The 117,369-nt window shown below is 32.2% G+C and overlaps 2 protein-coding genes and 1 long non-coding RNA gene across 5 annotated transcripts; 1 reads left to right on the top strand and 2 right to left on the bottom strand.

Moving 5' to 3' along the window:
* Positions 1-12,014: 12,014 nt before the first annotated feature.
* Positions 12,015-54,264, top strand: LOC139485164 (uncharacterized). 3 transcript variants are annotated; one of them, XM_071269389.1, is made up of 6 exons: positions 12,058-12,424; positions 40,196-40,292; positions 40,940-41,067; positions 41,868-42,065; positions 43,811-43,885; positions 53,308-54,264. In XM_071269389.1, exons 1-6 carry the CDS (start codon positions 12,385-12,387, stop codon positions 53,649-53,651), a joined length of 882 nt encoding a protein of 293 aa, XP_071125490.1. In that variant the 5' UTR covers positions 12,058-12,384; the 3' UTR covers positions 53,652-54,264. The 3 variants fall into 3 exon arrangements, with proteins under 3 accessions (XP_071125491.1, XP_071125490.1, XP_071125489.1); XM_071269388.1 differs by having other exon boundaries at positions 43,811-43,942; XM_071269390.1 differs by lacking the exon at positions 43,811-43,885 and having other exon boundaries at positions 12,015-12,424.
* An 8,058-nt stretch (positions 54,265-62,322) lies between these two features.
* On the bottom strand, positions 62,323-79,968 carry LOC139486945 (uncharacterized). Its single transcript, XM_071271985.1, has 6 exons — positions 79,876-79,968; positions 71,370-71,431; positions 67,206-67,314; positions 65,558-65,613; positions 64,933-65,109; positions 62,323-63,252 (listed from the first exon to the last, which is right to left on the bottom strand). The coding sequence occupies exons 1-6, from the start codon at positions 79,953-79,955 to the stop codon at positions 62,498-62,500; spliced, it is 1,239 nt and encodes a 412-aa protein (XP_071128086.1). The 5' UTR covers positions 79,956-79,968; the 3' UTR covers positions 62,323-62,497.
* A 615-nt stretch (positions 79,969-80,583) lies between these two features.
* LOC139485152 (uncharacterized) lies at positions 80,584-90,914 on the bottom strand. Its single transcript, XR_011655261.1, has 3 exons — positions 90,815-90,914; positions 82,698-82,777; positions 80,584-81,061 (listed from the first exon to the last, which is right to left on the bottom strand). It is a non-coding gene; the product is annotated as an uncharacterized lncRNA (long non-coding RNA).
* Positions 90,915-117,369: the final 26,455 nt, after the last annotated feature.

The raw sequence follows: 117,369 nt of genomic DNA, 5'->3' as shown, positions 1-117,369 counted from the left end.
TTTTGTTTTTCAACGCTATCAATCGATTTTTTTTCTTCAATATTCAACTCTACAAGGTATGGGGAAATCTCGATTCATAATAATGTTTTTGTCATCTGCTTGACCAAATTAGGGATCAGAATATTTTTTGGGAAAAAAAATCCACACACCTCCGGTTTTGTTTTTAAAGTTAACTTGTCGTTCCCTAAAGAAAGGTTAACAATAGTATAGCTTGCGCATACAAACACTTTTATCACAATCATACATGCATATAAAGGTACAAATAAATGATAGAATGGTTTGCATGAATTGAAAAAAAAAGATACGGATTATCATTCACAAAGCAACAACTTTTCTACAAAGATTTTCTCATAGATTCATTGATTGAGCATAAGAATAGTAAATATTTTATTATTTGATCTAGAAGCTATAGCTTTAACGGAAAAGGGAATGTGTCAAAGAGACAACACCAAAATAAAGAGCAGAATTGTACTTGCTGAGCTATAGCAAACAAACTCCGCAACATTATTTAGGTCCAACCAACCAGCATGTAGTCCAATGTCTGTTGTTTGCCCCAATTGTTTTCAGTCTACAAATACCTGTTGTTAACACACAAAAAACAAAGATAATGTGGGTTTCTGTGTGTATTGCTTTGTCGTTGGTTTTTTTTGTTGCACTTCAGTAGTTCTGTTGTTTCGTTGTTTTATTCTTATAGCTGATGTGTTTACTTCAGTTTTAGTTTGTAACCCGGATTTGTTTCCTCTCAATCTCAATTTATGACTTTTGAACAGCGGTATACTTCTGTTGCTTTTATTTAGTACGAACAAATATTGTACCAGGTACTAGGCTTGGTCTTTAAAAAGCGGTTACATAATATGGACTTTCAGCATTGTTGAAGGCTGTGGAATGTTTTCTAGTTTTTCTGATTATTCACCTTCGTATTTGTCCCCTTAATGACGTTCATTAACAAAGTACCATAACAAAATCGTTAAACATGTCGATTTTTTAATAAACAAATAGAAGCTTCTATTACTTTGTATGGAACACATCAAATTTAATTGTTTCCATCCGAATAGGTATTTTGTCAAAAGTAACATTTTAAATGATTAATTTAAATCAACGTTAGAGATAATTGAATTTTTATCTTTTTCATCTCTAAAACTGAATAATTAGTTCGGTTTTTAGCCTTACATTCACTTCCCTATACTGAAATTGAGTGTTAAAATTGTAATGATATAACGTGATTAATAACTTTGCAGATTTATGAAGTTTTTGATCGACTTGTACAAGTTTTTATGAACGTACGAATAATATTAAAATGAGGCAATGAGGTTTTATAAGCAATCAGACTACTACAATGTATCCAATATACCCAAAGATAATGTTAATATATAGATAGAGGGTTGCTGCTTTCAAGAGAGCTTTTAAACAAAGACTTCTAAGTGGTAAATTTGAAATCATACTTTCAAATAAATACGCGATGCCATGCATCACGAGTTGGGTGACCATTATTCCAATTGTCGTACTAACATCAATCCCGTCATATTTTATTCGAATGTTATAAACCGAATTAGTCTTAATATATCATGTATATGAACTTACATCAGCAACACGCGGGATACTACTGAATAGCTCGGTCTACTTACACAGTCAAATCTCATAAGGGGATCCCTAGTTTTGTCTTGAAGAGGAAAGCGTTGCTCTTGTTTTAGTGTCAAATGTTATTTTTTGTGGTTTTTAGTTTTTCAAATCCTTATTGTTATACCGGTAAAAGTCTTATCTATCCTTGTCATGAAATGTGTTTCAATTCCGAAATTTCACGTTCGGTCAGGTTTAAGAGTTGGTAAATTTACATTATTAAAATATTTGGTGTGTTAATTGGGCTAGATAGGAGTCGATTACCAATCCGCATTTGAGTTATGCCTTATCACTTGATATATCTTCAAAATCAATTTATTCATATGATTTGCAACACGTGACTTTGGCCCTTGTGATTAAATCACTTTCCTTAGTTCAAAATTGAAAATATAAATTATATCAAATTTGCGGATAATCACCCCCTTTCCGTCCTGATTCTAAAACTAACATGTCTTTGAAAACTTCCTTTGGCGGATATATAGAAAAAAGTTTGTGAAATTCTAAGTGAAAATGCTTGAAATTTGACATTTTACGAATTGGGAAGGTTGAAATCATCATCTTTTTAAAAGAATTTGGCCGAAACTTAAGAAAGCAGGTAAGTTAAAGGTTATTTAACTTCCAAATTCAACCTACAAGGTGTTTCCCTTTATGCGGACAAATCATGAACAAAATCTCCTTGTATCTTTATTTTTGTTTGACAATGAATCTTGCTTTTTCACGATTTTTCGTTCTTTTATATAGCATTATACTACAGTTACGCTTCGGATTTTCAAATAATAAAGGCCGAAAGTTTTCACAGTAGACATTTTTCATTTGTACACGGACATGACCCTAAAACATGTACACTTTACCTATATGCGGACACATTGTTGATACGACATAGGAATTGGCATATTGGCATTTTTATTTAAGGGGCATATTTAATTTATGGTAATGGCTGCCGTCGTTATAAGGCAAAATGACCGCCATGCAAATTAGCAAAGTACCCCAAATTTTGCCATATGTATCACTTGATATATCTTATCACTTGATATATCTTAGCATGTAGTATATCTTATCACGTGGTGTATCTTATTCCGTGGTATAACTTATCAACGTATTTTTTAGCGTAGCACGATGGTTCACATGTGGAACAAGATCTTGTAGTACTGTGATCAATCTCGGTTTTTTGTTTATAGGTTAGCGTTCCTCAGTGCATAGTCTGCCATCTTGTGTTTTGTGTAGTGTTGTTTGTATTTTGGTCGGGTTTTTTCATGGCAATATTAATTTGTTTTTCAATTGATTAGTGTGGATATCCGTTTTAAATCTTTCGCTTTTCTTCAGCATCTAGAGGTGTCTGTATAATTTTCAACATGGTGAACGTCTACAACGTTTACTAAGCATATAAGTCTTTCTTGAACACCGAATTCGTCTTAAACTCTGGCCATTATTTTCCAAAATTATTGTACAATTCGGCATTTAAAACTAATTATGACTATCACATAATTATATACATGTAATTAACTATACCACACAGAATATAAAGGTACGCAGCGTTAACAATAGAAAAGAAACTATATAAATCAATGTTTTACTTCGGACACGTACTTTCGAAACCACAAAATTTTATCGTACATTTTTTTTTAAATATCTGTTAAACATTGTCAATCGCAATATACATGCAAAGGTTACCAATTTAACAATGTATTTAGATCTTTGAATATTGTTTTATCTATATAAATATTGATTTTATAATCAATGAATTAAAACTCAACTTAATAGCATTGTTGTACACCTACATGTTTAAAACATTCAATGTCCTACATTCTGCCGATACTATCATTGCGGCATTGCATAAGATCATGTTTTTCTCTGATCGGTAATGGCGTCTTTAATGAAATCTATTGGATGTTGGGTGTTGAATGTTTGCCGCTTTTTGGTGTATATCATATATCTTATTTTTATGATTAAATCATATTGTCTTTTTCCAATATTTATTGAGATACATGTAATTACATTGGTGATTCAAACTGGTTAAAATCATATACTTTCAACATCTAGAGTTTTTTCCTTACACACATTCGCACACATTCCATAGCATAAAATTATTTACCAAAATCTACCTTTTTTCACAGGTTTTTTTCATTATGGAGTTTGTAAGATTATAATATCTTACACTTTATGTCTGTTCAGACTAGAAATCATGGGGAAAAGCTTAAAAAGTATCGTTTTTTATTTATTTTGACATAATTGCGATATTTTCTTCATTCTTCAACTTTCAATTTGACCTTTTTGCTTGATTATCTTGCCAATGTGGGTCAGATATCTAGAATGTTCATCATTACTTTAAGTTATATTATAAAAATGTTGTCGAAGTCTAATGTCAAAAGTACAAAAATCGATCTCCTGCATTACTCTCAAACACTTGTCAAACATTCCACCAAACACAAAGTTTACTCAATCTGAATAATACAGATGATATTGCATACTGAAATGCAAAAACGTGCATAAATGCATGTTCAAGTTTTAATAAATACTAGTATTCGCTCGTCCAACATAAGGACTCAAAAAATTGGTCTCTAATAAGCAACACACAAAAACCCTTTCTACCTGATTCTCTAACTTCGTCAAGACCTCAATTTCCTCAACTATATATATAATGTGAACTCAAACTCATTTCCTATAAAAGTGAGTATATTTTTAAAAGATACTTTTTATTTATTAATTCAAGTTTGATAAATGCATAGATCTTTTTATTAACATGAAGACGAGATATCACCTGCATCTTCAAAATATCAGCTGATGAATCGGGTTTTTTGTAGTCTGTTGTACTTTCCATCGACAAGGACATACCCGTAAGTGTATACCAGAGAGTCTAGAACGATATGTTGATTGGACAAAGAAAGAATTCCAAAATACTTTTTGCTTCTACTGGTCTACATTAAAAGCTGATTCAGTCCTGCACATTGTCATGAGACTTTCAAAATTCAAGTGGATAGTGCGTTTTATTTGAATAAAACAAAAAATTACTTTCTGGTAGATGTCAATCAAAATAATTGATTTTTTTGAAACATTAATTTAATGTAATATTATCAAGTCATAAAATTAAAAGTCAACATTTTGTTATTTACCGTAATGCTTTTTGTATGTGATGACTCTTAAATATATGTATGTATGCACTTTTATTTCAAATGATTATGGAAAAAAACATGCAAGTGAGCAGTCGATAAAAAATAACTTTTATAAATTCAACATCATCCAGAGAAATCTGATAAATTCTAAACTTGTTCAAATTTTATGCACGTACCGCCTTTGTTTGACTACAGTTTCTATTAAATAGATAAATAAATAATGTGAACTTTCATAAGTTAAAAGAACATTTACGTATTAACTATTTCCATTATTGTGTTGAAGACAACACGTTGCGCATTTGAAATGAAGAGCTCTCTTTTGAGCGATTGTCATTGACGTTATCATCAGTGACATGTTTGATCTCGTCTGATTTAAATATTTCTAAACACATGAATATTTATGAACGGAAGAGAGTGTTTGGTTTGAATTATATAGCAAATATTTGTCAGTGTAAATGACAACAACAGCAATCAAAGCAATATACTTACGACAAATAATGGACTTACAACTTTTAATCAATTATAACAAGTTTAATGATGTTTGTGTAAATATAAATAGCATTAATCCAAAGTTATAGTTGACCTCCTTTAATAAAAATCAGACCGTGTTTCTGTCACTTTTGCAGGACATCTATGAATGAATATATGGTGTACATAATTTTGTTTATAAATTTTATATACATTATAAGCAGATAAATTATAATCACCACAGCTTTTAAACTCAGATTTTTTTTCTTTCTTGGTCTAATAAGCATTATGTCGTCAGGTGCCGATGGTTTACTTATATTTTCTATAATATAATTATTCTAAATAATGCAGTTGTAATAAAAACATGTGTAAGTCGTGGCATAAACGTGCATCTTTTGGCTTAAAATGACACATTTCTCAGGAAATTAGATAGAAGAAAAACATCTGACTTTGATAAACCTATGTACAAATAAATGCACAGATAATTGTATATAATGAATAATATTTAAAACAAATGATAAGTTAATAAAGTTGGTGACTTCAAAAATATTTTTCTTTCCCAAATCAGTCACTCAAAACTTTAAATCTATTTTAATGTTCAAGGCAAATATATATATAAGAAGATGTGGTATGAGTGTCAACGGGACAACTCTCCATCCAAGTTATAATTTATAAAAGTAAACCATTAAAGGTCAAAGTACGGCCTTCAAGTCTTTATACCAGAAAAATTAATCAATATATTAAAACTGCAATGTAAACTTTGCTTACATTCTCGACCTTTGGTCCTTGGTGCATACCACATCTCCTAATGTGTATACCGTTAATACATTTAATTTGTCTCATCTAGATTTGCATATGTACTCCTATCTTGGACTCCAGTTGATTTATAAATCTAATGTAAATGTCACACTGCTGTTTCTATTGATGTTGATATTTATAAGTACTGAATATTAAGAATAATTTTTTCTATCATAATAATTGATCAAAGGTTCACGTAAGACCTTGCATGTAGTTGGTAACAACAATGCATGTTGTTTAAAATATGTAAAGGAATTGTTTATAAACAATCCTTCTTCTCTTCCTTTGATAACCGTATGGAATTTTACATGCAAAATATGTTATTGATTTTACAACATATTGTGCATAACAACCTACAATAAAGTTAATTTTCTAATTAAGCCTAAAAAATATATTTCATAAAGAATTCCGTAGCTGGAATTAACATTTCTTTCCAACTGAACTGATGCCTAAGATTTCTATTGCAATTGTTCAGTGGTTAAATGAATAAGCTATCGATTTGGAATAACTTTCTTTAAGTAACCAATAATGTGTATGTCATTAAAGTTTTTTTTGTCAATTGGAGGTTTTTAAGTAAAAAATGTAAACGTCAGTTCATTCGGTACACAAAACTGACCAATTACAAAGTTGATTTAATAAAAACTTGTAAAACAACAAAACAAAAATAAATCAAAAGCTTAATCAGTTTTGCTCTACTAATGTTTTCTGTTTTTTTATATAGAAATAATGAGATGTCGCATGATTGCCTTCGACACAAAAATCAACTAAGTTCATCTAATATTTAACTTTATCGTCAAATTAGCATAAGATAAGCGCTGTCAGCAATAAAACGTTGTTGTTTGCCTTTGTTTGCTAATAAAATATGTCGACTCGAGAGATGTGGAAAGATTACCAATGAGAGAACTATTCACCAGAGACAACATGATGAAGATTTAAACAACTATAGGTCACAAGAAGGTCTTCAACAATAGCAAAATTTATACGTTTTGCACTGTACGAAATATAGTAAGCTATATAAAGTCCTGGCATGTTGGATTAAACAAAAAAGAAAAGAAAACCCTCAAAGATTGATTAATGCGAAAACAAACGAAAAAATGCGACACACAACAACCAACGACTGGCACTGAATCACAGGTCCTGACTTCGGACAACGACAGTGTGTTGTTAATGGTTGTTATTTCATTGTTTGTTTGGACGGATACAGCATGTGGTGCACACCAAACCTTTCAATGACTTGGACAGCGATGTCAAAGATCAACATAAAAACAATAGATAGTAGCTAATAATGATTATTTTTTTTCAGATAGAATAAACACTGCTTATTAAATCTTATCATTGTAAGTGGGCAGGGTTGGTGTTGTCTTCGTCCGTTTATATAAGGACAATACACCATATTGCAACTAGAGTATTATAATCCAAATTTGTTTTTATATGTGCAAGTTAATGATACTAACATGATAAGCCAAACGCAATCTTGTAGAAAAACGTACTATACAAGAAGAGGAAAATACCTATGATACAAAAATTGCTCAATTAAAAGAGTGACTTTTCATTTCATTTAGTAAAGTCTTGCATGAGTTACATGTATTGAGTAGTTTTGGTTGCAATACCTACAACTGTAAAAGCAGCGCAATACAATTATCCGACCATTAGAAATGACTAAACGAGCGAAACATTTGAATTATTTGCACAAAGTTATCATTAGAAATATATAGACTGATCCGAGTGTGTGCCATCAATTCAATTTTATCTGCATTCTACCGGACAACCATCTTATCATCGTATTAAAACAAACTCATCATAGATACCAGCATTTAAAGTTTGTAGGCCAGACACGCGTTTCGTCTACAAAAGTCTCACTACAGTGAAGCTCGAATCAAAAGAGTTAGCAATTCCAATTAAAGTACAAAATTAAAGAGTACCGAAAAAAATCTGAAAGGTTTTGTCAAATACAGCTTAGGTGTTTTAAGTTCAATTCATAATTATGACAATTTAATATCATTTTTTATACGTGTTAACAAAGAAGTACTGACTAAAAAATGACTGAATGTATTTATCACGCTGTTTTTTATTTATCTGATTACAATTGTGATATAAGAATTATATTTACTACTCATAGGTTATACGTAAAACTGCTGAGATTACTGATGGTACACTAAATGACAGAAGAATATTTTCTAATGATATAGATTAAACGTATTACTGCTGAGATTATACAGATAGTACACTGAATGACAGAAGAATATCTTAAAATTAGATGTTGAAATCAAACAAACACAGCATGGCGGAATTTATTTTAAAATATTGTTTCAAATTAATCACCGTTAAATGGGTAAAATTTGACATAAAGATTAACAAGCAAGTACTACAGTATATAATAACTCTTGTTTCAAAGTTAATCAATTATGGAACTAAATACCTTACTGGTCAGAAAGTATGTTGTTAGAATTTTTTAGGGTTGAGTAAGTAATCGTAACGTCGAACTTAAAATGTTTAGAAAAATTAACAGAATAAACGATACAATACACTTTAAATACATAACATCTTTTTTTAATCAGTCTTTGAAAATGGTTGTCTTTAAAAAAAATAAAAACGTTGTCCAATTGTTCGATCTACAATTTTATACTTTTTTTAACATTACCACAACATTTTTGTACTGTAAGCATAATGTTAGTTTTTCCGATACTGTCACGCTTTATAGAAGTTCATACTTCTAAAACACAATTCTATAATCTAAATGTTTAATTGATTTCTTCTATTATTCTGTGAGAAATCAGACTGCATATCTGTACTGGTATTCACAATGGAATGTTCGGTGTCATTGTCGTTGACAAGGAGCCAATCCCATTGTGTTCCTGGCAACATTTGTCTGAATAATTCAAATCTTTCAACGAGCCAATAATTAAGTTAACGTTTATCAGGTTCGAACTTTTTCATGATTGAACAAGATTTGTTCTAACCTTCATGTATTTTAAATAGTCTCCATTCTAACGGATCTGTGTAGACCATTAGATGATAACGATTTTGTTATTTTGAATACAAATGCTGATTCATGATAAGGTTATAAACCACGGAACGATGTTTGGTACTGTCAAGTTTATGAAAACAGTATAAACACATACATTTAAAAAAAAATCAAATCGGGGTGAATGCACATCACTCAAAATGCAATGACTCATTAAGAAAACTATCCTTTTATCTAAGTTATAGCGTTTTTATCTCTTCTCCTCGTACAGACAATTGCTGGGAGGTCTTCTGTAAACATATATACCTGACAACAGTAGTCTTTATAACTCATAGATAACTGCTAAATGTCATAGTATGTAGCAAAACACTATTAGAGGAAACAATTCAAGTTCTTTCCTTTTAAAGAGTTATATTATATACTTTTTGACTTTGCACTAGTTACAGTCTAGGAATTATGCTTCGGAAAAAAAGTACGTTTGTTTTTAGATCCATTACCGAGTTTGACCTATCAAGGGCCTTCGCCATTTTGCAAAAACGACGGATGTTGCTTGCCAAGCTTTCCCTTCCTGATCATGGGGCCTGTTATTAATCCCTAATTTAGACTGCAAAACTTTTAAGTAAAAGATGACTTTCAATATATCTTTATTTTGACCCTTTCTCTATTCTTTGTGAACTATTTGTGTCTACCTTCTAAACATTGGTACTGTTTAGCACAACAGCAAACATATTTCACTAGACCAATAATTTAACACAAAACAGTTGCAGAATAAACACTTGATCGGCAGAATTTGTCCCTATACAGGACGAAAGAGGCTGAGTGGCGAAACGTCTATCGTATTGTTCATGGTATAGTCAGTGTCGTACATAATTGTTGTACTCGACGAGCCCAAATTCAGCGGAATATTGATACTGTGTTTGGCCACGATATCTTAGAAGAGAGACGAAAGATACCAGAGGGACAGTCAAACTCATAAATCGAAAATAAACTGAACACTCAACACGAACCCCACCAAAAACTAGGGGTGATCTTAGGTGCTCCGGAAGGGTAAGCAGATCCTGCTCCACATGTGGCACCCGTCGTGTTGCTTATGAGATAACAAATCCGGTAAATAGTCTAATTCGGTAGGTCACATTTATGAAAGGGAAGAGGATTGTAGTTACGAAGTAAGGAACATATCCGATATCATTTGTGAAACGGTTATTCCATAACGGTCAACCAACTCGTGATTGCGTCCGTAAAATTTACGAAGTGATGACTTCAACTTTACCATTTGGGACTCTTGATTTAATAGCTTCCTTGTGAGCAACAACCCTCGGCAAGAAGAGGGGCACAATTCGTTCCCATTGGAATGCCGATAGTCTGTTGAAAAACACTTCCTCCGAACATAACAAATGTGTTGTCAATCAAGAAATCAAGCATCTTGATAATGTCAGTTTCAGAGAATTTTTTGTTTGAATCAGAGTGATCCTTTACAACGTAGAATTTGTCCCTTCCTAAGACAAGATACTTGTATCTTCGTTGGTCATTATTTTTTATGAAACAAAGCAATGCCAACTCTTTCAATTTGTCTTTTAGTTTGGAATGTGGAATACTTGTATAAAGTGTAGAAAAAGCAAATGTTTTAATACTATTACAAGATGAAAAAAAGTTAGATTGTATGTACTCTAATAGATCTTGTGAATTTTTAAATATCCACATCTGATTTACGCCACCTCTAGAATAGGCAGTTTCACAATAACTTTGAATACCGTCTTTGATTGCTGATAAAATAGATGTTAATAATTTAGAAAGAGGTTTCGTGGAGCACTTGGAAGACCCAGCAATATACCGTTGTTTGTAAGGAAACTTGTGGTGGGGTTTGTGTTGTTTATCTTTCGTTCCTCTTTTATGCAGTTTAGGTATACAATACAGTGATGGAAGATCCAGTTCATCATCTTTGGTTGAAAGTCCAAAGGAACATAGAATAGACATATGATTATCCAGGATTTCCTCTTTGGTAATTGTCATGAGGGTATATGTTAGGTTTCCATAAACTACATCAAATATTTTAAAAATTCAGAAAACAAAACTCCAAACATAAAACTATTTAATTATCTGAAGACAGCATAGAAAATAAGATATCATATTTCAATTAGCATTATATCATGTTACATGTTCTCTGCTGTTTTTCATTGTGTCGTATTTATAAATATATAATTGCTATATATAATTACATGTGATTTTAATGATTTAAACCATTCATGTAATAAACTGCTTTTCAGGGAATAATTTTCTGTTATGTTTTGTTATTGTTGACCTGTTAAGGTTTGTGTGCATAGTTGTGTAGGTCTTTTAATGTTCTTTTGTCCGCATTGAGGAGCAGAGTGTATTCTTCATATACTTTTTTGTTTTTTGTTTCTTGGATAATTTGATATTTTGCACTAGTAGCATACGTAGATTTCAATTATAGAGTAGTATTATGTACATTGTATTATCAGTTGTATTATGGAACATTCAAAAAGTATAAATAACATAACACTAATTTGTAAATATTTGTCATTAAACATGTACAGTTGTGTGCATTTACCCCGACATAGATTGTCGGGTGTAGAATACAGTTTGAGGCTTAAACGTGCGATTTCTTTTAATCCTTTTTTTTAAATCGATCTTTTAAGATTTTGTTTATAAATTATCATGCTATAAAATTGTAGTGTAAGTACATTTTTCTTTCAAATATAAAAACCTCCAACTTATCTCGTTTCACTGCTGATGGGTTTTTTCTCAATTACGGGCCAAAATTTTAAGCATTTAAACATTATTAATTGCAATTCTGTCTCAAATAAACGGGGTTATTTCATAAGAATGTACGTCAGTCCATCTCTATTCAATAGTGCAACAAAGGTGGAAAGTTATGCTACATTTGTCACAGAAATGCTCATGATACAATCAGAAACTCATTTCAACATATATTTTCCTCTCGTAAATTTGAATAATTTAACACGTGCTTACGATATTTTCAAAGTTAACTTTTTCAATACTTTAAATATAGATGCTTTATAAACTATACATAATACACATTGTCAAACTTTACCTCTTCCTCGATGGACATACGTATTGATTTTCTTAAGTATATAATACAAATGGACTTCAAATGGGTTTATTGATGTAATTTATTTAATAACTTTTATGAAAGACAAAGAGAGAAATTGATATAACCTGACTGGATACCCCGGACTTTTTTACAAACTCTTCATCATTTCAACGTTGCTAGCTATAAGAGTTCAGTTCGATACAATCAACCAATCAAAGACTTATCTGAGATAGTTTTAAAGTTTTTACTGTTGCAGCTTTGATTAAAATTAATCAAATTAAGTTACATGTACTACACAAAAGTTAAAATGATAAAAGACGATCAATAATCTGTCAAAATAACAGAAGAACAAAATGTATTTTGTTGGAATTGCATTGCTTTTGTCACAAATAGGTAAGTAAATTGAATATGAAAATATATCTACTTATAAAAAAGCAAAGTTATGATATGACATGATACGTTATCTAGTTATATCATTGTATTTGTACCTCTTCGTCGTTTAATATCTTATATAATATATATGTTATTTTAAAACACCAATTTCATAACTACATTGCACAAATATTTCATCCATTTTAGAAAAATCGTCTATAGACTATTAGACATTTTTTTTTTTTTTGTATTTTGTTGGTCCTTTACTTTTGCCACATATCGATCTGAAGAGTCAGACCATTTCTAAAAGATCATAACATCTTGTTACTGTTTCGTGCTATTATATCGCTGACCCTATTAATTTGAGAATTTGGCGCTACAAAACGAGCTTAAGCCTTGTGACAGTTCCAAGTCGGAAGTATGATGTTACTTTTTACTTATAATATACCTTATACCTGTAAAGTAAGGGAAAAAGTCCATAAACATGTCTTAATTTAACGTTATCAGTCATCGAGGCAACGAGTGAAAACAACTGTCATTTCCTTTACTTGGTACTGGCATTTTTCGAGGATAATGATGAGATAAACCTTGTTTTATAGCTAGCTAAACCTCCCATTTGAATGGCATTTAAATAGAATATATCTCCGAAATATACAAAAACTTTTTTTTTCCTAAAAAAATGTTAAACTCCTATAAACACTTTGACCAATCGGGTAAAATCTTATGTTCGCATTAGAACTCGATTATGTCAACAGATATATAATAGTCTGAGATGAAAGAAAAAATAATATTGTCCTGTTATTATCACGTTGTGAATATAGTCATTTCAAAAAGTCAAATGATGTCGGAACCTTCTATAATTTACTATGCTGTATGTGTTTTGCTCATTGCTGACTTATATAGTTTACGTCATTTTAGTCTAATGGTTTGGTTACAATTCCGAATGTTATTTGTTGTATATTTTGTGTTTCCACTGATCTAGAATAAGGGAGAAACGGTTATAAGCTCATTCTATTTGTTTTTATTTTGAGTTTGATATACTGTTTTTTGTCTATAATTAGTCTTTTTTTGGTCATGACGGTGTCCGTTTATTTTCGACTTATGAGTTTGAATGTCCTTGTGTATCTTTTAACCCGTCTTCTAAGACGGATTAACAATTTACAAGTTTTAAAAAAAAGTGTATAGAAATTAAACACATATTTCTAAGCTAAACACGATTCTAAACACAATCCTAAACACGTTGTACTGAGACATGTTTAAATCTAAACATGTAAAAAAAAAGTCGAAAAAAGATGTGCTTAGAAAAACACCATTTTTACAGTGTATTTCAAAGATGTTTTTTTTTATTAACTGCATTATTCTCCGCATTTGCAAACTGTTTGAAATGTAAAAGTGTTCATCATATTATAAATGTTAACTGGTTTGTTTATATATTGATGTGCATCGACATCTGCATTATTTTGTCTGTGCCCGTATTCACGTCATGTATATTGACAAACTGCTTATTTTATATTACTATCATTAATAGTCAAGCAATCATAGCAGTAGATGAAAAGTTTACAACCTACAGTTACTTCTAAAACTGTGATCAAAGTGAACTTCTCGTAACACATTAACTTATGATATACATGTTACTATGGGTCTGGTTCAGGGATTCGTGATGGGGGATTTAACACAGCGCTAAATAATGATACATACATTCATCGCAGTATAATTATCCTATCAACCCTATATCATTGTTAACCTGCCCACAAAAGACTATCCAATAAAAATATTAAAGTGTTACAAATGTATCAATAATGTTAGAAAGAGGCTGTAAACATTATCTTCTACCTTGTCATTAATGTAACATTAATGTTGAATAGAGAGTGCTTCTCAAACTGAGTGTATTCATTTTTGTGAAGAGAAAAACAGTTCACTTTTGTAGGACGTCAAAAGAGAAAAACAGTTCACTTTTGTAGGACGTCAAAATTTAAAATATAGAGATTAATATATACTTTTGACAAGAAGTTAGTACATCAATATAGACTACAATCATGTACTGTGCATCTTCAATAAGGTTCTGTTTTTTCTTCAAATTGCGACAAACAGTCCATTTTGAGATATAACCATACTGGAAAAACATATGAAAATCCAACATCTCCATAAAAAAGTTTTCTTTTCATGATTAATCTGATCCTATTTCCTATTCTATGGAATGAACAATTCTAGCTGCGAAAACGTATAGCTCTATTGTCCTTTGAAAATCCGCAAATCATCAATAGGACATTAAGAGCTACGTATTCGCAGCTAGAACATTTCACAACCTGTATTCAGTTTGGTTGTATACATTCTAGCGAATGTGACTTACTGTTAATCTAATAAACTTTTATTAATTTAATTTAGTAACTAAACAATTAATGCTTTAATCAGCATCTAATCTGTAACAATTATTGTAGATATAATAATTCTTATAAAAGAATATTTTCTAATCATCTCACCTTTTATAGAAAATTAGAAAATAGAAAATAAACTAGAAACATTCTACCATTTTTAAACAGATAAGGATTCAGACGTTGCATGCTAGCTAATTCAAGAAATATGGCTATCTTATTTAACTTTTGACAATGACATGCCTCTCACATATACAAATAGAATCCATCAATTTGAAATTATCAGGAAACCTCATGAAACTGGTTAAGAATGTTGTAATTTGAACTTATCATGAAACACAATGGAACCGGCTAAGAGTATTATCTCTTCATTTTTTTTTCTTTAGCGGCAGTACTATCAATAGTTTTAGGTACCTCATGATTTTTCCTGTGGTCGGAAGAAGATACTGATCCTGATTCCAAATAATGTGCCATCTTTTATGTTTCTTGCTTAGATAACTGACCACCATGTTGTTAGCTACAGGTTCTTTATACTATATTTACTGGTTTAACCCAACGATAGTGTTCGCTTTTATCTTTGGATCTTGTGTTGTAAGTCTATTTGAATTTATTGCTGTTTGTTTGTAAATCAATTTTTCTCGAGGAGTCGGGTTCTGATGATTGGTGTAAGTCTCTTGTTCAACCTGCGATGTTTGGTTGTTTTTTATCAGTTTTTTATATTATATACCAGTATTTTTATAAACGGAATACCTTCATAAAATCATGTCATTTGCTGGCATGATACGGGTTTTTTTCTTCTCATTTATTTCATGATAGTATGATACTAATTATTACCCCCTCAAGGGAGGAATTGTGCTAGATTTTCATATGATGAAGACACAATCGTTCAGTCAGATTAATTGGAGCTGGCATGATTGCTAATAGTCCTTAGTTAATTTATATATCAGTGTCATTTGTTTTGTTCCTTTTTTTTTTAACTTATTCTGATATCGGACTCAGACTTCTTTTCAAATGAGTTCTACTGTGCGAATTGCTATGTGTTTGCTTTTTTTCTACATGGCTAGAGGTGAGGTATTAGGGGTTTTTTTTTTTGGGGGGGGGGGGGGCTGAGGCCTCACAAAACATGTTTAGTTCCGCTGCATTTTTGCGCCTGTCCCAAGTCAGGAGCCTCTGGCCTATGTTGATGTTGTATGATTTTTATTCTGATCATTTTTAAGTTTTAAAGTTAAGTATTATATATTACGTCCATAATCACTGAAGTAGTACACACTTTTGTTATGGTGCCAGCTGAAACGCAGGCTCTGGATTTCTATGCCCATGTTAAACCCCTATTGGTGTTCTTCGGCCTTTTTCTGCTCTTTGGGTGGATTGTTGTCTCTTTGACATATCCCACATTTTAATTCTTAATTTCATTTCATATGAAGATATACATGTACACTTTAAATTTCTAATGTCGATTTTTCTTTTTCACTCTACATCTCTACTTAAATCTGAAGATTATAATCAACAGCCGATGACGTATTATTCATTCATTTACTGGTTAACTTAAATAACTAATCGATCCGTTAATGTATTATGGAATTGCAGTATTTAAACTTAAGAGGATAGACAAAGTGCATAATCTAGTTGCAGTCCCGACAGAATGTATTTTTTTCATGAGTAATTGTAGGCACACAGACACGTATGATCAGATTTAGTTTGCTTTGCGCGTGTCATCAGTAAATTGCGTTGTCAATGTTTACAAATGACATAATCTTAAAAGAAAGAAATACAATTAATGATGATAAGTATAAATTAAATATACAGTAACTGTTATATAATACAATTATGTTTCATAGCTTTTACTTTTATCACAAAATTATTAGATTTATTCTAAATTTTGAATGCAAACCGTTAATGGGGGTCCTACTAAAAAGGGCCCGGGTGGAAAAAAAGCGCCCTGGTAAATGAAAAACCGCCCGAGGGAAGAAAAAAATAACCTCTTTTTATGTGTATATACATGTATCATTGACATCTCCCAATTATCTTCTAGATGAGTATTTCGCCATTTTAAATAAGAACGAGTTTATTAAGGATAACGATGGTGTACATATCTGTATATACTGTTAGTAAGTTGCTATTCTTAGATATTTATATCATCTCTGCAATGGCAAACTTTATAAAACATTAAAGTTTTCTACTTCTCTTCATTACTATCAACATGTTGATACATTGATGGATATATGGAACACATGTTAAAACCAGTAAATTGATATTACTAAAAGTCAAACAATCGTACCAGTAAAGGAAAGATTTACAAATTATAGCTGTTTCTTAAATTGTTACCACAGGTTTATTTGGCCTATGGATGTACTAATAAAAGTTAAATTAAATAAATCAAGAAAAAGAAATTGATACTATTAGCCAGAAGAACATTATAGTAAAGGAACAAAATAAGCAAAAAATATTTATAGGTTGTTGGGCTCCTTAAAATGGCGGGAAAAGGATGACTTAAACTTTTACATTATATATGCAATGGTTTTATCTAGGTCTCAAATTGATAGAAAACTCTAGAATCATTCTGCTTAAATTTCGGTAAATGACGTTTTATAAGCAAGGGACGTCTAATATGAAAAGAAATATAGGAGTTATGGGGGGGGGGGGGGGGATATTTCACCCAGTATCGTAAGAAAAAAACGAAGAGTTCGAACATCTAACAAAAAGTACAAATCATCCTTGAGACGTTAGCTTGTGATTTATTTTGTTACTATTATTATTGAACATACTTTTATATGGCATGTCATGTGCTTTTATTTTGCGGATTTTGAATATATTGATGAAATGCGTTCATTAACTCGCGATTTCCGTTTTAACACAGAGCTAAATCTTGATAGATTGTACTTTTTGACGTATCATATGAATTTCAATTAAATTGTTAATCCGTTCACACACGAGAACTCAATCAGTAATTAAATTTAGAGGGTGATGTTTTAAATATTGAATATGTTCATTCACATGGAGAGGAGTTCAGTTGAACAATACGTCTTTCTTTATAACGTTGAGAACACTTCTGACAAAAAGTTATTATTGATACAGTCCACCCTCAATAATGTTTTGATTTTGCAAAGTACAACTTTTTAGAAGCAAGTTTTTATTGGTATTGATATATATACGAAAAAAGAGGGTATTTAACTTTTCAATTTCCCCTTTTATATGGCGATGGTTCTCTTGTCGCTTTGCACCAAAAGAAAGAAATGTTACCATATTGGCGATCGAAAGGATTTTTGCTCTTCTTAGTTTCGAATGTTTACCAGATATTCGAACTTCTCTAGTTTTATCCATGTAATGCCATTAAACAGTTTGCCCGCAAACCCCTACTTTTTCATAATTTAATTACATATAGTTCAAAAGGCCACATAATACTTTTCAAAGAAAAAGTCTCAATGTTAAATGTATGTAAAATCTAAAGAGAATGACTCCACGCCAAACCTTCAATGGCTCATATCTTAAAACAAGCAAACGGATCCTTCATTTTTTCTGCTTTTTTTTATTTCCTTTATTCTTGTAATTGAAATTTATAAAAGTCCTTTAAAAAGCTTTTAATTTTGAAAAAAAGTAGCAAACATTTTTAAAACAACAACGACGAAACGACAAACAACATAATAAATCACTACATCGAAAACCAAAGATTGAGCAACCGTTGAAAAACACCACCAAAACCCTGGGGTCAACTCAAATAATCCGAAAGTGTGCATAGTTTGGTCCACATCAGTCATTCGTATTGTTGCCCATGCAAGAAAAGGACCGGTTACAAGTCACATTTAGACACCTAGTACGGTTTTCTAGAATATGTTTCAATGATGGATGGATGATTGTTTCATTAATTGACACCCATGCAACATCTTCTTATATCTTTTGGATGACGATGTCATTACTGTCACATTGCATTAACAGAAACGTTACTTACACAAGGTTGCAGATACCACAGATGTCTGAATATTTCAAAAACAAATATAAACAAGCAACTAAAAAATCTTCTCTGTCCCTAGATTCACATTTCTATGATATAATACATTTCAATTGTTGGTGTACTGTCGTAAATCAAACCAGACGTTGTTAAAATATGTGTCAAAAACTAATTTGTCGACAGCAGTTTCTGATATACTAACTTGTTCAAATAAAATGGTTCTTTTTGCCCTAAAAGTATGGCTATATAAATACTCTCTGGCCTCTCACATATCAAATTTTATAACGAGACTCCCAGAAACCTGATAAAAATGTTGTTTCTGATAATGTTGGAAAACAACAACTTTAGCTTCTTTACTCTAGCAAGCTCCCTGTGGTGAGAATATTTAAATAATGCTTACTAAATCATTTCCAGTATTTTATTCCGTTGATCAAGGTAGTGGTCAACTTGGTGGTAGTGGCCGAGTTTATATACACGAGGTTACGATGGACATAGGAGGGGGGAAATGAAAACTGGTTTAGACCGGCCACACTGTGTGCCTTTACCAAGGAAGACGGTATGGAGAATGTATTGTCTTTTTTTTTTTTAACTTTTTCTGACGGCTGGTTTTCCTTGTCTGTTGTACACTGTAATGCCAATATGTTGATGCTTCTTGTTATCTGTCTATGTATGGAGACACCATTAAGACAAAAAAACTATGTTTATATAGTGCTATAGATCTCGTGTTAGCATGGTTACTTTGAGTGCGGGATATCGTTTGGCTCGAACATATTAATTTGGATGCTGGACATTAAGCAGCCCTCATCCATTATCATCATCCGCGATAGTGCTTTTTGTTTTTGCCAGTTATACATGTATATGAAGAAAAATATAATTAACTGTTTAAGCTTTTTAAACATCATCGATACATTAGCTTGATGGTAAACTCTTTAAAGCTTCACACAATTGAAGATCAAATTCCAGTAAATTTGTAAGATTTTGGTGTAATCCACTACAACTCCATATGATACGGAAAATAAAAGGAAATTTTGACAGTAAAAAACTATGGAGAAAGCCAACACGCTATACTAGTATGGTAAAGCACATAAATGTAACTACTTTCAAGCTATTTTTTAAAGAGGCCTATGAATATCTCTAAACCGATCTAATAGAGGACAGCAACAGATCCTTTTTCATTTTGAGGTGGCCAAATAAAGTCATAACATTGCAATGTTCACATTTTCAAGGATGCATTTACGTGAAATTTTAAAAATCAAGAAAATAAAATTGATACTTTAAGTTGAAAGAGCATTAGTTAAGGAACAAAATCAGTTAAAGATATTGATAGGTTATGGGGCTCCTTTTTGAGATATTTGAGTTTTAAGAAATGGCGGGAAAAGGTTGACTTGGACTTTTACCTTACATTTGCATTGGTTTTATTTGGGTCTCAAATCAAAAGAAAAGAATGTAGAATCTGCTTATGAGCTATTGAAGTCTTTAGTTTGAAGACTTTAATTTGAAAATGGGTGTTATGGGGCAAAATATTCTACCCTGTATCGCCAGTTTGGGGAAAAAGTCCGAACATCCGACTCAAATTTTCAAAACCTTACCTAAGTACATTCTTAAAATAATATATAAATTTACTATTTCCATATTGACTATAATATCAGCCCAAGGATCATTTAAAGCTAGGTTCACACTGCCGATCAGATCAACTTGATCAAGCCCGATCAAGACAAATTACGTGATCGGGAGACTGGTCTGATTCAATCGACAAGGATGTTTGGGATAGTCTACCTTACTCGACGTCGATCTGACTTTCTACCCGAGAGTTTTTGACATGTCAAAAACAATCTAGTAAGGACCGAAAAGCAAGTCACTCGAGAAGAGATCGATAATTCGTCGAGTAGCGGTCGAATTGATCGGAAAAGGATCGTGTAGAGATCGAGTTCGGTCGGATTACCAAAAAAATTACCGATCAGTACTCGATCATTTCGACCTTTGCTGGACTAAATTCCGATCATTTCCTGATTAACTCGACCAATGTGCGATCTCTTCCAGATCAAAACGACCACTCTTCGATCTCTACTCGCCCATACACGAGAACACATGACTGCTACACGATTCTCTAAAAGTGTGTGCAGATCTGATCTGTCTCCGCAAAAATATATTGGCAACATCATATTTAACTGTACAAAAATTCCTCTATGTACAGTACGTGTCTTTACTTTTGCAAGTAGGGGGAACATTTTAAAAGAGAGGCAAAAGACACCAAAAGAACAATCCAACTCAAAGGTCGAAAACAAAGCGACTCAGCCATAGCAAAAAAAGAAAACCGACGAGAAGACAAACAGCAGGCCACATAACATAGAAAACTAAAAACTTAGCAACACATTACCCAACAAAAATCTGGGATGAAGTCAGGTGTTCCGTACACGGATTTTTCAAATACGAAAGTAATTGAGCAATAATATCAGATTATTACATGGCATTTTTCATATCGCATGTATTATCAGCCCTAGGTTTAATATCAGCCCAGGAGCCGCATGGCTCGAGGGCTGATGTTGACCGAGGGCTGATAATACATGCGATATGAAAAATGACATGTTATGATCTTTTTATCATATGCTTCAACAATGGAGAAAAATAACAGATTCATATATTGATCCTTTTACGTGGTTCCCAAAAAGAAGTTCAAAGACTGAAAGTTCACGGACGTAAGACCCCAAATTTAGTACATTCGATATGAAATTTTTCTATCATATGCCTCTGACAACAGAGAAGAAAAACATTTTGATTTAGACGAATCGAACAACAACAACAAAATTCAACAATATACATAATGAACACTGTTTGGAAAGTCAACTTTTTTTCAAGTAACTTTCTAAATTATGTTTGAAACTGTTAAAAAATGCATTTACTTAATAATAATTTTTTTTTTTTTTTTTTTTTTTTTTTTTAAATTATTTTACACAATATAATTTCCAGTATCCAAATAATTGTTTTGTACACTTTTTTTGTAATGTTTCACGAAAAACGTAGCATTCAGGTGTATTTTCCGGAATTTGCCGAGTCATGATCACCGGAATGCCATGTGATAACGTTACGGAAAGGCATGTGATAACGTTCGAAGCATGTGATAAACTTTTCATATCAGCCCGCTAAGCACCAATTCAAAAAATGTGGAATTTACTTTGATTTAATGCTATTATCATACAGTAAAAATCATATGTTATTTATTCTAAGTATATGATAACATTCGTTATTAGACTGCTGACGACTAAGTTATCTTTCGAAGTTGGTTTATAAGAGCATCGATCAAGATGATATTTACCTGTTTTATGCGATATTTTCTGTTTTGTTTGTCCGTATTTTTCGTTTGTCTAGAAATGTGTGTACTAGTATAAAAAAAAAGATGTAGTACAAACTTTGGTTAGAAAGAAATGCACTCTTGATCTCTTGATAGATATATGTAAAGTTGTAAACCGTTTCAGAAAAGGTATCACTCCAGGGGATTGAAATTCTACTTTTGGTAAAATTTTGGGGTAGTATGTGACATATTTTCCCTCATTTGCAATATGTTTCATCAAATACATGGAGGTTGTTGCCATACAGAAAAAAGAAAATAAGTATCTTTAACCATTCAACTACTGCATATCAAATCTATGAAACATACTGATTACATACTTATGCACATATATTACACAAACAGTAGGCTTTATTTGTAAGAAAGCAAGGAAAAGGGGATGGTAAAGTTTAATATGTATATTGCTATCTAACATAAGTACTAATCCAGTGACAAATCTCATTTTGTGGTGTCATTTCCAAAAAAGAGCAATACAACTATCATTATATATCAGTGTCCACTACGAGGAAGTTTTTATAAGCATTGGGTTACTCTTTAATGCAAGTCTCTCATACTGCCCACATGTGGTTGGCGTGTCAGCCACTGCCTCACCTAGATTTCTCGGCGCCTGTTGCTGTCTACACCTTCTTGTTCGTCTTCTTTTCACTCTCCAAGCTCCGTTACAGCTCTAAATCTGTCTCTCTGAGCTCATACCACCTTGCCCACAAATCCAATTGCTTTATTTATATATAGATATTTTAAATGTATGATTTTACTCGGACCTTCTACTGAATATAACCAAATATACTAAAGATGTGTCCATGGGACACTGATAATACCCCAGTTATCATATATAACATTATAAAGGGTAATTACTCAAGAACGGCCACCCAAATTCGCTTTTGAACTGTGTTTTATGGTAATACAGAATTCTGTAATCGGCGTTTCATAAAATTTTGTTGAGGCAAAATAAAATTAGAGAACGGAAACTAATATTGTTGGGACGTACGCACAAACGTAAGGACGGACAAGGGTAACACGTACAATGTAATGCTCACTCCGAAGCGGCGGAGAATAAAAGTTTCGGACGTTTTTATACTAAAATAGTGCATACCCGCTTTTCCTTTTACGACCCATATACGATCATGTCAAGATCAGACTGAGATCGTGAAAAAGTTGATTTGGTCTAGCTAGTCGAGTAAAGATCGTGTAAAGATCGTGAATGGATCGGAATTATCGAATAAGTATTCATTTTGTTGTCGAGATGGAGTCCTGATGGGGTCGTGAATTGTCGAGTAAAGGTCGTGTACAATCGGATGGCGGTCGGGTAGAAGTCGTAAACAGACCCGATCAAGATATTGGTTGAGCTTGGTCGTGGAAATTTAGACCATCCGGTTCATCGAGTTGATCTGTTCGGCAGTGTGAACCTATCTTTAGGTCGAGCAATACCAAGGCCGATATGGAAAAGGACGTGTTTTAATCTACATGTACTTATCACCAATTTAACAAATGCATTAAAAAATGCAAAAAATCAATTGGTCTCTGGAAAGATACAAACATGACGTTATTCGTTTTCTCCTGAAATATTTCAGTATTATGAGCACGTTCTTGTTTGAATATATTTCCCATTTATACTTATATAGTTATCTTAAATGCGTGGATTTCTTTTTATCATATTTGATTAGGTGTAAAGTTATGACAGTCGATGTATATAATAGGTAGCAGGATAAGCAAATAGTATAATAACTGTCAAATTGTCTTTAATAAAAAGGTAAGATATGAAAACTAATTCAGGTGAGCTTGACATGTGTTTTGTTAATTTATACGCTTCTTAGTACTTTAGATACATATGCATGTAAAGCAATAAGTTTGAATAAATAGTGATGATGCAATTTACTGTCAAGGAATATTAATCCCATATACATTACCAACCCGCTGGAGGTATTGAAAATTGAGCAGGTATATCCTAGTAAGATCGGCCGCTTCGTTTGATTAAACTATAAATACGTATTTATTATAAGCAGTTGCTATTGTTACAAATTATACGTATGATAAATCTAGAGGAACTGGTCTAACAAAACTTTTTGATTGGTTTATACAAACGAATAATATACTTTTAATATATGATACACATGATATTTACAACTAAGTTTTCTCAGTTACGTCTCAGATCTAATTCTGAAATAATGTTTTTATCGTAACCGTTTCCCTTACTGTTATGCCCGGTAACAGAAGATTTGCACAAGGCATTGTGAAATATGCATATATTCTACAAGGTTTAGACACCATAAAAACGACATACGAGTTTCCATTTACGCACAATTATGACGATTAATATACCAACTTGTAATACTTTTACTATTTGCTTTTGTTCATTATCTTTTCATTTACAAAAGAAAATAAATGAATACATGATTTAACTCACTTAATCAGATTAACTGCATCTTGAGTGTTGCGTAATTATGTAATTTAAAAGGTACATGAAGAATCGTGCCACTTTAAAAATCGACTTTTTAAGACGAGATTATAGTATAAGACCATACGGAATCATTTACACAGTTATTGAAAAAATTATTAATTACTGAAAATGTAAATAGAGTGAGGGAAATGCATTGCAACTAAAGATAAATATAGTCAAGCTATTATATTTCAACACGATCAAATAATCCACAAAACTTAAGATGTCTGAGAGTGATAAAATAGGATGACAAATGCAGAGAATGTGTGATACCAGCTAACGTTAATGAGACGACAATCGACGATCAGAGTTCATACACTTAGGGGTAAATCTCTAGAACTAGTCTTGTTTGGATATGGAAAACTGAATTGGAAAGATGGTCGCAAAAATCAATCTCGAGTCTGACTGACTTAATGTAGAAGTTTAGTCTTGAAATTAAAAAAAATTGAGTGTGTAGATACTATTTTGTTCAAGGTTGTGGAAATAACATCTACGGTACTTTCATACTTTTAATAAATTTGTGAATGATGTCCTGTGCATCTCATATTGCTACATGTCCACTTTTAATAATAATAATAATACAAAAAAATGGCGGTACCTATGTAATAGAGATACTAGTACAATGGTCTAGTATGTTCCTATACAACTATAATACGTGATTTCAACACTATGAGTTTTTGTCAAAAACTACACTGTTCTATCTCCACTCCCCCATTGGATCATAATGGATTTTATTCGTCTAGTAATAGTTTAAAGAAAAATAATTTACTATTTCTCATGTATTTCTGCTGGAAGATAATATCTTAGTAGTACTATCAGTAAATGGTAAGCACGGTTCGAACTCAATTTAGTATGAACATTTTTTAGCAAATCCAGCAGTACATAATTGGGGATATATTTCACAGTTAAAAAAACTACGGTCTTTCTCCAATAGACATATAGGAATCAATTTTTAAAACTACCTTTTTGTACTGAAATGCTCTATATCTCATTAAAAGAGGATGCTGTATTTATTCATTCAAATAATTTTTATATTGCGCTTTTAAAACTTAATTTTCCACTATAACCAAATTGGAAATACATCATTACACATACGATTCACACGACGACGTTATGCCGGTATTCTTCTTCTTATTTTTTCCCCCTTTTTTATGGGGGAAAAATAAATTTTGTAGACCTGAAAACATTTCATTTTGTAAAAAATATTTCCGTATTCATAACAACAAAATATTTATTCTATCTTTAGTTAGTAGGATATTTCATTTAACGCTATAGGTTATAGTTGTCTTTTAACATTGTATTCACATAGTGTTATAAATCAAATTTATTTGTTCAATGTACCTGTTATGTTAATATTTCTTTTTCATCAAGTTAAGCAATTTCACTTGATATTTTTAGTGTGTTTTTCTATGGTGTAATGTTACACTTCTGTCTCATGTTAGGGTGAAGATTGACGCCTGTTGAAACATTTAAACCTACTGCATTTGTTTGTACTTGTCCTAAGTCAGGAACCTGTTCATCAGTGGTTGTCGTTTGTTCATGTGGTTCATTAGCTATAATAGTGTTTTTCGTTTTTCGTTTTTTTTTTATATAGATGAGACCGTTTGTTTTCCTGTTTGATTTTTTTAATACTAGTCATTTTGAAGCCCGTTAAAGCTTGCTGTTAGATGTAGGCCAAGGCTCAATATAGAAGACAGTACTTTGAAATACCGGTATAATGGTTTACTTCATAAACATTGTAATTTGTATGGAGAATTCAACTTGTCCCATTGTACATCATACCACATCTTCTTAGTTCTATGAAGTATGGAACGATATTTACAATTATGATATTTTCATTAAATATAACCCAAAAGTTTTTAAGATATGATTTGAAGTCGTATTGGTAACAATTTATTAACTGTCCCCCTTGTTGACAGACTTATATTAGGGTATATTTATTTTGTTTAAAAGAAACGTTTATCCTTTGTATTATTAATATAGTAATACAGATATCTATGTGTGAAACTATTCAGAAAAAAAAACACGACAATAAAAAAAAAATGAAAATATCGGATACTTAGTTGGTCCTGTTATTCCTTTTATAACGTAATACTGAAACATTCAGGAATCATCCCCTTCCAGGATGTTACAAATTGGTGTACTAAGTCAAGTTTTCAAAAAAAAATGTTGGCATTTTAGAACATCAGGATGGAAGATACGAACTATCTACGTGCACAAGGTTACAAAGAAAGGGTAGTAAATTGCGGACTGAGGTACGTAGTCCGGGAAATAAAATACTAACGAAATCTCTTTTAGGCAAATGAGTTATAGATTTCATTAAACTAAACTTCTTTTAATCGAGTAATTAAATTGAAGGAAAGAAAAGAAAATCGAAAAAAACTCACTCTTAGCCACGGTAGTACGAACGAATTGGCAGCAGTTGTTTTTAGTTTGACAGAAGAATATTAGAAGGTCAATTCAATAACACAGATTAACAAGTCTTCAAGAAGTTTGTTTTGTTTTCGAAAACGTGCTTTCCTTTCTTGAAGTATATTTTTGTTCTAAATACACAAATACTTAACAGATATTCCGACGAAAGTAAAAACGTTATGACATAAAATGCATAATATTGGACTTCTGTATTAATTTAAATATCTCAAAAAGGTTATACAGTTCTATCATTATCTTAAAATTCAAGACTCTCTCTGTGTATCATAAATCGGCTACTTAAGCTGTGATAAACTCTCTCAATTCAGCAAACCACCCTTGGTGTAAAAATTTGATCAAAGACGTTGAATTGATATGACTGTCAGTATAAATATTATATCTATTATCACTTAAGTATATTTAATATATAGGAGACAGACACTGTTTATAGATATGTAAAGTAGTTGTTATAATCTTTATCTCCTATTTTGTCGTTTGTCAATTTCTATTAAGTAACATGCCTTTCTGTTATCAATTTGATGTATGTACTCTTAAGTAAGTTTGACATAATTTATGAACTGTCAGATCATGAGTTCAGTAGGATACCAGTTTCTTATGTACATTCTTTAACTATTTTCTTGGAACTCTCATGAATGATGCAGTACTTTAATATCTACCTAATTCTCTTATGAGAGTTTGCTATAAATAAGAGTAATACATTCCCACTTTTGGTGTTTTTAGGTTCAACATACGTTGCTGGGTATCGTACTTTCGTCTCCTTAACATTTAATTAAGGGACAGTAATTATTATTTGATAACAGCAAATAGAAAATATTTTATGCATAGTCAAAACGAGAAGAAAAAATCATTAATGCATCTAATGGTTTAGTAATGGGTTCGGATGTACTGGTATAAAAGACATGAAGTTTAAACCGTCTTAGGGGAATGATATTTGATCAGACATGCTAGCCATATTCAGATCTTTGAAACAGTAATTGTGATCATATGAAGAGAACATTGACTTACATGTAGCTTCCTCATAAATTCAAACTGACTCATTGACTTGTATATTTGATTTACTAGGGTGAGGGGTCGTATGCATTTGTACCATATATAGGGACTGGGTTAAGTCCCAAGTCAGGAGCCTGTAATTCAGTGGTTGTCGTTTGTTTATGTGTTACATATTTGTTTTTCGTTCATTTTTTTTATATAAATAAGGCCGTTAGTTTTCTTGTTTGAATTGTTTTACATTCTCATATCGGGGCCTTTTATAGCTGACTATGCGATATGGGCTTTGCTTATTGTTGAAGACCGTACGGTGACCTATAGTTGTTAATGTCGGTGTCATTTTGGTCTCTTGTGGACAGTTGTCTCATTGGCAATCGTACCACATCTTCTTTTTTTTTTTATATTAAATTTAGTATACCGCGACCGGTTTCCTGCTTTGTTCTACCTTATTTATTTCCATCTTCTCCGCCACAAATGTTTATAGCAAAAACAAATTTTAAACATACTTGAATAAATTAAAACTTTCCACATACGATCAAATATGTCCACAAATTGTTAAAACAGCTAATTTGATAAACTATTTTCAATTTCTACGACCAATATAAAAAAAGAAGATGTGGTATGATTGCCAATGAGACAACTATCCACAAAAGACCAAAATGACAGACATTAACAACTATAGGTCACCGTACGGCCTTCAACAATGAGCAAAGCCCATACCGCATAGTCAGCTATAATAGGCCCGGAGTTTACTCTGCAATGAATCTTCATTTTGAATATTATGTTTCATCAACTTTATGGGCCTAAATGAAAAATAAATGTTATCAACGACACAATCCTCATTATACAAACAGCCACTTTATCATTGAAATGCCACAAAACTTAAGAACACCTTTTGGACAACAATCTGTTTCAACGACAACCATATTAAGAAATAGTAAATCATTCTTCTTTCAATAAATTGTGAAACTTAAACGATTATATTAATATACAAAGGCAAAAACCATTTGTATGTTGTTGGCTACAACCTTGATGTGATGTCATAGATTGAGTTTTTTTTATTTATTAAATAAAACTTCAGTGAAAAATGTACTTAATAAGCGAATAACTGATAGTAAATGCATAATTTTTCTATAAACCTCGGATCAATTTCAAACAGAGATATATTTATTCAAAAAGATAGAAATATGTGTCCTTTTGTTAAAATTTATCGTTAAAAAGTATTTTAAAGCGAGAAGATGTCATTTAGCAAGGACATTTACTTCTTAACACCACGTAGGCTGTAATGTATTAATGGACATCAAATTGGTCCATATTCTCTTTTTAAATCGGTTAAATTCTAATTTAATTCTTCAATTGAATATCAATATTATATAGCAACTTATACTGTCATATATAATTGCCATTTTAGATTAAAGTGGGAAAATATTGATCCTTCAAATGCGATAATTGTTTATCTTGTTTCCATAATAAGTGCTTAATGCACTTAAGATTAAATAAGTGTAAATAAAAGTCGATAAAAACCTTATTTAGCACGATATTTCTCTTCTTCAACTGCTTTTTACATACCAAAGACTTCATAATAAAGTTTATTTTCATGCGACTATAGCGAATTTTTTACCCATTTATTTTCAAGAGAAATAGTTTTTTGAGCTCTTAAAAGCAATGTCCCAATAGTGAGAAATTTATAACAGATTTTCTTTGTTCTTTCTTTAATATGCACGTCTAGTATTTGTTCAATATTCAAAATTAAAACAGTCTTTCAATAAATTTATTATAACACCATTAACAAAACGCTGTTATAAATTAAATTACTTGATTAATGTTGACTTTTCTTAAAAAAGTAATAAAAAGTAAAACTTTTGATATTTGTGTTGCGTATTTGATGTAAATTGTGGATACCTTTCTTGTTTCGGGTTTCCACGCAACTACCCCTTACAACGACCACGAACCGATCACCTGCTGGCTTAGAACAAAACACAAATCGTATTGTGATTACTTTAAAACGAAAAGATTATTCATTCTAGACTAATAAATTAGGACTATTTCGAACGTGCGCACTTGAATAAACTTTTATTGCGTAATTAGGAAGATCTTTTTTGTATATCTGATGTATTAGTTAAACTTTTACAAGAGCATTGTCATGAATTGTTGTATATATCGTATGATAAATGGATAATGACACTATTTGTTTTGTTTAATTTGAACATTTAGGCATTGTAAAAGTACAACGCATTACAAACTAATACTTATAATTGAAAAAAAATAATGTTTCAATATAAATCTCAAGACCTACAGAATCAACATGAGTCCTTGGCACTTGGATTTTCAATAGATACAACCAGAACAAGAATTAACAGGAATGTAAATAAGGAAACGTTAACACTACATACATGATTTATTTTAACTCAATAGATGCTAATTTCTAAATGACCGTCTGTCTTTGCTTTTCAGTTAACTATAGAAGCTTCCTCCTTAAGATTTGACACTTTTCTAACATTCATTCGATAAACTGAAAAAAACTATGCATCGATGGTATCATTGTACTTTTTTATGCCATTACAAATTTAACGCTATTAACTATTTTACCATGTTTTTGAAGGTTAATATGGAGTTGTTTTTTTGTTGTTTTTGTCTATAATTGTTTTATATTATATTGTCCGTGTTACTACGCCATATGATATGTGTTGCTTCTCATAAGTTTCGTTTTGTTTCTTCTGAAATAATCAATTGATACTTGCTACAGACAGAATAACCTTTCAGTACTAATTTTTAATTAATTGTTAAAAAAATGACGACAACTGCATAAGGTTCAATAGATTCATTAAATAGAAACGCTGGAATAATACAAATAATAAGTTTACCGTCTTCAAAGAATATCAAATTTCTTTTTTTTTAAATGTTATAGTTATTGAGATATTATATTATAGGTTAATTTTTCAAAGCTTTCTAATTGACCCTTTCCTTTTGAAACAGACCTGTAAATGATCTACGCGACTTCTTTTGCTTTTTGTTCCGTTCATAGATCATGAACTTTTCTATTAGTTTTTAAGCCACACACAAAGAGTCACTGAGTTTACTTGCGGTTATTTATTGACACTGTAATTGCTTTTATTCTAAAATTCAGTCTTAATTTGATACATAATACTATATAATACATTTATGACGATTTTGTCAAATTGATTTTTCAGTGATGTTATGTAATTCCATTGATTTTGATTTTAATTAAAGGTGTTTTCTAATGTTATAAAATGACAATTTAAACATCTGAACGAAAAAGACAAATAATTCTAAGTGTATACATCGACCATGTTACTCATGTTAAACAACGACGATGAAAACCCTGAACATCTATGGCCAGGAAAATAAACAATATACGGCGCCAAAACAATCTATCATACATCTGCAGAAAATTGTATAAAATTTAACAACGAAGAAGGGCCCACAGTGGATATGTGTTAAGCCATGGCGTTGTCAGTTTATTTTTGTCTGTTTGCCTGTTTTATTTAGCCATGGCGTTGTCAGTTTATTTTTGTCTGTTTGCCTGTTTTATTTAGCCATGGCGTTGTCAGTTTATTTTTGTCTGTTTGCCTGTTTTATTTAGCCATGGCGTTGTCAGTTTATTTTTGTCTGTTTGCCTGTCTTATTTAGCCATGGAGTTGTCAGTTTATTTTTGTCTGTTTGCCTGTCTTATTTAGCCATGGCGTTGTCAGTTTATTTTTGTCTGTTTGCCTGTTTTATTTAGCCATGGCGTTGTCAGTTTTTTTTTGTCTGTTTGCCTGTTTTATTTAGCCATGGCGTTGTCAGTTTATTTTTGTCTGTTTGCCTGTTTTATTTAGCCATGGCGTTGTCAGTTTTTTTTTGTCTGTTTGCCTGTTTTATTTAGCCATGGCGTTGTCAGTTTATTTTTGTCTGTTTGCCTGTTTTATCGTTGTCAGTTTATTTTTGTCTGTTTGCCTGTTTTATTTAGCCATGGCGTTGTCAGTTTATTTTTGTCTGTTTGCCTGTTTTATTTAGCCATGGCGTTGTCAGTTTTTTTTTTGTCTGTTTGCCTGTTTTATTTAGCCATGGCGTTGTCAGTTTATTTTTGTCTGTTTGCCTGTTTTATTAAGCCATGGCGTTGTCAGTTTATTTTTGTCTATTTGCCTGTTTTATTTAGCCATGGCGTTGTCAGTTTATTTTTTATCTATGAGTTTGAATGTTCCTCTGTTATCTTTCGCCCCTCTTATTTAACAGTAGAGTCCCATATGTGTTACCAAAGACATTATAGTGTATTATATTCTCTGGTGTTACTTCTAAAACTATTATCGAATAGTAAAATAAAAATAACTTGACAAGACGGAGAAAACCAATACAAAGAAACATGTCTTGTACAGCAGCATAATTATATACTTATATGTTCAGATTAGATTAAATGTCTACACCAAACTTAAAGGAAAAGAGTCTGTAAGAAAGCTTATGACTCCCAGTACATCGTCCGATATATATTTTCACAATGTGATTGAAACAAAGGCATGAAAACGTCATGAAGGCAGTACCCCAACAACACAACCAAAAGTTATAATCGAAATATAGTCATTCAAAAGTCTATATCGACTTTGGAGCTACTAGTTTATGTATTGTTGCTAAATTATGTATTGTTTAACAATGTTATATACGATCAAAACAGCTATTTTAACACAGCTTTTGGAAAAAAAATATCCTAATTGTTTTACCCAATAAATTCAAATTCATAAACATAAAAGAATGAAACATTGTTTTATCCCATTTGATCAGCAGTTTTGAAAAATGAATTGAAGATTCGATTCCAATACAGCAAGCATGAAATTCAATCGCCATCTAAAAGTAATATATAATAGACTTTTTTATAGTTTGGCATGTGATTTCATATTTGTTTAATGATCCAACTATATTCAAAGACTGATAAAAGGAAATGTGATTGTTTTATAGGAAATCAAATATTTTTATTGGCTTTCACATGCCTGTGTTGTTTAAATTCTAAATTATAATCAACAAATTGAATGTATTTATTTACATGAATAGTTAAATCATTGTAGTCAATTTTAACAAATTCTAAAATCGATTTTCCACTATGCGGTGAAAAAATAACTCTTTACATAAAACTGCAAAATGGAAACTCTTAAAAATTCTAACGGCAAACCTTGAAATTTAACTTAAGACTTTTTTTCATTCGACAAAAGGCCGATGATATTAGGTCCTCAATATTTAAGTTGTATGATAACATCAAAGTTCTGCTGATTTGAAATTCTGCACTGTTTTTAAACCCTTTCCATGGTTTTGACTATTTATTTTACATTAACCATACACTCTTGTCTTGTTCTTTTTAATTGAAAGTTTCATATACATTGTACCATTGCTTCGATACAAGCTTGGTTTACATAATATAAAAAAGAAGATGTGGTATGATTGCCAATGAGACATCTCTCCACATGAGATAATGTATTTTATTGCAAACTCAGTTTATCAGCCTTTTAATTGTATTAAAGTTAAAAAATAGTTAGCCATTCTGTTAAGAACAAATTGTGTTAGATAAGTTGTACTGTCCTACATTTGAACTTAAAGTTATGCAGTTTATCAAATAAGGTTATTTAAGATTTCTTGCGTACTTCAATCAATAATCCATTTACAAAATTTATATATTACATTTATATGTCATAAAATTTCGGTGAACTTTAAAATAATTTTTGCTTTATCCTTTTGTAGTCATTTCAAATTTGAAAAAGAAATCGAAATGATTCAATAGTCATAATGAAATCGAGTGTTGTACCATTGTACTTAGTTATCTCTTTTTTCATATTTAAGCAGATGTTAAAGTGTAACAACAATAATATCATTATGCGTAATTAAGGGCATATCCAACAGTTTCAGGGGAGGTAATAACAAACGTAACCGTCGTCTATTGTTCCCCGTAATTTCACGGTGTTTCAACGACGTCATAATGGCCGTCTGGAAAGGGCGGTTTCTTTCCTCAAAGGAAAGGACACGGCGGGAATCGGCAAAAAACTCATACAGAATATTAACAGAACTAGAACTCAAAACTTAAAAGATATCTTTGTCCTTTTTGTCTATTATAAAAGAACTACAATTATCTTAATCATTACTAGACCATACTCACTTAATAAGTTTCCGTTTTATGAAAATTATCTTCAATACAGTAGAATAGAAATGCGTAATGATTTATTATTGTATAGCAATATAATATTTCCCACAGAAAGTAACCAAAAGTTAGCGTGCAATAAATTCTAATATTGAACTAGTGCAATAAATCTTCAAAATTCATGACGTCATCAACGACAAAATCTTAGTTTAAACCAATGTTTACTTTTAAATATTATATTGCTATACAATAAAAGGGTTATTGCATGAATATTGGGGAATATTGTCCCTCGTAGAACATAAAAATTATATTGCACTCGCAAGCTCGTGCAATATAAAATTCTACTCGGGACAATATTCCCCAATATTCATGCAATAACCCTATATTATTGCATTAGAATGCAACACAAATTGTAATTAGTTCTTTACCAAACTTTTCCGAGAGATTGTCATTCAGGATAAAAAAAAAAAAAACTCAAAGTTTGGTTTTACTTGAGAAAGATGAAAAAAAATGGTTTCTTGAGAAAAATAAAATACGGCGTAAAACTAACATTTATCATGCATCTAGCTTTGCGTTGAAGTGCTAATATATTTACAGTAGCTCTTTAAATAAATACGACCTTTAACCGGAAAACAATGTAAAACAAAAGATGACACAGTAATAAAAAAACCATTGAACTAGGAAAACATACAAGTGGAAAATATCTGACGATTTACTTATGTATGAGGGAATAAATATAATTTAACAAACAAAAAACCAGTGTAGGTCTTGACTAATTAGACACGCCCTCTTAAGTCAGCGGGTCCATAACAGGATTGGAAAAAAAAACAGCCATCGAAATACCATAATTCGAAATTGGGGGGTGGGGGGCTTATAGCGTAAGTCAATATTTTGATCATTATTCAACTTTATCTAGTACGGCATACATTTTACCGCTAGTACACTCTTTATATCTTGATAATGTACATTTATCAATCATTTACTTCAGATCCATTCTCGCCTCGTCGTAAATATGCGTGAGATATTTGCCACTGGAGCACGGGAGCAATCAATTCATCAGTTTCATATAGTGATGCATAATCATTAGTTCTAAACTGATAAGTGTCTCAAACAGTACTCCAGTTTGGGTATTTTATTTTTATTTTATATCTTATTTCTAAACGAAAATTTTAGAATTTCTTTCCGCATCTTTCTCTTTGAATTCATTTGTTTGAATAATCAATGTCTACATCAGTGGTTACATTGTATGCAGCCAAACTATGTAGAGGGAAGTAGAACAGAAAACAATTTCCATTGTGTATATATCCAATAACTCATATATTGAAGCGTTATACCACGGCAGTTAGGCTCGTTTATGTGGAAAAATTACCGTGTCAATTTCATATACTTATATATTGTAAATATGTCATAAAAGCAAAAACACACGAAAAAAATGGCCACAATTTATAATAATTACATTAGATGTATGTTTCATTATAATATTTTATTCTGATTGGCTAACTGCACATCACGTGTTATTTCGTAAGCAGTTGCAATGCTCAATACAACTTTTCACTCATGATAACACGTGCTCCAACAATAAAGTGCACAGGTGAATTAAATAATAAAATATATAAAATTCGTGTTTTCATGATCATAGCTAAAAAATGTAATTATAAGTATTGAATGCTTCTTTTTGTAACTTTATAGGGTTGTAAAAGCGTTGACCGTGCGTACATTTTTAGAATGAAGCGCTTCCGCGCTTCATACAAAATGTACTTCGGTCAACGCTTTTACACCCCAATAAATTTACAAAAAGAAGCATTCAATTCTTAAATAACATTCAACATTTTTCGGCCGTTTCGTTTATTCTCCAAGTTAATGTCTTACTGAACTGTTTTGTTAATCAAAGTATTTTTTTCATCTACAACTGCAAAAGGCGCAACAGATGCGACTTATTTGAAGATTCATGTGACCTTTGTTGTTGTTTATAGATTTTATTCGAAGTTCGTATATCGCTTCAACCATTTATTAAGATGGTATTTTAACGTATAGATAGCGAGAAACTCTCCTTACTCTATGCGTCTGATATTACGACATTTTTATTTCGACTAAACGAGGCTGCAAATTTATACATCTGAGATATATATATATACACGTAACTGTTGGACGGGAGCAGTCCAGAGATGTGAATATTTCTATACCCAATCAATCCTTTTTTAATGAAAAAGATTTTAAAGGTATACATTAATACGACAGCAACCCAACGACACATATAATTCAAAAAAACACTAAGAGTCAACATACAGATTTTTTTTATAGCTAGAAGCCTGTAAAGAAAGAAAAAAACAAAACTGCAACATGAATATATAATATAGAGTCGGAGAGATTTTAGACAAGTATTTGGTTGCAAAATTTCACATGCTCTTTATTGATTTCGATATGTGAAATTATATAGACAGTGTAATATAAATCAGTGTAAGAAAAACACTTCTTTGTAAAGTAACGGTAAAATAAATATTGATTATGGATGACGGACGTCAAGTGGCATATAAAATGAATAATCAGAACAAAAACATCAAATGTAAATATAATATGAAAATTAACCCTGCTTTGTTCTATAGACCGACACACAGAAACGGATTTCTAACGTGTAATTCGTTTGTTTTAAAAGGGGGATGAAATACCGTATACCAGAGACGGGGACTATTTTAATAGTTTGTAATTCCATGCCGGTTTGCTAACCAGAACAATTCAGTCCCTCCCCGTAATCGATCTCTCCTACTTGTAATCTTAGATCGGCGGAATATATAACGACTGAATTATTCGGATTAATTGTTTGCATGTTTCACAATTTTGACGAACACAATAGTAAAGCTAACTGAATTATTATCTCGTACAGATACTGGTCCATTATAAAGAAGAAGATGCGATATGAGTGCTATCGAGACAACTATCCAACAAAGTCAGTCTGCAACAACGTCGCACTGCCTTTGAAAAATTAGCGGGGAAATATAACGTTACGTCCCGAAACGTCTTAATTTTTGGCGCAATTTGTGAGGCTTACGGAAGGGATAGAGTAAACAATATTATATTACTGGATTTTTCTCAAAAACGAGTATGGTGACAAATATTTTTCAAAACGTTATGACGTTCCATTTTTTTCAAAGAATAACATATCTTACTTTGGTCAAATCGACACCGTTAGAAATATTTAAAAAAATCTAAAATGTGCATTTCAAATGTACATTTCTTGCCGTTTTGGGGATAACCATGACGTTTTTGGCTTTATTTGAGTAAGAATTAATTCTTTAAATGGTAAAGTTAGATTTTTCTAACCATCTTGAACTATCTTGCTTCAATTTGAGCCACATTATATAAGTATATGTTGATTAAAAAATCATATTTAATTTTTTTAAATAAAAAACGTTTGTTTCTTCAAAATTGCAAAAATGTCCAATTTTCAGCAGTATTTTTTGAAAAAACGAAATCGACAACAAATATTTTTTTTGGCAAAATTTTATTCTCTGTCAATTGAGGAATGAAATATCTTTACGGGAAATAATTCTCACCGTCAAAAATAAACTGTTGGATATGCCCTTAACAGGTGAAAAAGTCATAAAGTTTACAAGCAGTGTGAATTTGAAAAAAATAATCTTCAATTGGTTCATCTTTTCGTATTTGTCTTGCAACAGGTCCGACCTTTAGCAGACTTCATGAGCGACACCTTTCCAAACACATAGGATATGTTCATGACATATTATGTCAATTAATCTAAACGTCCTCAATCATACTAGAAGGTGCAAGGTATATCTCGCGCAAAAGCACTTTAGGGGTTGTACCCAACACCAAGTTTTTTAAGCGTATAACTGCTGAACGGAAGGGGGCAGAATTATCAAAGTCAATGTCAAAATAACTACTAATATTTTATGGGACGAGGAATAATTCAGGGAATAATTAATGGGACGAGGAAGAATTCACGGATGCCATCACGAGTTGGTTGACCGTTATGGAATAACCATTTCACAGATGATATCGGATATGTTCCTAATGTCGTAACTACAATACCCGTCCCTTTTCACGAATGTGACCTAACGAATTAGACTATTTACCAGATTTGTAATAACATAAGTAACACGACGGGTGCACATGTGGATCAGGTTCTGTTTACTCTTCCGGAGCACCTGAGATCACCCCCAGTTTTTGGTGGGGTTCGTTTTGCTTAAGTCTTTAGTATACTATGCTGTGTCTTGTGTACAATTATTTGTCTGTTTGTCTTTTTACTTTTGACCATGGCGTTGTCAGTTTATTTTCAATCTGTGCATTTGACTGTCCCTCTGGTATCGTTCGTCCCTCTTTTATATCTCTTTTTCTGCAATGGCATTGTCAGTATGTGCTCGACTTACTAGTTTGAATGTCTCTGCGGTATCTTCCGTTTATTATGTGAATACAATCTATTAGTACTGTGACCTTGCAACTTTCAAAATTATGTTTAATGAGGTAAAAGAAGTTTTAAAAAATTAGCCGCTCGAGATGAGCAGGAATAAAAGGTTTCCGTAGGACACCATATGGCCATATAGCCGAAGAAGGTTAAGACACTTACATGTCTGTTAAAAATAGATAATAGTTATCAAAAGCACCAGGATTATAATTTTATACGACAGACGCGCGTTTCGTCTACATAAGACTCATCAGTGACGCTCAGATCCAAATAATTAAAAAACCAAATAAATACAAAGTTGAAGAGCATTGAGGACCCAAACCATACCTTTCCATGGTCAATAATCTGCATGATCGTCATCAATATAACGATAAAATTAAATCATTTAATAATTGTAAAAAGCTATAAACAAAAGTTTGAAGTATTTTACATGCTAACAATTCTCAATTGATTAATTCAACATACCAATATATAACGTGACATTTATAAAGCATGTTGACGGGTCATTAATGATGAAAGTAATATTAAAATCAATTATAATTGAAATTTTATTCTTTCCAAGAACGTAGTTTTAAATGTTTTCTTTGAAAAGTTGAGCTTAATACAACACAACAATATTGTATTTCAATTAACACTACCATCTCCGTAAATGTTTTCAAATTTCAGTTCCTTAATGTACACTTGAGGCATTTTTATTGGTAAATGTTCAAATTCTGATGTATATATATAGGTTAAAGTATAAAATATTACATTTATCGCATACATGATAAAAAACACTTTTTTCGGCTGGAATATTGTTTTGATATTTCTCATTTTTAAAAAGTTAGTTTAACATTATATAGTAATATAAGATATGCATGTGACAGCTATTGAAATAAAATGGTAAAAAAGTGTTACCTATGGACCTGTGATATATGGATATTAGGTTAGTAAAGACGAATTATCAACAAATACACAATGCCTTTTTGTTTGTTTTCACATACGTTGTCAAAATAATGGAATTTTATACGACTGTCATACAAATGAGAGGTTTAGCTAGCTATACAATCAGGCTAAGCTACATTTTGTAGCTATAAAACCAGATTAAGCTAGCTATAAAACCAGGTTTTATCCAAAATTTTCTACATAAGAAAATTTGTGTACCAAGTCAGTAGTATAGTAGTTGTTATCATCCAGTTGATGTGTTTGATCTTTTGATTTGGGAATTTGGCTCAGGTATTTCCATTAATAATGTTCTTTGGAGTTCGGTATTTTCGTTATTTCACTTTTTACAGTAAGGGCTTTGCGAGGAATGTTAGTTGAACGAGTGTAAATTCTTATATAGACTTGAATTCTTCTCACCTGCCTAAACATTATACATAATTATGTTTCATTACACAGAATATCAGTCGAGACACGACGGTGACGAAATATGAACGAAACTCATTTGATAAAAGTAAATACATAGCCTCAACATCTTTTTTGTTTTGAGCACCAATGAGTCGCGTGTAGTTATAACGCGACTGTCGTACCAAATTGTAAGTCTGCTATCTTTGGTGAGTTTAATTTTACCAATTAACACGTAGGATACTTCTATATGTTAAGGTTAAATATTATAAAACAATAATAAAAAAGGGGATAGGGAATGTGAAGGGAATTCAACTATTTAGAAAACCTTCGATAAACTTTAGATTGAAGAAGTTAATATAATTTCGCGGTCTTAAATAGTAATTACATTTATATTTTTTTATTTTCAGTATGCTGCAACTGTATGATATCCCTGACAGCAACGCCATTGATTAACGTATTTACCTCACATCCGGGCTATGATGGACATGTGCGTTATCCTGACGGGTATGCAATAAACATTTATATTAAAGTTTAGTACTTTGCAAAGAAGAATGTTCACGAAAGGGTTAAAATTGGCCATAAATGCTTGATGTTTTTTTTTTTTAAATCGGGCCAAAAAATAAATAAATTCACTTAGAAATACCGGTGATAATACTGTTAAGACCAAAATATATTTTTTCGAAACCTTCCTTTAAAATGTACGAAGCTCTGAAATAAACATTATATGTATTTAAAGGTCTATTTTGGTAAAAAAAAATAATACATGAGTTTGATCGTTTTGGCATAATTAACCTTGGTAGCCATCAACGATCTAAAAACAACTTTTAATTATATTGATAAATTTAGTTGGAAGCCAAGATTTTCCTAAAACTTTTAGGTATGAAAATTTCACTAAATCGTCATATTTGGACATATTTGAGAATATTAATATGTACTTTTATGAAAAGAACTGATTTATTTAGCATTAAGGCTTTTGAAATATACCCATTCACGAACCAAATGGTGACCGTTTTGGTATTTTAAGATAAAGTTGATATTTTAGGCCAGTTTGTGCCATAGGTGAATTCGCATATCAAAACTCCAATTTGCGTTTCCTACATGTACTTGTGTAAAACAGATTATATGCAATTAATTGCAATTTTTGTTTGCAGGAACTATACTCAGGACTGGTATTTAACAACGAACTGGATCAATCACACCATAAAAATACACTTTGCTACTTGTTTCATAGAAAATTCTAAAGGAGTCTGTTTGTTTGATTACCTTTACGTGTATGATGGTAAATATCTGTTACAGTATATATACTTTAGATTGTGTTGAAATTTTGTCACACAGTATACTTCTCTGTTTTAGGCAAAATGAATGGTACCATGTTTATTGCTATAAATCAAAATGACAGCATTTTTTAATTTCTTTATCTATTAGATAATTTATAAAGCAATACAAAAGGCAAACATCCTAATCCGTGCACTCGATTTTAAGATAAATACATGCGTTTGACAATGAGGAAGTTTGAAGGGAATATGTATCTCTTGATTTGTCATCTAAAATATATGGGTAAATACTCAAATCAAATTTTTTAACTGTAATTAAGGGGGGTATAAAATGCTACAGTGACGGTAAACAAAGATAGCTTTGAAAAGGAACAAAATGTAGTGGCTATTGATTTAGTTTTTACCGACAAGGGTCAGAATTTGGTGTGTTGTTCCTTTCAGTGATCTAGTATACATTATTGTTTACGGACCTGGTACAGGTAAAGTCCTATCCAACAAAAATTTCAAAAAAAATTAAAGAAATTGGTTGGACCAATACAGATATGTTATATACGTTAACATCTTTATAGAAAGGAACGCATCTAGAGAAAACAGTCTGCATAAATAGAACATTCACTAGGGAATTTTTCGCTGCATTGAAGACCTATTGGTGACCTTCTGCTGTTGTCTGTTATATGGTCGGGTTGTTGTCTCTTTGAAACATTCCCCATTTCCATTCTCAGTGTTTACTTAATTTGAGTATTAGTATTTCAAGGCTGTTTATATAGGTAAAATAGTATTGTAAATTGTACAATGTCTTTTTCAGGGGCGAACTCCAGCAGTCCAGAATTGCTGAAAACCTGTTGTGGAGATATACACAGTGCATCTTTAGAAAGCTCTACCGGAGAGATGTATATCTTGTTTGAGACAGACAATACGGTAGGAGATACTGGTTTTGAGATCGAATACTGGTCTAACGGTATCACAACGACAACTACGACAACAACGGTAGCACCTACTACAGGTAAGCTTGTGGAACATAATGCATTATCTATACTTATAAGCATGGTAAATATATACAACATGTGATCGGGGTTTTTACAGAAAGGAGTAGGTCCGGTAAGGACTCATTTTGGCCTCAAATTTCAGTTTCATCTGACGAAAGATTTTGCCCACTTTTTAAAGACTTAAGTGTCTATTTCGCTTGATTTAATTAGTATAAGTGAAAGATTTTAACTGATTTAGTCATTAAAAACGATCCGATTCAAGCTCAAATATGAAAAATCTCTCAAATATGCCAAAAAACGTCACTTTTGAGATGGTTTTTGTCAAAAATGAAAGTGGCCGCATCCGTGTTCATCCACAACCTTTATATATGTTATGTATTATCATAAAATACAACTTACATTTCAATATAAAGGATGAACACGAATGCGGCCACTTTCGTTTTACAAGGAAACCGTCTAAAATTTAACTAAAATGATAGAATTTTGAAGATTTCAGTAATTTAGCATGACTTAATGGTGCTACAACCCGATATATGTGCATTGTATTGTCAAAAACAGCCCATATTTATGTAGCAGAACCATTAAACTGTCCAATAAATAACTAAAAGTTTACATTTTAACAATTTTGTAAAACTGTTATATTTTGGGGCCAAAAAGGGGTCTTACCGGACCTACTCCTTTCAAAGTAAGCATGTGATCTTTTATATCTTTTTGCATGATTTTTAACATATTGTTGTTCAGTTTTATTTTACATATACATTGTACTTATATTATATATTGACCTTAATAGATCAACTTGATTTTAGTTCAGTGGTGATATTAATAAATGCATGTGCCACAAATTGTAAAAAATCCAATTCTCTAAATGGATGTTGGAAAACTTCTTTTTAATAATTAAAGGTATTTGTACACCCATATTGGATGGGTACTTTTTCGTTTAGTATATTAAACATTTATTAGTATATCATGAATGCAATGAAAAGTAACATGATTATAAACCATGTAATTGACAAAACATTACGTTATTTTGGATGCCACTGGGACCTGGAAAAATTGCATAGTTTTATAGTCTTAGGTCTATGGGAGACAACTCCTGATAGATTTTTTTATTATAAATATATATTTTTTTTTCTTCCATTTTTTTCTAACTATACTGATACTTTCTAAGAGTTTCTTTGAATTTGAAGGAAGTGCAATAACTAAGATAAGTTTGAAGTAACAAACAAATCTTCAGATGTTATATATATATATATACATGCATATACAATGTATCACTGGAAAGGTTTTATATATTGTTATAAGTGTTATTCAAAGAGAGACAACTTCGCAAATTTTAAACGTTACTAACAGATTCGTGAACTACCAAACAAATTAAGTCATATGATTGATTCCTAATTTTAATCATCAGTCCAAAAATTGCAAAATACTACAATTGTAGAAAATAAATGTTTGTCGAGTAATAAATATTAATTATCTTTATCTTAAGCGTTTTTATCATAAAATAAATCAATGATTTATAATTAAAGTTAACGTGTGGATAAATAAAGGAAACAGTAGTATTTCGGTGTTAGTATAAATAATATACTAGTGCATTTTTATATCATCAAGTCAGCATTAGTGCATGGATGTTGCAAGTACCAATTAGGAATTAGGACATTAAAAATATCTAAATTCTTCACGATTTACACTATGTTAGTAGACTTATTTGGATTGGTTTTGTTCGAAATATGTGTATATAAGTATTTATGCATTTACCTACTAGAAATTAACACAGACACTACAACAATGCAGATTAGCACCGCAGGTAAAACAACAACAATGCAGATTAGCAGCGTAGGTAAAACTACAAACAGCGCAAGCAGCAGCGCGACATCTGATAAATCTGGTTCATCTGGTATGTCAAAATAAAATGTTGTATGTGAATTTGCTGATGCTTTTGCCCGTTTGTAATGTAGTGCAATGCTAGTTTTATTTGTAAGCTTGATCATCAACAAATAGTGAATAGAACACAACTTCATTATTCCATTATCATCTATTTAATAACCCTGTGAACTATCGGAATATTCGATGTTCAAATTCAACAAATCAAAATAGACTAGCCAAAAAAAGGAACGATACCCAATTTTTTACATAATAATTTTTATTTACAAAAATATATGTATTGGGACTAGCTGTATATTCGGAAAGAGTCATACGTGTGAAGGTTACTGCACTTTGGTTTCTGTTTTACCGGACAATAACGTCATTTTAGCGTATTTTTGAATTTTGAGCGGAACCATATTAAGGCCGTCCGAACACGGGTTTTACATTCAATGAGGATGATTAAATATCCGGGGAACATAGGTAAACAAAAGGTGATTGAAGGTGACATCCAAAAAAAGCCGGTTTCATATACATCGTCTTCGCCAAAATGAGCGTGATAGAGCAGTGAGAATGGTACAAACAGGTATGCGCAATATTGACTACTTTGGTGTTTCAAAATTGACAATAACAAGATTAATGAGTCGGTTAAGACAGACTGGGTCCTCTAATGACAGACAATTAGTGGAAGTCCAAGAGAAACTACGTTACGCCAAGATCGTCGAATACGATTCACTCATCTCATGAATCGTTTTTTCCAGCTACAATTACCGGAAGACAAACACATGGGAGGCATTATCCAATGATATCCGCCCAAACTGTACTTATAGGCTGAAAGAGGCTGGTTTGCGTTCACGACGTCCAGTAGTAGGAGCCATTCTAAAACAGCGCCATCGAACTGCACGCCTACGTTGGGCACATGCACGTTTATTTTGGAACCGTGTTAGGTGGCAAAACGTCATTTTTAGTGATGAGTCCAGATTTTGCTTACGTAGAAGTGATGGGAGAATGAGAGTGTACAGACGCCAAAATGAACGTTATGCAGACGCGTTGGTTGTGGCGGTTTGGTGGTTTGGGCAGGAATCAGGCATTGTGGACGCACTGACTTGAAGTTCATAAACAGAAGTCTCACTGGATTTCGTTATCGTGACGAAATTCTTTTTTCCAATTGTACAACCATGCATCGCAATGCATGGAAATCGGCATATTTTCCAACAGGACAATGATAGGTGTCACGTGGCACGTGTATGCACACAATATATTGGGCAGAATAACATTGACATTCTTCCATGGCCAGCTTTGTCGCCAGATCTATCACCCATTGAGCATTTATGGTATGAATTGACAAACGTGTACGCAGACGTCATCAGCCACCAGAGTCAGTCAACCAGCCACGAGCCGCCTTGATGGAAGAGTGGAATAACATTCTACAAGTATTTATTCAGCGTTTAATTGGACCAATGCGTCAGAGATTGACTGTTGTTATCAACGCAAGTGGTGACCATACGCGATATTAACTTTTCAACTTTTGGTTTTGACAACGACACCTTCAAACAGTCCGTGCAATAAGGAAAATGAATTGTTATCTGTTATCTTTGTTAATTTTGTATATTTTTATGTTATTGTTCCATGAAATACAAAACTCAAATAACATTGCTGAAAAATAAAATGAAAATTTTTGATAAAATCTGGGTATCGTTTCTTTCTGTGGCTTGCATATTTTTTTACTGTAAAACACTAAACTAAATGAGTAAAATGAAAATGGATGGGCATCCCTTTTCCACCCACATTAAGATAAAAAGGAAGTTACATGTATATTAAACATTTGCATTGTATGTGTTTGATGATATATTTAATTATATATTAACTTAATTTCTAGATAGATTGTTTTTATTATTTGTAAATATAATGATTGTTTCATAGACACATTTCATACCATAAACATATATAATTAACACTTTTGAAATTGCAAATAAGTGAACACACGCTTTCAATTAATTCAATATCAGAAATTAAAATATGTCTTGACTTTCAATTTAAGCTTTAAATGCACACTCCTCACACTTATATGCTTTTCACTCCTTACACTTATATGCTTGTCACTCTTAATACTTGTATGCTTGTAGACGCAAGTGTTATATCTACGATTACGTCCTCATCACATGAACCTAAAGTTTATACTGCCAGCACTATTTTAGATCAAAATATACAAACAACTACTGGCTATTTTTCACAAACATCAGATATATCCACAAGTCATGCCAGTGATAGTAGTACGGGAGAATCATTCAGTACTGAAACACAAACTAGTAATCCAAATGCTTATAGTAGCACTGCTTCAATAGCCGCATCCTCTACCGCTACAAACAAAGAGACCATTGGTACGTGATATAGCTTTGTTTTATTTGTTTCCGGAATAATTCAGTCCCTCCCCGTGTTTGACTTTCAAAACCACAGTAGAAGGTAGCGGAGTATAAAAAAAATGATTCGGGTTACGTAAAATACATTTGTTGATAAATAGCCTCATTGCTGAACGTAATTTGAAACTCGTCAATTTAATTGAAAAACAGGATAACACATGTTTTGATAATTCTTGTGATTTACACATTATGATGAATTTAATTATTGTATCTTTATATGTTTTAGATTGTTGACAAAAAAACGCTAGTAATTTGTTTAATTGTTAAAAAAAATGTTTTTCGAATACTTCAGAAATTAAAGGAAAAACTAAGACATTATTCATGCTTATTTATTTAATAGTTAATTTTTTCGAAAAAAAAGAAAATCACAAAAATACTGAACTCCGATGAAAATTCAAAACGGAAAGTCCCTAATCAAATGGCAAAATCAAAAGCTCAAACACTTTAAACAAATGGATAACAACTGTTAATATTTCACACACATCAGTTATATCAACAAATCATGCCAGTGGTACTATTACAGAAGAATCATTCAGTACTGAAACACAAAATCCAAATGCTTATAGCAGCACTACTTCAATAGAAAGTTCCTCTACAGTTACAAACAAAGAGACTATTGGTACGTGATAGCTCGTTTTATTTGTTACCGGGATATTTCAGTCCCTCCCCGTGTTTGACTTTCTATAGCCACAGTAAAGCAGCGGATGTATTCTTCATTTTACGTAAAATGTAAACCTTTAATTATGCAAAATCATTTATGCAAGAGGAAAACAATAAGTGGTCAATCAAAATCAAGATTTTTTTCATATTGAAATACATGTATGATCTGTATTTTTTTTCGATCAATTGAGGCCGTTCAGTTCAGGACAGTAGGGTTATGATTGAATCCTTATCAGAGAACAGATATTCGTGTTAACTGACCAGACATTTTGAGTAATATCAATTAATCATTTAACGCTGAAGACAGTAACCAAACTTATCCATAAATACACAAGTAAATCCAACAAGTAAAGCATACTAATAGCGTTTAAAATAAAACTAGCTATATATTTTTTTATACGATTTTTACTGCAGACCAGAACTCGCACAGCAGCGCAAGCGCTTTCACAGGCACCACAATTACTATTACACATCCTAATAGTGCTTCATCAAACACCACAGCTTCTCCCTCCACAGTTTCAGATGATGGAAAGGGTAATATTTATGTTGCTTTTGTTGTTGTTGTTGTTTTGTTACTATATGTCTATTTGTTCGTTTCTTTTGCAGTTTGGGTAGTCTATTTTTAACCGAAATATGAAATTGAGGGATTTTTCTCCATTGCGAATTAATTTTCTACATTTATGTTATTACAAATGTTTATATGTATAAATCTTCTATTGAAGACTTTATCGATTGCCAATTTGAATTTTTTTTTTTGTAATGCCTTTTTTCTGTTTCTTCACCAAGTTGTAGATGGTATTTTGTAACAAGTCCTGGTCCTAAAGTCTGCAATCGAGCCGTTTGGACTATATGTTTCCGAGCATCAGCATCGGCATCACAACCACATACACTGCACGAGTAGTTATGATATACGACAGGTATTTTACCTCGTGCAGTGTGTGTTTTGGGTCAGCAAAACGAACGATGCACTGCAATTGACCTTGATTTGCCAATTGATTATTCGCTGTTTAAGTTCCAAGAACACGGTTTAATAATTAAGAAATATACCTAAATCGCATTCCCGTGTTTACACAATTTATTTGAAATTACCAAAGATCCACCATAAACCAAACAATTTGAAACGAAAGGAATATTATTTGAGTAAACCTCAATTTCTAATATACCACCTTGTTTTAATTATCCCAATTTAACGCAGGAAAGTAGAAGTTGCCCTGCATTTCTGCGAAATAAATCTAAAAGTAAAAGAGATGACAGATAACAGATGATAAGTAAACGAGGCAATTTATATAGGATCATTACTAAATGTAGCTTTGAAACGACCAATTATCCTACCTATCTGTATCAATTTTGAACATATCCGGGGTCTCTTATATGACATGACCAAGTAATCAAATCCATAAGAGTGATACAAATATTTTATTCATTAATTCAAAATATTAAAATGATTGCATGTATGATTATCTAAAGAGAAATACTACTAATCTTAAGCGTTTCTGGATCATAAAATACATAGCTGATATTAAAGTGAATATAAATTATATACATGTATTTATGTAACAACATCATTATTACATGGACGTGTCAATTACTGTAATAATATGTATTTTTCTTTTTAAATATGAGGATATTTTAAAGTAAATTACCATATTTAAAATTTTCAAAATAAAAGTATTTTATATTAGTTTGGATTGACCAGGGGACAATATTTTGGATTAAAGTATTTATTCATTTAACTATTAGATACTAGCACGGATAGCACTTACACTACAGCAATGCACATTAACAGCGTAGATACAACTACACACAGCGCAAGCAACAGCAATACATCTTATACAACTGGTACATCTTTTATGTCAAAATAAATGTTGTGCATGGTTTAGGTGATTTATTGGTCGTTTTGTCTTTTAGTGCAACTCTATGCTTTATTGTAAGATGGTATTCTATTTTTAATTATTCCGCTACCTTTGATATCTCTTTGAAATCCCAAAATATTAAGTCTCAAACAAATAAGTTAACTGATAATAAGCCATAGTGGATGGTTTGCATTCACCTTTTGTGTATAAGTATATGTTGTAATAGTTCGACTTACTAGATAGTCAAATGTGTTGTGTAAATTTTATGTCATATAACGAATTGATTTTGAGAGGTGTTTTCTGTATTATATCGATCAGATGAAATAAGACCGTAACTACTGATTTTTATAGTTTGTTCTTATGATGCAATGTTCACCACTGTCCCCAGTTATAGAGAGGTTTTGACGCCAGCAATCATTTTAACCCTGCGACTTCCATTAGTTTTTTTTCCTAAGTCATGAGTCTCTGATTCAGTGAGATTAGTTAATTGCTGTATACATTGGTTTTGCTCCATATATTGTTTTGTATAAGGCTGTTATTTTCTTGATTGAATTTGTTTACATTTGTCATTTCGGGGCATTATAAAGCATAGTATGGAGTTTGGGTTTTGCAAATGTTTGAAGGCCAAACGGTGACCAATATGTGTTTTACTTTTACGACATGTTGTGTCAATTGGAGAGTTGTCTCAATGTCAATCATACCAGAATATTGTCATAGTTTTATATTTAATTTAAAAATATAAACGTGATGAAGATCATTTTTATACCATAAGACATTTATAACTTACATTATTTTAAATATTCAAATAAAATTCATAGCTATTGCATTGCACAGTTGAATGTACCGAAAGCTTTAAATATTTCAAAATAAGAAATCAAATTTGAACCTGAGGTTTTACTGTCAGCAACACTTTAGATCAAAACATTCAAACACATACTAGCAATGTTTTTTCAAAATATCGGATATATCAATAAGTCATTCTTACTTAGAAGATATACAACCTTGAAATGCGGAACCTATTTTGCAACTCAACAAATTAATTAGGAACATGAACATATATGTTTTGATAATTGTTGTAGCATACACATTTATGCATACACGTACTTTGACTTATAATAGTTTACTTTTATAATTGTGACTTGGATGGAGAGTTATCTCATTGGTACTCATAACACATCTTTTTATATCTACGTAGTTAATATTTTCATTTTGTGACATAACAGGATGTTTACAAATAAACTGGCATTTAGGCATATCAATTAACTTCTTTACGCAAAATATAGAAAACGAAATTTAAGCCTTAGCTCTAAACATACACCATTTCCATTTGTAAATTCAACCTAGAAAGCATAGCTTGCACTTAATAATAACACGCTCTATATATTTACTTCGTTTGATTTCTACTGCAGACCAGAACTCGCACAGCAGCGCAAGCGCTTTTGCAAGCACCACAGTTACTATTGCACAACCTAACAACGCTCCACTAAATACCACAACTTCTCCCTCCATAGTTTCAGATGCTGGAAATGGTAAAATTGATGTTGTTTTGGTGTTGTTGATTCATGTTACTTTTTATCTTCTTGTGCGTTCTTGAATTCTGTATTTGACTTACTTGTATATGTATATACATGTATATATATCTCCAGTTCAAGATAATATTTTGTACCTAGACCTTTTACTTAACTCTGCAAATCGTGTTATTTGAACTAACTCATCATTAACATAACAACCACATACCATGCACAGGTGGTTACAGGTATAGTACCCCGTTTAAAGTGTGTTTTAGGGTCAAAAGAAAGAACGATGCACAACAATTAACATTTATTTGCCACATTGGTAGTCCATTATATATTGGTTCCAATGAGACTACTGCCTATTCAAAGTTATACTCAAATCGTCATTTATCTTATAACAGTTCAGATCAACAGTAAGCCCAAAAATTTGAGAAAAATAATCTAAACATTAATTGATTTAATCTTAATTTCTTATATATCTTATTTTCATCATCCAAATTTTATAAAGAAAGGTAAAAGCTATCATCTTAATTATGTAAAAAAAAATGGTGTGGATCTTTGTGTCTTCTAACGAAATCTAAATTTTATACAGAAAGGTAAAAGCTATCATCTAAATTATGTAAAGAAATGGTGTGGCTCTTTGTGTCTTCTAACGAAATTCAAAAGTAAAGTTGGTTTAATTAACAATTGTTTTGCGATCATGATCACAAGAAAACACTGCGTTAAGTATGGACAGACTGGAAAAACTGTTTTTATGTAATTCATATTAGATCATAACTTGAAACGACTTTCAGTGTCGTTGATTTTTCTCCGGATGTAAACAGCTATTGAATATAAAATTGAGAATGGAAATGGGGAATGTGTCAAAGAGACAACAACCCAACCATAGAAAAAACAACAGCAGAAGGTCACCAACAGGTCTTCAATGTAGCGAGAAATTCCCGCACCCGGAGGCGTCCTTCAGCTGGCCCCTAAACAAATATATACTAGTTCAGGGATAATGAATTCCATACTAATTTCCAAATTGTACACAAGAAACTAAAATTAAAATAATACAAGACTAACAAAGGCCAGAAGCTCCTGACTTGGGACAGGCGCAAAAATGCGGCGGGGCTAAACATGTTTATGAGATCTCAACCCTCCCCCTATACCTCTAGCCAATGTAGAAAAGTAAATGCATAACAATACGAACATTTAAAATTCATTTCAAGAGAAGTCCGAGTCTGATGTTAGAAGATGTAACCATAGAAAATAAACAAAATGACAATAATACATAAATAACAACAGACTACTAGCAGTTAACTGACATGCCAGCTCCAGACCTCAATTAAACTGATTGCAAAATTATGATTTCATCATATGAATATCAGGCACAATCCTTCCCGTTAGGGGTTTAGTATCATACTAATATGTCTTCTATAGTCGCAAATTATTATAACGTTTGTTCCTCAACAAATTTAGAATTGCAATATGTTTTTAATGTAATCATTTACCGCAAATTTTAATTGAATTTTCTTTAAATTGTTGAACACAGACTTATCAATTGTAAACTTGCGATGATGTAACTGAAAGTGCAGGTACAAAGTCAGGGGTTTGGATTTTTGTCATTTTACTGTTTCTCGCTTATGTCAATAGATTTGGATTTTTATACTTCATTTCAAGTCTTGACGTTTTACATATATGTTTTAGTTTGTAACCGGATTTTTTTTCTCATTCGATTTATGAATTACGAACAGTGGTATACTACAGTTGCCTTTATTTCTTTACCCTTTTGAGCACCAGTTATCACAGCGGATTATTATGAAGTTCGTGTTGCCCAATCTTGAGTTATTTACACAGTGTTTTGTAAACTGTTGCTAGTCTCTTCGTCGTTATCTTAGTTTGATTTTGCCATAATATTGCCAGTCTCATATTAATTTTTATTCTTCTTATGGTATCTTGCGCTCGTAGTTTTGTGCACATAAATGTAAGTTTTTAAAATGTGTAAAATATCATGAAACTCGTAGAACTTTCCACTCCAGCTTTTTTTTTATATTTTTAACATCAATTTTATCATTATATGTAATTATTTATGTGATGATATGATATGACAAGTTTTCTTGTGAAACCCCCTTTATGAATGATAGAGATGTCAGGAGAGGTTAAAAAAAGCATAGTTTTAGGACATTCGATACAGTTTTGATCACATAATAAAATTTGATGAAAATTTGTATATAGACTATTCTTTTACCTTACTAAATCAAAAATGTAATAAAAAATATACCATCATCATGATCATGTGCTACATTTGTACTGTTTGAGTAAAACTGAGGTTGAAATTTCAGATATTTTCTCAATATTCAGATTTAAGAACGTATTCTTCTTTTTGACAGATATCCATAACGTTTTTGTTTTAAAATATAAACACAAGCTGTTTTTCTTAACTTATTTGTAATTTCTGTTTATTTAAATACTGTATAAAGTTGTACATTTTATTTTTACAAATAACTCATATCTATCATATGTTTATGAAGGCACTATTGACTTTTTCATGAAAATTGGTACACATAATCTTTATATTTAATGAAACCAAATGTCATGATAAAACAGAGGGGTCCATGAACTTGACAAGTTATATCAGTTTGGAAGAAAAAATCAGTAAAAAAATAACAACTTACGTTAGCAACGTCATTAACTCTACTGTTATTGTCTTGTATGCCCTTAGGTGAGTCCACTGGATAAAAGTTCCATCCAATTTGAAGTTATATTAACGAGTGATTCTTTATTACAATATGGTTACTCATGTTATTGCTTTTTGAATTTTATTCCTTTTCGACTGCCATGTTTTTCCTCCATGATTTGTTTTATCATCTTATACCTTTTTGTTTTATATAATGACACTGACAAATAAACAATCAAACTCTTGAAATCTCGAAATAAGGCTAATCATGCATAGTGTATGTTTATTTTCAGATAACAGTCGTTACATCATAATAGCTTGCGTGGTCACAGGCCTGTTAGTGATAATTGTAGCTGTCCTCATAGTGGTAATGGTCATGAAGAAAAATAAAGCAGCTACTTATCCTCGACCATTCTTAGTTGATGACGGAAAACCTATACAGCCAGACTCAAGGAATACCAAATTTAAAAATGGTCAGAAGAAAATGGCATTTCCTGCTCCACCACCTACACCACCACTGCATACGATTATGCCACAGACAGAAACCAATTTATTTGATTTAGAACTTCCTGAAAAGGGACGTGCTAATCGTTTACCCCCATTGTATAGTTCAATCGCCACATCAAACACAAATTGAGATTATCTAAAGATTTATATGATTTTTTTCCGGAATTCATTATGAATGCATCTCGTCAAAAGTTAATATGTTCGATTTTATTTTATTCAAAACACATACGTTATTCGATTATTAAACGTAACAACGGTCTAAGCATTTCCGTGAAAACAATTAAATTCAATTGATTGCTTGTTCTCAAAATGAAGGCTCGAAATTCTAGTTAGCTAATGTTAAAAGTTGTTTTTGATATATATATATAGTCGAGCAATCATTGTGGACTTTGTGTCTGTCTCACTTTGAGATAGGTAAACATGACGCAAAAAACGGAATGTTGTTTTAACATTAAAAGCTAGATTAAACAAATTATTTTCCATTAGAAAATGTGTACTGAAACCTCTCATCATCTTTAAATTCCAAGCTGCCAAATTATATATTTAAAACAGCCTCACTTTGTTTTACTTAATATGTACATGTCACATGACAATAAAAACCGAAAACTTCAAAAATGTAAGGTAGGGGAGTTAACTCTTGACGAGGTCCATTACATAGAGATTTTTTAGGGCTTTCAAACACCAGCATTACTCGTAGAAGAACTTGTGAATTCTTATATTTACTGAACATATTTTACTTCACTGAACTAACTACTACTAATGTACTAAACATATAAACTCTGGGTTTTTTTTTCTCATTTCTGCATTTTTATTTAAAAGTGTAATGCTTTTTGAAACTGATTTCGAAGCGAATTTTCAAAATACCAGTAGTTATTAAAAGACGAAAACTATAAAGCAGTTGTAGTTGTGTTTAAAACTTGTTTATTTGGAAATAAACCGCTTTGTGTTTTCTGTATAAAAATAATGCAATAATTAAAAAGATGTATATTAATCAATATATATATATATGTATACTAGATTTAATTAATCAATTTTAACCTATTTTACGTAAATTGTTGAAAACTCGAATGCTTCTATGTAACTGCTATCTAGCATAAATTTGACCCCCACCTTGAAGAAGTTGCAACAGAAGATTTTTAGGTTTTAAAATCTAGCATTATACCCCAAATATACACAGAAAAAAGTCCAACAATTTCTATGGAAAACTAAAATATCATATTTTACATGAATTTTAAGAAAATCAACCAAAAACTACCAAAAAAGATTTATTTTTGCAGAGTTATCTCCCTTTCCAATGTTAATGTCCATAGAAAATTAAAAATGCTGATTTTGTGTTTTCCTGAAGTTAGATTTTATGGGACTTTTTTCTTGGTATATATGGGGCTGAATGCTATATCTTAGAACTAATATATTGTCTGTTGCAATTAGTTTGAAGTTCAAACTTAATTTGACTGGACTTTTAAAGATTAAGACATGAATGGGCAACATTTCTGTAAAATTTCAATGTAAAATGATAATGTAGCTTTTGTTAGTAGTTTCTAAGTTTTTGTTTTTTTTTGTTTTTTTTACCATTTAAGATTAGTTGGTTCGATTCACACAAACTTTGATTTTACTATGAACATACTTATGATTCTTACCACTTAAATGTAAAAGGATTTTATTCAAGTATTCTTGTATTATCTTACGCATATGGATTCACATTGCAGTGTTACAATGTGTGAGGAGACTCATTTTGAATTGTTTATCAGGTTTTGATAATTATTTTTATACGTTTGTTTGTTAAATAGTGAGGAATTTTACATATCAACTTTTCTTTTATCATCTATACATGTAAACATTGTGTTTTTATGTAATTGTATTTTTTATTTTATTTGACCGGTTACTGAAAGACAAGTATATGAAATAATTGATATCCTAGCACATGGTTTTGTTTTTTAATACACTAATCAGATTCTCATGTAAATAATTCTTTTATTTGTTTGTTTATATTTTACAGTTTTTAATATTATACTATTGTGTTTTTAATTATGGAAATATATATAAGAGCTAGCTTCTCCCGCAAAAAGGTTAAAGTGAGATTTTTAGTTTACTGATTTGAAAGTTTAAAATTTTAAACAGCTTATCACTACAAAGTGTTGTTTGAAAGTCTTTTAACTGAAGGCTACTGATAATGAAATTTGAATAAATGAATAATCATATACTGGGACTGTTTTTGATAGAGGCTGTTATCTACATCTTATTTCATTGATAGTCACACAATTACAAAGGAAGCAATAATAAGATGAAACCGTGACTAAAATCGAATTGATTTTTTTAAAATATAGACCCTAATGATCATAAGATATTCAGTTTTTCACATTTGAGTAATAATCAATTAATTTGGCCAAAGTCGAACACAGGGAGCATTTGTTATCAATTATCAACTTTATATGTTAGTTTAAAAGCTATCAACAAAATTGTTCAAACTAATTAGCTAATTAATAAAGAAAATTGATTTAAAAGACAATATTTTTTTCATGTGTTCTTGAAGGGTAAGCAGATCCTGCTCCACATGTTGCACCCGTCGTGTTGCTCATGTTTTTACACACCCGGTAGAAAGTCTTTAGTTCGGTAGGTCACATTCGCATATATTGTCACATATACATCAGAAGTAAAGGCAATACTATTCATTTTACTACTATGGTCAGATTTTTGGCTGATACTTTCCATCATGCAAATACATGTTTTACTCCAATATGTTCAAATAATGTCAATATAATTAATAGTTCAAACGAAATTACAGTTAGATTTGTAATGTGCTTCTGTTAAATATATACATGTACGTGTTCTATATTTATACATAAATACTTTAACGTCCACAATGGTCTTTTTTATTTGAATTTGTTTACTTAGTTCACAATTTTTAGTAAAAGTAGTAAAGTCAGGCTAAGGTGAGGTTCTAGAATTTGTGTCAGATGTTCGGACTCCTTCGTTTACTTCAATACGATACAAGGTAAAATATTGTGCACCATAACACTTATTTATCTTTACAAATTAGACTTAATAGCTCATAAAGGGGCATTTGCCAACATTAAGTATATTCTTGATTTCTTTTCTTTTGATTTGAGACCCAAAAAATACTTATGCAAAAAAAGTTAAAGACCGAGTCACCCTTTTCCCCCTACATTTTAAAAATCAAATATCTCGAACAGCAGCTTCATGACTAACCATTTTTTATGCCCCACCTACGATAGTAAAGGGGCATTATGTTTTCTGGTCTGTGCGTCTGTTCGTCCGTCCGTCCGTTCGTTCGTTCGTTCGTCCGTCTGTCCCGCTTCAGGTTAAAGTTTTTGGTCAAGGTAGTTTTTGATGAAGTTGAAGTCCAATCAACTTGAAACTTAGTACACATGTTCCTTATGAAATAATCTTTCTAATTTTAAAGCCAAATTAAACTTTTGACCCCAATTTCACGGTCCACCGAACATAGAAAATGAAAGTGCATGTTTCAGGTTAAAGTTTTTGGTCAAGGTAGTTTTTGATGAAGTTGAAGTCCAATCAACTTGAAACTTAGTACACATGTTCCCTATGATATTATCTTTCTAATTTTAATGCCTAATTATATTTTTTTATCCAATTTCACGGTCCATTGAACATGGAAAATGATAGTGGGAGTGGGGCATCCGTGTACTTTGGACACATTCTTGTTTAAATTTATTTTGTTCCTAAACTAATGCTCTTATGACTTATAGTAACAATTTTAAATTCTTGATTTTTTTTAATTTCGCTTATTAAAGTACATCTTTAAAAAACTAAATGGAAAAAAATCTAGAGTTAATTTAGCATATTTTATATTAAACCTTAATGTTTTAAAATACCTGTATATTAAATTGGTATCACTCCCAGATATGACTACTTCTGACTCGTACATTTTGATTACATAAATTAAAAAAAAAAAAAAAAGAGAAATCATTAAAAAAAACGTAGCAAATAAAGCAACAATAGTACGGTAATGTCAAATACTTACTTTTTAGTAGTCTGAATATAACGGACGAATAATCAAAATCATCAGTAGAAAAACACCATGGACAAAAATTAAAATTATAAAGTGTTATCAATTGAAAGCGCTTTTCTAGATTTATCGTAAGGAACGCTGACACCCAAGGAGTTGACAGTCAAAATGTATAAATACCAAAGTACGATACCGGAAGCTATTTGACAAAAAAGACATTATATAAGAGTTATCTCCTTGGTAATCATACAACCTCTCCTTTTTTATTTTGATTCAAGATGGAACAATACTAGATATGTTGAAGCAATCCGAAACATTGTACAGTAGAAGTTGTCACTATTGAACATTGTTACAAGTTTACAGAACATCAAATTGATATTATTGACAAGTAACTTCGCATTTTCTTAATTGTACTAAATTATTCCAAAACAAATGTATGTGGCTGTAATTACTACGCACATCAATATTGCAGTGAATGAACTTGCATTAATATAGCTTAGAAATACAAATTAACTCTGGCCTTGCCATGCCTATTCATTATTAAGCCCGAACGGAGAATCACCAAGAAACCTTATTAATTCTAGGTGCACTGCCTTAAGTTATCTGAAATATTTTAGCATAAAAACAATATATGTCTTGATAAAACAAATTTGTTTTAAATTTTGATTGGAAAAGGATACGTAACAAAACAGGAAAAATAATTGGAGTCCCTACAGACTATTAATTTGCATTCAATGTCATACAAAACATATGTAGAAAAAAAAGATAAGATCACAAAATGTCGTACTCCAAGGAGAATTAAAAATTGAAAGTCCCTAATCAAATTGCATACTTAAACGCTCAAACACATCAAACAAATGAATAACAACTGTCTTATTCGTGATTTGGCACAGGCATTTACTTATGTAGAAAATGGTGGATATAACCTGATCATAATCTAGCTAAACCCTCACCTGTATGACAATCGCATACAATTCCATTATATTGACAACGATGTGTTAACAAAGCAAACAGACACAATGTAAAAATGTCAACAAATTGAGATACAACAGTCAACATTGTGTTATACTCTTACTTATTATAAAAAGAAACTAATATATAACAGTAAAAAGTAACACAAACAAGCAATATAGACAAAGCACATTAGTAAAAATAAAAGATAAGATTACAAAAAATTTGTGTTAAGTCGTTCAATTGAAAATATATTGAATTTCTCTGTTTTAATATAGATCGCCCAATAGCCATTGACAATGAAAAAAATGTGAAACAGCTCAAAAGACTATACCAAATTGCGTAAAACATAAATCGAGTAAGATAAACTAGTCAGAGATAAACATCGGCTTACAGGCTTCTGATTTTTCACAGGAACACAAAAGAATATGGCGGGTTTAACATGCATAAACCTAATCTTAACTCAAAGAATTGTCATAGCTCGACATGAAAAAAAAACTTAATACTATTTGAAGTGGTTAAATATTTTCACGGTCCACCGAACATAGAAAATGAAAGTGCATGTTTCAGGTTAAAGTTTTTAGTCAAGGTAGTTTTTGATGAAGTTAAAGTCCAATCAACTTGAAACTTAGTACACATGTTCCCTATGATATTATCTTTCTAATTTTAATGCCTAATTATATTTTTTATCCAATTTCACGGTCCATTGAACATGGAAAATGATAGTGGGAGTGGGGCATCCGTGTACTTTGGACACATTCTTGTTTAAATTTATTTTGTTCCTAAACTAATGCTCTGATGACTTATAGTAACAATTTTAAATTCTTGATTTTTTTTAATTTCGCTTATTAAAGTACATCTTTAAAAAACTAAATGGAAAAAAATCTAGAGTTAATTTAGCATATTTTATATTAAACCTTAATGTTTTAAAATACCTGTATATTAAATTGGTATCACTCCCAGATATGACTACTTCTGACTCGTACATTTTGATTACATAAATTAAAACAAAAAAAAGAGAAATCATTAAAAAAAAACGTAGCAAATAAAGCAACGATAGTACGGTAATGTCAAATACTTACTTTTTAGTAGTCTGAATATAACGGACGAATAATCAAAATCATCAGTAGAAAAACACCATGGACAAAAATTAAAATTATAAAGTGTTATCAATTGAAAGCGCTTTTCTAGATTTATCGTAAGGAACGCTGACACCCAAGGAGTTGACAGTCAAAATGTATAAATACCAAAGTACGATACCGGAAGCTTTTTGACAAAAAAGACATTGAATAAGAGTTATCTCATTGGTAATCATACAACATCTCCTTATTTTTAAATTTTGATTCAAGATGTAACAATACTAGATATGTTGAAGCAATCCGAAACATTGTACAGTAGAAGTTGTCACTATTGAACAATGTTACAAGTTTACAGAACATCAAATTGATATTACTGACAAGTAACTTCGCATTTTCTTAATTGTGCTAAATTATTCCAAAACAAATGTATGTGGCTGTAATTACTACGCACATCAATATTGCAGTGAATGAACTTGCATTAATATAGCTTACAAATACAAATTAACTCTGGCCTTGCCACGCCTATTCATTATTAAGCCCGAACGGAGAATCACCAAGAAACCTTATTAATTCTAGGTGCACTGCCTTAAGTTATCTGAAATATTTTAGCATAAAAACAATATATGTCTTGATAAAACAAATTTGTTTTAAATTTTGATTGGAAAAGGATACGTAACAAAACAGGAAAAATAATTGGAGTCCCTACAGACTATTAATTTGCATTCAATGTCATATAAAACATATGTAGAAAAAAAGGTAAGATCACAAAATGTCGTACTCCAAGGAGAATTAAAAATTGAAAGTCCCTAATCAAATTGCATACTTAAACGCTCAAACACATCAAACAAATGAATAACAACTGTCTTATCCGTGATTTGGCACAGGCATTTACTTATGTAGACAATGGTGCATATAACCTGATTATAATCTAGCTAAACCCTCACCTGTATGACAATCGCATACAATTCCATTATATTGACAACGATGTGTTAACAAAGCAAACAGACACACTGTAAAAATGTCAAAAAATTGGGATACAACAGTCAACATTGTGTTATACTCTTACTTATTATAAAAAGAAACTATATACAACAGTAAAAAGTAACACAAACAAGCAATATAGACAAAGCACATTAGTAAAAATAAAAGATAAGATTACAAAAAATTTGTGTCAAGTCGTTCAATTGAAAATATATTGAATTTCTCTGTTTTAATATAGATCGCCCAATAACCATTGACAATGAAAAAAATGTGAAACAGCTCAAAAGACTATACCAAATTGCGTAAAACATAAATCGAGTAAGATAAACTAGTCAGAGATAAACATCGGCTTACAGGCTTCTGATTTTTCACAGGAACACAAAAGAATATGGCGGGTTTAACATGCATAAACCTAATCTTAACTCAAAGAACTGTCATAGCTCAACATGAAAAAAAAAACTTAATACTATTTGAAGTGGTTAAATATGCTTCGAGCGAGTTTTGAAGTCAATTTGAACTAATGAATTCATTCACTTTATATCAGCTTCATCGGCCTCCGAATAATACACAGAACTACGTCTGGTGGTGGTTCAAATACTGTCATGCAATAAGAAGGTTTTACATTTTGTATAGAGAAGTGAATATATGGGAATTACGTCTTGCAAACGAGCAATATCGTACTTCATCGGTGCAACATATGGAGAAGGATCTGCTTATTCTTCCGGAGCACCTGAGATCACCACAGTTTTTGTGGGGTTCGTGTTACGCAAGCAAATTATTTGTGTACTATTTTTTTTTGTCATTTGCTTTTTTTGCCATGGCGTTGTATGTTTATTTTCGACATATGAGTTTGAATGTCCCTCTGGTATCTTTCGTCTCTCTTTTAAAAATAAATTATAACTTTGATATGTTAGTTAATGATGCAGTTGTAATTTTTCCGATTAAGTAAGTAGAAAATTTCTTACTACCAACGATTCTCTATATCAAAACTTGTTTACCGATACGGAACGTAAATGCCATGAAAACAATGTAGAGTATGTTGAATGTTTCGTATCAATATTTCCATCTACCTTTTATCAATCATTATTTATAAGCGATATTGACTTATCACCAATTTGAAATGTTTAAATTGAAATGAAAAAAAACGGTAAATACATCTAGGGTGCGTGAACAATATCGTTTATAGCACCGAAGTTTATGTCCGGTATTTTAAAATAAGTGATGTGATAATTCAGCTGGTTTTCGAAAAAAAATGTTTAGCAGAATTAATCGTCTTTCTGTTTTTTAACTTTCGGTATGTATTCTCTGTCAAGACGACTTATACGACATGTAGTTGATTGACTGCGCCATTGATATATTCTATCTTTGATGTTTCGGTAATATGATAAATTTAAGGGATTGAAAAAAATGGTGCAAAATAAAATGTTAAGGGGAGTATTTGTTGCTCAGTATTTGTTTTCTGTAACATGTTTTGTTTCTTCCGTATTTACATAAAATCCTCCATTCATGTTGCGTTTAAGTTTATACACTTTTAACGCCATTTATTACTACCTCAAAATGTAAAATGTTCAGATTATGACAGTAATGGAATGTAATTAATTTGTATGCATTTCAAAATGTCATTCTTTTGTTGTACGCTGAAATACTTTCCTAGTTAAGGCATGATTCATTTTAAATTTCTATTCGGAAACTTTGTTTTTCAAAAGGCATTTCTTTTGAGCTTATAGTAAAAACTTTTTTTTCTTTTAAGATAATATTTCAAACATTTTAAGGATTTCCCTCCACATCTATTGAACGTTGTCTTTTTTTCTTTTTCAAAATTTAATTCTTGTCAGATGTGAAGATGCTAGTTTTCGATTAAAACAAACCTGTTCATAAAAAGGGTGTTTATTGTTCGGTGAATCGTAATCTGCTGCAAGGAATCTTTGCACGTCACAAATAAATCAGTTAAAACAGTATCACAATAGAAACATATGGCTATATGTAGTCATGGGTATCGATTTCAGATGTTAAATCCTGATAAGGATTTGGAATATAAGCTCCAATTTCTTTAGTAGATGTTTCTGAAAACGAGGAGCCAGATCCGTCAGAAAACCCAATGACATATTTATATTCATGTAAATCCATAACTGGAATCATGGGCTGATATGGATTCAAATATCCAGATTCCCTTGATATTGTTTCTGACCCCGATGAATGTGTAGATAGATAGTCCTGAGTATCTACATGGTGATCAAGTGATTGGTTCATGTTTATATTGCTACAAATTCTACCTTGTATGTCTGAGCTTGATGTAATGGATACGTGATCACTTGTAGCAAACCCATTTGCTTTTGGTGTCTGTAAAGATACCGATGTAATGTCATTGATGTGATTTGTATTTGAATCTTCATCAGCAGGTTGATATGGAGTTAGATAACCGTTGTTATCTGGTTGAACATAACCTTCATTTGGTTCGCTCTCTGAGCTAAAGTTGCTATCCATAACGTTTTCAAAGTCATTTATCATATTCAATTCATCAATTACGTCATACACTCCTTCAATGTCCTCTAGTGGTATTTCCGGTAATGGATTTTCTTGTATATTTCTCCTTCTTCTTTTGCTAGTCTGGTATTTTTTTAAATTGCCATAAACTTTTCGGTATCGTTGCTGGCATGCTGTACATAGTAATATAAAGAGTACAAGTACAGCTGCACATAATGAATAAATTACAATTTCCCTTTCGAGTAAACCTGTAATATAAAACATTCCAATCTAGTTAATTCTTAAAATGACAATCATAATGATATATGTTTATCTTATTGACTTCTAATAAAAAATGTTCTCATCCTATTGGACGTTTGGCATGTGATTACGCTTTCACTAAGCCTAATATGTAGTGAGATCGTTCTTTTTTCTTGACTTTTTCAATTGTTCTACACCTGATAAGCTAGATCTAACCAAAAAGTTCATTTTACATTTTAAAACCTCGTTTTGTAAGCAGAATTTTGATAAATCGGTTGATTAGAGTTGAGGCCGTTAGTTTTCTCGTTAGAATTGTTTTACATTTTACATTTTGGAGCCTTTTAAAGCTGACAATGCGGTATGGATTTTGCTCATTACTGAATGCATTACGGTGACCTATAATTGTTATTACTTGTGTAATGTTGATCTCTTGTGGATAGTCTCATCGGCAAAAAAAAACACATCTTCTTTTTTTTATATTAACCTTGTTTGACTACCAAACGATGATTTAGTCCAATTCCAACTATTCTAAATCTGATTTACACTTACACCTAGTTATAAGCTCGTTATCGATTTATTTTGTCTGCTGAAATTTATTTGAAATTTGATAGACATATAGACCTTGAACTAAGGTACAAATACTTGAAAAATTTACTAATAATTCATTATATATAAACGTTTTATTTTGTAATTTAAATATCTGTGTTTGGATATTGTAGAATCTATATCAAAAACCTTATTTTGTTTCCAATTTTGATAAACATATATCCCATAAACACATTTAACCGAAAAAATCTAAAACCAAAAATAGAATAATGGACAAAATATCATACTTTTCAAAGTTAAGAGGAACTTCATAACTGCGTAATAATAATTTTCAATAACGAGAGTTCGGTATTCAATGTAATAGAATATAAAAGTGTTGAACCTGGGTAAACCGAACCGTGGATAAATTTCCGATTATAATTAGATCGAAATTCGAAATGCACAAGGTCCAGTGCACAGAGAGAAGGATTAGGGTTGACTAAAAATTAATAAAACTTTATTTCAGCTGGCAAAAAATCTGAATGTGTCTTTGGCGAGCTTGTTATTCAGTCGTTTTCGTTTGTTGCTGTATATCAAATTTTTCGTTCATTACTTTGTTAACAATCATGCCATTAGTTTTCCCGTATAGAATGTTTAACTTTGTTATTTCGGGGTGTTCTATAGCTGACTGTATGGATATCAATCATTGGTGAAGGTCGTACGGTGACCTATGTTCTAGATTTCCATGTCAGTTGGTCTCATATAAAAAGGTATTTTATTTGCAATCATACCACGCCGTATTATTTTGATATGCATAGATCATCAGACGTGCAAATTCACATCAATAAAAAAGTCTGAAACGAGAATAGGTCATTTCCTACGAAGGGAAGTACATTCAGTATACGCAATGAGTGCTATCATATGAATAAGCCAATTATTATATATATTTTTTAAATTTGTATTAAGTTTCTATTTGCGATAGAATAAATACAATAATAAAAAAACATGTTACTGCATTATATTGTAGAGTAGAGAACGGAAACATGTAATGTGTCAAAGAAACAACAACTCGACCAAAACGCAGAAAACAGTCCAATTTCAACAATGACTTCCATCGCAACTTAACAATTCCTCATACAGCTTGTCCCTTAAAGTTTGCTTACCCTTTTTAGTAGACATAGACGTCGTTGTTCCTTTTTTTCCAAAACCACTACTTGTATAGATTGTTGAATGTATGTTGTCATCCTCTACTCTATTTTCCGTGTGGATTTCAGTGGTAAACCATACAGATTCTGATGTAAAGGCTGCTGTTATTGTCGATACGGTAGAAGGTGATGATACTGCACAAACAGGAATAATATACTAGTATATTTATACAGGTATATATTAAGAATGGTGCAACGATACTGATAATTGATAAATACGTAAACAGAAAAACTTAAAATACCTGTAATATGTTGGAACAGCAAATGGAATTCTTACGTCTTGGTCGTTTTTGATATAATGAAATCACTCAATATTAAATGTGGTTGCATTACATTCATCCATATCATAGGACTTATATTCATAAAACACATTTTGAATTTTGAATCAATGATTCTTACACTGTAAAAAAAAAACAGCAAAATTCACACTGAAATTATTTGGAAAAAAACCCCATTAATATTGACGTCGCAAGTACATGTTTATAATTGTCAGAAGTTATTTGTACCTCCGCAAATTATTTTCCATTAAAACGTATGCTTTATCATTGCTTATCGTTCGTTAATTAATATATGAATATATTACCTGGTTCTGTTGTAATGTTAATTGAACCTTGTATGCAACCTGTTTTATGATCACATCTGAAAACAAAGGCGGTTAAAAATTTCATTGTTAAAACTTGAATTCCTCATTTCGTTATTCAATTAGTTCATTTGAAATTCAATTATTTAAAAAAGTAAGTATTTGGGATGATTTCCGATGAGAAAACTATTTTCCTAAGTTCAAATATTCTATTGTCGGCTGTCTAAACTACCATGATTCCCTAAAATGACGAAAACTGGGGCTATGATAAGAACAAAGTTCACAACCTAATTTAAAGTTCTACTTTCTGCTCGAGAAATTGAAATCTGGTTGACTGGTGAGTTCGACTCGTTTTGTATATTCTGCCTGAATTGGCCAAGTGAGCTTTTCATATCACTTGATGTCCATCGTTCGTCGTCCACCATTCTTTGTTTATGACCGTTACTCATTTGGATCAGTTGAGGGATTTGGCTATATTTCGGGTATTGTTGTTTTGTCATATAGCTCTTTAACTTTATCGATTTTATACATCCTCGGCTTTGAACGTTCCTAATGAAGGGAAATCCAGGAAAGCGCTTCGGACGCATAAAATTGAAATTGAACGTGTTGTTTTAGCCCAAGCCAATACCTCTGCTTGCGGATTTTTTGTCCCGAGTTTGTCATTAGCGCAGTAGTTTAGACATAATTGAAAGCAAACTTTTGATAACAAATTTTGAGACTACGGTTTCAACTCCCTCGGGCATAGTTGACTTAGATAAATTTACCTATATTTTAGGTACTTGTTTTTGTCTTATAGCTCTTCAAATTTGTCGGTTCTTGAACATCCTAGGTTTTCAAATATTCGGCTTTGAGCGTTCCTAATTAAGTAAATCCAGAAAAGTATTTCGGACGCATGGAATAATGCAACGTGTCGCATTTTGTATGTGTAGAGAGCACAGTAATCCTTGTTTCTTCATGACGTCCGTATGGTGTAATCATACGCGAGTGTTTCGTATTTAACTAGATATGAAAATCCCATAATACTATTTCAAAGTTTATAGATAATTAGTGACAATATCTTTTTTTTTTCTCCATTTAATGGAAATAAAATACTTTAATTACCATCCTAAATGGTATATAATGTAGAATACTTACTATACCTACGATCGACATGTATACATTTACTCACAGTTTGAACCTATAGACCACTTAAATTCTTTTTTTTAATAATGATAAGTCTGCACTTCCTGATTTAATCATATTTTTTTTAACATTCGTTAGAGATTATACATTTTAATCCCCTTCCTCGTGAAATTGTTAAACATGCGAATCTCTTCACTTTAATCTGATATTCCTCAGTTAAGGCTTAATTGGAGTTTTAATGAATTCATCTTATTTTGTTTCGAAATCATGAAAGATCAATTTAAAAGTTTAGACAGATATGTTGTTATAAAAAGAGACATGTCATCACATCATACTTTAAAAAGCTTTGACATTCTGCTTTGTACGTAGTGAAGATGTCTGATTTTCTTAAAATCTGAGCTAGCAAGATTCGTTTGAAGATTAGTTGATGTTTTCTTTTTGCAATAAAAGTATTTACCAAACACCTGATTTGGGACGTTGCATATATGATCATGTTAATTGTTTTCAAGATGCAATTATTATTACTAACCGTTGATTGTTTAAGCATCTGCAATTGTAACCACATTTTCGTCCGTATCTACCGTTTTCACAAGGCTTACAGGAAGAACCATTAATGGCTTCAAATCCATCTAAACATTCTATATTTTTTAAAACAAGTGAAAATAATTTCAATGTCATTTTGTTTATAGTAATCTTATGTTTGATTCATATTCATTACCCTATAAACATTTTATGTCTTTTAATTTTTCGACATAGAGTATAACTAGGCGAGACGTGTTTTGTTGCGCACGTTTAACTAGCTAGATGAACCCCACCATAATGTGTGTCTATTAGAATAAGAGTCCTCGTTTTCAAATCTCATGAATCAATTAGGGAGGTACAAATCTAGCTATTAAAAAGATGGACTCTAAAAGGAATATATAAAGGCAGCAGAAGTATACCTCTGTTTGAAAGTGATAAATCGATTGAGACAAAACAAACTGGGTACCAAACTAAAATCGAGGGAAACACATCAACTATATATAAAACAACAACGAACAACAGAAATACTGAAGTGCAACAGAAAACTAAACGACAATGTGACATACACAGAAAAGAACTATAAGATAAAAACTGCCATTTTCCTAACTTGGTACAGGGCATTTTCAACAAGAATTGATGGGTTGAACCTTGTTTTGTTGTCAGGTTGGTGGTGTCCTGTTGTTCATTCAGCAACGGCCATGCAAATCTATCTGTTATCATTAACAGTATACCAATCAATAACGTTAGAGACAATAAGACTAATATTTTTTGATTGAATTGAGATTATATCAACCCACCAAACACAGCAAGTGTCTTGAAAATATAATACATTTCAAAGTACAAATGAATTGACAATAAATAATGTATTATTACAAATAGTGTGATTGCGGAAGGTGCAGTTTGACTATAGAAAACTGATCTGGGAATTTCTAAATATCCTCTTTCGTGATAAATGAAGAGATATATGCATATCAAAACAGTAATTTAATCAAGGAGATATTATCTGTCTGTTAGACATTATAATTTCGTCGTGAAAAGAGCATGAAAAAACAAATTATTAAACTCCAAGACAAATAAAAAAAAAACGGAATATAAAATCAGAAGGAAGGAGCGGTATGAACGCCAATGAGACAGCACTCTGTGAGAAACCATAGTGCCAATATTGACTTTAGTCACCATCGGCCTTCAACAATGATAAAAATCATAACACATAGTGAGCTATACGGGGACCCTAAATGAAATTTTAACAGGAAACCTAATGGCCTAAATTAGGATCAAACTATATGCAACAACTTAAATTTGACATACAGAAACAAACAACAAATACTGAATTACATGCTCCAGATTTGGGACAGCCACATATAGAATGTTGCGGTTTAAACATGTTTGTTAACGCCAAGCTCTCTTCCTTACCTTGGACATAAACGCCCGACATATTCAACGAATAAAACGGCGTGAACACGGATGTAATAATCTTGACTTCGAACAGCAAACTGTCATATGACATTGGTTGGTTGAACCTTTTTTTATAGCTTAGTTAACCTTCCACTTGTTTGCCATATGTATCTGGTTATATACACAAAGATTTGGAGCTGTCTAAACAAAGCAATCTTTAACAACATCGGGTTTCTTAAAAAGTCAGAATTCCGCGTGTTTCTCGTATGGAATACACGTTTCTGAATGCATTTTCACGACGTTCTATCCTTACTCAGATATATTTCTCAACTATGGTTGAGCTTGCTTGCGTATATAAAAAAGAACATGTGGTATGATTGCCAATGAGACCACTGTTAACCAATATTCTACTATATACCGTAGTTGCATTCATCAGAATGTTTTCTCTTCATTTATTGTCTTGGAATGAGATAGTTTGCATCCTTGGCTATTAACTCTTTAGGATGACAAGGTCTCAAGTCATAAAAGAGGGACAAAAGAATCCAGAGGGACAGTCAAACTCATAAATGGAAAACAAACTCACAACGCTATGGCTAAAAATGAATAGGACAAACAGACAAACAAAAGTACACAGGACACAACATAGAAAACTGAAGAATAAACAACACGACCCCCACCATAAACTAGAGGTGATCTCAGGTGCTCCGGAAGGGTGAGCAGATCCTGCTCCACATGTTACACCCGTCGTGTTAACCCATCATAACATACCCAACCGGACTACACCTTTTTGGAATGATGAACAATATCAGTCAGTGTATACGAATTTGATGTATGTTTATTTATTACAGGTATATACACTCTTTGCAATAATTAAATACAGATTTTTGGTGGAAACTATTAACATAAAAAAAAAGATGTTTTATGAATGCAAGTAGTACAACCAAAGCTAACTATAGTAGACCAAATAATTTAAATTAATGTAATTAGAGGTAACAGTGAGGGCATTACCCATTAGGTATCATAAACTGATTTAAAAGCTAAAATCTTTACCAACTATTCAAACGATAAAACCTACAAACGTATTAAATGAAAAACAAAAAGTTATGGACAGCGACCATTGGTCGTCAATAGTGCAGATTCTGTAATAATGATGATAGCATTCAAACTCTTATTAATGACTGGATAAAAAAAGCTGAGCGGGGTCGAATAAGCAAATTAGACGAATGTTGTGGGTGTAGCTACTTGTTATAGATTAGGACATTTTCCTGCCTTTTGCAAAACTTCAAGATGACCAGAAAAAAGACGAAATCTTGAAATCAGTGCTTCAACTACTGTGGATTCATTTGTATTCGTTGGATACCAATTTTCGTGGATTTCGTGGGTACAGGTGAAACACGGAATTGGTTGTTCAACGAATAGCATATGCGTTATATGTTTGTATGCAGACTTTGCCAAAACCACGAAATTAAATTTCAACGAACATGTAATTTTTCCTCTATCCACGATAATTGGTACCCACGAAAATAACTGAATCCACAGTATGTATACTACGGACACATGGCGCTCAAATTTCAAATAGACTTAAAGACTGCAAACCTAATGACTCAACATTGACAGAGAAACTTTAACTATATAGAACGCATATAGTATAAAAAAAGAAGATGTGGTATGATTGCCAATGAGACAACTATCCACAAAAGACCAAAATGACACAGAAATTGACAACTACAGGTCACCGTACGGCCTTCAACAATGAGCAAATCCCATACCGCACAGTCAGCTATAAAAGGCCCCGATAAGACAATGTAAAACAATTAAAACGAAAAAACTAACGCCCTTATTTATGTAAAAAATGAAAGAAAAAAACAAATATGTAACATATAAACAAACGACAACCACTGAATTACAGGTTCTGACTTGGGACAGGCACATACATAAATAATGTGGCGGGGTTAAACATGTTAGCGGGATCCCAACCCTCCCCTAGCCTGGGACAGTGGTACAACAGTACAACAGAAGAACGAACTATAAAAATCAGTTGAAAAAGGCCGAACTCATCAGATGGACAAACATACAAGTGGACGTAGCCGGGTACTTATACATTCCGACACAAAAAGACACAATGAACAGATCTGAGAGTACTCGCAGTTATAGGCATTCCACTGGTTGCACAGGTTGAAAATATTGATATATTTGAGTTGTTTCCGAATATTGATATTTATAAATACGGTTGTGACATTTTGACTGAGTGTGACATTGGCCTGACGGATGATGCAAGCATAATATAGTAAATTATTTCCCTGACGACACATAGACCTTCAGGAGGGAAATGGGCAATCCTAGTCTTTGCTTATATTAATATTCCATGAAGAAACAACTAAAAGAATAACCAGTAAGATAACATTAAATTTCTGACTGCGGAGAAGTTTTCTAAATGTACCTATGCATTGCTGATAAATGAAAAATAATTATTTCAGATGTTGTTCCCGTTCGGTTTGTAAATATGAATATAATTTAAAATACTAGTAATGGGTAATTAATATCAACATTTAAAAGTTTGAAAGAATATGTCACTGTGTTCACGATTTAGACATGTTTCATTTTGCCATTTGATCATGTTGATTGGGGACTTTCCTTTTCCTTTTCCTACGTGTTCAGTTTTTGTTTGATTTTACGTCTTTTTTTCTGACTTATTTTACATCACATTTAAATGTAAAAATATACTGTTCTGGTTTTTTTATTAATAAATATCAAGATAAAGAAAACAAGTACACACCAACACAGGTACCCCGAATCAACTCATGATTATCACAACAAAACCATATTCTCTGCCCAGATCTGAAATGAATAAAAAAAAAACCAACCTATTATTTGAAGGGTAATACATGGATATTGAATGATGTGTAGGAAACTTAAATGAATTTGTAATCTGTTATTTCAAGTTCGACGTGATACATACGTCCAATATAGTCACGAAACATGAAAATGCTAAGTGAGCGGATATCATCTGTAACGAACAACTCGATAAGAAGTTATACCCCAGTTCGAATGTTATCCTTCATAGTTTCTATTTCTGAAACAAGATTAACTTGAATAAATAAACTGTAACTAATGGATTTGATCAAAAGATTGGCGAGCGTGGTAAGGAATTCCCCTTGCTTCTACATCCCGAATACACAGTCCTTTGTTTTTTCATAACAATAAATTTTGTTTTTTTACATAGCATGCACATAAGAAATTAATAAAAGTGTTCACTACAATTTTCAATACTTATTAAAAAATACATAGTTCAGGAAATTCCAATAGCGATAAAAAATTATCTGACATCTATTTTGAATATAAAAAATATCATTTAGATGCTCTTTTGCTTGAGGCGAAAAACATTTGTATGATAAATGTAAAATGAAATTGAGAATGCAAATCGGGAATATGTCAAATGGACAACAGCCGAAGGCTACCAATGAGTCTTCAACGCAGCGACAAAAACTCTCAAACTGAGGTGATCCTCAGCTGGCCCGCAAATATAAATGTATACTAGTTAAATAAAAATGGACGTCACACTAACCTTCAAAACATTTATATTTGGGAAACTTTTAGGAATTGTGTTCCTCAATGCTCTTCAACTACATACTTTATTTGGCTTTTTTTTTTCTTTTTCTTTTTTTAACTTTTTTGGATTCGAGCGTCACTGATGAGTCTTTTGTAGACGAAACGCGCGTCTGGCGTATATAGACAATTTAGTCCTGGTATCTATGATGAGTTTATTTATATGAAATTAAATTAAAAACCATAGGCCAGAGGCTCCTGACTTAGGACAGGCACAAAAATGCGGTGGAGTTAAACATATTTGTGAGATCTCAACCCTCCCCCTGTACCTCTAGCCAATGTAGAATTAAGAAATACATACAATGTAGCTATTCGCACAGTAAAACTCAGTTTAAAAGAAGTCCGAGTACAATGTCAGAACGCGTAACCAAAGAAACTAAGCAAAATTACAATGATACATAAATTAACAAAGGACTACTAGCAGTTACTGACATGCCAGCTCCAGACCTTAATTACACTGATTGAAAGATTATGTCTTCATCATATGCAAATCTAGTAAAATTCCTCTCGTTAGGGGTTTAGCGTCATACCATCATATAATGTATGAGATGAACATAAACGGTATCATGCAAGCCAACAACTGGTTCTAGAATGAATTGATTTATTCCTGATGCAAATACTCTATGATTGAATCAATATAAAGTAGTAAATGCTTTATTGTAAGACAGTTCGGCAGAATAAATCTCTTTAGTGTAACTGAAATAATTCATTCCCTCTCCAAGTCCGATTTTCTTCCACGCGATGTAGCTTGCCATCGTAGATCGACAAAAATATAACGACTGAATTTTTCGGGTTAGTGTACATACTGAAATCGTCGTACTTAAGAGCCAATATACAATCTACATATCTAACAGAGTTATAAAGTTTTCGAATCAGATGTTGTTTCGATGGGTCTATACTGATGTAAGTCATTAAATGTATCTCATAACAAAACCGAAACAGGTCCGCAATAAGTGGTGCACAGTTAGTCCCCATGGGAATTCCGACAACCTGACGATTTACGGAATCTCTATAGCATACAAAAATGTTATGTAGTAAAAATTCAAGACAGTTATAGTATCAAAGCAGCTCTGGTTGACATTATATTTCTTTTGTTTGTTGTTACTAAAAAATTACCAAATAAAATTTGTTCATTCATATTCGCAGGCAAAGTGATATACTGGGTAGAAAAATCAAAATATTGATAAGATTCGAAATCACCTATATAAGCCTGTAATTTATCAAGTATTTCCAACGAATTTTTGACAATCCAATAGTAATTTCCACTATTTTCAAAGGCTTTTTTGAACAATTTATTTTATATTTTATTACTAGGTTTTTGATTGTACGAAGTGTACTAGTAAATAGAAATTAAAGTTAAGTATTTGAAAAATGACTTGAAGACGAAATAAATTGATATTTTAAGGTGTTTTGTGCAGCTTCGGAAGCCAGTACATATGCGGAACTTTCGTTGTATTTGGTTCTGCTTATAAAGAGATAGCTAAAAGTTTATGTTTGTTGCAGATGTCATTTCCAAAAATGTAGTCAGTTGGAATGTTGGTGAATTGGTGATTTCCTTTTGTACAACCTATATGTAAAGTTTATGGCGAACAATAATGATATTGCTAGCAGTCTTATTAGACGGGACAATGAAAAATCTTTGACGAGTTCTTTTAGCTTATGTTTGATACGAGACATTGAGCTATTATGGTTGTTATAAGTAGTAAAATAATCTTAAATAAGTAGATCAACTGTGCTTATAACCGAACTAAAAATCAAATAAAACGATTTCTTGTCAGCTTTTCCTCATTTTAATTATCGGATTGTTGAATACAAAAAAATATACAATCAACACAAAATCTTTCAAATAGCGAAATTAAATATAAGGCTACGTTTTTCATTCATTGTAATGCTTTTTTACGAAAAATCTGTATCTGCAGTTGTTTTTTCCAACTTTATCATCCTACCTCATATATTTGTTTATCCTAATTGCGTGATACTTGGACATATTAGAAATTACCTCCATACAATCCCTCTATGTCTAGTTATCAATCAAACGAAAGTCGCTTTCGTTTTATTGATAAACAGACATAGAGGGATTTTCATACAATTGAAATATTTTAAATGCATGATAGTATTTGATAATCTACTTCAGACGTCTACGTTTAATGTTAAAAACAATATTTAGACAACTTTAATAAACTGATTTTCAAATCAATTGAGGCAGTAGAAATCTAAAACTGATGGAATCACATTAACTAAAATACGAACAAGTCTCTAGTGTCGACAAGATAAGCGTCTCTTGCTAAACATGCATCACCTACAATATGACACAACACTCCATTACTACACATGTATGATACAATCCTTTACACATCAAACAACTTCTCTAGCATCTAAGATAAAAGACAATGAACATAATTTAAATGTGAGTTGAGAGAGAGACGCGTCGTATATCAGTGCACCAAGTTTTCATGGTTGTGCCAGTTCAATTGTTTGTCTTCAAAACTATGTACGAGAAGTTTATTAGTCAGGAGCACATAGACGATTAGTAAAAATATAGCGTTCCGTTTACTAATCCCTTTAATTCAAAATGAGCCATCCCAAAGTAGACTCATTAGTTACAGTTTTGAATAAATTATATTATACCTATTCGGAGTTTCTATATTTCAGAATGATAGGTCATGTTTTTGAAGAAAGAATCTAGACGATAGATCAGCAACACGGCGACGAACAATATGAAGACTAAATACACATTTGGTCGAATGCAAAAACGTAAAGACCCTACAAGAACGAAACAACCTAACCAATCAAAACTTGGTGGGACGCATACAGATTTATATGAACAATTATCGTTAACAAACATGTACCATCAAAATTAGTTCTGTCCGAGTTTGGTAAAGTTTTAGGATGGTTTTAAAAATCTAATAAATATTTTAAAACTTCAACTGCAGACTGTGTTTTATGTTAGTTGGAAGAAACCCGGTGTTCATTTACAAGTACATGTACTGTACATAAAACAGGAAATAAATTTTACAAGGTTTCGTTCAACATATTAGATTTTGATCTTAATCTAGCTTCTGTCGTATATTCAGGATATTTTAAGAACGTCATAAACTTTAACAACTTAAACAAAGTAAATTTAACGTTCAATTGGCAGAAAAACTAAGTTCATTTATAAACACTATACGGATAAATTGGATTTTTTAATTTACTTTGTTATATTTTCTTATGATTATAAACAAGCTTCTGTTCAAGTTTGGTAGAAATCAAGAATAGTTTAAGAAAGTAATTCAAATTTCAAAATCCTTAACAACAGAGGGAATATTTGTGGACGCCGACGCCGCCGACAACTACGACGACGAAGATCAAAAGTCGCAGGCTCGAGAAAAATCACAGTAAAAAGGAGGAGCACTCATAAGAAGGCACAGCAATCTAACGCAAAAGCAGACTGAGATCGATATCAATAAACAAAAGAAAGTAAAGACACAATGTAGGGGCTACCACGATATCTATATTGCTAATACATCCATAACATGGTATCAAAAGATAAAACTAATAAGAAATTACACTATACTCATATATCAAAAGCAAAAACTCTGAAATATTTGGTATTGCTGCACTACTTGACACAAATTATCTGAAGTCATGTCAATTTATAGCTACAATAAAAGACCACGGAACAGTATGTAAAATAAGTATGCAGGTGTATCTAGGCGCCAAATTTAAAAAAAAAACTTTTTTTTTAATTTATCGCAATACATGTTTCTTACGACTTTGTGCTCTCTTAGTGTCAGTTCGTTATGATTAACATTTATGAATACCTTTTATAATATCATACTAGAACACACCCGCGAAATCGCGGGCATTCAGAGCGGAGTTAAAAATATGTAAGTTATTTAGTTCTATTTTAATCTTTAATCAATCCTAATTCTATCTTACTTTTGAGATATAGCTTTTCATATGTGACGTAATTTTTCTGCTGTTTCAGAAATTTCATATGTTCAAATTTTTAATGCCTTTTCACCATCGTATGTGACGTAATTTTTAATGCCTTTTCACCGTCGTATGTGACGGCATTTTCATAATTTACAGCGTTGAGGCCTGGACTGAGTCGGGTGTGTCTATTCTGTGTTGGTCATTCATTATGTATTCGTGTTTGTTTTATGTAATGAGTTAATACTTCAGTTTCATTATGTATATCTGTTATATTCATTTGATAAAATTTACTGTTTGCAATAGCATAATTGTTCTAAATAATTAGGATGTTCTTATCCCAAGCATACAAACTTAGCCGTATTTGACATAACCTTTTTCAACTTTTGATCTTCAGTACTGTACAACTTTGTACCTTTTTTTCGCTTTCGATCTTTTATATCTGGGCGTCACTGGTGAGTCTTGTGTGGACGAGGCGCGTTTTTGGCGTATTAAATTTTAAACCTGATGCTTTTTGTTATTCATTAATCATGTGTTTCTTTGTCTGATACGTTTTCCTATGTATTTGTATTGTAGTCCTGTAATATTATGTTGTCATTTCTATGTTATATTTAACATTGCCATTAAAGTACGAGGTTTGGCATGCCACAAAACCAGGTTCAACCCACCATTTTTTCCTTTAAAAATGTCCTGTACCAAGTCAGGAATATGGCCATTGTTATATTATAGTTCGTTTATGTGTGTGTTACAATTTAACGTTGCGTCGTTTGTTTTCTCTTATTTTTTAGTGTAAATTAACATTGCGATAAGATGTGTCACGGTACTTGTCTATCCCAAATTCATGTATTTGGTTTTGATGTTATATTTGTTATTCTCGTGGGATTTTGTCTGATGCTTGGTCCGTTTCTGTGTGTGTTAGTTACATTGTAGTGTTGTGTCGTTGTTCTCCTCTTATATTTATGCGTTTCCGTCAGTTTTAGTTTGTTACCCCGATTTTGTTTTTTGTCCATGGATTTATGAGTTTGAACAGCGGTATACTACTGTTGCCTTTATTTGTTAGAAGTTTTATACCTCCTCCTTCATTTCCAAAATTCCCAATTTTTGGTTTTCTATCAATTTCAATATGAACATACATTTAGTATGTTATGAACATTTAAGTAAGGAGCCTGTAGTTCAGTGGTTGTCGTTTGTTTGTGTGTTACATTTTTTTTTCGTTCCTTTTTTGTACATAAATAAGGCCGCTAGTTTTCTCGTTTGAATTTTTTTACATCGTCATTTCGGGGCCTTTTAAAGCTGAGTATGCGGTATGGGCTTTGCTCGTTGTTGAAGGCCGTACGGTGACCTATAGTCGTAAATTTCTGTGTCATTTTGGTCTCTTGTGGATAGTTGTTTTAACATGGCAATCATCGCACATCTTTTTTTTTGTAATCAATGAATTTTGTAAAATATTTAATGAATGGAGAATTTCAGAAAAGGTATCAAAAGTTCACATGAATAATTTTAGCGCTTATCTGTATATTACTATATAAATAAAGTGTATTTACTTTCAATTCTTAGTTTAGTAATCGATCCAAGGTGGTCAATTGACATAGTATACAGACCCTCTCCATTTAATAAACTCTGAACAGAATTAAAATACACTTTATTCGTACTATTTGTTTGTTCAAAGTATACAGAAAAACGCAAACCGGAAGTATAATCTGACTTAAAATTTCGTCCAATGACGGGACAATATCCGGATATCTTTTTCTCTCGTTTCTCTCCCAAAATAACTCAATCTGAATAATCATATGAATGGATGACAAATGCGACTATGCACTGTATATATAGGACACAGAGTCGTGTTGATTAATTTATTGTGGAAAGAAGAGAAGCGACACCAAAAATGAGGTGTTCTCGTTTAATAGTATAGATAGCCATATTTTGTTATGAGGAACAACATGTGGAATAGCCAACAATGATCCGATAATAAACGATAATAACGATCAAACTCGCTTTTATTAAACAAAATATCCACAATAACTTACAAAACAAGAAACAAAAAAAAGGAAAAATAGAGAATAGGGACAACAAAAAGAATACAGGGATTCGAACCTAAACCAACAAGTTCTAACTTCTTGAGATTAACCATTTTTTCTCTTGATAATTTGAGCTGAACCGTGAAATCTCGCGGCTACCAACTCATACTTTACGATTGCCTATTATTGTATAAATAAAGGTACAATCCATGTGTGTCCGTTGTACCGATGTATATCATATATTCATTTATAATTATAAATAAGACAACTATATCGTAACCTATAGGTAGCCGAGAGGTTTCGTCGATATGATGATGTTAGTATCACGTAACAGAATTCATGGATGGGTTCGATTCCCAGTGAAGGCATATAGAAATTACAAAATTAAAGGTAAGTTTTTAAAATAATTCCATTTGTGAACAGAAATCAGTAAATTGGTCAATTTTAACTGAATGAAATAAGAAACACAAAGAAAACAATTGAATATAATTTGACGAGTCCATTTCAGCGACGGATTTAGGAAGCGTTGAATCTAGAAAAAGATTCCAGGGTTATTGAATAGGTTCAGGTCTTACAATGGTTTGATTTACCCGTATTTTGAACTTTTATTTTTGGGAGATTTTGATCAACGATGCTCTTGAACATTATACTTGGCTTTCTAACTTTTTTATCTGAGCGTCCCAGGTGAGTTTAATGTAGACGAAACGCACGTCTGGCGTATCAAATTATTAGTCTGGTACCTTTGGTAAGTAGTGATGTTAGTCGGATAATACATATGTTTAGGCGTATTTTGTCCCTTTTATACTTATATAGATAATTTCCTTCCAGAAAGATCGTTCGTTATTTCACAAATATACACTCAAATCAGTTTTCGATGATGAATGCTGCACAGCATAACACTTTATGATCTATATCGTATTTGTTTTAACCCTTGTATTATTTTGTGGTTTATTTCAGCTTATAGTTGAACCGTTTGACATTGTTATAAACGCATAAATGAAGAATGTCCCACTTTTATGTAACCACTAGAATTGGATACAAATGTTTACCAAAAACAAATTCAAAGTATTTGAGGTATGCACTTACCACAGCATATAACCCTTGAAATTTCAGGATAACCCAAATTAAGACCTTTCTACATATACAGTGTCGTTCTTTCATTCGCTCAATTTGACAATCCGCATTATTTAGTCGATATGAGAAAATAAAGGCAACAGTAGGATACCGGTTTGAAAAAGTCATAAATCTATTGATAGAACAAAAATCCAGGTTACAAACTAAAACCGAGGGTACTACCTGTACATCAAATACAAGATTAAAACAAAGAAACAGAAAAACAGAAAAACAGAAGTGCAACAAAAACAAACGACAAAATACACAGAAACGAATCAATTGATAATTTTGCCATGTTTTATGAAAATAAAAGTGAGTGGAACCTAGTTTTATGGCTAGCCAAACCTCCAGCTTATAAGGCATTGTTACAAAATATCACTTAAATGACAACATTAAGTGGCAGAAATACAGCACTAACACATGCAAACACACTTATCTCAGAATACCGCAGAAACATCTTCCAGCAACGACAGACACTACAGAGTATCATTCACAGTATGCATTATTTAAAACATGTTTGGTATAACATATTGTACAAGCGTGAAGTAAATAACATTCTAAAAAGACCTTTGCGAATAATGATAATTCCAGTAATATTGAACATTTATAAACTTAAATAGCTTAATTTACCCGTTTCTTTGTGTACAGTTTCCCTGTTCGAAAGATTTTATTCCCACGACGAAGAAAACTATGAACAGTATTATAATCATTATTTATATATTTATTGATCAAAGTGTAATATTTTTGATTGTTAAATCATGTGAGAATGAGGAAATAACTCATCGTTATGATTAAATAGTTCCGCCAATAGATGATATAGATTGATAAAGATAAGCAACCCACAAGTGAAAGTAGTGATGATTCAAATGATGACAGCGAAGATGATGACCAACAATTGGTAGTCCACAAAGAACCTGAACAAATTACTGCGATCAGTGAGCAGACAAACAAAAAAGACAAAAAGACAAATGGAAAAAAATGAAACAAAAATAAATCAAACAAACAAAATCTTCCCAAGTCAGCTTCTGGACCCTTGGATCACTATATGAACTTTAAAGATCCGAAAACTCCAAGCCAATCAACGGGGAAAAGGCAAGCAACAACGCCGACTGATGAATTACACAAAAGAGTAGTCGAGCCGACAAAACAGAAGACAAATCCCTAACCAGTGTCCTAGTTAACTTTAATGTACAGTAGTGTGATTTTCAATGCACAGTTTTTGTGCTTGTGTATATATGTTAGTAATATTTTTATCTTATCTGAAAAATGTGAAAAAAATAATTCATTGTGTGATACAATATTAGATTGTATACACTCTGTAAAGAAAAATATATTAAATGTTGATATGAAATATTTTATTTATATGAATATCATGAAAACAAATGAATATGATCAAATAGTTGATTCATTGAAAGTTATTATCATCTTTTTATTAACCATGAATCAATTCAAAACACCTGTAAATCCCAATCTGAATGGTGTCAGTTTGATTGGTAAATTGACTAACTTTAGCTGCGTTCCATAACACTTAGTTGATGAAATCACTTCTTTGAAATATAAAATCCATGTTAATAAATGTGTCAATTCCTCACATACATGTACTAGGAATAACTTTAAAACTGCTCAAGATCTGCCATATACATTATCTCACTTAGTTCACCAGGATACAGATAGTATCAATTTCAACGATTGGCATATTAAAAACACCACTATTGCTTTAGGTATCCAAAAACTGAAAATTAGTTCCTCCTATATAGTTCACATATTTTTTGTACAAGCTACGTCCACATCCATGGTAACTACCACTCTAAAATACCTGAAAAGAATTGAAACATATGTAAATAAAAGTTATGGGTTTGTTCTTTTACAAAATAGCTTATATCAAACACTCACATCAATAAACAACTATTTAAGTAGGTCAATAAATGTAATCATTAATGTAAACATGTATCTGCAACTATTTTTAATTGTTCAAAAATACTTTCTCTTTATAATTTACATAATCGTCATACATGTGACATACCCAACTAAAAACAGTATAACTACAGTTATATTCATATGCATGCTGACCCGATTCCAAAAACCCTAAATTTCTGGGTTTTCACCGTATCTAAAAATAGATTACTCGATAAAACAATTCAGAGACCAAAGAGAATCATGATAGAATCTTTCCTGATTATTGGAAAAGTGAACAGTGATTTGAATGATACATTTGTATATTTAAATACACTTAAGCTTTGTTATTCGTGTATGAGATACATGTACATAGTATTGATATGTAAACAAACAAAATTTAGCTCGAAAAGGGTTAACATAATCAAACCTGTTATTTATGTTATGTTATACTGTTATAATAGTAATTTCTTGCAAATAAATTTTTTTTGTAATGATATTTTTATTACTATATTGTGTCTTTGAAAAAAAGAAGTTAACCGTGCATTTAACCTTGTGTATATACAAACATGTAAATAATGTAATAAGACATGTTGTTCTAATAATAGTCTCACTAACATGTACTATTAAGTGGGTTATTACACTGATTATGAGAACCAGAATTGTACAGCTATATTTAATGTATAAAATTGAATATTCCTTAGGTAAAAACAATGAGTGACAATATACATCTTATATCCTTAAACTGTCAAGGTTTAGGACAGAAAGAGAAAAGAGAGAGATTATATTTATGGAATAAACATCAAAAATGTAATATATTATTTATACAAGAATCCCATCTAATAGAGAAAAATGAACATATTATTAATAGTGAAGTAAAAGGTAAATTTTTTTCATAGCTATGGAAGTTCCCAATCAAGAGACGTTTCAATAATGATTAAAGACAGTTTAAATTATAAACTAATAAATGAAGTTAAAGATAATGATGGCAGAATCATTTTGCTCAACATTGAAGTTAACGATAACATTTTTACCTTAATAAATGTATATGCTCCAAACATTCATACTAACAGAAATAAATTTTTTAAAAAGGTAAATAACATCATAGAAAATAATCGATTAGGTATTTTAATTTTAGGAGGGGACATGAATGAAACCCTATTAAAAATAGATAGGAAATCAAATAGCTCTCATAAATACTATAAACCAGTAAATAGCCTTAAACAGCTCATTAAAAAACACAAATTAATAGATATATGGAGGGAAATAAATCCAAACAAAATTCAATTTACATGGAGAAGGAAAAACAATACGAATATAACAAGCAGAATAGATTTCTTTTTGATCAGTCCAGATATAAGGCCACATGTAATCAATTCTGATATAAGACCTGCTATGATATCATACACTGATCACCAAGCCATTTCGTTAAAAATAAGACAAAATCACCATGGCAGAGGAAGAGGTTTCTTTAAAATAAATAATAGTATTTTAATAGATGATAATTATAAAAACCATATAAACAATCTTATTCTAAAATATAAAGAAAAGGCACTTACCAGAGATTCAAGAGATATATGGGATATCTTCAAATCTGAAGTAAGGGACATAACTGTTATGTATTGTAAATACAAGTCATCTGAAAAGAAAAATAAAATAAAAGAATTAGAAATGAACTTACAAAGATTAAATAATAAAATTAATCCTTCAAAAGAAACTAAAGATGAGTTAGAAAAAATTGAAAAAAATCTAGAAAATCTTTATAAAGATGAAGTTAAAGGTGCACAAGTAAGATCTCGAGTCAAATGGTTAGAAGAAGGGGAAAAAAACACAAAATTCTTTTTAGGTTTAGAAAAATCAAGACAAACAAAAAAAAAATATTTCGGCATTGAAAGATAAGCAAGACAAAATTATAACAGAACCATCAGAAATTTTAAATTTAGAAAAATGTTACTATGAAAATTTATATAAAAGTACAAATCCAGATGTTAATAATATTAAGCAATATGTTGAAGAAACAAAAATAGATCATAAATTAAGTGATGACGAGAAAAGCTCTCTAGGCGGCCGCATCTCAATAGAAGAATGCACAGAAGCCATTTTTAATATTAAACTAAACAAATCACCAGGTGTAGATGGTCTAAGTGTTGAATTCTATCGCACATTCTGGGATAATATAAAAGAACTAGCAGTAGAAGTTTTCAATAGGTGTTACGAGAAAGAAGAATTAACAACATTACAAAAAATAGGAATAGTATCTTTATTGTACAAAAAAAAATGACCCGCTATCCCATGACAATTATAGACCTATAACTTTACTAAATGTAGACACCAAATTAATAGCCTATACTTTAGCCCAACGGTTAAAACCTGTTTTATCAAAAATAATAAATAGTGATCAGAATGGATATGTAAAAAATAGGTACATTGGTTTTAATATCCGACAGATTCAAGATATCATAGACTACTCTGAAACTTTTAATATAGATGGTGCTTTGTTATTTATAGATTTTTCAAAAGCTTTTGACTCGTTAGAATGGTCATTTATGTATGAAGCTCTTTTAAAATTTGGTCTCCCACAGTCGTTTATTAAATGGGTTAAAACTTTATATAATGGTGTCAAAGGTTGTATGCTAAATAATGGGTGGATTTCTGAAACCTATAGCATTTTTCGTGGTATTAGACAAGGGTGTCCCTTGAGTTCGATAATTTTTGTTATAGCTGTAGAGATTCTGGCATGTAGAATAAGACAAGATACAGGTATTAAAGGATTTCAAATCAAACTTGATTCTAAAACACATAGTCTTAAAATATCACAACTTGCAGATGATACTACTCTCTTTCTTAAATCAAAACAAGAAATAAGCCTGGCATTAAATTTAATTGAAGAATTTGGAACTCTTTCTGGTCTAAAACTTAATAAGTCAAAAACTGAAGGAATATGGCTAGGTAAATTAAAACATTCTAAAGATAAATATGAAAACATTAGTTGGAATAAAAGCCCAATTAAAAGTTTAGGTGTATATTTTGGAACTAATAAAATTGAATGCCATAAATTAAACACAGAAAATATTTTGAGGAAGTCAGAAAAAGCAATTTCAAATTGGAAGAAAAGAAAGCTTACAATGATTGGACGAATAACAGTAATAAAAACATTAATTATACCAAACGTAACCTTTTTAGCATCAGTAAATAATTTATCGAGAGACTTTCTAACACAATTTAAAAAAATAATATTTAACTATATATGGCAAAACAAAAATGAGAAAATCAAGAGATCTACTCTATGTAATGATTATCAGGATGGAGGTTTAAAAATGATTGATATAGATAGTTATATAACATCAATCTATATATCTTGGGTTAAAAGGTTAACAACAGAAGAATTTTCAAATTGGAAGGTTATACCCTTATATTACTTTAACAAATTTGGAGCAAACTTTGCTCTATTTAACATGAACCCTGAAAATATATATGACATACCAAATTTAAAAAAAATTATGCCAGAATTTTATTTTGAAATTTTAAAAAGTTGGTATAAAGTACATAATAGTTCAAAGATAAGCAAGGGGTTAAATTTCAAATGTATAAGACAGCAATTTATTTGGGGTAATCAATCAATTAAATTAAATGGTAAAAGTCTTGTTTTTCCAAACTGGATAGAAAGTGACATTCTTTTTATTAATGATATCATAGATAAACAAGGAAATATCTCCCAAAAAGTAATCTTAAATAAATTGAAAGAAAAATCAAACTGGATCGCAGAACTTTCTAAACTGAAATCTGCAATTAAAAAGGAATGGAACCTCATGTTAAAATCAAATCAATCGATTTCAACTAAAGTTCAAATAGATAGAAATCTTTACTTAGAAACAAAAAACAAAGCCAAATCAATTTGCATTAAAAAATTAAAACCTAAAGATATATATAATTATATCAAAGGTATAGAGAGTGACACACCTATTGGTTTCATAAAATGGAAAAAAAATTTCAATCTAAATTCCTCAAATCAATTACATGATATATTAAACTTTACATTTCACCAGTTAATTGATAACAAACTAAAAATGTTTAGGTGGAAATTGATCAATTATATATTGCCATGTAAGCAACTGCTTTATCAATGGAAAATAATGAAGGATAATCAATGTCATATATGTCACCAAGTAGACAATTATAATCATGTTTTCAAAGAGTGTGAATTTTTACAAGAATTTTGGATTAAAGTTGGGTCATTACTAGATAAAATAAAAATAGGTACACATATTTTATCAATGCAAAATTTAATACTTGGATACAAAATTCATGACAGTTCATATTTTGATATTAATGTGTTGTTAACAATTGTTTTATTTGCTTTTTACAAAAGCAATTATGCATCAGAGTTAAAACACAAGTACATAGATGTATACAGGGTTTTTAAATTAGAATTCTTAGAATGGTATGAAAATAGCATACTCTTAGAAAGAAAATGTAGTAAATTTTTGAAAGAAACATTTAAATATATATAATTCACCACAATGTAATTCAATAGCTGAGGCGTACAAGTACTTATGATTGAGTAGTTGTGTGACAGAGAGTGTGTGTGTGTGTGCTAGTTTTGTGACCAAGTTTGTGTGTAGACACATGTGCAAATGATGTGTGTGTGTCTGTTTATGTGAAAGTTAAGACATTATACTCCATGTACTCGCAGAGCAATATTATGTTTTTCATTTATGTTTTATGTATACTGTTTCTCTGTTTACACGAAACGATTGTCAATACTTTATACAAAGTATAAAAAAAGGTCTCATTCTTTATCCATCATGTCCATGTTTTGACCATGTTAACTTTATACTGTAGTATCCGGAGGGTTAGTTTTAGGTCATCAGACAGACCATCTAGAGATGTCCGAAGCACTACCCAGAAACCATCCTCTTCCGGTTGAAACTAATGGCTATATGCAGACGTCTAATATCACCAGAAGAGCAATCGGCCGTTCCTGACTGCAGGAACGACCATCCAAGGTATATATCGGTCTTGAGATATACTCGGGATCACAACATTGGCGCTGCGAGCACTTATTTGCGTGGAGCATTGCAATTAAGGGCTCATTTTGTGATTTGAGGCGACGTTCGCTTCGACAGTGTTTCCAGCGGAAAAGGATTCGGGGGAAACCTTTGCCGATCGTTTTTTGTTGTGTAATACTCTGGTAGAGAATATTACATAACATTTCAGGGGTTTTGCAGCGCGGTAGAACCCCTGATTTTTGTGTATTATTGAGTATTTTTTATGTTTTTGCCGTGCAGGTAGTGTACGGCAAAAAATAGTAAGACAGGAGGGGAAAGGTGATTTGGTTTATTCCAGCGCGGGAATAAGTCATTTCAGGCACTCGTGGAGTATTTTGGAGGAATACTTCACGGTTGTTTAGGAGAAAGGATTGTGCAAGTAGACGTCAGGTTACCTTGCTGATCCTGAAGCTGGGTACCAGTCACCGGTAACTGCAGACCAGAAGGACGGGTTACCAGTCGTATTGTTATTGTTATTGTTTTGTTTACTTGTGTTAACCGCAGACCAGAAGGACGGGTTACCAGTCTTTGTGTTATTGTTTTGTTTACTTTTGTTAACCGCAGACCAGAAGGACGGGTTACCCGAAGCAGTAGTACTAGTATTTGTGTTATTAAATAAATAAATTGTGGTATTGAGTGTGTTGTTTGTTGTTGTTTATTCTTTAAATAAATAAACTTTGTTATAAATTGTTGTTCAGTGATTTACAGTTACAAATGTCGGTTGTAAACCTAAACACTTGTAGCTTTCAAGAGTTACTCCAGCTCCCAGGTATAGGCATAAAAACTGGGGAGCAAATAATGGACATTAGGGAGAGCAAGGGCTTTGTGACCGAGTCAGACTTGTCCACTATCTCCCACCTACGAGTAACAAGGGGCATCTTATCCAGGCTGGACTTCAGCCAAAATGGAGGTGGCCAAAATATTGGGCCACCACCTCAGGCCCAAGGCAGGCATGGTGAGATGTTAGATAGGGGACACATTGCCCCACAGGGCACACCCTCCCAAGTACAAGGCCAATTTGCATTTAGACAAGAAGCATGGCACCAGGGGCAAAGTCCTGGGCCTTTGAAAGGGCCAAGCCAGATGGACTCTGCCTTCCTTGAATATAGTTCATATCCCGGTGATGCAAATGCTAGACCTGAACCCACAGGGAATTGGGATGGGGGCTACAGGGAACAGTTACAGAAAAAAAGTGGAGTCACCATGATATTGGTGACCCAAACCAAGGTAGTCCCCCTCACCACATGTACAGGGGTAGTATTGGTAACAAGCCATATTGTCCAGGTAAAGACAGTGCGTGGGACAAACTTACCCTGAACTATTGGGGCACACCTTCACACCCCATAGGTTACGCAAGCAACTATGCAGGTCAGGGGTCAGCACCCTGTACCCACTGGTGGGGGACAGTACGAGATGGCCTGCAGTAAGTATGGCAAGGGGCAAGACAATAGGGGTGCGGACACAAAGCAGACCCCATCTCATGACAATGGGGATAGGCAACCCAAGAACCAGTATAATCAAGGGTATACAGCGGTGCTCCCACAAGGGGTCACCGCAGGGGTGGGCTATGGACAACAGGCCTACCCAGTACCATATAATGAGGATATGCCTAAAGAAAACACAAGGGGACCTGACAACAGAGGTGGGGCACGAGGAACTTTAGGTGGCATCTCTAAAGTTACCAATGCCCCAAAAAATATTAAGTATGACGGGAAGGGCAACTGGCAGGCCTTTTTCACAAAATTTGCAAGGTATGCGGAAGTTTGTGAATGGGGTCCCCAGGAATGCAAGGACCAACTTTGCTGGTGTCTTGAGGGAAAAGCCAGTGAATATTATGCCCTCATAACAGAAAGAGACAGGGAGGTGAGTTATAGGGAGCTTGTGGAGAAGCTTCACAAGCGGTTTGGTTTCAAGGCGCTCCCTGAGACTGCCCAGGTCCAGTTTAACAATGCCCGGCAAGCCCCTGAGGAGTTTCTCGAGGACTGGGCTGATCGGGTCTTGTCCTTGGCCACCAGGGCATTTAGAAACCTCCCTGACGATTACATGTACGAGCAAGCCGTAATGCGACTGTGCCAGGGCATTGAAAACAAACAGTTGGGAGTGCAAATCTCTAACCTTCAGCCCCAAAGTATTGAGGAGGCCATAGATAAAATACGGCTATTCCAACATAACACACAGGCAATATATGGTAAGCCAAATAGGCGTGAGGTTAGACAGGTAACTGATGGGCAGTATGGAGACCACCATGAGGCCTTCCGTGCACGTGAGTATCAGGGGCCCCATGTAAGGGATACCATACCCCTTGAGAGGGCCCCAGTCAGTACATGGAAAGTGGAGTTAGAAAAGTCTGATAAGAAGTTTGAAAACAAACTTAGTCAAGTCCATGAAAAATTAGACGACATGATGGACCAATTCAAGCAACTCCTCACAAGCCCCATTGCAGGAAGCTGCTTACCTGGCAGACAGACAGGGACAGAAAGTTGCCACCACTGTGGGGAGAGGGGCCATTCCAAAATGGAATGCCCAAACTATAGAGATAAGTCCGTCTCAGGGGGTCCCTCCACTGATAGAGGGCCTCCATAGGAGGGAGTGTGCTACCATTGTTTTAAGCCTGGACATATTAAGAAGGACTGTCTGGATTTACAGGAGAGAAATAGAACTGTTACCTCCACAATTCAGTCAAGCAGAACAGCAACAGGACCATTAAACTTAAACGGGACTACTCAGGAGGCCGGAGTGAGTCCCCGCAAATGAAGTTTGGCCTCTCAGTAGTTGAGTCTGTACCCAAAGGCATAGTAGCGGAGGTAGATATAGTGGGCCCAGAGGTAGGTGCCAGGGACAGAGAGGGGAACAGAGAACCTAGAGTGTTGGTGAAGGTTAGAGCAGAGATGGAGTCAGAGCAGTGCTTTAATTCTGACAAAGAGGCAGTTCCTTCAGGTGGATTGGACTGCTACCTATTAAAATGTCTCTGGAACATATTGGGGCATGGTGCACCGGAGTTGGACCACAGCCTTCTTCCAGGGGGGTATTTGTTGGTTGAGGAAATCCTTAAAGGGGACCCAGGCTTTGACGGGTACTCCTTACCTGATATTCATAAACTGATCAAGGTTGATGTGGACAGGAGGTTCACTTTAATAAAGGACTCCGACAGTGGTTGTTGGAAAATAAGGGCCAATCAGGGGTATTCCTTGATGGTGGATACCCCAGCCATACCATTAGAAGAGAAATGTGAGGTGCCCCAAGGCAACTTATTTACTGCAGCATTGCTCACAGGCGACCAGGAGGGTTCAGTAGCCAATATTATGAGGGAACCCATAGGAGCTATTTTTGCAGTTGAGAATCACAGTAGCATTCAAAAGGTTGCTGCCACAACAGAGACAACTTTGGCAAGTGATGAGGAGGCCCAAGAAAGTTGGGACACCACCTCAGACGGTGAGGCACATACCACTTTGGTAGAAGGGGTCAGTGATGAAAAGATAGTCACAGTGTTTCCTACTCCTGTTGTTGACGGAGGAATGACTGACAATACTGAAAACAGTCATACATCCCTCACTTTTGAGGACCCTTCCTCAACAGGAGAAACTGACAGAAAAGCGGCAACAGAAAGCAACAGTCCGCTCAACAATGAAAAAGTTATATCTTTCAAATCTCCTGTCAACCAGGAATCTGTATACATTAATCCAGAAAGCCCCGATTTGGGATTGGGGTTACTTTTCAAAACAGATATTGTAGGCACTAGGTATTTCAATCAGCAGCAGCCGCCACCAGTAGACAGTGGGACGTCAGTCTTTTGTGTGAGCACAGTTAGATCGGGTCCCAACAGAAGACAGTGGAATTCCCTACCTAAACAAAGGTATAAATACAGTGCAAGTGAGGAAAAATGAGACCAGACTCTTCACGACAGAGAATGGATCAGCACAACCTCCTGGGTCCAACTATATAGTGGACATGCAACCACTAAATGGCCTGGTTCTAGTTTGTATAAAGACGGGGAAGAGTTGGCATACGATCCAGACAAGAACAATTCACAGTTGTCTGGGTTCCCAATTTGTTGGGAACCCATTGTAGTATCTTTTAGTTAATCAGTAGACCCATGGATACAAAGGGTCCGTTTTGGGGGGATAGGTTTTACACTTTTTAAAAATTGTTAGGGGGATAGGGTATATACTTTTTAAATTGATGCATATTTTCTCTAAATTTGGTATTATTTCCGTATTTTATTGATTTTGGGCGACAATCACAGGGCCCCCCATCAGTAAAGGGGGCCTTATTAATAAAACTGTGGGGAGTGTAGTATCCTGAGGGTTAGTTTTAGGTCATCAGACAGACCATCTAGAGATGCCCGAAGCACTACCCAGAAACCATCCTCTTCCGGTTGAAACTAATGGCTATAATGCAGACGTCTAATATCACCAGAAGAGCAATCGGCCGTTCCTGACTGCAGGAACGACCATCCAAGGTATATATCGGTCTTGAGATATACTCGGGATCACAACAATACCATCAGAATGTCATCAATGTTTGATACTCATAATAGGCTAATGCATCAAGTTTCTCAGTATTCTGTAGCGCATTCAAGTAATCGTTAAAGAAAACAAAACAGTTATTTCATTAAATTTAAAACTTACCAAATAAATTAAGAATATTCCAACATACAAGAATGAATAAAACGCACGTGTTCAAGATACATAATAAACATCTATACCACGTGATATACAATTAAAATAAGTAGAAAAACGTAAACAGAGAGAACGTATGTTTTCCGGATTTTATTGCTATGCAGTTTTTGTAAACTATATAGATTGTAATAATATATTAACCACTTTTGAAACTTATAATAAGTTTATCTTGTGAATCCCCTGGTTCATTTGATAATTCACACACAGGGATAAACCTATCTGGGATAGTTGTACCTTTTAGGGTATTTGTTAACAACCAATAGTGCAATAAACTGAATAATTATTAAAAAAAAAAAAAAAGATATTGATCTTCAGTCACATTATTTTTAAATCAAAACTAGCGAAACATTTTAGTTTTATTGGCGCAGGAATTTTCATTGATGAAGGCTCAACAAAATTCAATGTGCAAAAGTTTCATGTCACACTATACTCGTTATTGCTAAGTGTGAACATTGGATTGGTACTTAATCAGGACTTTCACGAATCGCATTGCGGTATATGCCATCCAATCATATCGTCCATTAACACAAACCATATGCTTAATATAAACCCAAACACACGCCTTATGTAAATAACCACTTAACAGTTACTACATCATGTAACCAATAGATATATTAATTTGATACAATTTTATCTTCATTGTAATCATATGAATTTGGTTTATATTGTGTCTCATGTATCAAAGTATTGCCCGAATCATTGTAAAACCTTAATTGTTTTAAATTAAGTGCATATGAATATACGATATCTACACAAAGACTTTCGGGAATTTCGTCACATTACTTGTAACTTACAGAAGAGGAGAGAAAAATACCAAAGGGATAGTCAAACTCATACATCGAAAATAAATTGACAAATCTATGGCATAAAAAGAAAACGACAAAGAGACAAACAATAGAACATAAGACGCAACTAAGAAAACTTAAGACTAAGCAACACGACCCCCATTAAAAACTGGGGGTGATCTCAGGTGATCCGGGAGGGTAAGCAGATCCTGCTCCGCATGTTGCACCAGTCATGTAACTCGTGTTCTAAAAATAAAAGGTAAATAGTCTAATACTGTAGGTCAAATTCGTGAAAAGAGACGGGGAGATTTTAGTTATGCCAGAAGGAACGTGTACGTGAAACTTAACGGTTATTCCATAACGGTAACCAACTCGTGATGGCGTCCGTAAAACGAAGGGATGATTTCAACTTCACCTTTTGAAAATCATCATTTGATAGCTTTCTTGTGAGTGGAAAACCTCTATCAAGAAAATCATGATAGGAAATATAAGTGCGGTGATATCGTTTAAATTGGGAGATATGTACTTAGCATTAAGGCGCTCCTGGAATGTTGCTATATAGAAAAGGAAAGTCCACATTTCGGAAGCTTAAATCTGCTCTTTTGTCATAAAATTTTGTTTTCAACTGAACCTTATTGTCAATTTCTAAATAATATAAAAAATCAACCCTGCTAATATAGCTATAGCCGAATACAATATAAATAAACTTTCAAAGTAAGCTCTCGTTTGAGGACTGTGTTAGGTTGGTTAGTTTCAAACAAGCTACCCTTTGGTTTTAAATGTATAGAATAAGATGTTTTATTGATACAATTATGTTCTTTCCATTCAAATTGCTACCCAAGCATTATAAAAATACTTCACTATATTGAAAATTCAATGACTTTCTTTCAGAATCTGTATCATACTGGTATTCTGAGATTTAAAAAATCGATTTCTTGCATCAAAATTTAACAAAATGTTTTATTAATAATTCATCTTTCAGTAGAAAAATCGTTTTGTCTATTTGACTTGAATATTTCATAGTTGCATGACATTTTTGTTTGCTTCTTCAATTTAAATATGCCTATACCATATCTATTTTCTTGTTAAATTATATACGTGTCTGATGCACAAATCATTCTTAATTTATGTAAAATTGCATTTCAAGTATTCCCGTCTTTTTATGCATATTAATTATAATGTTTTTGCCTTGTATTTATGGTTCTTTTCTTATCTACTAGTAAATCACAAACAAAATGAATGACAGCCGGACATATATACAAAACTTAATGAATAATTGAAATCAAGATATTTGCGGTATAACGTAGAGGTTTGCGTTATAACGCAAAGGCTTGTGTTATTTCGCAAAAATTTGTGTTATAAAGCAAATATTTAGGTTTGCTTTATAACTCAACCATAGGAAAAAATATTTAAAAAAAGTTATGTGGCGCTTATACGCTTCCGTAATATATATCATATCACAAAGTCTTCTAAATGGTGAAGTTGAAATCATCCCTTCGTAAATTTTACGGACACCATTACGAGTTGGTTGACCGTTATTGAATAACCGTTTTACAAATGATATCGGATATATTCCTTACGTCGTAACTACAATCCCCTTCCCTTTCATGAATGTGACCTACCGAATTAGACTATTTACCGGATTTGTTATCACATAAGCAACACGACGGGTGCCACATGTGCAGCAGGATCTGCTTATCCTTCCGGAGCACCTGAGATCACCCCTAGTTTTTGGTGGGGTACGTGTTGTTTATTCTATAGTTTTCTATGTTGTGTCATGTGTACTATTGTTTGTCTGTTTGTCTTTTTCATTTTTAGCCATTGTCAGTTTATTTTCGATTTATGAGTTTGACTGTACCTTTGGTATCTTTCGTCCATCTTCTTAACACCACAAAAAACCTCCTTTATGCACAACGAAGCTGAATGAAGCACAATTGACCACATAAGAGTTTATTAAAACACGACGAACCTAAAACAGTGTTAACATACTGGGGAATATAGTTTTCAAAAGTATCATTTGATACGAAAACAATATATATATTATCATCATACTAGAGTCAACAAGGGTTAGTTACTTAGTCAGTAAAGCAAAATATGATCTGCTCAGTATGCATATGGGCATTTGTTAAAAGTAACATATATGGTTTTCTATGTTTTGTTCATTTTAAATTATTTTACATCTATTTTCAAAATAAATCACAAAATATTTAAAGTAGTAAAATAATTATATTACAGACTATTAGCTGATGTGACTTAAATCTATAAAGTATAGTAAAAAGTAAAATGACAAACATACCTCTGGGGAAAAGACAAAACGGAAAGAACGTATAATAGTAAAATGTGTTAAATATAAGTGAATTGTCCGAATGATTGTAACACCTTTTACAACTACTATAAATTGAAAGCATATGATATCCGACGCAATTTTATATCAATTATCTGAAGATGCTATTTTATTATAAGAAGGTTCTCTTTTATTATAAGAATGTGCTTTTCTAATATGTGATGGGGCTTTTTAATTATAAGAAGGTGCTTTTCTAATATGTGATGGGGCTTTTTAATTATAAGAAGGTGCTTTTCTATTATGTGATTGTGCTTTTTTTTATTTTAAGAAGGTGCTTACAATCCCCTTCCCTTGCATGAATGTGACCTACCGAATTAGACTATTTACCGGATTTGTTATCACATAAGCAACACGACGGGTGCCACATGTGGAACAGGATCTGCTTACCCTTTCGGAGCACATGAGATCACCCCTAGTTTTTGGTGGGGTACGTGTTGTTTATTCTATAGTTTTCTATGCTGTGTCATGTGTACTATTGTTTGTCCGTTTGTCTTTTTCATTTTTAGCCATGGCGTTGTCCGTTTATTTTCGATTTATGAGTTTGACTGTACCTTTGGTATCTTTCGTCCATCATCTTAACACCACAAAAAAAAACCTTTATTCACAACGAAGCTCAATGAAGCACAATGGACCACATAAGAGTTTATTAAAACACGACGAACCTAAAACAGTGTTAACATACTGGGGCCGTATGCATAAAACATCTTAACTTAAGTATTTTTTAAGGATGTACTTAGGTGAGGTTAGGTGAAAATTAATGAATTAAGAAGTTAAAATTGATACTAAAAGCTGGTAGAGCATCAATTAAGGATAAACATAAGCTACCTCCTTTTCGAGATATTTGAGAATTAAAATATGGCGGGAAAAGGCTGACTCGGACTTTTACCTTATATTTGCATTGGTATTATTGGGTCTCAAAACAAAAGAAAGGAAATTAAGAATCTTCTAAAATTTTGGTAAATGACCTTTCATGAGCTATTTAGTCTTATGTGAAAAAATAAATGGGTGTTATGGGGCAAAATATTTTACATTGTATTGTATGGAAAAACACCAAGGAGTCCGAACATTTGTCACAAATTTCAAAACCTCACCTAAGTACATCCTTAAACTTATAGATTTCACTAAGAATTTCCTTAGTTAAGTATAATTCTTAAGTGGTATGCATAAACTTACTTAAGGTAGATACATGGTATACCGCCATCTTGGATTGTACAATCACAGTAAAAAGTCAGTCTAGTTATTTGCCTAAATCTGCAAATTTGGAGACAGATTTGCAATTTAAAGGTTAGACTGTTTAATGATTTAAAAGAAAACTTGGTAATTTTTTGTATAACTAAAAATATTTAAACAAATGTCATTTGTTTTGTTTTTAGAATCATTTTTTTCAAATGGGCCATTTAAGGGAAGATAACTCTTTTAGTAAAAAATTTATACTGGACTGATAGGGAAATTTTTTCTTTTTACTTTTAGCAAGAAAACAAGTTCGGTGACACCATTTTTTCTTTTTATTTTCTTAAAATATATTACAAAAACTATCTTTTCACAATTTATTTCAAAATTTTATCTCATAGAATTTTTTTTATGCCCACAAATGTGTTTTTCCATGAACAATCTAACCAAATTTAGACAATTTTCAACGACATATAGCTTGAAAAATAGCACGGTGACCCATACTTTTTATTATATTTTTGAAAAGAGCATAGTAAAATCTTCATTTTGGCTAAGTATAAGAAAATTCTGTCTCAAAAAATATTTACTTATGATCTACCTTAAGTCTTCACTTAACTAAGGAATACTTAAATCGGAACCTTTCTCTAATTACTGTATGATATATACTATAGCTCATCACATTTACTCATCCGTGTACAAGTTTGTTATCATAATTTAAATTTATTGATCAATGCATGCTTTTATTTAAAAGAGCTTGGGTTAAATTGATATTGATATGTAAAACAATTCAATAGAACGTAACATAGTCACTGTGCTTAAACGGCTGTGGGTAACTTAAGTTACCCACAGCCCAAGATGGAGCCGCCTTGCGTCGGTTAGATACTTTTCTTCTATAGAATAACAATACCATAAATGCATCAATTCAACAACTGAATATAAAAGTTGTATTAATCGTTTAGGGAAACCCCTTAACTGGACAAGTGATTAAATTCTACAAAAAAAAAAACGATCACAGCACGATTTACAAAAACACTTAGACTGTCCGTAACTTCAAAACAACTTGTCCGTAACTTTTTTCATCATACCAATAGAGATGTCCGTAACTTTCAACGAATCGACATACGTGGATGTAATGTTTAAACTGATGATAGAGATTGCATCTAATACATATTCACAAAACGAAGTAAATGTCTAGTATGATATAATTCATTGTATCGATGGAAGACAAAATTGGGAAAAATATGAAAAAAATCACGATAAATCCGCAAAACTCGGGTCTCATTTTGTATAACGTCTGGGTACCCGAATCGCCTAGTTCGGAGGGTGGTTTCCGATCATAGCAGATAAACTGTTGAAACATCATTGTTCGTTTTTATTTTTGAACAAGTAGACTACACAAGTATTTTTTACACATACATGTAGCGTGTATACACTTACTGATTTTCTGCCAGCAACGACAAGGGTAGCGTGAATCCGGGATTTTGGAGGTGAACCCAAATTGCCCAGACATGCAGTTGATAGACTATACGAGACTTAAGTGCAAAAACTTCTTTCTGTCTTTTTGAAAAAGCCCAAAAAAACTTTTGTCTCATCCCCACAAAAACAAATCCCATCAGCATTGACAGTAAAATAAAAGGGGTGTCAATCTGGGCTTACTGGGACGTTGCGCACGATGATATTGCGACACGCTGGCCAAGATTTGCAGTAAATGGGAAAACTTGAAGAAATGACATTTTGTATAAATGAATAAACCTAGTTTTACAGCTAGCTGCATATTTAATTTGTATGCAAGTTGTATTAACTCTCATTAAACTGAATAAAACTAAAAGACACAATAGGTAAAAGTCAGTGACAATAAAAGGAATAGAGCATGCAGTCAACATAGTGTAGCAATTAGACATAGTATATAAAAATATAAATAACTACGTAGGACAACAGCGTAATTTAATAGTCTAACAACCCCTGATAACATACAAAGAGAAAAAAAACGAACTAGGAAACATATTCAAAAAATCATAACACTATAACTAACTGGTGGGATGTATACCTACCGAGCCGCGTCAAAAAGTATTCATCAAAATACACATAAAAAAGAAACAGAGGTGAAGGTAAACCGCAAACAGATAATTAAACTCAAAACATTAAAGAGTATGAAAAAGCCTTGGTCTGAAGCGAAAAACGTCGATAAGAAACACATTAGTTAATAACAGTTCAAACAATAACCAGGATCGAGTACCACAAACCTCAGATGCGGATTAAGGGGGGCCCGGGCCCCCTTTTTCAGAAAAATTTTGGTTGGTTATATTGGGAATAACTGAAGCGTGGCAGAATCGGGCCCCCTTGGGCAGTCAGTGGGCCCCCTCTTATGACGATTTCTAGATCCGCCACTGAACCTCACATAAAACTTCCGTTTTGTAAGTATGATGCGTTAATAAAATCACGTGACATTTGGGGGTGAATGAGAAGTATAAACGGCCATGTATGTTACAAATAAGGGGTTTTATGATGTAAATTGTCTTTTAATTGTTGAAATTATAAATGTTAAAATTTAAATCAAAAGTTACCCACATCTGCAAATAAAGTTACGGACGTCTACTTAGTTTCGATCACAAAGTTACGGACGTCTTATGCTTTTTTAAAAGTTGGCCTTGCGCTTTAGTGAACCATAAATTAATAAACTTATGGTAATTGTTAGTGATTTCTTTATTCAAGAATCCTATAAATATTTACATTCTGCATGAAAAACGTTGCAAAAGGTAGATTTTGTATGCATTAAATATCAACGAATTCAGAGTCCGCCATCTTGGGCTGTGGGTAACTTAGGTTACCCAAAGCCGTTTAAGCACAGTGATAGTATAATGATGAACAATTGGCGCATATAAGACAACGCTTTTTAAGGTTGATGCTTTGACGGATGAACATTGGAAGAAAAATATTTCGGTAATCCAAGACTTTCCTCTACCTAATCTTTAATCATCTTTTAATGGGTGTAATATTTTCTGGATACAACAATATGTTAAAAACTCTAACAAAACATGATCAAGGTTTCAGTGGTGTAGCACAAGACTAGCATTGTAAGCAAACCATTTTACAAAACAAATCATGTTACAAAACATTTTTTTCAATAAAATGTTTTCTAATAGTTCAGCTTATTATGCGCTGACATCTCCCTTTCCAGACCCCTTGCTTACATTTGCTTATGGTTTGAAAAAAATCTATTTTGATGTGAAACTAACATTTTTTATCACTTCCCTTTTACAACAAAAAAAGGGGGGAGGGTAGAAATATTTTCCAGGAAACCATATACAAACTAGGGTATTTTTCAAAAGTCCTACAATCTTTACTAAAACAAATTATTACAGTTAGAATTTTTTCAGCATCTTAACATACTTAGCAATATTTTTGAATTCACAATATATCTCATTGAATATATAAGGAAATATAAAAAAAAAAAAATTTGATACGAGTAAGGTATCATAAATACCTTATATGATCTTATATAAACTTCGAATCCATGGGGTGTTATTGTTTCAATAAAATGGAGGTCCATGTCCACATGTCCACCCCCCTTATTAAATAAATCCACCTCTGGGTAGGTCTTAAAACTTTTCGATTTTGTCCCTGTAAGTGAAAAAAATTTAGGATATGCCCTACATCTTTAAAATAAACTAAATTGAAAATTCAAATGAACCCCCCCCCCCCAAAAAAAACCAACAAAACAAAACAAACAAACTACACACCCCCCTTCCCACACACACACACATGATATAAAAATATGGTACCCGGGCGGTGTATTTTAAAAATTAAAAAAAAAAAAAAACGTGCACGTACAGAGTCAACAAAAAAAAATAAAACCATGAACATTATGTATAAAAACTGAGTACTTTTCGGTATACACACAAGATATGGGAAATAGTATATAACTACCGATGGTTATCTCTTGATTTGTTGATTATACGTGAGTTGAAGAAAATTACGATCATCGTTAATATTTAGCAATAAATAAACGAATAATTAGTATTTTATTACTGATATAGTTATTAATCAACTTAAATGTAGGTAACCTATAATTATTGTTCTGCAAAAAACGCGTACTTTCGATTGATTTTTAACTATCTTTGAAAATTGAAGGAAGCTCTATAGGTACCATAGACTTAAGTGTTATCTTAGGCGTTTCCTTAGTAAAAGGAGTTTTATGCATACCACTTAAGTTTTGTGGGTGTGACTTAAAACAACTAAGATTTTACTTAGATAAAGGCAACAGTAGTATACCGCTGTTCAAAACTCATAAATCCATGGACAAAAAACAAAATCGGGGTAACAAACTAAAACCGAGGGAAACGCATTAAATATAAGAGGAGAACAACGACATAACACCGAAACGTAACACACACAGAAACGGACCAAGCATCAGACAAAACACCACGAGAATAACAAATATAACATGAAAACCAAATACATGAATTTGGGATAGACAAGTACCGTGCCACGTCTTATCTCAATTTCTCAAAAATAAGAGAAAACACAAACGACTCAACGTTAAAATGCAACACACACAGAAACGAACAATAATATAACAATGGCCATCTTCCTGACTTGGTACAGGACACTTTTAAAGGGGAATAAAAGTGGTGGGTTGAACCTGGTTTTGTGGCATGCCAAACCTCGCACTTTAATGGCAAAGTTAAATATAACATTGAAATGACAACATAATATTACAGGACTACAATACAAATTAATAGAACATATTAGACAAAGAAAAACATGATTAATAGATAACAAAAAGCATCAGGTTTAAAATTCAATACGCCAAAAACGCGCCTTGTCCACACAAGACTTACAAGTGACGCCCAGATATAAAAGATCGAAAGTGAAAAAAGTACAAAGTTGTACAACACTGAAGATCAAAAGTTGAAAAGGTTTCGCCAAATACGGCATTGTTTTTATGCCCGGGATAAGAACATTCTTATTATATAGAACAATTCATGCTATTGCAAACAGTAAATTTTATCAAATGAATATGAAAGAGATATACATAAAGAAACTGAAGTATTAACTAATTACAGAAAACTAAACCCGAATACATAACGCCCAGATATAAAAGATCGAAAGTGAAAAAGGTACAAAGTTGTACATCACTGAAGATAAAAAGTTGAAAAGGTTTTGCCAAATACGGCATTGTTTTTATGCCCGGGATAAGAACATCCTTATTATATAGAACAATTCATGCTATTGCAAACAGTAAATTTTAACAAATGAATATGAAAGAGATATATATAATGAAACTGAAGTATTAACTAATTACAGAAAACTAAAAAACTTAGGAAATACTTAGTTTAGGATTTTTTATGCATACCACTTAGATAAAAAGGGCGGAGTTTCCTTAACTTAAGTGTTTACTAAGGAAAATCTTAACTTAAGTAGCTTTATGCATACGGGCCCTGGGGAATATAGTTTTCAAATGAATCATTTGATACGAAATCAATATATATATCATCATCATACTAGAGTCAACAAGAGTTAGTTACTTAGTCAGTAAAGCAAAATATGATCTGCTCAGTATGCATATGGGCATTTGTTAAAAGTAACATATATGGTTTTCTATGTTTTGTTCATTTTAAATTATTTTTCATCTATTTTCAAAATAAATCACAAAATATTTAAAGTAGTAAAATAATTATATTACAGACTATTAGATTATGTGACTTAAATCTATAAAGTATAGTAAAAAGTAAAATGACAAACATACCTCTGGGGAAAAGACAAAACGGAAAGAACGTATAATAGTAAAATGTGTTAAATATAAGTGAATTGTCCGAATGATTGTAACACATTTTACAACTACTATAAATTGAAAGCATATGATCTCCGACGCAATTTTTATATCAATTATCTGAAGATGCTATTTTAGTATAAGAAGGTTCTCTTTTATTATAAGAATGTGCTTTTCTAATATGTGATGGGGCTTTTTAATTATAAGAAGGTACTTTTCTATTATGTGATTGTGCTTTTTTTTATTTTAAGAAGGTGCTTACAATCCCCTTCCCTTGCATGAATGTGACCTACCGAATTAGACTATTTACCGGATTTGTTATCACATAAGCAACACGACGGGTGCCACATGTGGAACAGGATCTGCTTACCCTTTCGGAGCACATGAGATCACCCCTAGTTTTTGGTGGGGTTCGTGTTATTTATTCTTAAGTTTTCTATGTTGTGTCATGTGTACTAATGTTTGTCTGTTTGTCTTTTTCTTTTTAGCCATGGCGTTGTCAGTTTATTTTCGATTTATGAGTTTGACTGTCCCTTTGGTATCTTTCGTCCCTCTTCTATTATGTGGTGGTGATTTCAGTGATTAATCGGAAGCGTAGCGTGTCACATGATTTGAAAACAGGAAGCGGCCTTGTTATAATTAAAAACACCATCTTATAATAAAATAAGAGCTTCACATAATGAAATATCCACAGCATATAATAGAATATGCCACACAAAACAGCTATGGCGTTCGATACTGTAGCATATAATTCCATCTCTAAATCCTATTGTGCAATAGATGATATATATCAATACTATAATTGCGGGATACTTTAACCGTACGTGGTTAAAAAATAAACACTATTGTAATTATCAATACATTGTATGTTGGTATGCTTGAATAAATACACAAAGGCTTAGTCTTGCTATTTTACCAAAAACAAGAATGCGTTTATAGTATACGGATGTTCCACTCGCACTCAAATTGTGTATGTGCAATGGGTTCAATGACCTTGAAATTGAGTTCAAAACTCTAATTTGGCATTTAAATAGAAAGATCATAATTGTCATAGGGAACATGCGTACTATGTTTCAAGTTGATTGGAATTCAACTTGAACAAAAAATATCTTGACCAAAACTTTAAGGAGCAGCGGGACAGAAACAAAAAATATCTTGACCAAAAACTTTAAGGAGCAGCGGGACAGAAAGAATGGCTAACAATCGCACGGACGAACGAACATACGCACAGACCAAAAACAAAACAATGTCTCAAAGAAAGACATTAAAAAAGTTGAAATACAAATAGATTATAATTTCAAGATATATATTGTATATATGCATAACTGATACTCACTAGTAACTTAAACAATGTTTATCATTATAATTAAGCTATATTTATCCATACCCTTTCCCAAATGATTACTAACAATGAAATACAACAATATAATTCCAAAATCTCTGCTTGAGGATTATATTTGTTGAGGGTTGATACGGTGTGTGACATTTAAAAATCCATTTCATATAGTACAAACAGATTATAACATGACATTTTTCATATTTTTTTAGAACCCTTATCAGCCCTTAGTGATAATATAGATGATTTTGACCATGGGCTGATAAGATGTCTGATATGTTATGTTCTTTTGATCATATACTTCAAGAGAAGACATACAGACACGAATTTTTTACTTAATCTTTGAAAAATGCATTGATCATATTATTTTATTTACTTTTAAATCCATTTTTTATTTCACTTAATAAAATTGAGAATGAAAATGGGGAATGTGTCAAAGAGACAACAACCCGACCATAGAAAAGACAACAACAGAAGGTCACCGACAGGTCTTCAATACAGCGAAAAGTTACTGCACCCGGAGGCGTCCGTCAGTTGGACCCTAAACAAATATACATATACTAGTTCAGTGATAATGAACGCCATACTAAACTACAAATATACACAAGAAACTAAAATTAAAAATAATACAAGACTAACAAAGGCCAGAGGACAGGCGCAAACATGCCGCGAGGTTAAACATGTTTATGAGATCTCATCCCTTCCCATATACCTCTAGCCAATGCAGAAACGTAAATAATGTTTGTCATTAGAAATGTACCTGTCAGGTGTATTTACTGAATTTTGAGAATGACGTTAAAATGCAATGGGATATTGTTAAAGAAAGGCATGCGAAGATGAAACAATTCAGAGGCGTTTCCAAGATATTTGAAAGAGGGGCCGGAGAATGAAATCAATCGCCGAGCAGAGCGAGGCCAAACAAATGATCGACCTTATTTTAGCCCAAAACCATAAAATGAATAAGAAATGCACTTATGTAACGGTTCGTGATTTGGAGCATTTTTTAAAGTTAAAGTGTTTGATATTTTTTATGCCGAATTCTCTTAATTAATTGTCTTTGGTATATAAAAATGATTGGATGGATATTATCAGCAAAAGCAATAACGAGAAATCAAAGTGCTACGGTATAAGGCGTTACTAAACATTTCAATAGTTCTAAGCCCGGATTTTATAAACGAGAAGCATAATTACGGTTGACTTTTTAAAAGGTCGATGGAGAAGCTCAGAAGTTTCTGGGTTTCAACGATGTAGCATTAAAAGTGAAGAAGCCAGACTAATAAATATCTCTCTGTTTTAGATAAGTGCTGGTTTATGCAAACCCATGATACAAGACAATCAAACGCTGAAGAATGAAGTTCGTTCGTTCTTAATAGTGTCGGCTTAAATGTGGAATACATGATTGAATATGGAAAATTTACGTTATTGTACAACAGTACTAATCTTAAGCAATCATACGCAAAGACCCATCGAAACAACATCTGATAAACAAATTTAATAATACTTTTAGATATTTGGATGATATTTTGGCTCTCAACAATGACGACTTCAGTATGTATATTAAAGAAATTTATCCTGTTGAACTTACTTTAAATAAAGCTAATACTAACAATGACCACTGCCCTTTCCTCGATCTTGATATCTATATCACTAACGGAAAGCTGAATACTAAAATTTATGATAAAAGAGATGATTTTTCATTTCCTATCGTTAATTATCCATTTTTAGATGGTGACGTTCCCTTGTCACCATCTTACGGTGTTTTTATATCTCAACTTGTACGATTCGCTCGTGTATGTAACAATGTTTTAAATTTTAACGAGAGAAATTTATGTATTACTGAAAAATTATTACACCAGGGTTTTCGATATCACAAACTAGTCAAAACATTTACTAAATTTTATCATCGGTATAAGGACATCATTCGTAAATATAGCTCAACATGCAGACTTCTTATACGTTCAGGTATTTCACATCCAATTTTTTATGGAAATATTCTTTATAAAGCACAAAGGTGTCAGTATTCACCTCAAAAACTATTAAAACCTTTGAATAGACTTATTAAGAAGGGATATAGTTACGATACTGTTGTCGGGTCATTAAAGATTGCATATTGTGGCGTTAATATTGATTCACTTATAGGGTCTTTGCATCGGAACTAAACACATTTATTCAAAAACCAGTTGTTGGCATGCCACGGGTTATGTTCTTCTCATATATGTTATGATGGTATGATACTAAACCCCTAACGGGAAGGATTGTGCCTGATGTGCATATGATGAAATCATAATCTTTCAGTCAGTTTAATTGAAGTCTGGAGCTGGCATGTCAGGTAACTGCTAGTAGTCTGTTGTTATTTATGTATTATTGTCATTTTGTTTATTTTCTTTGGTTACATCTTCTGACATCAGACTCGGACTTCTCTTGAACTGAATTTTAATGTGCGTATTGTTATGTGTTTACTTTTCTACATTGGCTAGAGGTATAGGGGGAGGGTTGAGATCTCACAACCATGTTTAACCCCGCCGCATTTTAGCGCCTGTCCCAAATCAGGAGCCTCCGGCCTTTGTTAGTCTTGTATTATTTTAATTTTAGTTTCTTGTGTACAATTTGGAAATTAGTATGGCGTTCATTATCACTGAACTAGTATATATTTGTTTAGGGGCCAGTTGAAGGACGCCTCCGGGTGCGGGAATTTCTCGCTACATTGAAGACCTGTTGGTGACCTTCTGCTGTTGTTTTTTTTCTATGGTCGGGTTGTTGTCTCTTTGGCACATTCCCCATTTCCATTCTCAATTTTATGTTACTGTCTAGTTCCGATAGGTGGTATGTGGTACATGATAAATATGGTGATTGAACTTCATAGCAACATGTATGTCCGATAATGTCACTTTGTGTCTAACTAATTGACATTGAAACAATATGATACTACTAAAGGCTATCCAGATTGGGAAGTAAAAACGCTATACCAAATATACATGTTACTAATATAAATGTAAATTAACGCAAAACCTAAAATGAACACCGAGTCACTGCCGGACTTTCATTTTCAATGAATGGTTAGACTAGACTGGATTCATTAGAACCATTTTAATAATTATGTGAGGTATACAATAAAGTTTATCATATACGTAAAAAAAATAATGGCATAAGTGAACCCCTAAATAAAATTATTTGTTCATATATTTTCCCAGTTAATTTGAAGAATTATTGTCTTTACCGTGTGATATCATCTGCTTCCGGTTTATATCAATCGCAGGGGCGGGTCCATGTAAAGGCGTAATGGGCGTACGCCCCCTTTTTAAATTTTTTTGATATTTAATATCCTAACCCGGACCCAACCCTGAGTGACTTGCATCTCTTATATAGTTTAACACTTATTGATAAGGATAGTTTACAAAAAGAGTTAGCATTTATCAAGTATGGAACGTATGCATAAATTTTCGCGATTTCCCCTGACCTGCAAAAGTAAGCGAACATAACCTGCTTATATGGTATGTATGATAAAGAAGGTCAATGAACTTATAGGGAATGTTCTGTCCCTGAGATTTTCTCACTTCAAGTAGCTACATTACTGTAATGTAACACAATTGATATCTGTTAATTGTAGATTATAAATTGAAAGTTTTTTAGGTTCGGGATAGTTTATATCTACATGACCTCTTTTGAAACACAATTATGAAAATGCTCTTTAACTGTATTTTTGATTTGATCGTCAAAATTACTATACTTCGTACATCTTATTGTTGACGAATCCTGTTTCTGGCATAATAAATTGTGATTATTTTCGTTATCATGTTTTTTATTTATAACAATATTATACACTCGGTTTCAGATTCTCTCAATCTGTCCTTTGTAAATAGGTTTAAATTTAAACAAACTAATTACGAAAGTGAATAGAAAATCCAACCATACATCATTATATAACATGAATAATACCTGTTTATTTTAAGAATAACTTACCTGATCAATCTTATATTTAGATCTACCTTACGGAATGCGGTTTTTAAAAAATGGTAATTCCCTAAAATTCGATCATTGACAAAAATAGATTAGGTTTTCTGATAAGTAATTTTAGAAGACAAGAAAAATTCAGATATGTTGATTCGGAACTATTAGGATTTTTCTGACCGCATACATATACATGTAAGTAGAAAATTCATTTTTTTGTTGATTAATTTTTTGCTTTTTACGTACAGATGTATTAAAGAATCTTATCAAGGATTAAATACAATTTGAAATTTAGAAATTTTAGGTCATCTTAAATGTCCGTCGTATTTTTATATCGATTAATTAATGATAAGTTGTTCATTTGCACGATAGGTATACACTTTTATTATCCCGCGGAGCCATAAATAACAATGTTGCTAAAATTTCACCTTTTTCAATTCAATGATAACTTTCTTTTAAAAAAAATTAACTGTTACCTACATGTAGCAGTATTACGATTAAAAAAAACGAGTACAGGGACTATAATATTTTGTTTATGTATTGCATGTTGCCTTCTACTTGTCTTTTTCATTGGTGGAATATTGCTGTTTTCTAGTCTTTGGTCGAAATGTTGTTTCTTTGGCGCAGTCTACGTTTTCATTCTCTTTTTTTCAATGTATTAAACATTTTTTACTACCTCCATCAATCCCTTATTAAACTTTACAAAGAGTTGTGTAGTTACATGGTTCTGTTTTATACTTCCTGAATACCTATATATATCGACCAAAATAGACTGGGTTTTTGTGAGAAGTAAATTCAACAGGACAAATTTAACTACACCGAATAGGTAAGATTTAATGACTAAAAATATTTTTTTTTATGTGTGTGAAGTTAACAGCCGGTTCGTTATTCCATATTCGATATTCAATATCCAACCGGCTGTTAGCAGTCGGTTCGATATTCAAATTTAGTTGAAAATCATCAAAAAATTAATACTTGATAACATTAAAAGCAAAAATATAAACCCTTTTTTAAGTTGCATATTTGTCTTTATGTAATATAGATTTTTTTTAATCAATAAACGACTTAAAAGATGTAATTTTATATTGGATATTTCTTATTACAAAAATAAAAACCGATAGCTCTACACAAATTTTGAAGTTTAAATAAAAATACTTATGTAACGCCCAACAAAATGAATATATAGTAAAATCCGACCTGAGACTGCTTAAATGAGGGTGAGACCCCCTGGTGTCTCAATGTCCATAAAATTCAACTAAATCATAGACTCTGTATATATTAAGGTTGTATCAGAAGGATTTCCGAGAATAATAATGTCATCTTCGCTATCTACGGAAGGCTTAGATTGTCACTTTTCAGCAAAAACTTGTCACAATTTCAGCACAAAGGCCATAGGGTAGTGGTGAGATTCCCTCTGATCAGATCCCTCAATCTTTCTTATGTTATGGAGACAATTAGTTAATATGTAGATACAAACGTGACTAGACGGGTTTTGAATAAACTTTATGTCTTCCATATTAACGGAGGGCCCAAAGTGCCAGTTGGATATTCACAATATATAGTGAAAACCTACGTGAGACCACTTAAATGAGGATGAGATCCCCTGGTCATTCAATGTCTATAAAACTCAAATAAATCAAAGACTCTGTATATATAAAGGTTTTATCAGAAGGGATTCTAGAATAATGTCACCTTCCATATCTACAGAGGGCTTAAATTGTAACTTTTCAGCTAAAAAATGTAAAAATTACCGGACAAAGGGCACAGGATAATGGTGAGAGGCCCTTGATCCCTCAATCTTTCCAATATTATGCAGACATTTAGTTAATTGGTAGATACAAGCGTGACTAGACTCAATTTGAATAAACTCTCTGCCTCCCTTATTTACGGAGGGCACAAGGTGCCAGTTGGATTTTTAAAATATATATAAAAACACTTAAATGAGAATAGACCCCCCTGGTCTTATAATATCCATAAAATTCAACTAGATCATAGACTCTGTATATATAAAGGTTGTATCGAAAAGATTTCCAAGAATAATGTCACCTTCCGATAACTACGGACGGAGGGCTTAGATTGTCACTTTTAAGCTGTATATTGTCAAAATTTCCAGACAAAGGGCTCAGGGTAATAGTGAAAGTCCACTGATCCCTCTATATTTCTAATATTATGCAGACAGGTAGGTACAAACGTGACTAAAAGGAATTTGAATAAACCTAGAAAGGTTTTTGCTTCATATTTTTAATATCCAACTGACACTTTGGGCCCTCCGTAAACATAGAAAACAGGAAGTGTTCCCAAATTCCTTGTATATAGTCACGTTTGTTTCTACCTATTAACTAAATAAACTCATTATAGATACCAGGACTAAATTTAGTATATACGCCAGACGCGCGTTTCGTCTACAAAAGACTCATCAGTGACGCTCCAATCCCAAAAAGTTAAAAAGGCTAAACAAAGTACGAAGTTGAAGAGCATTGAGGACCAAAATTCCTAAAAGTTTTGCCAAATACAGCAAAGGTAATCTATGCCTGAGGTAGAAAAGCCTTAGTTTTTCAAAAAATTCAAAAATTTGTAAACAGTAAATTTATAAATATAACCATGTCAATGACAATTCATGTCAGCACAAAAAGTCTAACTGTCTGCCTTATATAGATTGAGAGATTAAGGGGGTCTCATCATTGTCCTGTGCTCTTTGTCCTGATTTATTTTCATTTTTCAGCTGAAAAGTGACAATCTTAGCCCTTCGTAGATATCAAAGATGACATGGTTCTGGAAACCCTTTTGATACAATCTTTAAATACACAGGATCTATGAATTCGTCGAATTTTATGGACATTGAAAGAACAGTGGGTCTCAACTAAATTTGATAATCGAAGATCGACTAAACACTTCACATCCATTTTTTTCTACATTTAGGACGCGATTGCAAAATGCATCTGAATATTTGCTATGGTATAAAAATTTATTTAAGAGGAATGCTAAAAATAAACTAAGTAAAAACTCAGTCGGTTTAAGTTGCACCTTAAAAAACCAAACAAATGTTATGCATAAGACAACTGAACTTGACAAGACACATCCAACATATGCCCTTGTATCAGGTACGTATTGTGGCACACTAGGGAGTGACCATTAATGGCTGGGTGGAGTTAGGATGAAATTTGAAAAAAAAGTCAGGATAAACTTCTAAAAAAATGGCAGGACCAAATAGAGTGAAAAATAAAAAGGCAGGACAGAAATGACAAATAAAAAAAATGCAGTTCCCAGATAACCCTGTTAAAAATAAAATGGTAGCTCCCTTATATTTTATAAAATAGATACAATCAGTAGAAGTAACCGGTGTTATAGCAAATGCAAGTATGCAATACCAATTATCAGTTCATTATAATTAAGGTCTTTCCTTTAACTTAAAATAAAGATCTTACTGTATTTCTTGTGATTATTTTGATTATTCTTTTTCAGCCAAGCTTTGACGAAGTCATAAATACCTATGCAGAACTCACCTTGAGTCGTAAAATTTTCTCGGTCCGGAGTTATCCGGAGTTATCCCTATAAAACATACATTCATAAACCGTGAGTTGTTGCCACTTAGAATCTTTACCAATGATCACCAATTCATGTGACCATGAAAATGCTTCAAGGTCAAACGTGTATGTTAACCTTGATCTTTGACCTAACACCTTGTTATGGGATAATCTTAGAAACCAAGAAACTTAAAGACATTTTGAATAGTGGAAAATGTTTTGGTCATTAAGATCGTCTTTATGAAGGTTTGACCGATTAGATTTGACCTTTCTTAAGGGGAAAAAATCCTTGTTTCAGGTTTATGAAAAGACACAATCTGCTTTTTGAAGATAAAAGGTTAAGGTCATGTCCCAGATTTAAAGTATTGTTAGTGTTATTGAGAGCTTTTAATTGTTGATCTTGACCTTTGACCTTCTCAAAAACAATTATACATACAGAAATTGTAAATAGTAAAACATATTTGGGTTTTAAAGACGCAACTTTTTCACATCTAGACCAAAGAGACTTGACCTTTTCGTAAGGGCCATACCCCCTGTTAACTGTTTCTGAAAAGAGAAATTTAGCCTTTCCCTCTTGAACCAAAGGTCATACACACAAAGATACTTTTGTTATGACATTGCAGACCAAGGACGTTGCCAAATGTCATAAGGTTAAAAGTTAAGGCCATGTCCCAAATAGCAGATTATGTGTTTCTGTCATATTTTAGGTTGGTATTGGTGTCTAAATTAAAAATGTTAGAATTTGTTCATATTTTGTCAAAATGTAGTTTTGATTGATATATGTTCAAAAATATAATAAAAATAGTAGGTTATTATGCATTTTCTCAAGCTACAGGTTGTGACAAAATGACTCGATTGAAATAAAAGCTAAACTGAATGATAGAATTGTAAAATGAATTGTATAATCATGAGAATTTTTTTAATTTTGAATTAAATGTATTGAACACAAATGGTATTAAACAACTTGAGGAGGATGTATTTAATAGTGTTAAGTCAAACTGGTGTACAAGAAATGCTGCATATGCAGAGGGCAGCAAGTTGAGGACTTACAAATTGTTTAAAAATAACTATTAAAATTGAGAATGGAAATGGGGAATGTGTCAAAGAGACAACAACCCGCCCAAATAAAAAACAACAGCAGAGGGTCACCAACAGGTCTACAATGTAGCGAGAAATTCCCGCACCCGGAGGCGTCCTTCAGCTGGCCCCTAAACAAATATATACTAGTCCAGTGATAATGAACGCCATACTAATTTCCAAATTGTACACAAGAAACTAAAATTAAAATAATACAAGACTAACAAAGGCCAGAGGCTCCTGACTTGGGACAGGCGCAAAAATGCGGCGGGGCTAAACATGTTTGTGAGATCTCAACCGTCCCCCTATACCTCTAACCAATGTAGTAAAGTAAACGCATAACAATACGCACATTAAAATTCAGTTCAAGAGAAATCCGAGTCTGATGTCAGAAGATGTAACCAAAGAAAATAAACAAAATGACAATAATACATAAATAACAACAGACTACTAGCAGTTAACTGACATGCCAGCTCCAGACTTCAATTAAACTGACTGAAAGATTATGATTTCATCATATGAACATCAGGCACAATCCTTCCCGTTAGGGGTTTAGTATCATACCATCATAACATATATGAGAAGAACATATTGTATTGCAATTTATTTTTGAAAAATATTGTGTCAATAAAAAAAAGAAGTTCTTTTGCTAAATTGAGATGTGGGATAGCTCCACTACAAAATAGAAACTGGAAGATATCATGCAAGAAAAGAAGTCCAAAAGGGGGTATGTTTTATCTGTAGCTCTATTATTGAAGAACAACTTCGAGTTATTTTTTTAAATGCCCATTATATGTAGATTTAAGAAAAATCATGATGCATGAAGCTTCACCTTTTAATTAACATTTTAACCTAATATCAGATAATGAAAATTTTGTATTCTTATTTAGTAACGGCAATGCTGATGCAATAGTTGCCAAAACCTACTACACTATTCTATTAAGAAGAAACAGTATTTCATTCAACTAGTTATTTTACTCTCTCTTAGTATACAATGAAAATGTATATTGTATATTGTAAATTTTAAATGTAAATGTGTAAAAATGTGTTTATATGTATATATTGTGTCTTACAAGCCTCTCATAAATCTTTTTAAAAATAGTGCATACAATGCATTGTTTAATGTTTTATGTTTATTTATGTGAATCTCTTTTTATGTTTGTATATGGTGAGACTATAATAAAATATTGGATCTGAATCTGAAACTGTACTAATTAAGTTATAAAATTATCATGAGTGACTTGCAACTCTTATATAATTTGACACTTATTAATAAGGATACATTACTAAACAGTGTACCTTACACTTAAACCGTTATAGAACGGGGGCGGATAGTTTACAAAACGATTTAGCATTTATAAAGTATAGAACGTATGCATAAATGTTCGCGATTTCCCCTGACCTGCCAAAATAAGCGAAAATAACCCGCTATACGGTATGTATGATACAATAGGTCAATAAACTCCTCGAGAATGTTCTGTTCCTGAGACTTTCTCACTTCAAGTAGCTTTATTACTGTAATACAATTGTTATCTGTTAATTGTAGATTGTAAATTGAATTTTTTTATATACATGTAACATGGTGATGACCTATTTTTAAACACATTCTAAAAATGCTCTTTCATTATATATTTGATTTGACCTTCAAAATTACTATACTTACTAACTAATTACATATTATTGTAGACGAATGGCATAATAAATTGTAATGTTTTCTTCTTTATTATTTACGACAATATGCACTCAGTTTAAACATGTTAATATGATAATCTCAATTGTCCGTTGTAAAGCTGTTTTCTTTAAACTTATTGCGAAAGTGAATAGAAAATCCAACCACACGTCTTATATAAAACCTGTTTATTATGAGAATTTCTTACCTCAATCTTGTATCTAGTTAACGGAATGCGTGTTATCAAAAATTAAAAATCCATTGACAAAAAAAGACTAGGTGTTTTAAAGTAATTTTAGGAAAGCTCAGATACGTTGATCGAAACTGATTTTTGATAAGGTTATGATTAAGTCTCACAGCATACATATGTACATGCAAGTAGCAAATTCGTTATTTTGTTGATTAATGCTTGCTTTTTACGTACAGATGCATTATAGAATATCAAGGATTAAAAACAAATTTGTAATTTGCAATGTTCAGATCATCTAAAACGTCCGTCGCATGTTTTTAATCGATTAATAAATGATAAGTTGTACATTTGCACGAAAAGTATTTTAGTATCCAGCGGAGGTCGTGTTTTTTGTGTAAATCAGTACCCTTTTTTCGTGTGTAGATCCTCCAGGTAAATTACTAAAGATAATCTCTACATACGTTAGGTCATATTGGAAATCACCCCCTGATTCATGGGAGTGAAGAATAACAATTTCTAGATTTTAAAACAGTTAAGCTCGAACTGGTACCAATTGAGAACCGGCCTCTCATGGTATATGCATGAGATGGTCTTAACAGAACTTCATGCGGTACCGTATGAAAGTAAAAACCTAAATTATGATTTTACGTACAACACAGACAAGATCATAACCCCTTTATCTTGTTACTTTAGAGGATTTATACACGCCCCTTTTCGCTATTATTTCGTTAACAAAACCCTTATAAAGTCCATTCAAGTGAACTAAATAGTGGAGGCATTATCTTTTGTTAATACATGTGTGTCTTCGTTCGTATTAAATTCATTCATAGCCTATTATGCTGTTCTTGTGGTAGGTTTGTGTTTGATTTAGTTTAAACAATATTTTATTTTTAAAATGCACAAAATACATATATCTCTTTTGAAGATATCAACTCTGTTTTAAGGGATGAAAATATATATCACTCAATATAAAAAAAATGTGATATAATTGCCAATGAGACGAACTCTTCGCAAGAGACCAAATGTCACAAAAATTAACAACTATAAGTCATCGCATGGCCTTAATCAAAGAGAAAAGCCCATATCGCATAGCGAGCTATGAAAGGCCCAGAAACGAAAAAATGTTATACAGGTCTAACGAGAAAACTGAAGGCATAAATTATGTACACTTAAAATGTCGAGCTATGTTTATCAACACTTAGAGAAAGGAGTACGTCCGATAAGGGCCGATTTTGGCCTCGAATTTCAGGTTCATCTAACGAAAGATTTCGGATACTTTTTAAACACTTCAGTGTCTATTTCAATTGGTTCAATTAGTTTATGTGATAGATTTTAACTGATTTAGTCATTAAAAACGCTCCGATTCAAGCTTAAATATGAACAATCTATCAAATATGCCAAAAAAAGTCACTATTCATATGGTTTTTGTCAAAAATGAAAGTGGCCGCATCCGTGTTCATCCTCAACCTTTATATATGTTATATATTATCACCAAATACAACTTACATTTCAATATTTTGAATGAACACGAATGCGGCCACTTTCATTTAAGATGGAAACCGTCTAAAATTTAACTAAAATGCTAAAATTGTGAAGATTTTAGTAATTAAGCATGACTTAATGATGCTAGTACCCGATATCTGTGCATTGTATTGTCAAAAACAGCCCATATTTATGTAGCAGAAGCATTTTTCTTTCCAGTAAATAGCTAAAAGTTTACATTTTAATAAATTTGTAAAACTGCTATGTTTTGGGGCCAAAAAGGGGTCTTACTGAACCTACTCCTTTATAAGACGTATCTGATGCCAGAGCGTCATCCACCACAAAACTCGTCATTTGTATTCTTAATAAGAATGAATTTTTTTTAATTAGTGTATTTTGAGCAGCTTTAATTTAGGGGATTGTGAAACTTGAACCCAAGACTGGTATTTTTTTGGCTTAAATGAGATTAAAGATTATAAAATTGACAAACAAGCTTAAGGTCTATTGCTATGGTTAAATGATTAATTTACATTCATAACGTTTTATTAATTGATTACAGTTTAATACAGTTAATTAATAGAAAACCGGTAGTTTTTTTCACAGGTGTAAAACTTCTTGTAAATGTTACGGTTGATTAATTACGAAATTGACCAATGTAGGTACACTGATGTATTTGGCTAGGTATTCCATAATAAACCCTCACAGGGTAAATTTTATAAAATATTTAAGTGGTCCATACGGAGGTGTAATACTAAAATTAGGACTTGGAGCTTTAGAGTTAAAGAGATGATAAAATTGTATAATCATGAGCAATATTTTAATAATGAATTAACTGTATTGACAGAAACATTTAATTGTATTATATGTCTCTGGTATGAATGGTATGAAACAAATTGAGGAGGATTTATTTAAAAATTTTAATTCAAACTGGTGTACAAAAAATGCTGTATATGCAGAGAGAAGTAAATTGAGGACTTACAAATTGTTTAGAAATAACTATTGTACTGAAAATTATTTGAACAATATATTGTATATTGTAAAAAACAGAAGTTCTTTTGCTAAATTTAGATGTGGGGTAGCTCCACTAAAAATAGAAAGTGGATATCATGAAAGAAAAGAAGACCACGAGAGGATATGTTTTAATTGTAACTCTATTATTCAAGATGAACTTCGAGTTATGCCCATTATATTTAGATTTAATACAAATCATGATGCAGGAAGCTTCACATTTTAATGAACGTTTTAATTTTGTATCTCAATGCTCTTCAACTTTGTACTTTATTTGCCTTTTTAAACTTTTTTGGATTCGAGCGTCACTGATGAGTCTTTTGTAGACGAAACGCGCGTCTGGTGTATATACAAAATTTAGGCCTGGGGTTGAAGTCATAAAACTTTGCTCAGTGCTTGGAGCACAAAAATCTTGCTCGAAACACCAAATCCTGTATTTTGATTGGTTGATTATCAAGTCTTGCTCGAAAGTTTTATGACCGTAAGACCTGGTATCTATGATGAGTTTAATATAACCTAATATCAGATAACTAAAACTTTATATTTTTATTTAGTAACGACAATGTTGATGCAATAGTTGCCAAAACCTACAACACTATTTTATTAAGAAGAAATTCACTAGTTCTTAAATAAACAAATGTTAGACTCTCTTTTAGTATAAATGTATATTGTAATTTTTTTAAATGTAAATGAGTAAAAATGTGTTTATATGCATATATTGTGTCTTAAAAGTCTTAACAATGGTGCATACAAAGCACATTTTAATGTTTAATGTTTTATGTCTATTTATGTGAATCTCTTTTTATGTTTGAATGTGGTGAGACTATAATTAAATATTGAATATGAATATGAATCTGTACTAATTAAGTTATAAAATTATCATGAGTGAATTGCAACTCTTATATAATTTGACACTTATTAATAAGGATGAATTACTAAACAGCGTACCTTACACTCTGATGTTATGATCTATTCTAGCATTTATAAAGTATCGCGATTTCCTCTGACCTGCCAAAATAAGCGAAAATAAACATCCCGCGAAAATAACCCGCTATACGGTATGTGTGATACAATAGGTCAATGCACGCAATTTCTGTCCCTGAGAGTTTCTCACTTCAAGAAGCTACATTACTGTAATACAATTGATATCTGTTAATTGTAGATTATAAATTGATTTTTTTCTAGGTTCGGGATAGTTTTATATGTTTAACTACATGACCTCTTTAAAACACAATTCTAAAAATGCTCTTTAACTGTATATGTGATTTGATCTTGAAAATTACTATAATTACTAAGTACATATTATTGTTGACGAATCATGTCTCTGGCATAACGAATTGTGACTATTTTCTTTATCATGTTTATTATTTACAACAATATTATACACTCAGTTTAAGATGATTCTCTCAATCTGTCCGTTGTGTAAAGAGAATTAGATTTCTAAAAACTAATTACGAAAGTGAATAGAAAATCCAACCATACATCATTATATAACATTATGAATAATACCTGTTTATTTTTAGAATTACTTACCTAAATCTTATATTTAGATCAACTATATCATTGACAAAAATAGATTAGGTTTTTCTGATAAGTAATATTTGAAGACAAGAAAAGTCGGACATATTGATTCGGAACTGTTAGGATTTAATCTGACCGCGTATATATACATGTAAGTAGAACATAGTCATTCACTATTTTGTTGATTAATTCTTTGCTTTTTGCCTACAGATGTATTATATTATTAAATGTGACACTTTCCGGTCATCTAAAAGAGGGACAAAAGATACCAAAGGGACAGTCAAACTCATAAATCGGAAATAAACTGACAACGCCATGGCTAAAAATGAAAAAAGACAAACAGACAAGCAATAGTACACATGACACAACATAGAAAAATAAAGAATAAACAACACGAACCCCACCAAAAACTAGGGGTGATCTCAGGTGCTCCGGAAGGGTAAGTAGATCCTGCTCCACATGTGGCATCCATCGTGTTGCTTATGTGATAACAAATCCGGTAAATAGTCTAATTCGGTAGGTCACATTCATGAAAGGGAAGGGGATTGTAGTTACGACGTAAGGAACATATACGTTGCATTTTTATATCGATTAATTTATGATAAATTGTACATTTACACGATAGGTATACATTTTTATTATCCGGCGGAGGTCGTGTTTTTTTTCTAGTGAATCTG

The sequence above is a fragment of the Mytilus edulis genome, chromosome 8 (genome assembly GCF_963676685.1).
Source record: "Mytilus edulis chromosome 8, xbMytEdul2.2, whole genome shotgun sequence".
NCBI lineage: Eukaryota > Metazoa > Mollusca > Bivalvia > Mytilida > Mytilidae > Mytilus > Mytilus edulis.
The sequence above is the reverse complement of the archived record's forward strand: the minus strand, read 5'-3'. Positions and strand labels throughout refer to the sequence as shown.

Bases quoted from the DNA above. Each gene is read 5' to 3' on its own strand.
- LOC139486945 (XM_071271985.1), bottom strand. From the start codon at position 79,955: ATGATTATAATACTGTTCATAGTTTTCTTCGTCGTGGGAATAAAATCT. The intron at 67,315-71,369 runs GTGTGTACTTGT...TAAAAAATATAG, and splicing joins GATTCGGGGTACCTGTGTTG to AATGTTTAGATGGATTTGAA. The intron at 65,614-67,205 runs GTTAGTAATAAT...CTTTGTTTTCAG, and splicing joins AGATGCTTAAACAATCAACG to ATGTGATCATAAAACAGGTT.
- LOC139485164 (XM_071269388.1), top strand. From the start codon at position 12,385: ATGTATTTTGTTGGAATTGCATTGCTTTTGTCACAAATAG. The intron at 12,425-40,195 runs GTAAGTAAATTG...TTTTATTTTCAG, and splicing joins ATTGCTTTTGTCACAAATAG to TATGCTGCAACTGTATGATA. The intron at 40,293-40,939 runs GTATGCAATAAA...TTTTGTTTGCAG, and splicing joins CATGTGCGTTATCCTGACGG to GAACTATACTCAGGACTGGT.